The sequence below is a fragment of the Lycium barbarum genome, chromosome 1 (assembly GCF_019175385.1).
Source record: "Lycium barbarum isolate Lr01 chromosome 1, ASM1917538v2, whole genome shotgun sequence".
Classification (NCBI taxonomy): Eukaryota; Viridiplantae; Streptophyta; class Magnoliopsida; order Solanales; family Solanaceae; genus Lycium; species Lycium barbarum.
Genome location: NC_083337.1, coordinates 1,876,038 through 2,000,876, shown reverse-complemented (window position 1 = coordinate 2,000,876; position 124,839 = coordinate 1,876,038). Strand labels below are relative to the sequence as shown.

Genomic DNA, 124,839 nt, shown 5'->3' with positions numbered 1-124,839 from the left:
GGGTGCTGTGTTGATATATTAAGCCGAGCTAAGTCTCGGGGATGTTATATATACAGGGGAAATGCTGTCGAAATTTCGGTAGGCAAGTATGTAATAAAACTTGGATTCTTAAAGGCTTGAATTTGATAATTGGTAAACATGACCATTTGTAGATTCTGGACGAAATTGAAAGTGAAGCTAAGCGAGCATAAGGCGCAATTGAGGTATGTAAAGCCTACCCCTTCGTTCTTAGGCATGTTCTGAACATAATAGGCTCGGCCGCGAGCCTTAAATATGACTCCGTTCCTCGGAATTCGAGGTGGAAATCCGCTCCAATTCCTTCAGCAAGATTGAATCACTTTTCTTATAACTTGTCTCTAAAGTGAACTTTTGTATGCAATTGTCCCAAACGGAGTCGGAATGCTTCCAAATGACTATGGACGACCTCATAAGGTCTATTATCAGTAATTTACGTATGTCGCCTCAAGTTGGTCCGAGGTGGGCCCACAAGGCCCCGACACTTTTTGTATAACCTAAATTGCCTTATTTCTGTCAGTTTCTCACAGGCAACATCTGGACTATTATTCTGAAATGATATGACTACTTTTTATATAAATCTTACAAAATGGTTTTGACATCTGGAAATCTGATTCCGGTAATAATCTGTCGTGCCTTCCCAAGTAAGATATAGGCGCGTATTATGAACACTATCCGAATACTCTGATTTAACTCACCGTTTGGCATACTTCAGTTTGATTGAGTCTGTATAATGATCTGTATGTATGTGGTTTCTCATCAATCTGTTCGTGGATGTCTCAATGCTTCCTTCACTGCGTCCCGGGCCAGGTTCTGTTATCGTGCATATTCATCTGCATTGTTCACCGCGTCCCTCGGTGTGCGGGCCGAGATCTGTTTATATTTGTATGATATTATGATTTGCGTATGGGGATGGCGGCCAGGATGGCATATGATCTGATTCTGTCTGTCCACCGCGTCCCGTACTAAGAGGGCCGGGTTCTGTTACCGCGTCCCTCATGAGAGGGCCGGGATCTGATATATGTATGTATGTATATGCTATCTGCATCTGTATAAGCATATGACTCTGTATGATTCTGCATGCATGATTCTGTCTGTCCGATTGGGTTATGAATCTGTCCGGTACACTTCTGTCTGTCCGATTGGATTATGGTTCTGTCCGCTACACTTCTGTATCTCTGGCTCTGATTACGACTATGCCAGCCATACTCTGTGCCCCTGATTCGTATGATGATTCTGCCAGCTAAACTCTGTATATCTGTTTCAGATTCTGGATCATGATTCTGTCCGCTATATTTCTGTACTTCTGGTTCAGACTATGATTATACTTGTTTTATTTTTGCTTTACATACTCGGTACATTTTTCGTACTGACCCCCGGTTCTTCGGGGGCTGCGTTACATGCCCGCAGATACAGACGCACCCGGTGATACGCCGCCAGTCTAGGGCGTAGATTCTGCTATTTTGGAGAGCTCCTTTGATCCGGAGCGTGTACTCTTGGTATATATATCTTCTGACATTTGTATATTCTGTACGTATGGTAATTCTGGGTACGGCGGGGCCCTGTCCCGTCATATGATTTTGTATGTCTGTTAGAGGCCTGTAGATATGTATGTGGGTTACGGGTTGCTACGATTCGGGTAGGTACGTACGATTTTGTGACTCTGTCCGTTATGTTGGCCTCATCGGCTTATATGTAATTTCAGTATGTTCGGGTATGTGTATGTTATAGCGCGCTGCATTTGTATTGGCTTAAGTCTGTATACAGCTAGTGTGAATTATCTGTCTGGTATGCCGATTCTGTCAGGTAGGTACGTTTGGGTATCCAGTTAGGATACCAGTCGCGGCCCACGGAGTTGGGTCGTGACAAGTCAAAACAAAAAAATTCATAAGGCAAGGATTTGGGAAAAGTCTGTCTTATGTGGCATAGGTTGCCTTAAGGCATAACTAAAGTTATTCCGGATCCTTATAGCTAAAAGTCTGTCTTATAAGGCACCTATGCTGGATCCGGCATAACTTTAGTTATACCTTAAGACAACCTATGACGTCTCTGGCAAAGGTTGCCTTGGCATAACTAAAAGTCTGCCTTATAAGGCAACCTTTGCCAGATCCGACAGAACTTTAGTTACGGCTTAAGACATCCTATGCCGAATAAGGCAGACTTTTCTAAAAGCCTTACCTTGTGAATTTCTTTTTTTATTTTTATGCCTAAGCCGGGGTTCGAACCCAGAACCTTAGGGTATTCTAGGCAAAGGGAAAAAAATTAAAGACCAGCAATTCGAGGGACAAAAATTAAAGACCACCCCGAATAAGGGGCATTCCTGCGAATTGCCCAAAATGAATTGGCCAATAAAATTTTACTTTTAGATTCATTTAGTTAGATTTAAATAATAAATTTATTTATTTTGATCCATAATATTTTTTTGGACTAATATATCATAAATTTAAGATTAATTTACATTCTTATGGATTCAAATGTAATAAAATCTAAATGCTTACACATATGCATTATACATACATGCATCTACGTTTACATTTATATGTATACACATACGTGCTCTTATCCTGTATTTGGGAGGGCCGAGGGGTGGGGGTGGGGCGAATGTGCTCTTTTTTTTTTTTTTTTTGCTTAGCTTTAATACAATTCTGGCTATCATCTCTCTCCTTCTATGAGTGTGGCCTATCGGCGATCATTTTTTTTTCTGGCTCTATCGCTTTTTTAGGCATCTCGGATCTCATTAGCTCGACTAATGCTTTTATTTAAAAATATATAAAATAAATATCTATGTATATATGTAACAATAAAATATGATTAAGTGGAATAACAACTTCCCAAAGAAAGGGTACTTTCTACTTTATTCTCGGCTTGAAAAGAGTGTCGATGGCTGTGTGTATTTGTATTTTTGTCAACTGCTTAAATCAAAGGAAAAAGTAAAGCATTTGTTTTCATGTACAAAAATGGCAAATGGATGGAACCCTTTAACATTGAGAGATTAAGACATGATTAAGGCACAGCTAAATTAGTGAAAGCAACAACTATTAGGGATCGTGATGGAGCGGTAATTATGTATTTTCATTCTTAAATAGAGATCTTAGATTTAAGCTTTGGGTATAGAATCGCTCTTGTTAGGAATCGTTTTACCCCTAATTTGAGACTTTTCAACGTGAATTCGAATTTAATCTAGTCGGAATGCGACGAACACCGGGTGAAAAACGAGAAAAATTAGTAATAGCAACCAATGTACCATCACATTATCTGAAAATTCTCTTCCCAAATTATATTTGCGTGGTGTCTGACGTAATTGCTTTACTCATACTCCACTCAGGCTTCAACAATTAGAGACTTAATAAGCTCATCTTTAGCTATTTTCCTCCATGAATATTGCAGGATCCCTGCCCTTTCCCAAAATTTTCGTTTTACTATGATGAGTATACGGAATTAGATATAATATTTTTAATACGGAGTATGTGTGTAGTTAGTGCCTTCATGGCTCCATAATTCAGGTCGTGATAAATCATCAAGATTCACGAAGTAAATCAATTTAATAATATAACCAAAGAGCTCGGGAGCATAGAAGACGCTCCAAGCAAAGAGCTTGAGAGCATAGGAGAAGCTGCAAGAGCTCAAGTGTGTGTATATATATATTTTTAATTATTTTTATTTTTATTATTATTATTTTATTATTATATAGAAGAGTGAAGCAAATGACGACAAATTTGCCATCTTTTACGGATTACCAATCTAAGCTTACTATAAAAAGTTTAAAAAGGTATTCTAATGCACGAAACAACTCGTGTTCACGTAAGGTTTGGGAAGCATCGCTCCCTTATAAGCAGATGCAGATACAATAACATGAGAACTTAAACGACGCACTTGACCAGTGCCCCCAACCAACCTTTGTGTTTTCGGGTGCCTAAACAAATATAAATTCATTTTATTTTTTTTTGCTAACAAAAGGATATTTCATAGATAAAAAAGACAGAAAGGAATTACAACTGCAGAGTCTGAAAATTAAATACTTGGGATTGATCTTAACGATGCAATCCCTAAAGAGCCATTGTTTAGTAGCTGAATTAGTGAAGGTGGGGGAGAAACCCAAAAAATTGCTTCTCAATATGTTATGTTCTTCAGCTTCCAACCCGAGTCTTGCAAGTTCATGTGCAGCCTTGTTCCCCTCCTGGAGCGTATGCTGAACTGCTGCATTCTCCATAGCATCTACGAGGAACCTGGAATCATTTAAAACATTTGTGTGAGCTTTGATGTGTGTTCTTTGTTGATATGATCTGATAGCACCAATATAAATTCATTCTTCTAGATATATACATATATATATATATATATATATATTCACATGATTTTTTCCAGAAATTACCGAGTCCAGTGACCCCCCCCCCCCAACCTTCTACATAGGTCCACACTTATAAGGAGGTGAAATCAAAGGCGGAGTTCATCGTTGTGGATTCTAATCTTTTCAGTTACTAGTTCTGAATTATAATAATATATATATACTCAATAAATTTTCAAGACAAATATATGAGTTGAATCAAAATTACTAGGTTCGACTGAACTCGAAGTTGACATTGTAGCTCCAACCCTTCTGTAATGTAGGGAGCATACTCTGACGCAAACATCAATAACCTATTTCATGATTCAAACTTACCTATATAGGACACAGAGAGATAACTTTATCGTTGCTCCAAGAGAAATTTACTAAATTACCTATAGATCATAGAGGGATAACTTTGTCGTTGCTCCAAAAGAACTTTACTAGATGTTTCATATATGTAATTTACTTAGTTGATCTGATATTATAAAAAAATAACACATATTATAAGTATATGTGCATTGGTTAAACTCTACAATTTGGTTCCATTAACCCATGAGCAATGTCTCGCTCTCCAATCGTGGTTTAAGAAACAAAAAGAAATCATAGAAACGTACGGAACTTTTCTTTCGAAATATATGATCAGTTAGATTATCTCGTAGGCGTGTCATTTTCGTACACTTAATCTAGCCACTCATTAATTAGTCATACATCAACTATATGCTCACCATTTACTCATAGTCGGGGTGGACTAGAATTTTAACATTATGAGCTTGTGTACGAAATTCTACTATGACTTGTTTGATTTAGCCGAGATGAGGATGTTTAATGAATATGTGGACATATCAGGAGAGATATGATTAGGGATGAATAGAGTTGCCTCCGTAGCAGATAAGATGAGGAAAGTAAGGTTGGGGTGGTTCGGGCATGTGATATGGAGGTGTGAGAGGTTCGCTACCGCAGGAGTTAGGAGGGGTGGAGGTAGGACAAAGAAAAACTAGGGAAAGGTGCTTAGACAAGACATGACACAGCTTTAGTTGACTGAGAACGTGATCTTAGATATATAAGAAGATATGGAGGTCGAGAATTAGGGTGGAAAATAAGTAGGTAGTTCAGTGATGCCGCACTTTGTGTGGGAGAGGTAGGGGACTAGCCTCCTCTCCTTTTCTCCTTATTAGTAATATTATTTAGTTATCACAGTTTCTTATTCTTCAGTACGTGTTGTTGGGTTTTTTGATATTGGTGAATGGGAAATGATGAGATGAAAAGTGAAGGGAATATAAAAGGTCCCTTTTTGCTTTGGGAAATGTAAAAGGTTCGTTGTGCTTTGGTTAAAGCATCTGTCCCACATAGGAAAAAGAGAGAAAAAGAGAGGTGTACATATTACATTACACCTTCTCTAGTTGCTAAAAGGGTTGAGGGGGAAAGGACCCCACGCGCCGTCGTCGTCGCTCGCTCGGCTCGACTTCGGCTTCGGCTTCGGATTTGGATTTGGATTTGGATTTGGTCAAATGATCTGATTGACCCGTTAGTGACCCGGATCCGCGTGTCTGATCCGCGACCCGTTTCTCCCCGGATTAATTTAAATTTCCCTCCGTTTTTTTTTTAAAACGTACATTTTCTGAAAGGTTGCAAACCTTTCTGAAAAGGTGCAAACCTTTTCCCAACCAGTGCGTTAATGGCTATAAATTCCAGTTAATATTCAGATTATTACTTACGAATTTTTCTGAAATCCTCTATTCTTCTACTCTTCTTACAAGTTTTCTTTTCTGTGTGATATACTGCCATTGAGTGGTTCGCCGCTACCAGAATTTGGAGTACTACTATTTTGGTAAGATAATCGTTCTATCCTGGGAGGGGATATTCCATCAACCTCGAGTACTGTGAGGGGAATAATTTCCTTAAGGACACACTTTGAACTAAGTGGGCTCGATTATGTTCTGAATATTTTTTTTTTCTAACACTGTTTCTGTTCATTTGTCCATTTTCTGTAATTTACTGGTTTTTAGTTTTTACAGATTGTGTAATCTGCTTTTACTAAGTGTTTTATAGATTCAGAAACTTTATTTAGACTTATACAGATTATTTTTAAACAACACGTGTAATACTATTTGTTGCTGCAATTGTTTTATAACTTGCTATCTTATTTTTCTTATAATCCTGCATCAGATACATTTTTCTTGAGCCGAGGGTCTATCGGGACCTCTCTATCCCGTAAAGGTAGGGATAGGTCTACATACATGCAACCTCTCCAGACCCCACTTATAGGATTACTATGGGTATGTTGTTGTTGCATTTGTCCTTATTTTATATACGGAAAAGGTTCAAATATGCCATCGAACTATCGGAAATGACTCATTTATGCCACTTGTCAATAGTTTGGCTCATTTATGCCATCGAGCTATCCGAAATGACTCATTTATGCCACTCATCAATAGTTTGGCTCATTTATGCCATCGCCGTTACCAAAATGACTCATCCATGTCATTTCATTAACACTGATTTTACAATACCAAATATGATGCGTGGCCTCTAACTAGATTATGATTGTGGGTGGGTCGAGTGTATGAATTGAATTTTTTATTAATTTAGGATTTAAAATTGGGCTGGTTTAATTAAACGACGTAAACCTCTAATTGGAGGCCACGTGTCATATCTGGTATTATAAAACCGGCGTTAATGAAAAATGGCATGGATGAGTGATTTTAGTAATGGCGATGGCATAAATGAGCCAAACTATTGATGAGTGACATAGATGAGCCATTTTCGATAGTTCGATGGCATTAGTGAGCCAACCTATTGATGAGTGACATAAATGAGTCATTTCTGATAGTTCGATGAGCCTTTTCCGTTTATATATATATATATATATATAAAAGTTGAGTAGCCTAATCTAGCTAGGGGTTATTACGGAATATGCATTTTAGCATTTTAGATGTGAAGTGTAAAGAAATCTACTCTTATTTGCTAAAAATAGGGAAATTGAAAGCTCATGCAAATGTGATTTTCGTGAAATCTGTTAATAAAGGAATGAGTGGAAGTATCCGCTTTTCTTTGTGGCGTAATATCTGCAAGAGAAAATGGCGTTGTCTTTTGAAATTTCTGCCCAACTCCCTCCTAGCACTCTAACAAATTAGAATTTAAGTTATATATATTATTAATCGTGTAAAAACTTCTACTATAAAAAAATAATTAACTTATAGTAGTAGGTTTGTTATTATTTTTATTCAAGTGAACCTTATATCCCTACCAGACAATGACAACTTATTTTTTCTCTAAACTTGTCAAATTAGGCATTGAGCCTAAGTCACACCCCAAAAGCTAGCTCAAAGAGTGGAGGATTGTCCATTGTCCCTCACCGATGTGGTATATTCTCATCACCCCCTTCATGTCCAGATCTGAATAGGCGAACATTCTTTTTACTTTTTTATCCGGGGTCTATTGTCCGGTCTGGAGCACTGACATTCATGGACCGGGGGCATTGTACCCCTCCCCCCCACACACACCCCTTTTCGGGGGCCCACATTGGATAGAGTCTGGGTCTGGCTTTGATACCATGTCAAATTAGGCATTAGTCGTAACTCATTAGGCATTGGTCGTAACTCATACCTTCAAATCTAGCTCAAAGGAAGGAGGATTGTCCAAACCTTATAAGGGGGGCCCTGGTTCTCGTCCAAGTGGAGTGTGACTTTAAGAATATTATCCTATTTATCCATACTTAACATATACCAGTACAAACCAAGAATGTAATAGGAAAAAAATTTACTCACACAATTTACATTAAATCAATAAATATATGTTTAATTAGGGGAAATAAAAGCTAACGAACTACAAAGAATGCCAATACAACTGGGGTGCTACGGTCCCCCAATTTCTTCGAAAAAAATAATGTTTATAGAGATCAAATATTACTTTTTACACTACTAGAAATAAAGGTTTTTCTCAGCGAAACTCAGTGGGAAATTTGTGCTATAAAACATGGTTTTCCCACCTCATTCCCACCAAACCAACTCACTAGGAAAACACATGGTGGGAAACAGGTTCCTAATGATACACTAGGAAACATCATAATTTTTTCATGTGAAAACACTACTAATTAAGGTTTTCCCCCTAACATTCAGCGGGAAATAGCCACTGAACATTTTTCATTAAAAATTTCAGTGGGAAAATAGAGATTTTTTAGTAGTGTTATATATATATATATATATAATATTGAGCAATTTAAACGAAAATCTTAATTCCGCTACTAACAACTTTAACGAAAGTCTTAAACAAAGAAAAGATAACTATCTAGAGTTATTCATGTTGCTATCTTTTTTCTCTCTCGTTATTCATGTTGCTATTAGTAAAGCTCAAAAGTCACGAGGAAAATGCAGGTAATTAATAGGACGACGAACACATGCATGTTTGCACTTGTTTATTCCTCACATTGACAATGTATACGGGTAAAACCGAGGGTGTGGATATCCTCGATTTCCCAACATAGAAGCTAGGTTCGGTTGGGGTCGGATTGATCACATCAGGTCCCGGGTTCTGAGCTCGGATTGGAATGAGATACCGAGACACGATGAGAAGGAAGTTAATCACCATAACGGGGAGACCGAAATATCCGCCACCAGCCGGATATTTCGGCACCGATCTCGCCATCAGTTGTTGAGGGATTTTGTGCCATATTTAGATTTGTACTAGGGTTAGGACTCCTTTACTATATAAAGGAGGCCCCCATTTATTTTCAGCTAGTTTTTGGATACACACACACACCCGTGTACAAAGCAGGCAATATAATCATCAGAATTCATTCATCTTTTCTAAGTTTTCACCATTGTTCATTGTTCATTATCCGACCGTAGTGGATAGACTTCGGTTCTCAATACCCGAGGCTGATTGATACCCATCGCGGTCAGATCTGTTATATTTTATTCTATTTCATTGTTTGTCACGTAATTCAATATTGTGTTAAACCAAACCGCATATCCTTAGCAACACATACAAATTCAGTTGTTATCCACTTTAGGGTAAACAGTTTGGCACCCACCGTGGGGCCTAGGATAATAGTGGTGGTTTAATACGAGTTTTGATAACACTCGATATTTTTACACTTATTCTTTGAAGTTTGATTTCAGGTTTTCCCGACATGTCAGACTCTCATTCTGTCAATTTTCACGCTGAATTAAGCCACTACGAAAAAACGACAATGGGGTACCTAAAAACAACATGCCCCCAATCGATCCTAACCATATCGGGTCATCAGTAGGTGACGTGCCAGTAGGTGGAGATAATAGAGCTACGTTGCAACAGCTCCAGAACCAGAACCAGTTGGACATGGCTATGGCCCAATTGCAAGCCAGCAGGCAATTATAGCACAATTGCAAAATCAAAATTGAGCACCCGATCCTGCTCCATCTGAACAGACTGAGGAAACTGAAGAAAGGCACATTGCGGGGAACAACGGGAACAATCTCGGACAAAATGTCGAGCTGATAAGAATGCTCGAAGAACTGACGAAACGAGTAGAATCCGGGGAAAAGAAGATAGAGGCGAATGACAAGAAGACAGAGAACTATAATGCGAGGGTCGACCAAATTCCTGGGGCACCCCCAGTATTGAAAGGACCGAACTCGAAAAAGTTCGTTTAAATGCCTTTCCCGCCAAGTGCAGCGCCAAAGCCGATCCCAAAGAGGTTTCATATGCCTGATATCCCAAAGTATAACGGGACCACTAACCCAAACGAGCATGTGACTGCATACACATGTACTATTAAAGGCAACGAACTCCCCGATGAAGAGAGGGAGTCGGTGCAGGTCAAGAAGTTCGGGGAAACCCTGTCCAAGGAAGCAATGATATGGAATCACAATTTACCCAAACATTCGATTGACTCGTTCACTATGCTTGCAGATGCTTTTGTCAAAGCTCATGCCGGAGCCATTAAGGTTGAAACTCGGACATCGAACTTGTTCAACGTTAAACAGCGAGATGATGAAACCCTCTGTGAGTTTGTGGCCCGGTTTCAAATGGAGCGTATGGACTTGCCTCCGGTTACTGATGATGGGCTGTCCAGGCTTTTACCCAAGGGCTCAACTCAAGAAGCTCGATCACATAGTTGGAGTTAAAGAAAAATTTGGTGGAATACCCAGCAATATTGGGCCGATATGCACAACAGATATCAATCAAAGATCAGGGTTGAGGATGATAAGATATTGAAAGCCGCATCGGGATCGTGGCGTCCCAGTAAAGGGAATGATCGATCGAAAAGAACGACAGATCGAGAACCGAGACCGTCATATGACAGGTATCAGCCTTATCCACCTGATCGAAGGGGTAGCGTGCGCAACGGCGAACCAGGCAAAAATGATAGGAGGAATGATCGAGGCCCGAGTAATTGGGGACTGATGAACAGGAATGCTATCGACATATTCTTGGGAAATAAAGAAGCCCCGAGATTGTCCGAGTATAATTAGCAACCATAGCAGTGGCCGTCATCCGTAACAGAGAAACAAGACACCCAAGGCCAATTCAATCCGACCTTGAAAAACGGGATAAGAGCCTGATTTACAAATACCATCACACCCGCGGTCATCGAACCGAAGATTGTCGATAGTTAAGAGAGGAGGTTGCTCGTCTATTTAATTTAGGTCACCTTCGAGAATTCCTAAGTGAACGAGCCAAAACTCACTTCAAGAACATGGAAGCTAACAAGCAAGATAGACCGGAAGAGCCTCAGCAGGTGATCCACATGATCATGGGGAGGGGCGAGGGCTAAGACATTCCCCAAGGGCCGGTAATGAAGCGCACTAAAGTTTCCATAACAAGAGAAAAACGTATTCGGAGTTACGACCCCGACGGTCCCATTTCGTTCAATGACAAGGACATGGAAGGCATCGTTCAACCTCACAATGATGCACTGATAATATCTGTCCTTGTTAACAAATTTAGAATTAAATGTGTACTAATTGATCCAGGTAGCTCGGCTGTATCATCCGATGAAGAGTCATCGAGTAGCTGGGACTACTAGGCCAGATCGTACCAGCAGTCCAAGTCCTCAACATATTCAACATGGCCTGCGAAACGACGAAGGGTAAGATCACCTTACCAATCAACATAGCCGAAACCACACAGCTGACCAAATTTTATGTGATAGAGGGGGACATGGGATACAATGCATTCTTGGGAAGACCATGGATTTACGACATAAGAGCAGTTCCCTCAATTCTGCACCAAGCATTGAAGTTCCCGACCTCAGAAGGGATCAAAACCGTTCATGATGAGTAACAAGCCGCAAAGGAAATGTTCGCAGTTGAAGAAACGGTTACGACGGCCAAGGTTCCAGTATTGAAGGACGGAAAGCCGAACAAAAGGGAAGACGCTAAATAACAATCACAGGTTTCGATCCCGGTATCCTGAGAAAACCGGGATAGGAACACGCCAGATGAAGAGATCGACTTAGGAGTCCCGAGGTCCTTCGTGGTACCCGATTATTCAGATTCTATTAAATCTACGGTCGAAGAACTCGAGCAAGTCATACTGTTCGTTCATCTACCAGATAGGAAGGTATACCTAGGCACGGGGTTAACCCCCGAGCTCAGGATTGTTTTTTTGAATTTCTTAAAAATAACTCTGATTGCTTTGCCTGGTCCCATTTAGACATGATAGGTATCCCACCGGAGGTGACAATGCACAAGTTGACTCTGGACCTAAGTTTCCCTTCAGTCAAACAAAAACGAAGGCCGCAACCCGAGGTTAAGCATATGTTCGTCAAAGATGAGGTATCTATACTCTTTAAAATAGGATCCATTTGGGAAGTTAAATACCCGGACTGGTTAGCTAATGTTGTAGTAGTGCCTAAAAGGGGAAACAAATTTAGAATGTGCATAGACTATAAAGATTTAAATAAGGCTTGCCCGAAGGATTCATGTCCTTTGCTTAGCGATCGACGCTACGGCGGACCACGAGATACTGAGTTTCCTCGATGCCTACTCTGGGTACAATCAAATACAGACAGACCCAGAAGACCGAGAAAAAACCTCTTTTGTGACTAGGTTTGGCACATATTGCTATAACGTAATGCCCTTCGATTTGAAAAATGTCGGTGCCACCTATCAGCGGCTAGTCAACCGCATGTTCGAACATGAAATAGGAAAATCAATGGAAGTTTATATAGATGACATGGTTGTTAAGTCCCTGCGAGCAGAGGACCATTTAAAGTATTGTAGGAAGCTTTCGACATACTAAGGAAGTACAACATGAAGCTGAATTCGAAAAAATGTGCCTTCGATGTCGGTTTGAGTAAGTTTCACGGATTCATGGTATCGAATCGAGGGATCGAGATCAACCCAGACAAGATAAAGGCAATTGAATATATCACCGTGATAAACGATGTCAAGAGGGTGCAAAGGTTGACCGGGCGGATAGTGACCCTGAGCCGATTCATTTCCAGATCCTCGGACAAAAGTCATCAATTTTTCTCGTTGCTGAAGAAAAAGACCGACTTCGCCTGGACCCCTGAGTGTCAGAAGGCCTTAGCATAACTCAAGAAGTACTTATCAAGCCCACCTTTGCTATACACACCAAAAGCAAACGAGCAGTTGTATCTATACTTGACGGTGTTCGAGGTAGCGGTAAGTGGTGTTTCGGTTCGAGAAGAAAAAGGTACGCAATTCCCAATTTATTATGCGAGCAAAACCCTAGGTGACGCGAAAACCCTATACCCACACTTAGAAAAACTGGCATTGGCTTTATTGAGTGCATCTAGAAAATTAAAGCCTTACTTTCAATGCCATCCTATATGTGTCGTAATATCATACCCCCTGAGGAATGTTATGCATAAACCCGAACTCTCAAGCCGGTTAGCAAAATGGGTTGTAGAGATTAGCGGGTACGATATTGAATATAGACCCCGGACTGCTATTAGATCCCAAATATTAGCAGACTTCATGGCCGACTTCACACCGGCCATGATTCCCGAAGTCGATAAAGAATTACTCCTTACCTAAGGGACTAGTTCGGGTGTCTAGACCTTATACAATGACGGTTCTTTGAACGTGAAAGGGTCCGAGTTAGGCAGGACATCACCCTGATGAAGGACTCACCATGATTCTCGGCCTCCCATCTGGACCGGGATAGCGCACGCAAGTTGCAATAAGCATAGCTGAGCTGAGAACAAATGTTCCCAATCCATCCCTATGATGGAGATCTTCCCTTAGGGAATGATGATACATTTAGGGGCAAGCAGTGTTTTGAAAAGGAAGGTGATACTTATTTAGAAATTGTTATTTCTTCTTTATGTGTTCAAAATTGTAGTAGCATGCTAGATCTAGTTCTTGAACCTAATAGTGAGGCTACATTTGAGGACACCATAAATGAAGTTATTTTGCGTGACACCTTTCTTTACTATCTATTTGCATATGATGGTATTCATGCTATTGTTGGGAGTACATCTTATGTTAGGCGGGGTCCTATTGGGGTATATAGTTGTTGTTTTGACCATGATATATGGGTATCTTTTCCTTTTGACCTTGGTGAAGTCTTCAATTTGGGTGATTGGTTTAGCGTGGAATTAGAGGATCATTTGTGCTTCATGTTTCCTAGAACCAATGTGACCTTGACTACTTGGTATTTTGGAACCATTGGTATCTTTAGGATATCCTCATTTCATGACCGTTGGGATAGCCAATTGGTTAGTGCTCTATGTGAGAGCTTGTTCTTCATAAAAGTGGTAGATACTTGGCTATATCACAAATTTATACATCATTGGCATGTTGGTAGACTGGTTTATTCTTATGCTAACCCTCATGCTTTGAGGAGCTTGTTTTTGTTTGTCTCCCTTATGATTTTGCGAGGTTTAGATTCGAGGACGAATCCTTTTCAAGAATGGGAGAATGATGCAAGCCCAACTCTATCGAGCTTCATGAAGATGGAGTCTTTGAAGATCATGGGAGGTCCACATAGGACGGCCTTCAAGATATGGGAGATAGCTTGGATGGAAGGCTTCAAGAACGTCACATTCAAGATATGAAAGATAGCTTGGGAGGCTATTTGGAGAAGGAGGCTATGCATGCAAAAAAGGCTAGTACTTAAATGCAAGCCTTTTCAAGTTTCACTTCCATGGAAGACATCCAAACAAGACCCTTACTTCATTAACGGTATAATTGTAATAATGTAGTGTCTTCTTTATTTTCTTAGTGTAAATAGTAGACTAAACATTTCAATACAGAGCTTTTTGATGAATTATGAATATTTTGAGTGTTTTAGGGTTATCTCTAGAGAGAGAAACTTGTGAGAGGCCTTTGGTAGGATCTTGTTGATTCTTGTGTTGTTGAGAGGTTAATTGCTTGGGAATTCGATTTCCCTTGAGGTCAACTTAAGAATTTGGTGTTTCTTTTGATAATAATTTAGAGGTCTTAGTTTTATACAACTTTGGTTGCTAAATTGAATCTTAAGTTGTGTCAAATTATCTATCTTTTCTTTTCCTTTTGTTTATCTTCTTAATTTCTCGTTTCCGCATAGCCTCTCTTGTATCAATTGGTATTAGAGCCTAATTAGGTTTGTTTCAACAAATCTAGCTTGAGATTTGATTCTACAAAAAAAAAAAATCCCCAAAATTCGAAAATAAAAAAAAAATGTTTCAAATCCTTATTTGTTGTTGATTCTAGTGTTAGATTTGAGTTCCTTAGAGTTTTAGGGTTTTAAATCCGAAGTTTCGAGTCATTCCAAGTTGTTTTGAGATTTTCACCATTGTTGAGTTGAATAACTTGAAGTGGGTCTTGTTGATTTGGGTGAAATTGGAGCTTGAAACCTATTGGGCTTTGTTCTACAAGTGAAGGGGAGCCTAGATCTGAAAATTGGAGTGAAAATAAGTTGATTTGAAGGTAGTTGAAATTTGGGTGTTCATAGTGTTCTTGAGCAACCTTCAAATCTTCATAGGGAAGAAGATCACTAAAAGTTGCGTTTGATCCAAAATATTTTTCCAAAGTTGTCAAAAGGTGTTTTCCTACCCCAAAGGGGAAAATACTAGGTTTTGTGGGTCCAACAAGTTAAGGAAATTCAGAAAATCCAACCAAGGATCGAGGTACATCGTACAATACGTCCTCAGTAGAAGTGGAAATACGTTCATGATATACGGTCCATATATCAATACACGGACCGTATAATCCACTAGGAGTCAACTGTATAACTCAACACCAAAAGTGGGACATTCTGTTTCGTGACATCTCTAAATAATGTCATACAATACGGACCGTATAGTTGTGTCCGTATAAAGTGTCAAGCACACAGAAGCTACTGTATTGGGAGATATCACTAAATACGACCCATATTCCATTATATGGACCGTATAGCAGCTCGTATATTGAATTACGTCCCGTATAAGTTGAGGTAAGTTAGACCGTATAACTCAAGGAGCTTACTGTTTTGGGTATATTCTTAAATACGGTTGACAATACGGACCGTATCATAAAATACGGCCCGTATAATTGAAGGTGACTGACCGTATAACTTGGAAGCCCAGTCGTATTTCACAAATACGGACCATATATCCAAAGACGGACCGTGCTTGGTAAAGCTTCAGTCATATTTCCTAAGGTGCAAATCTTGTTCTTAATTCATTTCAATTCCAAAAAATTTCTTGGGATTGCTTGATGGTTTTGTGTCCCTAATTCTTTGGTAGGGAGCAAAAAAAAAAAAAAAAGGAGTATAGAAATTTAAAAATTCCCGTTATTTCAAATTGATACCTTAGATCAATTGGGGCTTCCCGGTCGTGTTTTCAAGTTATCATCTACCCGGGCCCGAAATTTTTATTATTTTCCCAATTTTTGCATTTCATTTTTTTCTTGTGTCTCTCAACTAGTAGCCATTTAGTAGTTATTCCTACTTTGTGTTTACTAGTTCTTGTGTCCGCATTTTCATTCGTGCTAATTCTTTTCGTGCTTTTTTTCATTTTTACCTCGTTGTTAATTTCTTGGCTCAAGTGCGTTTATTTTGAATTGAGTCGTCCTCTTTCTTCGAGTCTAACAAAAATCCATTCCGACCTCAAGTAGCAATTGCGCACCTTGCAAGCAATCCAATCCAATCAAGAATCAACATCGGCCAATCCATTTGAGTGGTAAACGACAAGAGTGTGTGAGTTCATTTGAGTGGTGCTAGCTGAGCACAAACGAGTGTAAACACGAGCGTGGTGAGGTTTCTTTACTACTAACCTGTTTGCGTACTTCTCCATGGATTCCGATTCATGTGGTGGCGATTATGGTTGTTATGATGATGATGGTTGTAGTTACAAAGGGGAGGACTATAGGAGCTATCAAGGGTGTGACGATGGGGAATATGAGGGATATATGGGAAATGGTGATCATGAGGAAGTTCGAGGAGAGAATTACTATTTTGAAGGAGAATATGAAGAGAGTGGTACTCATGTGTCTTATGAGGAAGATGGGGATGAAGAAGAACCTTGTTATGATTCGTATGGTGAAGATAATGAAGCTGAAAATTCTTGTGCTATACATCATGAAGATGAAGACGACTCGAGGTATGACTTTCCTTCACATGTGTCTTATGGGTCTTATGGGGAAAATCCTTATACAAATAGGACTCGTGGAGGGTATGTCTATGGAGGTAATGAAAGTGCTAATGTTGATTATGGAAGGACTTCTAGTGGGCATGCATATGCTTCTTCTTGTAGTAATTCTTATCTGAAACAAAGTGGCATGAGTGGGAATGTGAGTACGAGTTGGGGTCATCCTATACAAAAGAAGGTAGTCCCAAAGAGGCGATTCATGGAGACCAAGGTGAACATTGGTAGTAGTGAGGTATTTCTCATCCTTGATGACGATTGTTACACAAATTTCATCACCCCTCGTGCGGTTGAAGTGTTAAGGTTACCTTGTGTGATTCGATGAAATCCTTATTATGATGAGGGAGGATATTGGGTTGATAGGAGGGTGATAGTATCCATTTCACTTGGCGAGTACCAAGAGGAGGTTTGGTGTGATGTGCTTCCAATGGATAAGTGTCATGTATATTTAGGAGTCCCTTGGTTCCAAAAGCATGGAATCCCACATGAACAAGATTGGCATCGATTTGTAGTGGATAAGAAAGGCAAATTTCTCTTTCCATGCATACTTTCTAGGAAGAGTCCAAGTGCAAAACTGTGAGATACCCATGTGAAGTGGCCTACCTTGACTAGGAAATCTAGTGAAGAAGAATATGAGAAATGGGAGTTTACAATAGATGAAATCTTCGCTAGCTGCAACTATTCACAAGAAAAGAAGGTGGACTTAGCCGTTCGAACTTTTGACTCAAGGCTTGTCAAATATTGGGAGTATGTGGAATATTATGGGAAACTAGTGAGGAGTCCAATCGAGACTTGGGAGGATATGAAAAGGATATTGAGAGGCCAATATCCCAAGCCATATATGAGAAAAAATGAGTCTTTGAGGGGTACCTCTTTTGAGAGAACCCCATGCTTGAAGGCAAGGACGGCGGTCACAACCATTCCTGCCATTGGTCAAAGGAGCTTGCATGAACACCAAGGTAAGATCACTTATCCTTATACTTCTACATTTTTGTGTGATTTTAATGTCAAGTCAAGTATGAAAGTTAGTTTACCTTGCGTTAAGCCTGATGCTTCTTTGCCGTGTATTGGTATTGCCATTGTTGAAAGTGTCCCCACACTAGTTGATCCTATTGATGACCGAATTGATCCTTCTTGTAAGGTTGATTTGTGTCCACCTAGTGTTGACACTTGTGCTTTGAATGATAGTGCATTATCGAATGAAGGTGCTCAAATACTAGTTGATCCTTTAGATGACCACATTGATTCTTCTTGTAAGATCGATTTGTGTCCATCTAGTGTTGACACTTGTGAATTGAATAGTAGTACAATGTCATGTGGTCATCATGTTAGTAATTCTTGCGAGTTTGACATACCACCAACTCGTGTTGAAACTTGTGTTGATCAACTTGCTTGTAATGATAATTCACTACTTGAGGATCTTTGTGATGTGTTTAATGTACCTCTAGTTAGTGGTGATGTTGATATAGTTGGTCAATTGAAAGAATGTGACATCTCACCCTTGTTTGTTTTATGTCAAAATGAGTCTCTTGATCGTACTTTAGTGTCACATGATAAGACTCCAATTTGTAGTGGTGATGTGTGTCATGTAGATAGTCATGTGAGCGAAAATGCATTGAAAGACGACATTGGTTCTTTTGAGAGTGAAATGACATGCTTTGACTTCTCATTGTTCATGGATTACTTTCTTGTAAAGGATAATGTTTTATTTGAGGATGACATGACTACTGAGAGTGAAGTACCTAGTGGGATGTTTTGTAATTTTGAAAGTGTGGCCACTTTTGGTGACTACATGGTATTTGAAAATCCACTATGGGATGATAACTCTCTTCCCTATGATGGAGATCCTCCCTTGAGGAATTGTAATCCACTTATTGGGAGGGGAAGTGTTCAAAAGGAAGGTGAAACTTGTCTGCAAATTGCTAATTCTTCCTTGGGTGTTCCGAATAGTAGTAGTATGATTGACCATGCTTTTGAGTTTAATAGTGAAACTACATTTGAGGACACCCTAGATGAAGTTATTTTGCGTGACACCTTTCTTTATTATCTTTTTGCATATGATGACATTCATGATCTTTTTATGAGTGCATCTTATGGAGGGCGGGGTCCTATTGGGGTACTTAGTTGTTGCCTTGCCCGTGATATGTGGGTATCTTTTCCTTTTGACCCCGGTGAAGTCTTAACTTGGTATGAATGGTATCAGCTTGCAATTGAGGATCATTTGTATGTCCTGGCAACTTGGTGTCTTGAAACCCTTGGCTCTTTTAGAATATCTTCATTTCTTAATCTTTGGGTTAGCTAAGTTCTTAGTGCTCTACTTGAGAGCTTATTTTTCTTGAAAATGTTTGATACTTGGCTATATCACAAATTTGTGCTTACTTGGCATGGTGGTAGGTTAGTCCACCATCACACTAACCCTCATCCTTTGAGGACTTGGTTTTTGTTTGTCTCCCTTATGGTTTTGCAAGGTTTAGATTCGAGGACGAATCCTTTTCAAGAAGGGGAGAATGATACAAGACCAACTCCATCGAGCTTCATGAAGATGGAGTCTTTGAAGATCATGGGAGGTCCACATAGGATGTCCTTCAAGATATAGGAGATTTCTTGGATGGAAGGCTTCAAGAACGTCACATTCAAGATATGGAAAATAGCTTGGGAGGCTATTTGGAGAAGGAGGCTATGCATGTAAAAAGGGGCTAGTACTTAAATGCAGGCCTTTTCAAGTTTCACGTCCATGGAAGACATCCAAACAAGGCTCTTACTTCATTAAGGGTATAATTGTAATAGAGCTAGTTGTCTTCCTTATTTTCTTAGTATAAATAGTAGACTAAACATTTCAATAGGGAGCTTTTGATGAATTATGAATATTTTTAGTGTTTTAGGATTATCTCTAGAGAGAGAAACTTATGAGAGGCCTTTGGTAGGCTCTTGTTAAATCTTGTATTGTTGAGAGGTTGGTTGCTTGGGAATTCAATTCCTCTGAGGTCAACTTAAGAATTTGGTGTTTCTTTTGATAATAATTTAGAGGTCTTAGTTTTATATAACTTTGGTTGCTAAATTGAATCTTAAGTTGTGTCAAATTATCTATTTTTTCTTTTCCTTTTGTTTGTCTTCTTAATTTCTCGTTTCCGCGCATCCGTTCTTGTATCATTGAGGGTTCGAGAAATTTCTACGTACACATAAACAAAATTGAGAGTAAGTATAAGCCAAACATCAGAGATACAACCCGGATGTTTGACAATGAAGGCCACTTATAGTCGGGTTCTATTTCTAGGGGAATGGCATCTTGTCGGCAGGAATCAGATCCTCGGTCTTGACCCGAACAAACCTTCCCTGCCAACCTGGATCCCTATCTTCGTCAAGGCCAGAGATGGGATCTTTTCTTGCTCGTTTCGTAAGCTTAATCATGCCTCCCCGAAATACTCGGGGACTATATAACCGAAGGAGGTGAGTGACCGTGAAAGGTTCATTCATATTCATTGAAAAATAATAGAGGAGCACAATGACCCTCCAAAACGAGGGATGGATCTGACCTAGGCATATCTTGTACTTCTTGTAAAAATCCACAATCACCAGGTCAAGCGGACTAAATGTGAAGGGGTAGGTATAAACACTCAGATACCCCTCCACATAGGTCGTTATGGCTTCAGATTGGTCGGGAATAACGACCTCCATATCTTTCCAACCACAGTCTTCTTTAATCCGCTCGAGTTTATTCGGGGGAATCGTGCATAGATACTCTGATATGTCAGCGCCCCCATCCCATTTCTGGGAAGGTTTCTCGACCTTGAAATCCCTGGTCATTATGTAATCGTATAGGACAAAATCCGACAATGCCGGTTCCGATTTTGGAGCCGAGGAAGTCTCACCGGCTTTTATTTTGAAAGACTTAGTCATTGTTCTGAGAATAACAAGGTATGAAGGGCTGTATGAAGGTTTGAAGATCTGATGAAGATGTGATGCTAAAGATATGAATGTATGAATATATGAAGGTATGCATATTCAAATGCACGATGGTAAAGATTTTAGAGGCGAAAATTCAGAAAGTGAAAAAGTGAAAGGGAAAAGTTAGCTTTTATGTGGGGGGGGGGGGGGGGGGGGGGGGGCGAGACGGTTGACATTCCGTAACCGACCCCTCGCCCAACCGGGTCATGATGTGTGGCTGGTGTCAGAGCGACGCGACGGATAGGACTCTGATCTTATCTATTCATGAAAAGCGTGTAGAAGAAGGAACCGGACCAGCCTCTTCGGGCTACCAATGCACATGTGAACCAAGGAGGTCAGAGACATAGTCTCCCTCGGTTCCCGGTTAACCTATTTAGAACTCTTTTTTATGGATCAAAGGCCTCATAATCGAGATTTCAACATAGCCAAGAATGAGCATTAGTGTTGATACGACCAAGATCGGGTATGGTCGGGTAGGCCTCACCTCGACCATGACAAATAAAGGTCCAAAGAGACCAGAGTCGAACGTGGAGGGAAAAGTAGACGAACATGGGGTTCGCTAACGAGACGTTTTGATTTTTCGCGCATTGCTCCAAATTCGACAAATCAAGATAACAATGGATCGGGCGTTTAAAAACATAAACAAAGATACAAATTCAAACAGGAGATACGAGTTGAATGCATTCAGTAAAGCCCAGTATGAGATCAGTCAACGAAGTTCTATTAATTTTCTCCATATGACAAAATTCCAATTTAATCGGATACAACAGTCTAGTGAAAGGAAAAAAGAAAAAGCCTTACTTTAGGACCCTAGACTAAAAACAAAATACAATCCCCCAAGCCAGTATAGTGAGCCAAAGGTTGAGAACTTCGGCTGCAACGGTATGTGACACTGGCTAGAAGACCTCGGGATTTTCCTCGGGAGAAGAGGAACCAAGGATACTTGGTTCCGGAAGATCTTCCTCATCGAGAACTACAGTTGGTGAGGGTCCCTCACGAGGTATTTCCCGTTGAGTCTCCATGATATGGCCTGTTCTGACCCGAGAGCCAATTCCCGAGTGAATAACCGTGATGCTTGAAGTAACTCGGCGACTAGGTGTCCTCACCGACGCCGATGTCTTTTTTCCCCGAACGACATCCTCGGCGCCCTCTTCGATAATTGTTTTTCCTTTCGAAGTTCTTCTTGTCGGAAGTCTTGAAAATTGAAAAATCAGGGTTGAAATACGATACGGAAAAATGAAAATCATACGAACATATTGGGAATTACCGTGGCTTTTGCCTTTCCACCCTTCGAGTGCCATTCTCCTCCAGGAATGGCCCGAGTTGCGAGAAGCTCCTAAAAGTTCAACTACCCATTCAAAGATAGTGATGATGAGCTCAGGTTCGATGGGACTCGGAGCAGAGTTCCATATCTCCAGGAAATCGGCGGACAATAGGCTGTGAATTTAGGCTGTACGTATCATCACGAACCGGTGGAGCCATCCCCAGTCGTAATGATCTTCAGGGTCTATGAGGCCTCGAGTTCCCCGAGAAAACAGGTGAACTATCCCACCTCGGATTACCCGAGGTACATATATATGTAACAAGTGATCGAGGGTAAAGGGAATCCCAGCTATGTTATCTAACATTTCGATGCAGTACACGAGCCTCCAAATCTGTGGAGCGAGCTGGCCGATACACACACGATATCGGCGGCAGAAGTCCTCGATCACTCGAGGTACGGGGAGAGAGAACCCGATGGTAAAAGGATAGGTATAGATCATCGAGTAACCAATGACGTGATGATTCATCTTCATCCCGATTTCAACAGGGAGAACATCAACACCCACACCAAAATTACAATCTTCCCTGACTACAGGAATGGTAACCTCATCAATACAGGACTCGAACTTCTCCACAGAGTCGAGGTGATAAGATATCTTGCTGTCATTCGCATATTTGAAACCCGACGGTAGAATATCCGCAGCAAGAAATTCTAAATCCTCATCAGGACCGGTGGCCCCCGTCGGTAACAGAGGAATAGGAAGGGGACGCAGAATGGTCCTCACCCTGGGTTAATAATGGAAGAGAAGCCATGACTGTAATTGATGTGAAAAGCCAAGCAAAGGAAGATCACGTCCTAAAAGAAGAGGATTCAAAACTTGGAAAAGGGGTATGAAACTTGATATAAGCACGCAGTGGGTTTTTGAAAAAATAAGGTTTAGGGTTAATGATCAAAGATGCAGGGCAAAGGGAAGACATATGGGCTTTATCTAGAGGAGAATCCAAAATGATTTGTAGGGGTTCAAGAAACCTAATAAGAGGCGGGTTCCCAAGAATGATTTGGCGGCTGAAGTAATAATGAGCTGACATCGGGCAGAGTGCAAAGAGTTGACAAGAATGTCTTGTCCTAGGCGGATAAGCATGGCCCATTTAGCTCTATCTGGGTCCATTTCCCGTAGTCAATATTTCCCCTCGGGATATGGGGAGACTATCTGTATACGGGTAAAATCAAGGGCATAGATATCCTCGATTTCCCAACATAGAAGCTAGGTTTGGTTGGGGTCGGACCGATCACATCAGATCCCGGGTTCCAAGCTCGGATTGGAATGAGATACCGAGACACGATGAGAAGGCAGTTAATCACCATAATGGGGAGACCGAAATATCCGCCACCAGCCGGATATTTCGGCATCGATCTCGCCATCAGTTATTGAGGGATTTTGTGCCATATTTAGATTTGTACTAGGGTTAGGACTCCTCTACTATATAAAGAGGAGGGCCCCATATATTTTCAGCCAGTTTTTGGACACACAAACCCGTGTACTAAGCAGGCAATATAATCATCAGAGTTCATTCATCTTTTCTAAGTTTTCACCATTGTTCATTTTTCATTATCCGGCCGTAGTGGATAGACCTCGGTTCTCAATGCCCGAGGCCGACTGATACTCATCGCGGTCAGAACTGTTATATTTCATTTTGTTTCATTGTTTGTCACGTAATTCAATATTGTGTTAAAGTAAACCGCATATCCTTAGCACCGCAAACAAATTCAATTGTTATCCACTTTAGGGTAAACAGACAACAAAAATAAGCAAGCTAGGTTTCCCATTCACATAGAAATCGATTGATATACCGTATAATTTCAGAAGATAGTTGTGACACAAATACTTGAATACTTAAGATTAATGCTAAATTGTTAATCAGAGTAAGTAGTAGAACGTTAAGAATTAAAATAATTGCAAGAGAAGTAACTTTTGTCCATGACTAAGGGAAGTTACTTTCTCCTTTTTGTGATAACCAAACACCAAAAAATGATTTATTCGCTGATTTTTTTTTTTTTTTAAAACGACTTCCGTCGTCATTTCGAATATACCTTATATAGGTAAAGCATTTAAAATAAAAAGAAGATACATACCTAGAAGTTTTGATGCTATTAGTAAATCTCAAAGGTAACAATTCAAGCTCATGACACCTATTTTTCATTTTGGCATAATAGACCTCACAAATTTGTCTTTTAGACTACATCATCATCGAGCCTAAACACGCGCATACTATGTAAACTTTATGTTATCTATGCCTTATAAAGCTATTCACTCTCTTCTCCAATCCCATGCATCCTGACGTATGATTCGCCAAAAATATCATATGTACCCTCTCTTCAAGGGCTTGCCCGTCCTTTCCTATGACTCGCCCTCATCAGCCAGCCCTCTGTCGTGAGCTTCACATTAAAAGTCACGAGGGAAATGCAGGAAGTAAATAGGAAGATGAGTACATGCATATTTTACACCGTATATTCCCCACATTGACAACAAAACTAGCAAGTTAGGTTTCCCATTTAGTAGAAATAGATTGATAACCATATGATTTCATAAGATAGTACTATAAAAATGTTTGACTTAGAGCTCATGCAACTCACATGCAAGGCTTAACGAAACACGTTTCAAAACTTTCATTTTCTTTTTTAATGATATTGCTGCCTTTAACTTTATAAAACCTATGACACACATATATCAATTCAGGATTTCACTTATGTAAATTGATAACGTAGTTTTAATTTACAATATCACCGTAACTGAACAAGTTGTTGTAGGGGTTGAGTTAAACCAGCTCAGAAATATTATTAAAATGGTGTATTATTATTCATTTTGGGTCAGACGCGTATGATTTTTAATTTTCCAAAGGACCTCAGGCACCATATTAATAGTATCTTACACCTTATATATGATATCCTTTTCTTTGCTTTTCAACTACTAATTAATGTGGAATTTGATTCGCATCCAACAATCTCTCCTTCGAACTAAGTTTCGCATGATCTATTACCAAGGTTTAGGTTGTTTTGAGTTCTACACTTGTCCCATCCAATATCTTAAAGATTCTACTTAATTTGATAATTATTGTATATTTCTCGCCTCCGTTTATGTGACACATTTTTGTTTATAGTAAAAAAAAAAAAAAACTTTCATTTGAAAATAATTTACCTTTAAAATAACTCTTTTTCCTTCTTACACTAAATCCCACTTTTCAACCCGGGGAATCATTATTTATAAAACAAAAGAAACACATGAAAGACTATAAGTTTGAAGACAGACTCAGCTTTTCATTCTTTTTGGCTTTGTTCTTTGTGAAAAGCAATTGATTATCACATGGACTGATTAGCCAATTCAGGTCCCTCTTAGAATTAGCCATTTCCAAATCAATATGCCATTCATGGTTGTTCTGATTTTCTCATACATGGATTTGTGAACCCTTATTAGCTAAAGAAAGGCAAAATAACATATTTTGTTGGCTCTTTTTAGGGGAGGATGTACTAATATAAGCAGTGATACGAGTAGTAAGTACAAAGGAACAAATTACTTTCTAAATTTAAACTATACTATATTGATCTTCTGCACAAAATAAGTATCGTTTTAGCTAATTCAACTTATCCAAACTAAGTAACGCTTTAAGAAATGAAGAAGACATAATTATTGTTACTCAAATATATCATTACTCCAGTAAATCATTTATACAATTTTTTAAAAGGTATGAGGAGAGATAACTGATAGTTTAGTCAAATAATAACCCTTATGGTTATATCATTACTCCAGTAAATCATTTATAAGTAACGCTTTAAGAAATGAAGAAGACATTAATTATTGTTACTCAAATATATCATTACTCCAGTAAATCGTTTATACAATTTTTAAAAGGTATGAGGAGAGATAACTGATAGTTTAGTCAAATAATAACCCTTATGGTTAATGCAACTAAAACAATTTTCTTAATGTATGTGCTAAAACGATACTTATTGAGGATATGAGGAAATACATATTACTGCTCCCCCTATTTTAATTTATAATATGGCGTAATTTGACTGGACACGGCGTATTGATTAATATTTTAAATCTGCATTAAAATTGTATGTCACAAAAAAGTAATGCATATATACTTTTCGACGGCGTACAAACTTTTCTAAACAACAGCTTTAAAAATTGTTTGGGGACAAGGACACGAGGTTGTAACATATATAAGAAAAAGCAGAGGAAAAGAATTGATAGGAAATGCAGGCCTGGTCGATGAAGAATCCAGCTTTTAGACCCCACTCATACAAAAATAAAGATTTTCATACTTTAAGGTGGAAAACATCTATGTCAATCTTTTTTCTATTTAGATTTGAAGAGGAACGTGAATTTCATACTTTAAGGTGGAAAACATCTATGTCAATCTTTTTTCTATTGAGATCTGAAGGGATTCTTCGAACAACGGCAAATTTGTCTACGAGTTACCTGGTCATGGGTTCGAGCCATGGAAGAAGTTACTAATACTTACATTAAGTTATGCACTTATGCTGTCTACATCATATCCCTTGAGATGTGGCCCTTCCGTGACCCTGCTAACGCAAGATGCTTTGTGCACCGAACTCTGGAGACCTCATGAGTTTCATTGATCACTAAGCCATAATCTTGAGTGCTATGTCAATTATAATTTAAATGAAAAAATGATCCACAAATTTTTTAATATTTTATTTAACAATCGTTTATATTATTTTTTTAGATCTTCTACAAAACGAGAGTATATCACAAGTGATATTTGCAATGGATCATAAAATCGATCTCCCCTCACTTCTAGAAGGACAGAGCTTCTAAAAACAATTTTGAAAGTTTTTAGGTCACGTCAACGGTTTTATGGGTTCTTGGTCCCTACTCACACCTTTTTCTCTGATGTTCTCCTTATTCTTCAAAAATATCCTTTGCTTCTTGGTCATGTCAAAACATATATGTGTAAACTGCACTAAATTAAAGTTGAAGATTATATGAGTCGGATATTTTCTCTCTTTTGGTGTTAATTGAGGAAGGGGAGCCTCAGTCCTCAGAGATCAACAATAAAATTATTTTCGTGTGATTAATGAATTACGAGTTCAAATCATGGACTCAGATAATGATATTTGCGTCTAGGTAAATTGTTTATATCACTCTGTCTTGGATTGATGTTCTTTTCCGAATTTTACATAAACACGAAATATTCCGTGCACATTGATGAAATAATCATTGAGATACCTCAGTTAGACTGACTAAATTAAAAGGACATAGTAGAAAGTTTTTGGTCTAAACAGTCCTTTTGGTCTCAAACAAAATGGGATTACGAAACTTGATAATACGAAAAATAGAGCTCGAATGTGGAACTCTGGTAAAATTTGACTAACAATCGATTTTTAATCTAATCTGATGAGTATTTGATATACGTCATCGTTTTATATATATATAAATTACTTATCACTTATAATTAATACGCCTTTTTTGCTTCACTTTTATAGTTACTTAATCATAGAAAATAGCAGTGTTAGATGTAGTTTGGTATAAACATTATGAATGAATCTTTTTTTTTTTTGATTTTTTTTTACTACATAGGGGTAGGGGGAGGGGATTACAACGTGAGATTCGAACCCTCACCTACAAGGTGAAAGTTCAGGTAGTCAATCAACTGAGCTAATAGATCCCCACTATGAATGAATCTTTTATAATTTCATGTAATTAAATATCGGATATAGATAACTCAAAAGCAAAGGGAAAATCACTCAAAAATTGTCCAACTTAGTGCTACTAATTTTGAGGAAGATTCCATTTGCTTTTTCTTTAATTCGGTACATGCAACATCCCATGGTTGTATTTCCCGTAATTAAACTTTCTAGTTGAAACAAACTAATGTTTTTCTCCCGGATAATAGGCTCATTTGGATAGGAACTTTTATTTTAGATTGGTCATGTGAAGGAGAGGTGAAGTAACAAACTCCTAATTTTCTTATTCTTGTTATGTTTTAAAAAAGAAAAATATTCAAATATTTTATCTCCATTGAAAAAGATATTGTAAAAGCTTAAATCAGACTAAATTGACGAATTCTACACTAATCATTACTAAGTGTGGTAATTTTTTTCTCTATGAGTTTAAAACTAACAATATGAGTAAATTGACAGTTTGTATATTTTTTCCAAGCGTGACCCTAGGCCAATTTGTCCAAAGATTAGCTTAGAAAGGCCTCCTTATCTTGTTATTTGCTTGTCAAGTGTTAAACTTTTGTTAATTTGTCGTTCACCAATTTTTTGATGTGGTGTGATGGGTGAGATCTCATTACCCTTAACTCGATATCTCAACATTATATTCTAAGAATGAAGATGTTCATAATAGGACGGACTTTCCTCTTAAGTAAATTTTACGCGTGGCTTGAAAATAACGATGACATAGTTGCTTTCCCCTTTCTCAACCGTCCACGTGTGGATTCCAAGTTGCAAGCGTGTCTGAATAATTAAATTTCCTGAATTTCAGTTCTCAAGCTCTAATTACATCATTATCATGTATTAATCACCTCTTCTATTTGTGCCAATGAGTAATACATGGACTATCCTCCTTTCTTTCTTTTTTTAACTAAATGACTAATGAGCCATCCATTCCTTAATTACATGGACGTTACCCATATAGGTTCAAAATATTCGGATCGACAGTGAGCAAATTGGAGATGTTTAAATTTTACTTTTTTATACTTATATATACAACGCATAAAGACTTTTTACAATATGAATATAGTTATTCAAGTTCTACCAGGGTAATTCTCAGTTATCAACTCATGTTTGCTATAAATAATTACTTTTTTCTCTATGATGGTTGTTCAGACCAGTTTATACACACATCGACTAATTAATTCAATGGAATAGTTGTTACCCTTTTTATTAATATAAGTACCGAGTTACTTCGTGCATCAAGACTTGAACAGATCGGAAAGAATCACCTTATATTTTTGCAACAGTTGGATTTTAAACTTGACCTCATGGGAATCCCCTTTCATTTTAAGTGAAGGCGTTTAATTGAGCGAGAAAATTTAAGAAAAGAAATGACTTTTAAAACTTGTGATTTTAAACATTGCATGTTCATAAAGTCATGTCATTAAAGGTAAAATAAAAATTCTAAGATTAAATTGTTTCAAAAACAAAAAGCTATCGGTTTTTAAAATTAAAAAGAAAAGAGTCTCACATAAATGGGACGAAGAAAATATCCACACTTGTAATTGTGAGTTGTAACACACTATTCAATAAATTAATCCAGGTGCGAGTAAATTGGCTTGAATATAACTGTTATTAAAAAGATACTCTTTTTGTTTCATTTATGTAATAATATCTTATTATTATTTTGTATGGAAAAAATGACACATTCTATATTTTGGAAGGATTTAACTTTAATTAAACTCCTCATTTTACCTTCGAAGATGATTTATAATTACAGAAATTTCATATATGTTTAAAATCACACTCAAAAATCTTTTTTTTCACCTTTTAAACTTTGTAGCGGGTCAAACTGCTTCACATAAATTAACACAAAAAAAGAAGAAGAAAAAAAGAATATGCTTAATTGTTCTTTGAGTAATTCAATAATATAAAAAAGTTATACTATCTAGTAGTGTATGTTGTTAATGCTTATGTTTTTCCATAGCTGCTGTGTTTACATTTTTCCCGAGGGTTTATCGGAAACAATCTCTCTATCTGCACAAGGTAGGAGTGGGGTCTGCATACAAACTACCTTCTCTTGATTCCACTTGTGGAATTAGACTGGTATTATTGTGGTTGATTAAATCCACATTACGATGGCATCACCATAAATTCAGTGGTCCCTTATACCATATAATATAAGAAGAAGAAAGGAAGTGTGTAGGGATGAATTAACCAAACAATTTTCCAGCTGATTCTTCTCATTTCTCTTCATGCCATTTCTCTTTTCAAAACAATATCACAAACTCAAATCCAATAATCATCGTACTATTCAAATTAACCTTGTACCTTGTATTCTTCTTCTTCTTAAAGTACTGAATTCAGATCAACTCGATTATCATCAGTAATTGTATTTATGGGGAGCACGGATTCATCAACCGGGGCACGTCATCAGCCTCAGCTCCCTCCAGGGTTCCGATTCCACCCGACCGATGAAGAACTCGTCGTCCACTACCTGAAGAAGAAAGTTGACAGTGCTCCGATTCCGGTTGATATTATTGCTGACGTTGATCTTTATAAGTTTGATCCATGGGAACTCCCTGGTACTATTTTACTACTGCTATGCCTACTCCAGTTACTTCTTCTTTTTCATTTCTATAACCTATAGATAAAGAAAAAGAACAGGAATTAGCGATAGAAGATTTCTGTGGCTAAATTGCAAAAACTCGTAATTACTCCTATTTAACTATGGATTATCAAAATCATGTTAGCTATGAGCTATGAGGAACTTAGTAGCTTATTCTCTTTTTCTTATAATAAGTTTTTTTTTTCTTTTTCTTTTTCTTTTTCCTTTTCAATCTTCATGTTGTCATAAAGTTTCTATGACCAACTTCCAGAGGCTTGAACCCAAAATAGGAATTAACAATGGCCAAGTACTTCTGTCGCTAAACTGCAAAAATATCATGGCTAATAATTCTATTTAATGGTGAATTATCAAAAAATCAGGTTAGCTACGGTCTATTTAGTGGCGAAGTTCTTTTTTTGTATAGTCATAATATAATATCTTTTTTCTTTCTTTTCAATCTTCATGTTGCCACAAAGTTTCTATGACCAAATTGCATAGGCTTGGACTCAAAAGTTAGCATCGATGAGTTTAACTTATATACATTAACAGTATAAATAATGATGTTCTCCAAAGATATTTATAGATATTTTTATTAAAAGTGAATTTGTAAATTATTATATTTCTTAAAATATATTTACAGGTAACCTTGATTAAAGTGAATTTTTAAAACAAAATAGGTTACCTGTGTAAATAATTATGTTTCTTAAAAGATATTTACAAGTAACCTTGATTAAAAGTGAATTTGTAAACAAAATAGATTACCTATTGCAACACGTAAAAGCGACGTGATAGTGTATGACTTTTTGCCAGTTTTTACAAATTAGAATTCTAAACGTATGTGTGGAATTCCTCGAAAAGTAGTACTCATAAATTTTAAGTTTTGTACTCATATTTTCTTAAAAAATTTAGAATCTTGAATTTTAAATTTTGAATCCTTCTCTATCAATTATGATGCAGCTAAGGCAATATTTGGAGAACAAGAATGGTATTTTTTCAGTCCTAGGGATAGGAAATACCCGAATGGGGCGAGGCCGAACCGGGCAGCTACATCGGGTTATTGGAAGGCTACCGGAACTGACAAGCCGGTGTTTACCGCCGGTGGAACTCAAAAAGTTGGGGTCAAAAAAGCTCTCGTGTTTTATGGTGGAAAACCTCCTAAAGGAGTGAAAACTAATTGGATCATGCATGAATATAGACTTGCAGAAAATAAAACAAATAATAAGCCCCCTGGTTGTGATATTGTTGCCAACAAAAATGGATCTCTGAGGGTAAGTCCTTTTTTAAAAAATAACTATTTATATCTTGACTTAATTCAAGTTTCAAATTTTTAATTTGATGAAAGAATTTATGAGGCACCGTTCGGATTTTGAGAGTCAACACTAGTTTTTTCTTTTATCACGATTTTTTCATACGTCTCTTAAATATTTTGAATTAAATGTCACTTATAAACTTTTTTCCAAATATATAAATTTTATTTCAAAAAAACTTAAAATTTTATGTTCGAATTCACGGTCAAAACTAAAGAGTTTGACTCTCGAAATTTCGGTGGTGCCACATATAAATCGGGACAAAGGAAGTATCAATGTAATTTAATCGGTTATAGTACGGTTAACACTATTGAAAAATGGAAATTTCTGACGGACGAAAATGAGCTCGTGGCAAAACATTTCGACGGATTCGTCCGTTGAAAATCCTGCCGGCTTTTCATATTAGTACTATGAAATGGTTTAAGTTGGATAAATGAGTATTGTAAATTATTTTACACTATCTGCGCAATAATACTGGTTACAGTAAGTTATCAATAATACTGTAAAAACAAGGATTTCTGATGGACAGAAATGTGCTCGTGGCATATCGTTTCTGACGGATTTCGCACGGCATTTCAACAGATTCATCTGTCGGAAATCTCGCCTATTCTAGTTGTGTATTAGTACTTTATTTTGCATGCTACTATATGAGGCTTGATGTAAAGAGTTACCATATTTGATTTTTTTTTTTTACTTTCAGTGCATATAACATAAAACTCGAATGAATGTACGTAATGTTTGACTGACTAGTTAGTCTTACTTTTTTAGACTATACTATATGTTCTTTTTTGTTTTGTTTTGCAGTTAGATGATTGGGTTTTATGCCGGATTTACAAGAAGAACAACACACAAAGGCCAACAGATGACATGAATGACATGATGGGACCAATACCACCATTATTTTTTCAACAAAAACAACAAGGAATTAAAGCTTCAAACTATGGTGCATTGCTCGAAAATGAATCGAACATGTACGAAGGAATTATGAACAACACGAGCGATATGATCAACAATAATGGATCCATTTCACAGTTATCGTCAAAGAGACCGCTCCCTGCAGGTTTGTACTGGAATATCGAAGACGGGGATAATTCTCCGCATACAAAAAGGTTCTTAGTGGAGAACGGGGATGATGGACTTAACATGAATAATGTGCAAACAAATCATGATCAGAACAGCTCCATCGCCAGTTTCTTGAGCCAGCTTCCTCAAAATCCTTCGATTCAACAACAACAACAAGCATTGGGATCTCTTAGTGATGGAGTTGTCTTTCGACAGCCTTATAATAATCAAGTTACCGGCATGAATTGGTACTCTTAGAGATGCAAAAAATCAAAATTTAGCTGGCCCTGTGAAATTAATCAACCATATAATATATAGTACAAGTATTATCTATGGATCTCTCATCATTCTACTTAGAATTTACACAGAGCACCATCTACTCAGACCGTCACATCAGCAAAAGAGAGAGACATAATAGATAGTGAAACACAACTAGCTAGCGGCAGACAGGCATTCAGTTAGAAATCAGATGCTCCTTCAACAACTATCTTCAGAATGTTATATCTCAGCTTTCTTCAAAAACCAGCTATTAGAAGGCTTCTCTTAAAGCAGAAAAATAGGAGTTTTAGTAATTTCAGCTATTCGATGAGAATGATTGCAGTAGTGAAGCAAATTATGATAGACACGAAAATCATTTGTTAGATGATAATCTACAGCTTTTTTGGTGACTATATGCTTGTGGAAAAAATTTAGGTAAGACGGAATATGTATGGTTGGCTTAATTTAACCTCTAATACAACTTTGGTTTGTTTGTGATTCTATGAATAGATATGCTAAGAATGAAAATAAGATTTTGTTGTTGTATCGATGATTTGCGATGATTTGTGACGGATGTGTCCGTCACAATTTTGACATTTTCTTGTAGTGACGTGTTGACTAATCTTGCTAACATTGTACTAGATAAAATGAAAGGGTTGAAATAATTGAAAAATGAGATTATTCAATATTCACGAATACACATTGAATGTGGAGATTACACATTGAATTTAAAAAAGAAGTGAATAAATAATACATTCACATGAAGCAGAAATTTCTGGTAATTTACCATGATAAAAGCAAGGAGACTATAGCTGTATATTTAAACCATATGTTTTCAGCTTCTCATGATTATTCTGTCTTCTGATCATTCTTTCTACTGATGGTCATTACAAGAATAAACTATTGTCTAAAAGCTTACATGTATTTCAGTTTTTTTCTTTTCTTTTGTAGTTTAGGTTACGTGCTCAGACAATTTAGTACAAGTTTTTATACTATTATATACGTTGAGGTGATTCGAGATGTACGGATTTCGAACTTGAACTTTATGCATGGGTAATTCTAGGACAGCGACCTCAAGTGCTATAATCATTGGGTTCGAAATTTAATATTCTTATATTTTGTGAAATTTTTAACACATATATAAGATGTAGGTCAAAGCTAATAGTCGAACCATAACTTACAGGATTTTGTCAGGAAAGGGGTTCATCATCCTAAACCCAAATATATATTTTGACCTTGTGTATACAAAGTGTGATTTAATTTTTTGATGAAGGAATTTCGGATAACCCCTTCCGCCCCTCTCACTTCGTCCCTGAAGGTGGCCTGTATATGGTACGTTGAAGAGTTATAACTATAGTCTATACTCAGTTGAATTACGTACATTGATTAAGTAAAAATTCTTTTATGTGTACATAACCTAAATGCTTCCCAACACACTAGATGATAAAGCTGACGGTAATGGGCTAGGATAGTTTAGATTGTTAATTTTGATAATGGAATTACCTTCTCCTTTTTTGGGGCGTCAAAAACCAAAGAATCGGCTCTCTATTTGCAAAAGTATTTGGCAATACAGCACAATTAGCATAATTCAAAAGAAGATGGGAACTTACTAATTTAGATAAAAAGATAAGAAGCTTTAGTTGTGGGAAACTGCATGGACAGTGGCATATATGTTAAAGAGGGATGTATACAATTCAACATTGTTAATAGAGTATCATCATTGATTGGAGGAAATTACGTAGTGGATAACTTACATGACTCCTTAGTAGTTGTCTTCCACTTATTACGGCACGACATTGGTTTCATAGCTTAGCTTGCCTTGACACAAAATTTAATAAGGAAATAATTCACTACTAAAAAAATTAGAAATTAGTGATGGGCAAATTTTATAACTAACATCAGAATATGTCGCGAATCATATATTTAGCAACGGATTAACGACTGATTCTTATGCTAACTACGACCAATTGCGACGAGCGACGAAGTTTGTAGCTAGCTAATTCTAACTTTTTTCTGTAGTGATTTCCGTTAAAATTTGTTGTATTTCTTTCGGAAGTTTTTATTTCTTCTTTAAAATCAGCATGCGAGCAATGAGCATGTGAATAAATTTTTATATTGATGATTAATACGGTTTTCTACTATATGCAGTTCAATTTTATTATTTTTACTTAACATTAAAAGTTAAGAGGCCGAAAACCGAAAAGTTTAGAAGAGATGGAGAACCCTAGCAGCTGCCCATCAAGGCGTATACAAGCTTGCTTCTTGTTGCTTTCAAACACACACGCAAGTATATGCGGTCGTACAAGTAATATAGGACTTAAAGTCCAAATGTCGTACCCACAGGGACTTATGATTAACCGTCAACTAAATTAAACTAATGCTAATTATCTAAACAAGAAAGAAATCCAAATTTATATTTATAAACTAACGAAAAAAGAAAGAAAGTAAATAATGAACTTCAACCAAGAAAGAGCGGATTTTTATCGGAGAAGAGATAGATCTAGGGCTATGACCACTAACAATCCAGTTGAGTCTTCAATTCGTTCTACCTATGGGTTACTAGTTGACGATTTGATGTTAACTTATGAGTATCTTCCGAGTTGCTCACAAGCCTGTAGATGCTACTATAACGCTTATATTCCTATGGTCGCCAGAGGTAACAAGAACGCATTTACTTCTCCGTATTCAACTAAGCAAGGTTAAAGGGTATATTTCTATCCTCATTAGCGAAACGATCAATCGAACAAACTCTATTTATTCTTATTACGCATGCAAATTTCCTATCCCTAGTTCAATTCACAGGCCACAGATAGTGCCTAACTATTTCGTCAAATAATCAAACAATTAAGATCAAGAATATAAAACCCTGTAACTGCGACCTTCACAACAGCTCCAAGATTTCTCTCGGTCCAAAATTCTGAACTCAGTGTCATAAATTAATCAAAATTATGTACAAATCCTATAGAATATGTATTTATAAGGTACCAAAAAGTCTGAACTTTTAAAAAATTAAATCCAACTCAGATCGGAAAAAATTGCGGGATGTTGAGAGAGCCTAACTTCTCGCGTCAGTGGTGCGACGCATGGCCGTTTTTTTCATCTTCATTTCAATTTCAATTGGTTACTTCTTTTTGCCTTCACTTTGGAGGGACAAACTCTATAAAATGTCCCCCACTTTGTCCCCTCTTGTCTCTTCTTCTTTTTTCCTTTCGTGTTTTATTCAATTTTGCTTCAAATTTTTTTATTTTTACATCGTATTATTTTTACATAATAAAAATATAATATTAAGCACATTTCATTATAATTAATATTTAAAAAATAATTAAAAATATTAAAATATGAGACAAGCAATGAATAAATAAGCATTTTAGGTTGAACATCACTTCTTCACAAGCCTGCTATCCCCTAAAAGTAGCTTTGTAATGTTTCCCTGGAAAGCAAAGGCAATTAAACAATAATTAAGAAAATTTGGGGTTTTAAGAAAGTTATTGCCTTTATTGAAAGCATAAAATATATACGATCCCTAAAGGCATTAAGTCAACAAATTAATTGAAGAAAGCCAATTTGTGAGGTTAGTAGCGCTCTTGTTGCCAACTTTAATTTGCGAGACCTATGGCTATATATAGAAAAATTGAAACTTTTGGTTTCGCTATTTTGTGTCAACGAGATTCAACATATATTATATATACAGAATGAAATTTTTTGGCGAAGGAATATTTATTCAACCCAATCCAAAAAATTGACACCCACACTCCATGTATGCTTAATTAACTCCCAAATAAATTCTTGATACTCCTACGTTTCATTTTATGTGATTCTGATTGACTGAATTTATAGTTCAGTTTGGTTTATTTTTAAAACCATTCTTGGATAATGATAAAAAAGAAGAATTTTTTGTTCCAACGCTAACGCCACAGGGTCGTCGATTGTTTTTTATAACCCCGCCTAACCTTAAAACTTTTTTCACAATAAGTAGCGTTAGAAATTTTAGCCAAACTTAGTTATGAAAAATAAAAATAAAACTTTGACCAAAGCTATTAGCTTTCCATCACTGTTGATTTAGCCTTAATCATCGGAATACACTCTACCCCAATCTCTTTAGGGGTCGTTTGGTTTAAGGTATAAGCTGGGTTATCTCAGCACTAATTTTTATACCATGTTTGGTATAAGGTATAAATTAGTGTTGGGATAAATTTATACCTTGTACCAAACATGGTATAAAAATTAGTGCTGGAATAACCCAGCTTATATCTTCTTAACCCACTTATACTGGGATTATTTTATACCATTTTTTAGATGGTATAAAATAATCCCAATAGATTGGATAAATTAGTCTCGGGATTATAATCCCGGGACTAATGAGTCCTTAAACCAAACGATTAGAGTGCTGCTTTTTTTTTCTTTCTCTGTCATTAAATGTTACTGATGTCTACACATTTTAGTTGAGTTCTTCTATTTACCCAAGCTTCCACCTTTTGTTCAAAACAGAGTATTTCTAGCATTTTTAATCACCTTCCCATTGAAATCAAGAATTTCAATTTTGTATTCTTTGAAAATCACTTTGTCATTTGTGCCAGAATTGAAATTCTTTGAAAATAACTTATTGATGAAATGTGTAGTTAAAAATATACAAAAGTTCCACAATTTTTTTTTTAAAATAATCAAGAAAACTGAATTAAGAGAATCTGTCAAAATTTATGTTTAATTATTGCATAATATGGGTATCATTTATGCATATTTTGATTATGCACTTGTTATACACATTGTACATTGTATAATTATGCATAATATGAGCAGAATTGATGTATATTCTGATTATACAGTTGTTATACATTCAGAATGTATCAGAAAAACAAGGAATATAAAAAGGAGGAGGCAACTAACCAACATAGAGAAGCAGTCAAGAAACTATGCATAAATTATGTAATCTAAAATTACTGCCATCCTCCCTTGTTGAGGAGAGCTAGAATTTGATAAAACAAAAGAAACTTTTAGATGGGTACAGATGGGGAAACAAAGAAACCTCTTCTAAACGGTGTATTTTTATATAATCCTAAAAATTATGTAATCTAAAATCAATATCCCTATAATTTATCCTAACAATTAACTACTTATTAATTATATCTGGCTAGAACCGGTTGAAAAGGTGCGGAAATTGATTAAAATGGGTTATAAAAATAACATAGTTTTATTTTGAGTTTATAATTAATATGGGATGCTGATTGAGTTAATTGTTCCTACTTAATGATTTCATTTCAGTGCTGCTCGTTTTAGGAACACACAATGTGTCCACTTCGTTACAAAATTGATTAGATGCTACACATTGCATACAAATTGTTTTTTCTTTTCGGTTTCTCATCCGATATTCATACTCGTTTCGAGGTTATGATCAATTCAAATTTGTGCCACGTAAGGTCAATTAATTAAGGGGAAAACATTTCGTATGTTGACAACATACGATAGCATGCATAAATATATAGAGAGAGACAGATCGATAAATGCATGCACATCCATATTATACACTTAGACGTATTATCAACAGATTTTCTAAGTCTTATCTAGATTTTCTAAGTCTTATCTTTCTTAAACAGAAATATTTATAATTACTTTCCCCATTTTCTAGATATATGTGCAAGTGTATAGACCTAGACATATATTACAAGTATACACAAAATGTATACTAAAGGTATATACCTGTAAAACTAAATAGAAGACAGACAGCCCAAGGCCCAAACTGTAAATCTCATATTAGACGAATAGCATTTTGGATTGGGCAATTTGCAGGGTCGTCCTTCGCTGGGGTGGTCTTTAATTTTTGGCCTCTGCCTTTGCATATTCTTTTAAGGCAGATAGAATTTGCGTAGAGGGCAAAAGTTAAAGACCACCAATTTAAGGGCCAAAACTTAAAACAACCAATTTAAAGGACAAAAATTAAATACTACCCCAAATGAAGAACAATCCACGCAAAAAAAAAAAAAAGTTTTGGATTGTGTATCGTTTGGCCCAATTCCGTTTGGGTTCTGACCTACTCATTTAGCCCAATCATATTTTTTTACACTTATCTTTTAAAAATTCTATGGGAAATTTGCAGGATTGTCCTTCGTTGGCGGTGGTCTTTAATTTTTATCCCTCAAAATGGTGGTTTTTAAATTTTGTCTTTCAGGCAGAATTTGCATTTAAGTTCTGCCTCGAGATTTTTTTTTTTAATTACTGAGCTGGGGTTCGAATCCACAACCTCGGGGTGTTAGGCGAAGGGCAAAACTTAAAGACCACAAATTTGACGGGCAAAAATTAAAGACCACCCCAGATGAAGGACAATCCGCGCAAAAAAAAAAATCTATTATATCGTGCGTTCGAGAAAGGGAATAGGAATTGAAATTTGACATATATCAATTACGTGGAGATATTATCAATGCCCCTAAACTTCAAGTCTTTGTGACACCCAATCTAGCTATATTTGATCCTTTTTTTAGGTTTTTTGATGAGGTGAATAGACAAATTTATGTGTGAATTCTCACTTTGCTTGTTTTCTGGTTAGGTAAAGTTGTGAGATGTTTTGAGAAGTAAATGGAGAGGTTTTGGTTGAAAATGACTAAAATATTAAATAATCAAGTACTTCAAAAGCTAAAATAGCATCGAAATGGATTTAACTATACAATTGTGCACCCTATTGCGCAATTGGTTTCTGGGGCTTGCGTCGAGGTCCGATTAATTCGAATTCACACCGTATTTTTTTTCTTTTTAATCAGAACTGAATTCCATTTTATGCATCTTTCCAGAAGCTTACACTTTGATCTGAGAGCAAAAAGTTTCCGAAAAACTATTTAATAATATGAAAGAAGTCCTCTATCTTAAGGGATTCGCACTGTGTAAGGTCCATTATTAGGGGAGAAGCCTTCTTATCAGGACTTTTTATATATCTAGGGCTTGAATTTGAACCTTAAATTAAAGGTGGAGGAATCATATCTATCCTGCTACTAACTCGGGATGATTAATGATATTGAATTATTATAAAGTACCTTACTTTGATTTCCTTCGACATGCAAAAATATCAAAGAGAGTCACATGACTACAATCCAGCAGCAATGAATAAATGAGAGTCGTAATAAATGCATTTGACACGTTGCTTAGTCTAATAATCTTTCAAAACTCCTCTTGGCTACTAAAATAGCCAACTTTGCCAAATCAAATTTTAAGTGCTAACTTTAATTTTTTTGGTTACAAGCTTATAGTTATTAGTTAGAACAACATTTAGTCAGAACAATATTAGGAATATTTTATTTTCCTTTCTCCTATTTATGAAGCAGCAGAATTGAAATTTTTAGTAGTACGGCAAAGTAATTCATTAATTAAACACAAGATCTCCCAACTGTAAAATGGACAAATGGCATAGTGAGTACCTTTAATTACTTAACGAAAGTCAAGCTATCTTCTTCAAAAGCCTTAACTTACTTCTAGAGTTCCCTCACGTGGCAATCCATGTTTGGTTGGAAGTTGAGACTTTTTTTTTTTTTTTGGATTTCCATTATGTATTAGGTACTCATTTTGGATCCGACTAATTTAGATTTGCGCTGGATAATCTCGCTTTGGAAAATAAAACGCTCCTTATCAAAAGAGACACTATTCTAAGGACTCAAAGACGAAACTTTTAATTAAAGATGAAAAGTCTGCCAAGTTAAGACTTATACGTTAATCAAAAATCGCCTTATATTTATCACTTGTCACTTGTGAGCCACCCCTCACTTCTAGTAAATTGTTTCTCCAATTCATCGTATGTGCCATAATTTTCTTATTAATTTGTTAAGAACAAAAGATATATGCATTTTTATATTATGCTAACAATTTAACTTTAAGCTTTAATTTTTACCTGTGAATAACATGTTTTTGTAGCCACAGAATTAAATCATCATGATATGTTTACTATAAATTTCAAAAATCTTTCTTTCTTTCTTTCTTTCTTAATTCAGATGACTAGTCAAATCTATACCGCCATATAAAAACATATTCCGATATTTACTTGTATAAGATAATAGTGTAAGAATTTCACGCTATTAGAGTAATATTTTTTGTAAAAAACTATATCAAAAAATTTTACTATCTTTTTTTAGATCCACCAAATCAAAATTACTACTCAAAAGTTAAACTATATAATGAGAAAAAATCACAAATATTCATATTTACCCCACTGTGATTATAAAATAGACCTTATCCTGAAATTTCAAATTCAAGTGAATTTTATAATAATGTCTTGGAGTTTCACTTATGAAATTTATAACTCTATAATAATAGCTATACTTTTCAAAGATGTGAATGAAAGTGGTCAGTGAACATTATTTCTACCTACATACTATCCTAATTAGAATTAAACCAATAAAACTTCATAACAACATTCTAATTTTTATTTATAAAATTTAAAATCTCAGAACAATGATTATTTTTCAAAGATATGACCAAAAAGTAATTAGGGGCCACTATCTCTACCTATATAATATCCTAATTAGAGGCCACTCCTTTGGAATATCCAAGGAGACTCCAATAAACTCCTTTACTAGAGTTGAGACACGAGGAAGAAAACTTGGCCAAAAGAAAAACCAAGAAGTTATCTGACTATTTCTTTCTTCCATTTGATACGTACTTTAATTTTTAGCCAAAACTCCATCTAATCCATGGTATGTTTTTGCTTTCTGGTGGATCAAAAGAGGATAATGAGGCGGAGTAAGCCGGTGGCTGGCTCGTGTTCGAGGTGTGGCCACGGTGCGAAAGTGGCTGATATGTGTACTTCAACTAGATTTTGTTATATTCCATTTTATACCAAGTCTTGGAAGGCTATTGTATGTAGTTTTTGTGGTGCCATTCTCAAATCCTATACATAGAAACACAATCTTCCCTCATCCATATGTTTCTCTTGGGAGAGGAGTTGTAGCTGGCGAAAGGTGATCAGTTGACTATTTTCGGTTAGAAAATTGTATAATGTAAATAGGTAAAATATTATTCATTGTTAGAGTTTGTGAGTTATATATATCTAGGTAGCTACGTTGAATATAGCATGATGTCCTATCAATTTGTCATGACTTGTATTTTTTCCTTTTCTTTGTTTAATTTGTAGTTTTGAAATCACGGCGATCTGGTTTGATTTGCGAGTAATTCAACAGGACAACTGTTGAAGAATGAAAAAAGTCCCTCATCAGTGGTTAATGAGATGGGTGGTCTCTTTATGGATTTGGATAATTCTCCCCTCATGAGCTAGCTTTTGGGATTGAGTTAAACGCAAGATTCATTATTATATGATATCAGAGTAGGACCCATCTCACCCGATATTGAACCCCCAAATTAAATTGCCCACGTTCCAAATGTCCGGCCCTGGACGTGAAGTGGGGTGTTGAAATGAAAAAAAGTCCTTCATCAATAGTTAATGAGATGAATGGTCTCCTTATATGAATTTGGACAATCCTCTTTATCGCTCAACTTAAGGGTACTTTAGTTCGAAATTTGTTCATTAACCTAAAAATGTCATTTTCGCACAAATGTCGAAACAATGAGGGCCATATTTAAATTATTAAATAGCGACGCAAAATATCATTTTTGTGCAAATCATCTGCCAATTTTTAGATTGAGTTAGGATCATATACATTCGATGATAGGTTTTTGCTTTCTGGCTGGCTCGTGTTTGAGGTGTGGCCAGGGTGCTAAAGTAGCTGATATGTAGTACACCACTAGATTTTGTCATATTCCCTTTTATTTCAAGTCTTGGGAGGCTATTGTTTGTAGTTTTTGTGGCGCTATTCTCAAATCCTACACATAAGTAACAAGAATCTTTTTAGTTAGCTTTCTCTTTCCCGTACCTCTGACTATGTTCCTATTAGGGGCGGAGCTACATCCAGTTCAGGATGGTCAGTAGAATACCTTTTGCCAAGTGAATGCAGACATTCACCAATTAGTTTCTTCCTGCTCCTTAATGAACATATGAGTTAGCCATAGACAAATTACATAGCTAAATAACAAAATCCGTTGCTAATCCTATTTAGCGATGGATGATTGATTATTACAAAATTTCTGTCATCTACGAGCTACTTAACGTCATCTTAGCGACGAAATTTGTAGCTAATTGTATTTTTTTTTTTTTTTACAGTGAGCTCAATGAACATCTATTACAATTTCACTCGATATATGAGGTTTGTGTTTCATTAATATTTGTAGTAGTATACAAAGCTTTCATCAGTCGTAGAAGCCATGGATGAACATCATGGATTAAAACGGCGGACTCAAAAAGACAAGGTGGAGGTGTGTTTCTTGGAAGAGAAAGTTGAATGTGCTTTAGTGACGCTCTATTTCATTTTATGTGACATTATTTTCTTTTTAGTTTGTTTTAAAAGAAATGAACTTTTTTATATTTGAAATAATTTAGCTTTAAACTTTAGATTATATCCTTATGACATTATTTTATAGCCACATAAAATGATGAAAGCTAAAAAGTTTCAAAAAAAAAAAATCTTTCTTAAATTTTATGTTCAGTCAAACAGACTTGCATATAATGAAATGTAAAAGACATACAATGTTTATGTTTATAATCAATGACATTTTACAAAATAAGGCCTTGAAAATACACAGTGGAATGGATCCTAATCAATTGGATGAAAGAATCAAAGGTTATTAAGTTCAAAACACGGATATTAATTAGTGGAAAGGAGTATTTTTGGATCATTTAAGTAGCATTATGGTTTCTTACCTTTTTTTATTTTTTTATTTTAATCTCAATAGTATAACAAAAGATAAAATTGTGTATTTTCAGATAGTAGAAGAACAAATTTGATCACTTGAAGACAGAGGCGAATCCAGGATTTCAAGAGGATAAGTTCACCTTAGATTTTTTTTTTTTTAAAAAGAAGGTTCTATCCCACAACCTTAAGTGATTAAAGATAGCACTTAGCCAGTGTTTCATTCGGTCTAGTCTGAGCATGTGTTCATTTAGTTAATATTAGATATATTTTACGGATTATATACATAATATATTGAGCTTAATCGAGTAATCATGTGTTCACGTGATCCATTTTCTATACCTGGATTCGCCCCCGCTTGAAAACAGCTTTTTCCAACTAATAAAATTATTATTCGAAAACATAGAATATACAAAGAAGAGGAAACAGATGGGGACCCGTCATTGTTGGTGGCCATGTGCATTTGTGCGGTGGATAGTAGAACAAGGTTGAACTATAGACTCAAATTGAAAAGGAAATGTACAAAAAGGAAGAGTCCTTTTGGTGACATAAAGTTCTTCTAAAGTTAGTTGATTAAAAATAGTTGATAAGTATTTTATTATGTGCATTTGTGTGGGAGATAGTAAAGAAAGGTTGAAATCTAGACTCAAATCGAAAAAGAAATGGACAAAAAGGACTAATTAAGTCACCAAATTCCTAATGGCTCCTTTTAGCGATATAAAGCTCATCTGAATTAGTTGATTAAAAGTAGCTGATAAGTTTCAATTACGGAAAAATATTTTTTAAGTGTTCAAATTATACTAACTTGACTATGTTCATTTGTAAAAGTCATGCAATTCCCAACGACGCCTTTAGGTGACTTAGAGCTCATTTAGATTAACCGATCAAAAGTAATTACCAAATATTAAATGTTAAAAAATAGTTATAAGTGTTCGAAACTAATTTCATAAATAAGCAATTATGTAGTATAATAAAATTGTTGAAATAAATACAATTTATGTTGGTATATTCGATAAAAAGAAAGCTCGATAAGAACTTTTTTTTTTTTTTTGTTAAAACGAATAAAGGAGAGATAGTCAAGGAACTTTATTTTGGAAAAGCATTTCATGGATTATGGGAAAAAAAAATTGACATGATAAGTGAAAGGACAATAATTTTGGGAATCTTAGTTGCTCTGATTGACCATCTGAACTTTCACCTTATTGGTGCGGTTTCGATTTTCCACTTTGTAATCTTATTCCCAATTTCCCCTTCCCCTACTCTTTTTTTTAAAGGACACGAGTATATAATTTTTACTCCCTACGTTCACTTTTACTCCACTATGAATTTTGCATACCCTTTAAAAAATAATAAATGAAGTGCTTAATTTAGCATGATAATCATATTTATTGGTGCATATTTTAATGAATTTGAAAGATGATTTGAAATGAGTAATTAATACTATGAGTAAAACAGGAAAAAAGAAATTATCTTCTCTTGATATGCTATAAGTGACATGTAAAAGTAAAACTCTATTTTTAGAATACTGAACAAGTAAAATTGAACAGAGGGAGTAGTTAATTTCGGCATATAAACACTTTTAAGTTTATCAAATGCTCTTTTGTTTTGGTTTGTTTTCCACCTGATATTCGGTAATCACATTAGAGCCCGACTATATTTGAATTTATACCGCATAGGACCACATTAAAACCCGACTATATCTGAATTCATGCCGCATAGCGCTCATTCGAGGAAAGTGTTTCCTATCAAAGATCGTACGGAGAGCTCAAACCCGCCAAAGCAACGCCGTTAACTCTTTTGTCTCTTCTGCCTCTAAAAGTCCGCGAAGAATTGGGTCCCAGCAAAGCAGTAATACAAGTAAAAATTAATACTCCATTAGGATACTGTAGCTCATAAATTCTCATGCCAAGCCTAAATATAGTACTACTAACAGACTAACAGTAAGTTTTAATGATCACTCCATTAGGATACTGTAGCTCATAAATTCTCATGCCAAGCCTAAATATAGTACTACTAACAGACTAACAGTAAGTTTTAATGATCACTTACACAACTTTAATGGCACATTCTGCTATGACAGGACCACAAAGTTTCTTGAAAACAGCTGTAGCAAATTGGACATGGAAGTGGGGCAGTGAAATTCGTTCTTGTGGGTCCCTTTTTTCCCCTTTTTTGCTATTCCTTGTAAATAGGACAGCCTAATCCATACAGCTTGCTAAGAGCTAGCTGTGGGGTAATAGCCCACCAAAAATCTCTTCTTGATTATGTTTGAATTTGGTTCTTCTTTCTTTCTTCCTTTTGGTTCACACTCATTTCAAAAGTTTCAATTTTTCATAGTGGAGTTGCACTAAATGGCTTTCTTGATTGTACTTTTATGGTGGCATTGAGTTAACCTGAATTGGGTCTTCTTTCTTTCTAACTTTTGGTTCATACCAATTTCAAAAGATTCAATTTTTCATAGTGGAGTAGCAATAAAAACCTCTTCTTGATTGTGTTTTCATGGTGGCATTGAGGTAACCTTTCTTCTGGTTCATACTCATTACCAAGCTGCAGTCTTTCTTTATAATCAAGGTGCACAGTTCGAAACTAGATGGATAATTGGCGCGCCTCTTTACCCTTCTCCATTTATATACCAAGCTTTTTGTCTGCCAAACTCACACATCACGCGTTGCATTCTTACCACTTGACCAAAGCCCTAGGGGCATTTCCAATCTGCAGTCTTGAGGAAAGTTGTTAGCTTTAGTGAAAAAGTTCAGATCTTGTCTAACACTATGTTCTGCTTTTGGTGTTAGTCATAGTTCATTGGTTTTTTCTTGTGATTTTTCAGTCAAGAAAGCCTTTTTTTTCTGTTTCAAGATTGCTCTAGATAGTTGAGTAAGATCTATAATGCTGCAGTAGTGCAGTGTAGGTTCTCAATATCATATGGGGAATTGGTGCTTTGTTTACTCAGCTATTTTGAGATTGAGATTGAGACATAGTTGGTGTTGTTGTTGTAGTAACTAAGGTGCCTTTGAAAGAAGAAATTCAAACCCTGGTGGTTAGGAAGTGCCTTTGGAGTTGTAAATCTTGGAGAATTGGAGTTCAGTGTTTGGCAATCGGCTCTTTATGATGGTGAATTTGAGAACAATGTCATGGATGCTTTTGGTTCTAGCTGTAGTGGTGTCCATTTTTTCGACTCAGGACTCGAATGCTGCCTTCGCTCCTGCTGATAACCACTTGCTGGCGTGTGGATCATCACAAACTGTGACCTATATCGGCCAAACATACGTTCCTGATTCGTTCCATTCTTTAGAAAGTGAGGAAAATTCTATTGCTGCCACGGCCAATTCTAGTGCTCCGTTTTCGATCTATCAGTCTGCAAGGATTTTCCAGAGTACGGCATTTTACAAGTTTGATATTAAGCAAGAAGGCCACCATTGGGTCCGTCTCTATTTCTACCCTCTTCCAGGGCACAACTTGACATCCGCCTCGATGACCGTTGTCACGGAAAATTTCGTTCTGTTGAACAATTTCAGTTTCAAGAGGTATAATGGTTCATACCTCTTTAAGGAATACGCGATCAATGTTAATTCAAATAGCTTGATTCTTGCTTTAATCCCTTCGAACAATTCGGTTGCATTTATCAATGCTATAGAAGTTGTATCAGTTCCTGATGAGTTGTTTCCTGATCAAGCAGTGGCTTTATCTCCTGTAGCACCTTTCAATGGCCTGTCCGCTTTAGCCCTTGAAACTGTTTATCGTCTAAACATGGGCGGGCCCCATCTTACTGCTCAGAACGACACGTTAGGAAGAACGTGGGAGAATGACATGAATTACTTACATGTCAACAGCTCAGTGGTGAATGCTTCGGTTAGTCCTTCGAGCATAAGGTATCTGGCCACTATGACTCCTGAAATAGCACCGAATTGGGTTTATGCTACTGCTGAAACCATGGGAGATGCTAATACTGCCAATGGGAATTTCAATATCACTTGGGTGTTCTCCGTTGATCCGAACTTCATGTACTTCGTACGGGTACATTTCTGTGACATTGTGAGCAAATCTTTGAATACTCTTCTGTTCAACTTGTACGTTAATGATGACGCTGCTCTATTGGACATAGACTTGTCGAGCTTAGCTGGAAATTTGAACGTACCGTTATACAAGGATTTCGTCTCCAATTCCTCGGGACACTCAAGTGTTCTGACAGTCAGTGTCGGTTCAGGCACGAGTTCAGATTGGATAAATGCAATTATGAATGGATTGGAAATCATGAAGATTAGCAACGACGCCAAAAGCTTGAGCGGGGTTCAACCTGTTGAGACTCTACTTAAGTTGCCTCACAAAAAGAAAAAGATTGGTATCATTCTTGGTTCTGTCTTAGGAGCATTAGGTGCCTTGGCGATTGTCGGGTTGTGTTGTTGCTGCTTTATAGCCCGAAGATCGAAGACTTCCAACCAAAGGCATTCATGGATTCCGTCCTTGTATGGAAACTCTTTAACCTTAACGAAAACAACAATTGGAACTGCGAGTTGCATCTCATTGGCTTCACCGAATGTAGGACGATTCTTTAGTTTCCAAGAAATAATGGATGCAACTAACAAGTTCGACGAAAGCTTGCTTCTCGGTGTTGGTGGTTTTGGTAGAGTTTATAAAGGAACAATGGAAGATGGGACTACACTTGCTGTCAAAAGAGGAAACACAGGATCCGAACAAGGTCTAGCTGAATTTAAAACTGAGATTGAAATGTTGTCCAAACTTCGCCACCGCCACCTTGTGTCTTTGATTGGTTATTGCGATGAACGGTCAGAAATGATTCTTGTTTATGAATACATGGCAAATGGCCCTCTCAGAAGCCATCTTTACGGAACCGATCTCCCGCCTCTCTCGTGGAAGCAGCGTCTTGAGATTTGTATTGGTGCTGCCAGGGGGCTGCATTACCTCCACACAGGTATGGGTGTCAAACGGGCGGGCGGGTTGGGTTGGATTTTGGCTAAAAAGTGGGTAACCCAACCCACCCAATTCTTACTGAGGTTTAATTTCTTTTTCTGTTCTTTTATAATTTTTTAAGTACCTAATAAAACTATTTTTGTCTTTAGTATGACTATATGTGACATCAAATAAAAGAATGTCTTTTTGAAAATATTTTGGTAAGGTTTCTATGGATGAATTTGGGCTACATATCGGCTCAATATTTAGATTGGCTAAAATGAACTGAGCTAATAATTGGGCTGGTCATTCTTGAATGGGTTGGGTGGGTCATATTTTCATGGGCTAATTTTGTCACCTCTACGTACAGGTGCATCCCAGAGCATCATTCACCGCGATGTCAAAACGACCAACATACTCTTGGACGAGAACTTTGTGGCTAAAGTCGCTGACTTTGGTCTTTCTAAAGAGGGACCGGCTCTTGATCAGACGCACGTAAGTACCGCCGTTAAAGGTAGTTTTGGATACCTTGATCCTGAATACTTTAGGAGGCAGCAGCTTACAGAGAAATCAGATGTTTATTCATTTGGTGTTGTCCTAATGGAAGTGCTCTGCGCTAGACCTGCATTGAATCCAGTCCTTCCACGCGAGCAAGTTAATATAGCCGAGTGGGCCATGATTTGGCAAAAGAAAGGCATGTTGGATCGGATAATGGACCCGAATATCGAGGGGCAAGTGAATGAAGCCTCCCTGAAAAAGTTAGGGGAGACAGCTGAGAAGTGTTTGGCTGAGTACGGAGTTGATAGACCTTCAATGGGGGACGTGTTGTGGAATCTTGAATATGTTCTTCAGCTCGAGGAAGTCTCATCAGCGATGACAGAGCCCGATGATAACAGTACAAACCATATCCCACCAGTTGAGCCATTTGAAAATAGCGTTAGCAATATTGAAGGGATAGCTAACTCAGGAACAAATTACGATGCAGGGGATGCTGCTACTAGTTCTGTTTTCTCTCAGCTGGTGAATCCACGGGGAAGATGAGATGAAATGGGAATTTATAAAGCAGACCCCACCTTGTTTGGGACTGAGGCGTAGTTCTTGTTGTTGTTGTTGTTGTATACGTGCTCTCGGGTCTCAGCCACTTGACATCCCAAAAATTTATTTCATGGTTTCAAGGGAAAGTGGATATGATTTCAAAATCTTATGATTAATAGTATTGGATCAAACTTTCCCTACTAAATGCTTGAGGAGTATGTATGTAATGTATATGATTGGTGAACCTAGAGTATACGACGAAATTTGTCGTTTAAATACTGCAAGTTGTATTGTTTCCATTGTTAAATAGGTGATACATGAATATATTTTGTAAAAGCATTATGATTATATACATGCAGAGATAATAATATTAAGCATGTGTTGCCATTTTTTCAGTTGAATTATCTTTCTGATTAAGTGCTTATGTTTGTTAGTTTCATTTCTTTTGTTTCCAGTAATGCAATGAATATGCTGTGCTAAATTGATTGTTGGGATCCTACAAATTTATGATCACTTCGGATATTTACCAAACGCGTAGATAAGCCAGAAAGTGTTTATAAGCCAGTTTGATCAGCTTATAAGCTAAGCCAAACACCATCTTAAAATTCTTTGCCCCTTATTTAAACCTATTTACTGCTGTGAAGTCTTAAATATCTTTCCAGCAAATGTAATCCAAATAGTTGTTGCTTTTATTCTTATGATGGTGGTGTCCGAACCAAACTTTTCACACCTTGACTAAACCACCGGATACTTGCTATTTTTCTACCGCCACATGTACGGTTAACTGTGCCCACAAACTTAGGTAGATGGGAAGTCCTAGAGCCTGTTTGGATGGGCTTAAAATAAGCAGCTTATAAGCTGGAAATAGCTTTCCAGCTTATGAGCTAAAAAAAAAAAGTTGGGATAGACTAACTTATTTTTTTTGGCTTATAAGCTGCTTTAGATAAGCTAAGCCAAACGGGTCCAATTATTTTTTTGGGCTTATTTTATGCACAAAATGGCTTTAAGCTAGTCAGCCAAATACTCAAAAAAGTTGAAAACAACTTATAAGCAACATATAAGCCAATCCAAACGGGCTCCTAGTGTTTTTTTGTCTACACCAAGATTCGAACCCTGATCTGATAGGGTCTCCACAACTTCAGTGTCCACTAGGTCACACCTTCGAGTGCTTCAAGCAATTAGCAATTAATTTTAGAACACACTAAAACTAAAACTGCAATGAAGACATCAAACCTAGTGAAGAGGGTAAGTGATTAAAAAATTGTCATATTAATAACTTGGCTTGAAGATGGTGAGAGGCTGAGCAATGGATTAGGATTTAGGCAAAAACAATTGACAGCTAACAGAATGCAGGTGCAACTAATATTCAGTGACAATGACTGTGAGTTTGGTATTCACAACAAAAGGGCATGTTTGATTGATCAATCAGTAAGAGTCAAGAAACATGGATTACATATTGTATTCAACATTTATTTATGTACTATTATATAACTAGATTGCGTGAAAGCACAAAAATCTTACAGAAGCAGCACTACTATACTACGAAAGATGAACATTGCAGATCCCAAGCCAAGATTTCCTGCTTTCTTACAGCCGAGAGCGAATGAAGACCTTTTTCTTATTAGATTTTGAAGGCGTTGAACTCTTGATAGGCTCATCAGAGAACTCAAAGGACTCCGACCCCGTGATACATTTAGTTGATACCTCATTTTGCTGCTTCGCGTTATTCATGCCATTCTGAAGTTTTTCCATCTTCGCTTGCATTTCCTCCATCATAACAGTAACATCTTGTTTCTCAGCTCTACTGGAAAGATGTGAAGGCGATTGGTCCATTTGTCCCTCCTTCGTAATTTTACTGCCACCTGAAGAAACGATTAAACTTGTGAAAATCCATTTGGTATATCAATGAATAAATACATTAATGTTCGATGACAATATTAGTGATATCCATCGATGGTCATAAGATGTGTAATCCTTGCAGAGAGTGTCCTCGAGTCACGACCATCAAAGAGAATATAATATCAACATTCAGCTGTTTGTATTATCCAAATCTAAACATGTCAGTTTCCAAATATTGACAAGGATCCTCTAATAAACCCACTACGCGGTTATTTCATTTGCAGATGGAATTAGGTGGGACTTCAGCGGAAAATTACACTGTTTATACATAGTTAAAATTATTTTTTTTATGTATATATAGTGGACGTCGAAACCCCCTTTGGCTTTTTCGTGTGTTTACTTTTTCGTATTTTGAATCCCCTTACTGAAAATCCCGGCTCCGCCAGTGGGATTATAATGTGTCATGTTAACAAGGGAGATAGGAGGGATGGTTATGTGCACCTACCACACATCCTGCAATGTACTATCTTTGCCGTTGAACCGTAGTTCAAGGGGTAAAACTCTCAGTTAATTAACTAACCTTACCGCTTGGAAAAAACGCTCCACATGTTTATTCTTATGCGCTCTGTAGAGAGCTATAACACTTATTTTTCCTTGTATTTCTTTCAGTTAACCTAAATTTTTGAGAACACAGTACATATCAACTTATTAAAAGATGATTTGAGGACTCACAAAAGATGATTCTATTGTCAACAAGAACAAGGAAATTAAAAGGGCAAACTGCAAAATATGGAAATTTAGGTGTGTAAAATCATGGAACTCTTTACTGCATCAGATGCAAGTTTAGGTAAGTACTACTTTTATCCACACAATTAAGGTCATGCTCCCTCTACAGTTCATTACAAAAGTAGTACACTGCCAAAATGGAACAGTCAATGTCAATGACTCAAATGCTAGAGTTCTATATCATACAAATGGCCTTGCAAGGATCACTTCCAACTCCCCCTCCTTCCTCATGAATTAAGAACAATGAAGCTAATGAACATTGGAATAGTTTAAGTAGTATACATAATTCACTCCAAAGGCAATATCAGAGCTAAAATATACTAGTACCAGAGCTACCACAGTACAATATCTTGTATAATACTACTCTATCCGTTCAAAATTTACATGACATATATAGTTTGGATCAGCGCAAAGTTTAAGGAAGAAATGGAGACTTTTGAAATTTGTGGCTTAATGATGTCATAGCATTTGTGTGGCTATAAAACTTTTGAAACACATGGCATTAAATATGTCATAACATTTGTGTGATTATACAAGCTTCTCGCTAATAATTGAACGGGAAGAAAAATTTAGAAGTGTGTCATTCTTTCTTAAACAAAAAAGGAAAATTGCGTGGGGTAGTATATAACTTTCCTAGTTCACTGCTTAAACGGTCAATGAACTATTGGAAATAGGTGAACAAAGTTACTTTTCTTTCTTTTGTATCATAAAAGTCAATTAGCTTTTGTTATTTCAATCAAAAAGTCAGTTTTCTTTCTTTTTAAGAGAAAAGTCACTTATCTTTTGCCAAGATCACTCAAGCCGAAAGTGATGTATCCGGTGGCGGCTGATTTCTTAAAAAATAGAAAATATTGAACCCAACCCATTTTAACCAAGATCCTCCTATTTGACTCGATACCTTAACCGTAGAATCTATTTATATGCTAAAGAAAATTAACATTCAGAAACATAGCTGAGTTCACATAAAGTGCAGCTTAACCTCACCAATATACTCAACGAAAACACAGTAATTCCAACATCAAAATTCAGAAATAAATCGAACAAACAATGAACTTTAGCTTTAAACATGCCATAATATTTGTCTGGTTACAAAAGCTTCTCAGTAAGGATAAAATTAAAAGTATAAGATAATAGTTTCAAAATTTAGAAGTGTGTCATTCTTATCGGAACCAACTAAAAAGGAAAGCGTGTCACGTAAACTGGAACACTCGGAGTAGCATCGAGGTGAAGCAGTTAAAAGCTTAGGAGTGAGATTCAATGCCACTCATTCAGAAACACAACTAATTCCGCACAAAGTACAGCTTAACTTCATTAATATACTCAACGGAAACACAATACTCCCACTGTCCCAAATTTATCTGCCACAATTGGAATTTCGAGATTCAAACTTCTAAATTTTGATTGTGAATTCAGACGCATAAGCTTTTGAGCCTGTTTGGATGGGCTTAAAAAAAACACCTTATAAGCTGGAAACAGCTTTTAAGCCAAAAAAAAAATAAGTTGGTGTAGTCCAACTTATTTTTTTTGGCTTATAAGCTGTTTTCAGCTTATAAGCTGCTTTAGATAAGTTAAGCCAAACAAATCCAATTAATTTTTTGGGCTTATTTTAAGCACAAAATGGCTTTAAGCTGGCCAGCCAAACACTTAAAAAAGCTGAAAACAGCTTATAGGCAACTTATAAGCCAATCCAAACGGGCTCTAAGTTTTTATAAAATTTATATATTTAGAAAGTACATAAAAAATGCTATACATCACAATAATTAACAACTTAAAATATTTAAAATAGTTCCGGTCAAAGAAAAATATAGTTAGACTCTCGAAATCCGACAGGTGTCACATAAACTGAGATGAAGTGAGTTATTCCAACAGCAAAATCCAGAAATAAATCGAGCAATCAATTAAGCTAGCGTTTGGCCATAGATTTTGAATCATGTTTTGAAAATTTATCTTCAAATATCTGTTCGCCATAGATTTTGGATCAGAACAAATTTTTCAAGTTCCAAATACTAGTTTGGGACTTCCACTGACAAAACTTCAAATTTTTTCCAAATAAAATGCATGTCCACACACAAAACTTCAAATTCCAAAATTTATGGCCAAATGAATGTGCGAATAAAGTACCATATTGGTAGCTGAAAAAAAAAAATTACTTATAAGAAACTGACTCAAAGCGGACAATGAGCCCGTTTGGATTGGCTTATAAGTTGTTTTTAGTTTTTTTTAGTGTTTGACTGACAAGCTCAAAGTCATTTTGTGCTTAAAATAAGCTCAAAAAACCATTTGACTTAACTTGAAACAGCTTATAAGCTAAAAAAAAATAAAAAATATTAGACTACTCCAAATTTATTTTTTTTAGCTCATAAACTGTTTGCAGCTTATAGGCATAAGCCCATCCAAACAAGTTCAATATCACATCATGTTAAGAGTATGTTTGGACCTTTTTAGCTCAACATAGATTCATAGAATTCATTCCTAATAACTTTTGCATAAGAGAAAGAGAAGATATTCTGACCGGTGACAGTTTTGAGAGATTCATCAACGGCAGAGAAAATAGCAAATTTACTGAGCTTAGATAGTATCCGTCCGATCTTTTCTCGGCCATCAGGATCTTCACACGTGATTGGACTTTCGATTTTGGAAACGGCACCGTATTGACCTTCTAATGCATAAGTGTTTGACGGTTTGTTCTGAATTTTACGGTTTAAGAGTTTGCTGGTGACTGCTCGGAGTTCTTCTAAAATACCCATTATTCAGTTCTCCACAATAATCTGTTCTTTCTATTTTATTTATTTAAAAAAAAAAAAAAAAAGGAAATTACTGTTATAAATATCCCAAATTAGTGGATATCCATTAAGTTAGAAATATCTCAAAATATCCCAAAATATCTCAAAATATCTCATGTCCTGTTGCTTCTATAAATAGGATGCACAGATGCAATGTTGAAAGAGCAGAAGTAATATAATCTGATATCTCTCTACATATTCTCTCTACATATTTCTTCTGTGTATTTACTTCATAGTTTTTATTTTATAACACGTTATCAGCACGAGTCTCAACCATCTTGAGCAAATACTTTGAAAGCCTCGAAGTTGCTGAAGGCCTTATGCCAATATTCTACTGGAAGGTTAGTTCGCAAATATGAATTGATTAAATGAGTTTATATCCGTGAACATCAGAAGTGGTAATATTTTTACGGGCTTATTGTGTTTATGATTGAAGATGTGTTAGAGAAAAATTCTCCACATTATATGTATGCCTCGATTTGCTCCTGAAGTAGCAATATATTAAAAGAGGCTATAAGCTATCACGATTTGATATGCTTAAGGCGCGTTCAGATAATTATGTTTTATTCCTGAAGAATTAAAACTTTTGATAAATGTTATAAATATAAACGTGCATTTGATTGTGAAAATATCATGATCCATCTTCAGAAGAGATGGAATAATTGAGAAGAAATATTCTTAATATTATATGCTTTACTCTTGAAGTACTAAACTCATAAATTTGCTCCTGGAGTAGCAAACTTTGAACTCTACTCCCGAAGTAGTAGAACTTTGAGCTCTACTCACAAAATAGTAAGACTCTGAATTCTACTCCAGAAGTAGTAAGACTCTGAATTTTACTCCTGAAGTAGTAAGACTTTTAATTTTACTCCTGAAGTAGTAAGGCTTTTAATTTTACTCCTGAAATAGTACAACTCTGAAATCTACTCCCGAAGTAGTAGAATTCATAAATTTAATCCTGAATTAGTCAACCTTTAAACTTTACTCCCGAAGTGGTAAAACTTGAAACTTTACTCCCGAAGCAGTAAAACTCTGAAACTTTACTCCTGAAGCAGAAAGAATTACCAAAATATATGAGAAATACTCTGAAGCAATGTATTCTTGTGTTTGAGCAAAATAACGAGCTATTGATAAGTGTCGTATTTCAAGCACATTTAAATAATCAGGTTTCATTTCCCGAAGTGAATGAATAAATACTACAACTTATCTCCTGGAGGGATAAAATACAAGTAATGTAGATGTTATATTCTGGTGGTCTGAAATTTAGACATTGCTACATGTACCTCTCGTACGTCGAAACATATTTCTAAGGCAAAAGGAAGTAGAGTAGAATGCTTTCTCCTATAACCACATTAATATATTATGGTTAGTTGTTATTGATTTCCTTGAAGGAAATACCAATTAATGTATTTCTTTATGAATGATTTGATTATTATGTGTTTGAGCTTAGATACAAAATACTCAGTTAATGATGAATCTCCCTGAAAGAGATGTTTGAAATATTGAAGTTTAGAATTCAATGTTTATTTCGTGACACCAGTAGTGTCGAAATTTACTTTCATGGTACCAGAAGTATTTAAGAAATATTTGGTAATAGAAATTAACGATCAAAGGCTCCAGAAGAGCTAATCATTTATTTACAAGTATCATGACACTAGCAGTGTCCAAATAATATATGATTATGGTGAACAAATTGATGTCTCTCGAAGAGCTTATATATGATAGTACCATTCATCTCAGATCATAATTATTTCGATCGGAAAATAAATTATAGTAAACCTGAAGTTTACTAGCGAGAAAAATGATCATCATATTGAGACTACAGATGATTGGAAGATTGAATATCTCCAACTTATTATGGGTAGGGTCACGTGTGTAAAGCGTTACCCGAGCATGATGAGATCGCATGTCACAATAAACCAGAAGTTTTGACATAAAATTTCATGCAATAGTAAACCAGAAGTTTATTAAAAGAAATAACACTCGTCATAGTAAACTTGAAGTTTACGGGTACAGATAATTTTATCAGTTGATAAGACCATTTTGATCGTCCTGATTTAAATCTGATGTGCTAATTGAGTATTAAAAAACATATTGAAGAACTAGAAGATTCTTCAAGAATTTGTTTGTGTTGCTTGTTCTCATGATAAGTTGATTACACCAGCTAATGTTGGGACTGAATCCCTAAAATTCTGAAAAATATAAAAGGTGAATGTGGGCCCCTTCACCTGCAATGTGATGTCTTAAATAGATGCATCTATTTAAGACAGTCACATGTATGTTTATTGTCAACTGGCAGTTTGACATTTACAAAGTTGCTTGCTCAAAATAATTGAGTTGGAAGCACAATTTTCAGAATATGTAATCAAGACAATCATCTTGATAATGTTGATTTATATCTAAGTTGGTTTGGCATTGGATGCCTCCATAATACAGCTAAACCATTGCTTATGAGAACAGAGTTTCAGATGTTGGTCTGAGATATGATATATTGCATACAACAGCACTTGTATGCTTCAGATCAATAAATTTTGATAAAATTCTCCTCTCATATTTGGTTCAGGGTCAGGAACTAGATATTTCCATCTTTTAGCATTTGATGTGCGGTACATGATTAATGGATATACCATGATGCACACAGATGGATTTTCCCAAAGAAAATGGGGACATATGTCACTAAAATAAGGGGGAGAGAATAAGCAGCTAAGAAATATGTTGTGAATTATCATCAGTATGATCCTCAGATAATTCAAGTAAAATGCTGGAAGCATTTGCTGACCCAACTATTTCATATTTCATCTGCAAAATGCTCTTAATGTCCCTGAAGGACAAAGTCTACAGCGTGCATGGAGCATGGTAGACCAATCGGTTCCAAATATAATAATCCTTGAAAAGGGGAGGAGCAAATGATCATAATAAGGAGGCAATGTGCTCTTGAAGAGCTACGACATAACACTTCATAAACCTTATAGGAGGTTCAGGTACCTGAAAATAATGAAGTGATGAGATCTCAGTAAGTTATGTCGAATTGCGAACCGATACAACATGATATCTTGTCGACAATATACAATATAGCGCGCAATATTGTATAAGGCTGTGAGGATTTGATTTCTACGTCTCTTAAAGCATGTTGACGTAGAATAATTACCAAGTAAAATGATCCATCTTGGTAAACGTAATGTTTATTGGGCCAGCAGTCCAAACAACAGAAGATGTCACATTATTTATACTGATGGATGCTGTCACAGCCTATGTGGCTTACTTGATGAAATTATATGAAAATTCCTGAAGGATATAAAATGCCCGAAGCATTTGGTTTAAAGTCTCGGGAAATGTATTCAATCAGATTACAAAGATCATTATATGGTTTAAAACAATCAGAGCGTATGTGGTATAATCGCCTAAGTGAGTACTTGATAAATGAAGGATATATAAATGATGCCATTTGTCCATGTGTTTTTATTAAGAAAACAAAATCAGGGTTCATTATACTTGTTGTTTATATTGATGACATAAACCTCATTGGAACTCCAGAAGAGCTCCAAAAGGCGATTGAATATTTGAAGAAAGAATTTGAGATGAAAGATCTCGGAAAGACAAAACTCTGTCTTGGTCTGCAAAATTGAACATTTCGCAAAAGGGATCTTTATACATCAATCTGCCTATACTGAGAAAGTTTTAAATCGGTTTTACATGGATAATGCGCATCCTTTAAATACTCCTATGGTTGTTCGCTCACTTGAAGTGAGCAAAGATCCGTTCCGACCTCAGAAAGAAAACAAAGAGCTACTTGGTCCTGAAGTACCATATCTTAGTGCAATATGTGCACTTATGTATCTTGCTAATGCTACAAGACCTGACATAGCATTTTCTGTTAATTTGCTAGCAAGATATAGCTCTTCTCCTACACGGAGGCATTGGAACGGGATTAAGCATATATTGCGATATCTGAAGGGAACTAGCGATATGGGTCTGTTTTATACTAACAAAGGTAGTACAGATCTTGTTGGTTATGCAGATGTAGGTTATTTATCTGATCCACATAAAGCTCGATCTCAAACGGGATATCTGTTTACATGCGGAGGTACTGCTATATCATGGCGATCGACCAAGCAGTCCATTGTTGCTACTTCTTCAAATCATGCTGAGATAATCGCTATTCATGAAGCAAGTAGAGAATGTGTGTGGTTGAGATCAGTGATACATTTCATCAGAGAAAGATGTGGCTTGAAGTGTGATACAAAAATACCCACAATATTATATGAAGATAATGCTGCATGCATAGCTCAATTAAAAGGAGGTTTCATAAAAGGAGATAGAACAAAGCACATTTCACCAAAGTTATTTTTCACACATGATCTCCAGAAGAATGGTGATATTGATGTGCAACAAATCCGTTCAAGTGACAATCCTGCAGATTTGTTCACTAAATCTTTGCCAACTTCAACTCTTGAGAAGATGATATTCAAGATTGGAATGCGAAGACTCCGACATTTGAATCTTGGTTTTCGTCAGGGGGAGTGAAATACGCGTTGTACTCTTTTTTCCTTAACCAAGTTTTGTCCCATTGGGTTTTCTTGGTAAGGTTTTTAATGAGGCAGCTCTCAAAGCGTATTTCTAGATATGTGCACTCTTTTTCCTTCATTAGGACTTTTTCCCACAGGGTTTTTTTTTAATAAGGTTTTAACGAGGTACATCATCTATTAATGGACATCCAAGGGGGAGTGTTATAAATATCCCAAATTAGTGGATATCCATTAAGTTAGAAATATCTCAAAATATCCCAAAATATCTCAAAATATCCCATGTCCTGTTGCTTCTATAAATATGATGCACAGATGCAATGTTGAAAGAGCAGAAGTAATATAATCTGATATCTCTCTACATATTCTCTCTACATATTTCTTCTGTGTATTTACTTCATAATTTTTATTTTATAACAATTACTGATTTTTCATGATTTTCTGTTTGTATATCGTGTTGCTCCTAAGTGGATGACGTTTTAATTTGACTCCAAGTGTTTTACTTTATTAGTTTATTATTTTATGGGTGTGTTTGGTAGAGAAAAGGACATCAATGCCCCTCAGGTTTAAAATAGTTACTTAACTATGAGGGTTGGTTAAAAATAGTCTCTTAAGTATGCACTTAACAGTTTTGGTCCTTTAAGTTCGCCAAAGTTAACACTTTTAGTCTCTATCAAAATATTCATCGAACTCTGTTTGTTAGATTTGACGATAACTACAAAAAAAAAAAGGGAAAAAAATTAGCGAGAACTCCCTTTAGACGTACACATTATTAAAGAAACGGACAAATACATTTGGACAAAATAGGGGTGGCAAATGGGTGGGTTTGGTTGGATTTGGTTTGGTTGAAAATAGTTTGAACAAAAATGGGTTGGGTTTCAAACCGCCCATATTTTATGTGGGGAAATATGGGTTGGGTGATAAATGGCTGGGTTGGTTATGGGTTAACCCATATTATACAAGTGTAATATTATTTCAAGTATATGTTTATAATTTTTTTATTTTGTCAAGTTAAATTAATTTTTTCATATAAATTTCAGGGGTGAGGGGTGGGGGTCGTGGAGGGGGTGGGGTGGGGTAAGAATTTTTTTTTTTCATTTTTTATAATTTTTTAATAAAAGTAAAATATATGAAATTGATTTTTTTGGGGGAGGGGGTGGAGGTAGGGGGTGGGGTGGGGTGGGGTGGGGGACCAGAAATTCTTTTTCATTATTTATAAATTTTTTATAGAAGTAATATATATGAAAATTGAAATTTGGAGGGGGGGGGGGTCGGAGAGGGGTGGGGGGTAAGAAATTTTTTTCATTTTTTATAAAAGTAAAATATTTGAAATTGAAATTTGGAGGGGGGTATGGCGGCGGCGGTGGTAGGGATCGGGCTGGGAGGTAAGCAAAAAACTTCTCATTTTTTATGAACTTTTTATAAAAGAAAAATAAAGTATATGAAATAAAAAAAAAAAAAAAAAAGGTGTGTGGGCGTGGAGGGCATGGCGGGGTGGGTGGTGGGGTAAGGATTGGGGTGTGAGGTAAGAGTGAAATTTCTCATTGTCAAAATGAGTTGTTATTGGGTCTAGTGTGTTCTTATATGGATACTCATATTTTACTCATATTTGTCCATATTTTTATAGGTTAAAGAGAGATTTGAAGCCCATATTTACCCACCTAAAATATGAGTGACCCAACTCACTAACATGTGGGTAAATGAGCTAATTATCTAAATATGAGCTCAAATTGGCACCTTTAGTATTACCTAGAAAGAGTGACCAGAAAATGTATAATATATGCATAATCATAGGTGTAGTTATGTAAAATTAACATATATTGTTTAGATTGCTCCTGTCTTAATCAGAGGCTTCGATTTTGGGTTCGAGCTCTGTGTAAGAAAAAATTATTGGCAGGGAGCGCTTCCCCTGTATGGGCCTCTATGCTCCTCAAATCCGGATATAGTCATGCTTCAATGTGGTTATCGGATACCGAGTAAGAAACCAAAAAAAAATGTATATTCTTTAGTACTATAAATATTTGGTAAGATTGCATGAGAATTGAATTTTTTTTTTGATAGTTTTCACTAAGATTTTCATGTTCATTGAAAAAAAAATACAACTTAAAAAATTCAAATTGCATATTAGAAAAAATCAAAATTACATATTTAAACAATACTTAACTTAAAATCAACCTCAGAACGGGCTTAACCCAAATCAAAATTAATAAATTTCAGTTTATCCATATTAAATAATTTATCTAAACTAAACATTTTTCGTGGATGACACATACTCCCATTTCAATTAAAAAAGAAATATCGTGCAATTCACACAAAGAAAGAAAGGAATTAGATCGGCGAGAGATATGAATGAGAAAGCCAACGTTACAAAGGAACTCAATGCCAAACACAGAAAGGTATAAATATCCACTCTAATTTTCTCATTTTATTTAATTGCGTTTGTTCTTATTTCAGATTTTGATTAACGAATTTTTAACTTTCGGTTATTGTTTTGTGCATAAATATGATTCAGTTATTGTTTTATTTAATTATTTTTTCAGTTAAATAATTGTTGTTATATTGATAATTACTGAAGTTATGATCAGGTTAGAAAGGTTAAAATTTACTCAAAATTTATCATTTTTTTTTAATATTGCATTTGTTCTTATTTCGATTTAGACTGCAGAATGTTTAATTTTTTATTTTTATTTTTTGGTGCATAAATATGATTCATTGTTCTGATCATCTTATTTGAATTTTATGATCCTTTTTTCAATTAAATAATTGTTGTTATATTGATAATTACTGAAGTTATGATCAGGTTAGAAAGGTTAAAATTCACTCAAAATTTATCATTTTTTTATATTGCGTTTGTTCTTATTTCGAATTTAGATTGCAGAATGTTTAATTTTCTGTTATTGTTTGGTGGATGATTATGATTCGTTGTTCTTATCATCTTATTTGAAATATTTGAATTTTATGATCCTTTTTTCAATTAAATAGTTTTTTTTGAAACTGAATAAAAAAAAAAAAAAGTTGTTGTTGTATTGATAATTAATAGCTGAACTTCGTGGTTATGATATTTGAGATATATTTAAAGGCTCAATTTTGGATGCCAGAAAATGGATATTTTTAGGAACAGAAGAAATATTAGAGGTTTTGAACAGAAAGGTTAAAATCGACTCGAAATTCTTTTTTTTATTGCGTTTGTTCTTATTTCGATTTTAATTACTGAATGTTTAGCTTTCGGTTATTGTTTGGTGGATGAATATGATTCGTTGTTCTTATTTGAATATTTGAGTTTTATGATCCTTTTTTCAATGAAATAATTGTTGTTATATTGATAATTAATAGGTTCACCTTGTGGTTATGATATTTTGAGTACTGAAGAAATGATCTGGTGGTTAATCTATTGTCGTAATGGAAACAGAGTGCTATATATTTAAAGGATCAATTTTCGATGCTAGAAAATCGATATTTTATCAGGAAAAGAAGAAATATCATTAGTTTGGTGGATGAACATCATTAGTTGTCCTTATCATCTTATTTGAATATTTGATTTTTATGATCCTTTTTTCAATTAAATAATCGTTGTTATATTGATAATTAATAACTACACTGATAGTAACCAGAAGTAGAGAACCGAGGAAATAGAACAGAGAAAGCAGTTTTACTGGAAATAGTTTGTGCAAGAATCTTAAACACAATTACACCAATAAAGTTCTCCGTATGGAGAGGACAAGACTCCAGAATAAAGTAGTTTTTGGTCTGAAAATTACATACCAAAATAACTAATCCTAATTACATATTTATAGAGAACATAATAGGATAAGACTTGCACCATAACTACAGATTAGGAATAATAACTGCTAGACCAACTGCTGGAGAAAATCAAGGGAACAGTTGCTAGACAACTGCTGTAGAAGTTTTGTTTGTCCAAAACTCTTCAACTCTTTATCCTTTCGTTGATATTTTCTTCTGAAGTATGTTTTGAGAGATGGGTCGGTATCATGCACCTTCTGATAATGATATGTTGAGTACTGAAGCAATGATTTGGTGGTTAATCTGCTGCCCTAATGAAACAGAGTGCTTTATATTTAAAGGATCAAATTTGGATGTGAGAAAATGGATAAATTTTCAGGAAAATAGAAGAAATATTAGAGGTTTTGAACAGGCATGGTCGAAATTGGCTTCTCTTTAGCCTGATTAATGAACTTTAAAATGAAGTTTGAAGGAAGTTTGATTAACGTTGCTCTATTGATAATTAATAACTGAACCTTGTTGTTATGATAATTTGAGTAATGAGTACTAAGTGATGAACTGCTTAAAGGCAGGTGGTTAATTTATTGTTGTAATGGAAACAGAGTGCTATCTATTTAAAGGATCAATCTTGGATTGTGAGAGATGGATAACTTTTCAGGAACAACAGAAGAAACATTAGAGGTTTTGAATAGGGAGTGATGAAATTGGCTTCTGTTAAGCCTGATTAATGAAATTTCAGATGAACTTTGAAATGAAGTCTGATTAACGTTGCTCCATTGATAATTAATAATTGAACCTTGTGGTTACGATATTTTGAGTAATGAGTAATGAAGTGATGATCTGCTTCAAACCAGGTGGTTAATCTGTTGTCGTAATGGAAACAGAGTGCTATATTTAAAGGATCAAATTTGGATGCTAGAAAATTGATATATTTTCAGGAAAAGGAGAATTATTTGAGGTTTTGAATAGGCAGGGGTGACAGTGGCTTCTTTTAGCCTGATTAATTAAATTTCAGATGAAGTCTGATTAACATTGCACTATTGATAATTAATAACTGAACCCTGTGGTTATGATATTTTTAGTAATGAGTACTGAAGTGATGATCTGGTTCAAGGAAGGTGGTTAATATGTTGTCCTAATGGAAACAGGGTGCTATATGTTTAAAGAATCGATTTTGGATGCGAGAAAATGGATAATCTTTTTTAGGATAAAAGAAGAAATGTTAAGAGGTTTTGAACAGGCAGGGGTGAAAGTTGCTTCTTTTAGCCTGATTTATGAAATCTCTGATGAAGTTTGAAATGAAATCTGATTAACGTCGCTCTATCGATAATTAATAACCGAACCTTGTGATTATGATATTTGAGTACTGAAGTTATGATCTGCTTCAAAACAGGTGGTCAATTAATTTATTGTTCTAAGGAAACCGAGTGCTATATATTTAAAGGATCAATTTTGGATGCGAGAAAATGGATAAATTTCCAGGAAAAAGAAGTATTAGAGAGTTTGAACAGGCAGGGGTGAATATTGGCTTCTGTTTAGCCTGATTAATGAAGTTTGTTGTTCAATGATAGGACATCAGTATAAACAACATTTTTTTTTTTTTTTTGAGATTAAGAACAACCATTTTGGTTTATTTGAGCTGTTAATGGATATGTCTAAATGTTAGCTTTGTCAGTGACATTGTTTTATATCGTCGGGCACTATCAAGTATCAACAGATTGTCCATTACATGCCTTCTCTTTAAACTGATTCCAGCGGACATGTGAATGGTGTTCAGAACCTAGAAGTTAACCATTTCAGCATTAGTGCTTTGTGCTTCCCACTTTTACTGAGTGGAAGCTAGAAAAGTATTAAACTGTAAATGTTATTATCCATATAAATCACTCTGATGATAAGTTTGTTACATAGAAATGATCAACAACAATGACTACGCCTCAGTCCCGAGCTAGTTGGGAATTTGGGATTAACTATATAAATCCTCGCTATACATTTCACTCCATTTGAACCTGTTTCTTTGAGATATTAATTTAGTTTTTCCAGCGTTAGAAGTTCTCTACATAGAATTGACTATTCAAAAGAAAAAGAAAAAAAGAAGAAGGCTGTTACATAGAATTGCTCCCACGGGGATGGTGGAGGAGGAGATACCGAGAGACAATGTCTAGACAACTACGAGTAGTTTATGCCAATCACTTACTGGAAAGCATACTATTTCAGTGTTTCTTAAATTTGAATTTCCAAAGTTATACTAGCATCCTTAGTTTGAGGTGTTAAATTATAAAAAGTATCTTGTTGTACTTTCACTTGCCTCGGAAAGGAAAAATCAACTTTTTTCACAAATCAAAGCAAATAGCATGGCTTAACACACAAGATATCGAAGGGAAGGGAAGATTATCACCAATGCAGTGGTCTGATTTATATTTTTTACTCAGTAGTGCTTGGCCTACACAATTTGTTTCCTGCCTAGTTTGATTTTCCTTTTACAAATGCTTTTTTGTTTATATGTAATGCTGGACTGTGTTTGTTGGCAGATTCTGGAAGGACTCCTTAAGTTGCCAGAGAACAAGGAGTGTGCAGATTGCAAAGCCAAGTATGTACGACGATATTTTGAATTTGATAGTCTGGCATTCAGAACTTATGCTGCTGATACGATTGTTGACATTAAACAGAAATTGTCTTTAACATATGGACTTATTTGAAAATCTTGCTGTATTCTTCTTTTTGATTCAATGCAGAGGTCCTCGATGGGCAAGCGTGAATCTTGGGATCTTCATATGCATGCAATGCTCCGGGATCCATAGAAGTCTAGGGGTGCACATATCAAAGGTAATTTATTGACTATTCTATCCTCATCATATCTGAGATCTTCTAGATATATCTGAACTATGAAATGGTGCATTAATGCATGTTTTAGTTTCTAGGTTTTATGAGAAATTGAAAGGTCATTGTCTACAATCCTGCAGTTTGTAATAGTCTTTTTTATCTGCTCTTTCTCCCATACTACTAAGGCTCATATTCTTGATTGACGTAAGAACCATTTGAACTACTAAATATTATGTGAAAAGTATACTTATTTTATCGTTTTTCAGCTGACAACCTCCTACTGAAATACATCGATCCTTAGATCGCCAAGATGGAGATGACTCTATGTCTATTAATTCACCTTAGTTTTGACTTTACAGTTGGCATTGAAAATGATGTGCACCATACATATTCTTCTCTTCCCACCTCAATTTTATCTCAAGTGGAGGGATTGAAAGTTCTTAATGTACTGTGTTTGAACATCACTCTACTTTTACTTGCCTCTAGGGCTTCTTGAGTAGATGAACTGAATGGTTCAATGAGGGTAGTAAATCAACCCGTGAGCTACTCGTTATCCACTGTTTGTTGAACTTGCCTCGTAATATTTGGGTCTCGAGTAGAGAAACAAGCCGGGCTTGGTCTATGATCCTCGAACCCTGATAATTGTTATTTATTAATTTAGTTCTGGTTAAAACCTTATGCCTAAATACCACAGAATCATACGCATTCCATCTTCCTCCTCCTCCTTAGCCACAGGTTACTGGAGTAGGGGGTTTCAGCACTGGCTACTACGTCCCGGTCTCTCCTCTTCGCTCAACTGCCGATTTCTCCATCTCTTTGTGGGCATCCGTCTTCTCTTGCCTGTCTGTGAAAGTCCTGTCTCAGCATGCCATCATGTTTGTCTCCCAACACATACACTTCGGCCCAGCAAGAAAGCTTGGGAAGTTCTTGCTTGTGATAGATCAATTATGAGAATATGTATTACATGCCTCGCATCATGTTTTTATGACTATTATTGGATATTTGTGACCAATTCTTATTGTTTAAAATTTTTGCTCTGTTTTCTGTTGTTTGTGTATTTTTGCAGGTTCGATCAGCTACACTAGATACATGGCTTCCTGAACAAGTTGCATTTATTCAATGTACTGTTTTTTGGCCCAAACTCTTACCATTTTGATGTTTATGTGATACTGTTGATCTGATGCATAAATGGCCTAATTGTATGAATTCCCTTTCTGATGCTGGTATAGCAATGGGAAATGAGAAGGCAAATAGTTTTTGGGAAGCAGAGCTTCCTCCAAATTATGATAGAGTTGGTATTGAGAATTTCATCCGTGCAAAGTATGTCCATACTAATCCCCAGCTTAAGCCATCCTTGATCCTTCAATCTAGTATTTTGCAACTCATCCAAGGCAGTCCCTTTGTTTTGTTTAGGTATGAAGATAAGAGGTGGATCCCTAAGGATGGGAAGGAAAAATCAGCTTTCAGGATTCAAGAAGAGAGGGGCACAGTGCAACAGCAGCAACATTGTGACAGAAGTGGGCATGCTAGGAGCTCCAGTTGTTCATCTGATGAGAGGATAAGCATACAACGCCCTAGCACAAAGCAAGATATATCTGCTGCTAGATTCAGTATACCTCTGCCTCCAAGAGGGCCAGAGCAAGTACGTCAAACTTATATTCACCAAGCCAGTGCTTTTAGATTTGCTAAACTTTGAATCTTATAGTTCAACTCATGAAAGGTATCTTTGGGTGCGCTTCCTCACCAGACAAGTCAGAGGACACAACCAATTGCAGGCACTGAATCTGCAAAGCAGGTCGCAGAAGTTGCCGATCCTCCTAAAGTTGATTTTGCTACTGATCTTTTCGACATGCTTTCTATGGATTCTCCAAATGACAATGGCGCAAATGCTGCTTCTGTAGATGATAACTCGTGGGCAGATTTTCAATGTAAGTTAAGTCACAGTTTCGCTAGAACTGTCTTTTCTTTATCTTTACTTTCCTCTTTACCTTTGGGGGAGAACATGGTCAACCCCAGCTGAGACAAAAAAACAGTTGATTTCCTCCCATCTATCTAGGTCTTGGCGGACAAGTTATGCAAAACTTGACTTTATCTGTACTTTTCTCTTTAGCTTGTGGGAGAGCATGGGTTCAAAACCCAATAGAGGTAAAAAATAAAAATAAAAAGTTGGACAGTCTTCTCCCATTTGCTTAAGCCTTAGTAGGCAGAGTTACCCAATAATAATTGTACTGGTGGAAGAACTCTTGTTGCAGTTGGATTAGTAGAGGTGCGTGCAGGTTAGCTCAGCCACCAGCAACAACATAATACCCAGTGTAGTCCCACAAGTGGGGGTTTGGGGAAGGTAGGATATACGCTGACCTCACCCCTATCTTTGTGGGGTAGAGAAGCTATTTCTGATAGACCCTCGGCTCAAAAGAAAAGAAAAGGATTTGAAGCATGATGTCACGAAAAATACGACAACAAAATAGTAAGATAAAAAGCAAATGGCGCAACAACCACTCAACCAGTAATACACATCGAAGAAAAGAAACTACGCAATTACTAACTAACACTACTAATAAGGAGAACACTCGGCACCTACTAACCTTCTAGCCTAATCTGAGCTCAGCCACCAGCATTATAACCAAAAGAAGATAAAAAGGAGCATGGGCATTCATACGGCCATCTCTTTCTGTTTTTAGTATGATCCATAATTTTCAGTTCCTTCTGCTTCTATTTTTGAAAAGAGGGAAGAGAGAATGATAGTTTGAGAAAAGCAACAGCTTGAAGATACCAGTTGCTATGTCCTTTCTTTAGCTCGTTTTATTCTAATCAAACCTTGTAAACGTCTCAGCTGCTCAAGAAGTGTTAGCAGCAGCAAAAACTGGTTCTGCAAAATCTGATCATCGGAAATGTCAATCCGCTTCTGCAATTGAAGATTTATTCAAGGATTCATCAACAATGTCATCATCAGTTTCAACCTCTTCCTTGTCCGAGAAGCTTCCGAAAGATGTCAAAAATGATATTATGAACCTTTTCGACAAGGTACTGTATGCTATTTAAAACTGGAGCTTTAGGTTGTTCTTGGTCTTTTTTCCTTTAGAAGGTGCAAGTAGCACACATCGAGGATAAAATGCGATAGGTCGCTTAAGATGGTTTGGTCATGTCCTGCATTGAATCTCCAGATGCAACGATCTGTAGGTGCGAAAATATGGTGAATGAAGGTGTTAAAGAGGGATGAGGTAGACCTAAAATTACGTGGAAGGAATTTGTCTCGAGAGACCTACAATCTGTTGGAGTCCACACAGAGCTAGCAAAAAATAAGGCACATATGGAAGAAAGAAATCTATATAGGCAATACCTATTAATTGGGGGACTCTATTTTAGTCATGTTAGTATATTCACATCAGGTTTTCTAGGAGTCTAGTCCTATTTGAGATTTATATATCGATAGAAAATATATAGGAATTTTTCTATTTTCATTATTATTGTTTCCATCATCATGGTTATTATTATTGTTGCTATTGAACTTAATTTGGTCAACATGGTTAGTGAGGATTCATATAGCCTACCTCAACTTGCTCGGGATTGATGCTAGTTTTATATAGTCAAAATCATTTCATCTAAAAATGATGTTGAATTTTGCAGTCCACTGTAGTATCACCATTTGCTATGCATCAGCAACAGCTTGCCCAGCTAGCTCAACAACAGGCTCTTCTAATGGCTGCCGCTGCTAGTGGCACTTTGAAGATCCCTGGAGATGTTCAACAAGGCCCAAATGGCTCCAACATAGTAAATCAAAGTTGGCCACATGTAGGCTGCCAGTTCCCTGGAATGATGATGCCAGCCAGTGGAAAGACTGAACTAGAGAAATATATGCAGGTAAATGCGTGAATATTAAGTTTTTGTTGAAATGTTGCCTATAGACTCTCCTAAAAACTGTTTTTCTTTGCTCGTAAATTAGGTGGGCACTGTCGGAGCAATGCATTTAGCTGGAAACTCTGTGCCACTTTCAACATCCAGGTATTTTTTTGTTCCATTTTTATTGCGGACTGTAGATTGGTCTAAAAACTGCTAGATTTAGATGCAACATTTTTTTTTTTTGGAAGGCTTAATCTGAGATGAAAACCTTAAGATAGGTTGTCTAAACAAATAAAAGTTTAATTAGGGACGGCCTATTTTTCAATTCAGATTACACCTTCTGTCGCATGCCTAGTATGCTGAAGCACAAAATATAGGACTGTAGCATAATAAATGAGTCAAATGAATAAAATTAATCATCAACTGAATCTGGACATCCTTGTAAAAGAACTGCATCCACTACAAACTTGACAATCGGTATGATGATTAATTATGATTTACTGCAAAGAGAGAGGGAGGAAGAGGAGGGGGGGGGGGGGGGGGGGGGTTAGACATCATGTGATCAGCTTATAAAACAAGACAGATTATATTGAATTTTGAAACCTAGTAACTTACTATCTTCCTGAAAATGAAAAAGAAACCATTTGTATTCTCATAACTCTAAGTTGGATAACTTTCAAATAGTTCAAAAATCACAGGAATTGATTACTAAATTTGTATGTCTATACTTGCTAAAATGTTTCAGAAACCAGATATATTAACAATTATACTTGGTTTACAATCCGTTTTTCTATAGCTGTCATTGCCATGCTACCTGATTTTGATTGTTAACTTGTAAAATTATTGTAAAAACCATCGTTTCCCTTCTAAATTTCCAGTGTGGGGGGAGGAGTGCAATGTATGTATCTTACTACAATGCAATTTACTGAAGAGTAAAGCTGATATAAATAGGGCTCCATTGTTATTTTACCTCTTTGTATATTGCAGCGTTTACCCAACGGGACAGAATTCATCCGGCAATAGTACAGTCCCCTCTGTACCGAGCATAGATGCCACAACCACACTTTCATCAAGTTCTACACAATCGACAAAAGAGGACGACTTTTCATCTTTGATTCAAGGCATGTTCCCGAAACGCTGAATAGTTTTAAGTATACTAGTTTTTGGATCATAGTATACATATAGAGTTTCAACATGAAAATAGCTTATACGGAGGTCCACGTGTTACTAGGAGATTATAACTATTGTAAAGACATAATATTCAGTTTTCTTCACACGTGTTGATTAATTTTTGTAGGTAGAATAATAAGATGTTGAAATTGAATGCAACTTGGTCCTTTCCCTTCTGACTGAAATAAGGGCAACAGGCTGATCTCGCTCCTTTTTCAAGAATAAAGCAGCTAAAATTTAAAGTTCAACTTCGAAAATGTTAACTTGGTGGAGAGTGTTTTATCCTTAACCTACCCAATGTAAATCTGAATTAGTTAAATCGGTAAATTTCAAGTACCTTTCCAAACTGCTTTATTATGGCTTATTTACTTTTGTTATTTCTTTTTTCGGAATTGTCTGTCCTTGTGTCGGGGGTCTACTAGAAACAACCTCTCTACCTTCCAAGGTGGGGGTAAGGTCTGCGTACACTCTATCCTTCTCAGATCCCACTTTGTGGGATTATACTGGGTATGTTGTTGTTGGTAAATTTCGAATACCGAATGATTAAACGGAAAAAAGGCAGCCCACTACACTAAGCTTCCGCTATGCGCGGGGTGTGGGGAAGCGTCAGGCTACAAAGATCTATTGTACGCAATCTTACCTTGTATTTCTGCAATAGGCTGTTTCCACGATTCGAACCCGTGACATCCTGGGCAGCAACTTTACGCCAAGGCTCCCTTTCGTTAAAACGGAAAAAAGACTTGTCATAAATCTCGTGTGCAGCTTGCAATTGTGAGATTACAATTTACAAACGCCTTAGCATCACAACATGTTAACATATAAGTTTCATTTTGAGCAGAAGTAAAAACATGCATGAACCTTTGATATTTGTAAGTAGTCTCTCAATTATTGGCTGCGACATGGTTTATGGACGATATATATAACTTTTACAAATTGATTTTGGTAAATTTGACTTATAGTAGGAGTAGTTTTTAATGTGGCAAGAGTCAAATTACCAGTGCATTTATACATCTATAAATTTTCTTGCCGCTGTAAATCTCCCAAGATTTCAGTAAAATAAGGACAGAGGTTGAGCTAGAGCTCTAGCAACGGCTTCTGCAAAACCCTGCAATTGTGGTCAAAATTCTGTATTTGTATTGAGAAATTCACTGTGCATATATAAATAATTTCTCCAAAATCTCATAAGTTGTTTTTTCTAAAATTTAGAATTCATAAACTCAAACATCTAAACCCGCCTTTGTGAGGAATAAATTCGCTTCAAATAGATTTATCTTAGATGCATTACGTATTGCGGATTTTTCTTCACAAACATCTCTCGCTAGACACTGTTGTTGCTCGTCGGTCCTCTTTCATCCTTTTCAGTTACTCCCTTTGTCTCAATTTATGTGATACATTTTGAATTTCGAGAGTCAAATTTCTTTATTTTGACTGTGAATTTGGACATACAATTTGTAATTGAAAATAATTTATATATTTAGAAACTACATAAAAAGTACAATAAGTGGCAATAATTAATAATTTAAAATATTTAAAGGGCACGCGAATGAATTGCAATTAAAGATTTTCTTATTTGACCCTCAGAAATCAAACTTTATCACATAAATTAGGACAAAGGGAGTAAAACATAAAATCCATGGTTACATTACATATAATTTATGTGAAAGTTACCAGTGCAATATCGGTAAAATTAGCAAGCTTTTAGGAACTCCTTAAATGGGGAACAAGAGTAATAATGCAAAATGCTGTTAATTTCTTTGGCTCGTGAAATCCTGTCACGTTAGTGTTTCGATCTACCTTTCTAATAGACTTTGTGCATCATCTAATTTGTGGTAACTTCTTATCAACTTGGTTAATATTATAACAATGATCGGTAATATTGTATTAGATATTAGATATTTATCTATAAACCAAAAAAAAAAAAATCATTTTTCAATAGAATTCTTTCCATTTTTGTTTTCAACCCGGTATTCGATAGCCATGTAGGGGTCCCGACTCAAATTCGCACCGCATAAGGACATTAAAGTGGAAAGCGCTCCCAACAAAAAAAATCATATCCAGGATTTGAACCCTGGGTTTAAGGATGAATTATCATATCCACCCCACCACAATCCTTGGCAATCAGCAAAATTCATCACTCCTTGGAAGGAGGGGGGGCCTTTTTGACATAACTTTGGATACATTCTGGCCCTCCTTGATTCAGTTATTCTGAGATTATAGTCCTGAAATTATTATCTTTGGACTAATTTATCCCACCTAGGAGGTGGGATAAATATTACCAAATTTGATGGGATAAGATGGGATATTCAAAATTAAGTTTGGAATTAATTTTATAATCTATTTGGTATAAGGTACTATAAATTTATCCTAATATAACTTCATCCTTTCTACCAAATAGAGTATAAATTAACCTTATGTCGCGTACCAAATGACCCCTTAGTGCTTAAACTGTAGTCCCTAAAATGGAACAGATGTAAATAATATTAGGACAAAAAGGAGGAACCAAAGCAGTTAAGAGACTTTTGCTGGAGATTGTCTCTCGCTCTTCATGTTACTATAACATAGGTTCAATGTAAGTTATGACTCCTTACATGCAGAAACTTGTGAAGCAAATAGAGAAAACTATACATGGCAAAAACAGGCATAGGTTTAGAAAGGCAATTAAGCTTATATTGTTCGGACTCTCCCAAAAGTACTGTCAACAGACTCAACATCATTTTTGGAGGATCAGTCACGCACTCGTTGACATTTTTAAAGAGTGGGAACAACATCGCAATCAACGGTCGCTTTGACTAGACATTGAGCTGCCAAGATGGTTGGTAACAGAATTTACCAATCACCCAAACAGCATCCCTGTATATAGCGGACTATGTAGGAGTCAAAAGGCAAATCCTGAATTTGAAGTTATGAGTTCCTACATCAACCTCAATTTACAACAAGTCAATAACAACAACAACTACGGTCTACACCTCAATTCCCAAACAAATTGGGATCAACTATATCAATCCTCGCAGCGACCTCAATTTAATATAAAATAATCCTTCATCAAAAAAAGTTAATATACATTAATCCTTCATCGAAAAAAGTTAATATACAATAATAACTAGGTTTACAGTCAAATATTTATAGATATTTTGTGAATTTTTTAATATGTATTCAGGGTCTAGGTAAAAGCTATTGCGTGAACCTCATAAATTGCATGTAGATCCGCCTCTGCTGTAACCAGTCATATTCAAGGACATCAAGCTGAGATCTGCAGAACATCATAATCTTTAGCTTAGTAGATTATCAGATGAGATCATTGGGGTTTACAACTTCACATATAACTTCAAATAAATATGTGTCCCTCAGTATTCAAATAATAGAATTCAAATAGAAAATCACAGTACAGGTAGTTCTACTCACACTACAAACATTTTTGTGATCACTAATGGAAACTTAATAATTTAAAAAAAACTTACCTAAACACTTTGAAACTTCTACTTTAACAACTATCAAGGTTTCATTGTATTCACAGTCACAAAGTTCAATCATAAAATTGAAATACCAGTACTGGTCATTATCAACTGAGTATACGTTTTATGGTTGTTTCCACTAATTGAGTGTCCAAAGCAGAACATTCGCATATGAACCATCTACTATTTTTTATACTCAGGAATTCCAATTTTATTTTGGTGACTTCCTCTGCCTAATGGGTCTTTCCACCTCCACCAACCTACACACCCTTCTTGTTGTTGGTAGCTTGTAGTTTTGGAGGCAGCCTGGTGCACAAGAATTAAGCGTTCACGCAGGGTTCGGGAAAAGGCTGCGCTCCAAGAGGGTATGATGTGGGCCTCCTACATTGACACAAGCATCAGTGCCTGATTCCATGGTTTAAACCCGTGGCTGATTCCATGGTTCAAATCCGTGACCTATATGTAACATAGAGACAATTTTACCATTGCTCTAGGGCTCACTTAAAAGTAGCTTGTAGTTTTCATACTGTAAAAGTATTTGGTCGGTGAATGTTATTCCGTGTATGACGAGTATAGAGAAGTAACTGGCTTCAGTTTCCAAACCAACCTCAAGATGGTAATAGCTTGTTTTCAGAGACCAGAAGGGAATAAAATGCATGCAACTCAAATCAGATCTAAGAACTAGCATTAGGCACTTGCAATGGTATCTTTCATACCATTTTTTTTGGTAAAGTAATAAAATTCATTAGTAAAACATCAAGAAGATGCAAGGTTACAGATGGGAAAAGCTGACAGGCTTGGCAAAAACCTGTAGAACAATCTAAAGATATCCTATCTCTACTGAACTAGAGAAAAGGAGCTGATAAAATCTAGAAAGTTACCCACATTGTTGGTATCTTTCATACCATTGCAGCACATTGTCAGCCATTTTATATAAATAAGTACAGTTCACCCAGGGGCGGATGTACAAGGTAAGTACAGGTTCAGCCGAACCCGTAGCTTTAGCTCAAACCATGTATATCCGTTAAGAAATCTACTAAATATGTACAAATTTAAAATACCGAATCCAGTAACTCAAAAGTTGAGTGGGTTCAGTTGTATCCCGAACCCATAAAGTCCACCGCCTCTGAGCTGCTCACCGTCGGACGTTGCATATGATTCCATCATAATACCACATGCGTAAGCAGCTCGGATCAGCTAAAAGTTCTCTTAAAGGATGAAAAGCTTTACTTGGGAACTAAAACAAATCAGAAGAGCATGTCTTGCATACCTATGAGGTGGTAGAAGAATTCCTTAATCCCATGACCAATTTCTGTCCCGGTTCAATTCGATAAAAAGTAACTGCAAACCAAATAACTGCAAGTCAGGGTCCGATAAAATAATGTTCCGTGCATCAGTAGAAGGAGCATTACACTTCAGATGGCTTTTTTGTAACTTAAACATTACTCTGATGCACCAGAAAATGTCACTCAGCTCCTTTAGTTTGAAAACTACTTATACTACCCTCATCAACTAATTTACTAATGGTCATCATAGATCAAAAGGAGTGAAGAAAACTTTTGAATCTTGTGGTCTTAAACTAAAGATATGTATAATGTACTAAAATGCCCTTTAATCTTGTGGCCTTAAATATGCCATGTGGGATATTGGAATTAAAGAGTTGCCAAATTAGGAAAGAGACATTCTTTATGAAACAGACTAAAAAGGAAAGTAAGACAAACAAATTGAAACACAGGGGTATATGACTGGAGTCTTTCAATTACCAAAATCGCCTGCTTGCCACCTCTTCAAGACCATGTAATCTCTAAGTCCTTCCAGCACATACATTTTACTCCTAGAATTAGGCCAAAAGCGGAAGTGAAAATTCCATTCCTTGCCTTCAGTATCGAGCATATTAATGGGGATCCTGTGTGGCCCAGAAAGGCAAGGAAAGAAAGCCTGCAAACAGGAAATGATTTCGGGGTCAGAATTGACGAGAAATTTTACTGAAATGAAAGACGTCGCAAGAATCAAAAATATAAAAAGCAGTGGATATTTACATTTACCCCATAACCCAAATTTTCTTGGAAGAGGCACAATTTTTCGGAAAACACAAACTCACCTCAGCACACTTTTTGGGAATCACAAGACGTGATAGTGTGAGATCAGCATCACTGGCAGACAACAATTTTTGAAACAAAGGGGTGACAACACACCTACAGCTAAGGTATGTCAAGGAGCACAAGAATATCAATCATTAAATTCGAAGTGCAACATGGAGAGAGATGTTACCAACCAAATTTAGACCTCATTTGTCTCCACTTAATGAAGGTGCGCATCTTAATCATTTAGATCTCAGTCATTAAGTGTGACTATGTTTTAGGTCTGAATTTAATCATTCACATCTCAATCATTAAGTATATTTACTGTTTATTAAATTTTACAACTACTTAATGGGTTTAAATAGATCTGAATTGAGTAAGATCTATATCAAAGTCTTAATATCATTAATATGTTATACATTCAAGAATCTTAACAAAGGTGATTACTCCATCGCCACCATTATCAATTACTACCACCAACAATCACCCTCCTTAGCCATAACCATTGCTGCAGTCAATCACAGCAGTCAGTCGCTATCACCACTAGCCACAATTTTACAATCATCAGCACCAATCACCATTACCACAACAGCCACCAATCACTTTCGACAATCACCACTATCAGTCACCCACCATTAGTTATCACTATCATCCACCATAATTAGCCGCTACAACCATCAACCACCACTTATGAATTTATCACTATCTTATAAATCTTGTTCATCTCCGCGAACTGAATATAAGAGCAGACTTTATTTGTCTACATACCACTTATTTTATTTGCTAAACAAATGGCTTGAGAGTTCTCCCTTTGTAGTCTTCGCAGACTAAGACAACTGAGTATACAGAAAAGGATATTTTATGGAGATCTTCTTCAACTCTCTCTCTGTTACACGAGGCCTATACTGAGGTTCTACCACAGTCTGTGCGGCATCCACCCGAGATTCTCCAGTTGATACTGGAGTTTCGTCGGACAAGCAACGATCCCGTGCCTGCATTAAACAAAATCAGAACTTCATAGCATTAATCTCTTCATCCTAAAAGGAATGGCACCAAAATAAAGAACATTTTGAAGCATCCCCAGATACTTCTAACCTAAAAGATTTGAGCTTCACAAAGCTGAGAAGTTAGGGAGGTAGGTAGAAGATAAGGATCATGGTTGCGACAAACTAGCTTAAAGTAGTGCAGAAGTTACATAACTGTTTAAGAGTCAATATTTGAAAGATTCAAGAGAAAAATGGAAATGATATATGAGCAGCTCCATTTAGCTAGACTTCACCCATAACAGTTGTAATTGGATCTTACCTACTTCAACCAGCCAAAAGTTTAGTTATGACTGATAACCCAGAGCTGCCTTTGCTCTAGACGCTTTAACAAGATTCAGCAAAGAAATGATGAAATGCATTCTACTTGTCGGCAATAAACTAGACACCTATTGCATATAGTACAAAAGGATGGAGGAAGACACAGCTTATTTCTCAAGAATCATTTTAAGTGAATGTGGTGGTAATAAACAGCCAAAGACGTGGCCGTGTAATTTGAACTCAGATTTTCTTGGAGGAACAAAATACGCGCTGAATTGTGTATCAACCATTTCAGATTAGAAAAGAGAGCACATAAGCAGCCATCATGGCTAATGCTCTTGAACTTCAGTTGGAAATAGGCCTTCATAAGTGGATTCTGGTGGGAGCAGGAAATCATGGTTGCGCTTTCTATTATAGATGGTGGATTGTGATAATGATGGATTCTGATATGCAGGTCAGTAGGTCGTCGGATGAAGGCATATTAAACTGTGCTAGTTGGCATTGTAAGTTGCCAAGAAAGTGAGAGAGAGATGGCCAACGGAGAGAGTAAAAGAGAGTTAACTACGAATTAAAAATGCCTTAAATTTTCTTACAAGAATAATATTCTTCTTTGAGCACTCCATGCACATAATTCCACCAAAATCCAATAGCAGATATGTGTTGAAAGACGCAATACATCCACAATGGACCAACTGCAATGAAAAAATATCACAGCTAGGAAATGTTTCTCACAGAGCTTATGAGTATATACATGAACAAAGACCTTTATTCATAGGCATAGCTATCTTTGTATACACAATTATGGGTGATACCTTTTCCACTAACCTTCCCACAAGACTCACAGTCTCTCCAGCCATCATCATTTGAATGGAAAGTCTCACAGAACCTCCCGTACTCATATACGGATCTAGAGGAAAATAAGGATAAATCAGGCCAATGAAAGTCTTGTGTATCAGAAGATAAATTACATTCATTAATATCCTTGCAAGCCTCAACATGTTGCAGCCTATTAAGCCAAGTGAGCGGGAGGGCTGGAATCTCTTCATCCAACTCAGCACTATTATGACACGCACAGTTTTCCTGATTCGTAGATCGTAACTCTATTCATGTCATTTGTTTCTCCTTTAACCACAGAGAGCGGTTAACATTACATTCACCAAAAAGCAAATTGTTACTATTGACTTTTTTCTCAAGTGATTGGAAATTAACATATAGATATGAGATTATATTCTGACTTCATCCTTGGAAAAATAAAGTCACAGAGAAGTTCTTACTTGGAGGAACTTCGATATCGCAAGTCAAATCACCTCGTAGTAATATTCACTTTGACCTACCACGTGAAGTGATTAAGGTTTGTGTTTGGTATGAAGGAAAATGCTTTCCATGGAAAATATTTTCCTGTAAAATGCTGTTGTGGAAAATAAGTGCTTATTTATTTTATTGAGTTTGGTACATAAGCAGAAAATATTATCCTAAAAGCATTTGTATATAATCTAGATAAATACTATGGGAGGTGGTGATGGCGGTGGGAGTAGGGGTGCGGGGTGGGGGGGGATGGGGGTTACGGGAGTAGGAGTGGGGGTGGAGATGAGGTGTGTTGGAGGGTGGGGAGGAGACAATCAATATGGAATGCCATTGGTGGAACTTGTTTTCCCTACTTCAAGTAGGAAAGTCATTTTCCTCATTTTTAAGGAACTTGTTTTCCTTGAGAAATGTTTTTCAAAATTTTGACCAACCAAACATGGAACAATCGATACCAAACACACCCTAAGACTGCTATCATTCCAAACAACTTGTCAATACAAATCATGGCACCTTGAGTAGCTTATAGTCAGATGATCAACCTTTAAACTGTAGGCTCTAAGTTCCCATAAGACATAGAACAATGGTGTTTATGGGGATTGATAGCATATAGCTCCCTTCTACAGGACAGGATGAACACACTTAGTCTTCTTAATTTAAGATGTGCATCAACCAATGATGAAATCAACACTTCAAAAATTACAAAACTTCAGCCTGCCGCCTTGTCAAGAAGTCTTTTAATGTATGAGATGTCCAAAAATTTTGGGCCATGGATTTTGAACATCAATGGAAGATGAGATTCTATTCGCAATAAGATGCCCAGAGAATGTGCAACTTTTGGTCCACTGATATCTTTTGGGCAAGCAAGTTGCAACTAACAAAAATAAATCCATGTTCATCAAGACCAATATACTATCTGTGCAAACGGCTTATTCGTGCACAACGCTCCCAGGATTGTGCTTGGGTAGGGGAAGAGTTGGTGTATACCAAAATATGTCAAATATATAAGAAAATTAATTGAACAGATAGAATGATAGATAGTTCATGAAAAAGGCGCACCACCAAAAAGCAGCGAGAAAATACAGTCGTGATGAGATTGCTTGAGAAGTAAGAAAACTTGAAACAGAGAAACCTAAATAAGAAAATACCAACGGAGTATCCACATATCCAAAATATTAAGCAATACCCAAATGAAAAACTTCTCTTTTACACGTATTAATCACAAATCTCCTGCCAGAACGCTCAATACAAAAATTCACAAACTTTAATAAACTAGTCACTAAAAATGACCAGGTGTTTGATGTGAGTGTTATCTTTTAAGAGATTTCTTGAGAAGCAAGAAAAATTGAAACAAAGAAGCAATTACGGAAATTCAATAAAACATCCCCATTTCCAAGAACACAAATACCCAGAAAAGCTTAATGACAAAATACACAAACTGCAATAAACCATTCACTAAAAAAGATTCCCATTTCTGGCACCATAGTCACAAGTTATCATCACTAAGAAAGCATTTCTGAACAGCTATGTTTTGCATCGCAGTGTTTTATGTGAGTGATATTCTTTATAAGAGTGCTTGAGAAAGAAGAGAACTCGAACGAAGAAATTATTTAAGAAAATGCCAATGAAATTTCATATACAACAATTAAGCAACACCCAGATAGAAAGAACTTCTTTCCATTGGCGGAGCTAGGATACCGGTTCATCGAAAAATTACACTGTCTATACAAGATCAATTTTTTTTTGTTTCGTATATATACCAGGTGTTGAATCCCCTCGACTTCTTATTCTGTTTATTTACTTACATTTTGAATCCCCTTAGTAAAAATCCTGACTCCGCTTCTTTCCATCCATTGATGCAAAATCTCTAACCAGGCATGTTCAATAACAAAATTCACAAAGTTCAATAAAACAAATAACTTAAAAGGCTTCCCTGTTCTGGCACCATGGCACAGATTATCATAAAAAGAAAGCATTTTTTTCGCATCTCCGTTGTACTATGTGAGTGTTTTATGGTGAAGTGCTAGGCACTATAGACGCAATGGCGGCGCGAGAATTTTCACTAAGTGATTCAAAATAAAGAAGTAAACAACAGTGTTATCAAAAGCGAAAAGCGCAAAAAAGCTCTAAGGTCAGCCTGGGGCTTTAAGCGCAAATAAAGCGTGGGCTTTAATGAAAAAAGGCGCAATGGTGCAAAAGTACAAATATATATATGTTTAGTCAATGCCTACTAATAATAAGCATGAATAACAAATATATGGACAAATATTTGTGGGATTTACTGGGTATGTTGTTGTTGTTGTTGTTGTTGCAACAAATATATGGACAAAGAAATTGCAAGAAATTACGATAAAGTGAAATATCAATTATCGAGTGTCACGTTTTCAAGAGAGGCTCATTGGCAAGGAAAAGTATGTCTTAGAGTCTTGATGATGACACTGAAGCGCACATAAAGCGAGGCGAAGCGCTCAACATGCTTTGAGCCTCGCTTCAGGGTTTAAGCGCGCTTGACAACACTGGTAAACATTCAAAGAAGACAAGGGGATTCAACATGTACTATATATACAACAACAACAACATACCCAGTATAATCCCACCAGGTGGGGTCGCCCTGGGGAGGATAGAGTGTAAGCAGACCTTACCCCTACCTTGTAAGTTTCTAATAGACCCTCGGCTCAAACACAGATGAAAAGGTAGCAGTAATAAAAGCAGTAACAACAGCAAGATAATAAGATAAATGAAAATGAAAGAAACAAGCAGGTAGCCCTGGAGTGTAATATGCAGTGTAATTTTACGTATACTATATATACATCGAAAATAAATATGTCTATTATATGTATAATTTCAACCTTATATATACAATGTAATTTTTCAACGAAGCGGTTTACATTACCCTAGCTCAGCCCACAAAACAGAGGTGGGATCAGGATTTAAACTTTTGGGTTCTAAATTCTACAATAGCCACATCAAACCTTACTAAATGTGTTCTGACTAAATGTGTACATTTCTTAATACAAATATAGGATTTGAACTAAAGCTATTGGGTAGTAAATTCTAGGATAGTCACATCAGGCGTTAGTAACTGTGTTCTAAACACTCTCTCTATTTCAATTTGTTTGTCTTACTTTCCTTTTTAATCCGTTTCGAAAAGAATATCTCTTTTCTTTTTTGGCAACTCGTTAATTTCAACTTTCCACATGGCATGTTAAAAACCACAAGATTCAAGGTCATTTTGGCACATTATACATATCTTTAAATCTTTTTTACTTCTTTAAACTTCATGTCAAGTTAAAACCAGACAAACAAATTGAAACAGAGGGAGTATAATTTTTTATACATAGTGAGTAAATTTCTTAAAAGAAATACAAGATTTGAACTAAAAGTATCGGGTAGTAAAATTCGGCAGCCACATCAGGCGTTAGTAACTGTGTTCTGAATTTAATTTTTTGCTACATATCTAGTACATTTCTTAATACAGATACAGGATTCAAACTGAAGGGGTGTCTTAGCGTAACTAATAAAGTTGATGTCATGTCACCAGGAGGTCACAACAGCCTCTTGCAAAAATACAGGGTAAGACTGCGTAAAATAGACCCTTTGTATTCCGGCCTTTTTCCGGATTCCGTGCATAGCGGGAGGTTAGTGCAGCGAGCTGAAATAAAGCTATTGGGTTCGGCCGAACTCATAAACAGTAGTAAAAGGTGTAAAAAAAAGAAAGAAACTTACGCGCAACGATGACAGAGCTGAGCGAATTTGCCACTACGAAGACGCCAACCATTTCTAAAGGTAACTGAGTTTGTTGAATCTTCACATTGAAAGCAGAAATTTGTTGCTGAAGATGCCATTGAAATGAAGGAAAGAAAAAGAAAAAAAACCCTAAAACAGAGCACGACAAAATTTTCAGCTTTTCTTGCTTCTTGAAAAAGGCCACAGAGAGAGAGAGTTCGTTATGACTGGTGATTATTAACGTTAAAACAGAGATAATTATGTTATTAAATACTTGATTAATGTGTTTTCCTATCCAAATATAATGAAATTAGCAGTTAAGCAAAGATCAATGGAGAAAAATGAAGAGGAATTAGTAATATTACCGAATTGAGTCCAAATTGGTAGGCCCAAGTGTGCACATAATTGAGTTTGGGACCATTATTTAATATTTTAAGTCATACTCGTAGTAGGGTAAATAGGTACCAGCATCACGTGTTTATGCCAAACTAATGTAATTTACTCTAGTTAAGTAATTCAGTCGAGTGAATATATACATTAATTAATCGTAGTTAAATAATGTTATTGTATATTCATGCACTTGGCATGCATCTATTAATTTGGTGTAAACACCCGATACGGGTAAGTTTTGTACCTTGTAGTAGTGTATAAAACTTTTTATAACGAAAAAGGACTAGATATGCCCCTCGATTATACGATATTACGAGGTTATGCCTGTCGTTTAATGGTGGGCACAGAATGTGCCCTTACAGTTATGAAAGTCAGTCATTCGTGCTCTTGATTTAACGGAGACCCAAAAATATATTAGAGGGCAAATTTATTCAATCTCACATAGTATAGGGACATATTTGGTTCATTGAAGTTCCTGAACTACATATTGTACCAATAGTTTTCAGTTTTTTTTTTTTTTTATAGCGCACTTTATGCTAGCCATTGTTTGTCTGATACTGTATTTTGAAACTCCACATTTTAATTCTCTTATTCTTTCACTTGCTTATGAAATGTCGAAAGATTCGAGTTCTTCAAATAGCTGCGAGGGAGATATTTTTTCAGGTGTCATAAGTCTGATGTAAGTTATCTCTTTTTCTTGTGATTTTTTTTTTTTGCTGCAGATCTGTAATGATTTTTTTTTTTATGTTTATATGTTTATGATTTGTTGCAACAAATATTTTTCCTTGTGATTTTTGTTGCATGCATTATCGTGTAGGCATTAGGACTAGAAAACCGAAAATTTTCCAAAAAAAAAACTTTCAGGTTATCAACAAATTGAAAATTAAAAAGGATATTCTCATTAGTGAAATAATCTTTTGAAAAGGAAAAATGGTGCTTTTTATTAGTGAAAACAATCTTTTGAAGGAAAAAGTAAACTCTCTTCGGCTTGAAACATTAATGAAAGTAATGATTGATTTCGAGGCAAATTCTTCTACTATTGATAATGAGGATTTTAAGGGAGTAGTGGATGAGTTTGAGACTTTTTCTACCATTAATAGTGAGAATTTTAAGGAAGTAGTGGTTGAATTTGAGACTTATTCTGCTATTAAAAATGAGGATTTTAAGGAAGTTGTTGCTGAGGTTGAAGCTTCTTCTTCTATTGATAGAAAACTTGGGAGTACGAGGGGGAAATCTATCTTATGTTATTGGATTGTCTTATTTGGTTTGTGGTTAGTTACATGTTATGACGGAAGATTCTAAATGATGGATGTAATTGCGTTTGATTTTTTAGTTGTATAATTTAGATGTAATGTAATGGTGGATGGATTGTAATTGCAAATGTTTTTTATGTTTTGGAATGCAATGATATTTTGTGTTATATTGTTGTTTTTATGTCATAACACCAACCCCATATTTGGACGGTTGTTTTCCGTGGTTCATTAATGTATTTTTTCTATTAAACCATGTTTGTTTTCATTATTCTTAAAAGGCTTAAGTCATAAATAGACCCTCAAACTTGTCTATATTTTTCATTTGGACCGCTCAACTGAGCAGCGTACCATCTGAACCCTCCAAGAAGGCGTTTACTGTGCGATATAGACACATGTCACTGTGCGTGTTGCCCACTTTTTTTAAGGAGCGTGAGAAGCATTTCAAATGCTATTGATGTGGATCCCAGTTGACAAGTGTCAACAGAAAAACATTTAACTAATAAAAAGTAAACTTTAGATGATATTTTTATTAATTAAATAAAATAAATAAGAAAAAGAAAGGAATCAAATTGAAAGAAGAAAAATTATTTTTCAAATTAGCCCCTCCATTTTAAATTATCCCAACTTTCACCACTTTCTCTCTTACTGCTAGTTTTCCATTTTTTCAATATCTCTCTTAAATTCTCTCTTATTTACATCTCTCTCTCTATTTTCTCCCTTTGATTGCCGGAAAATCCTTTTCCGTCCGATCACTGTTCATTTTCTCCTCTCTCTACAATTCTCTCACTAGATCCACATTTCCAAAAAAATTATAAAAATTAGCTCATTTTGAAAAAAAATCAAGTGCTCGTAAATCGTAATTATTGCTAATCTCAACAGAAGGAGGAGATTATGTTATTGTTTTTAATGTTTGATATGCTAATAACTTAGGTTTTTTTTTTTTTTTTTTGAATAAAATGTTGAATAAAATCATTAAGTGAGGGCAGAAAAAGGTTCCGAAATCGGATCCATCATCGGATTTCGGGTCGGATCACCGGAGCTCCGGTACAAATGTAGTTGTCGTTAACCACTCTTCTAGAAGCACCGCCGGAATAATTAATGGTCCATGATTTCTCCATTAATGGACCAAAAAAATCAATATAAATTGGTAATTCCTATGCTCTGTGATATCACTTCTATTGCCTCTTCCAAAACTATGCTCATTCCTTCTTCTTTTTTTTGCAGCTTCGTTACAGTGATTTTTTCTGGGGATTATGCAGGAGTGAAGAGAGGTGGAAGAAAACACAAATGGTGGAATAAATAAGGAAAAAAATACATGAGAAATCCACTCAATATTTTTTCCTTTTCTTGGTCTAATTGAAAGAAAATCACGTAAGATCTCTTCGGAGACATGATCTGGATGGCTGGATGGCTAGTGGAGCAAGAAGAAAAAGAGAGGAAGGAGAGGGGCGGTGGGGGGGGGGGGGGGGGAGGCGGGGGGAGCTGAAAAAGATGACTATTTTTGTTTTTACTTTTTTTTTTTTTTTGTAAAATCATTTTATTTTTATTTTTTTGTAAAATCATTTTATTTTTATTTTTTAAAGCTAAAATCCACGTGGCTCCGTCTTATTTGTTATTTTTGCATGTGAATTACACGCACCATTTGTGTGTTGTTGCATATTTATTTTGTGTTTAAATGGCACATTAACAGTTATCTTTAAGGGTTCATATGGTATGACCCTCAGTTGGGGGGTCTAAATGAAAAATCAGGACAAGTTCAGGGGTCCATCTATGACTTTGGCCTTCTTAAAATTATGTGGTATGGTGTTATAAATTCGTGGTTCATTCCATGGTTATATAAACATGAAAAGTCTCAATTTTTGTAACCACGGATTTGGTGGTTTTTCTGTGGTTATGTATTTTATTTCCCTATTATACCCCTACTTATTTTTCAAAATTCCTATTTTATCCTTTACCCTAGTTTTATTAATATATATAAACTAGATGTTTAATTTGACCCTAGTTCTATTCCGCATATGAATATAATTCACTTTAAATATATAATGAGAGATGTTTTTGAAATAAAATGATTTATGTGTTTGTCTTTTCATGAGTTCATTTCCTCCTGGAATGGATATCTCGCTAACTTAACTGATATCTATTTGAGAAATTTGAAGTAATAAGAAAGAGAACTTCAAAGTTAAGCTTTGAATTTCATAATCAGAATTTACTGCTTGGTTTTATTTATATGATTTGATTCCTACGGTTGGCAGGAATGGAAACTCCAGTGGATTAGCTTCATCTAGTGCACGCAAGTTTTTCTTTCTTTTTATAAAGTAATTCAGCAAGCGTTTTTTTCTTTTTATCAAGTAATTTGAACAAACACTTGTATTTGAGGTTATAGAGTCAAAGAAAAAGAAGAAGAGATGAAAGTAGTTATTTATAGTCTTTTAATTGGGACTATTCTAGTAATTGTTGATATTTTTAATAGTTATATTAGTTAAGGATATTTTAGTAAACTTACATGTTATTATATAGTACCATACAGTCAAACCAAACAATAAAAATGTTATTAAACCATCAGAAATGATATATTGTATCCAAACATTTTGTTCATTAATACGGTACATTACAATACGATACCATATTGTACAATAACATACTATACATTAATGAACCACGGGAAACAACCATCCAAACAGAGGCTAAGGAATTTCAATGGGTTAAATATGCCTTTATACTATGCGAGACTGAACAAATATGCCTTCCAATATATTTTCCATTAAATCTATGGCACGAATGCGGACTTTTATAACAGTAAGGGCACGTTTGTGGCCACCTTTACACGACGGCATAACCGTGTAATATTGTATAGTCGAGGGGCATATCTGGCCCTTTTTCGAATTTATAAATATATCTTTGAAATAACTTCAAACATATCATGTTTAAAATTTCATATGGATGATGTTCAAACACATGTGAGTTGAGTTATCTTTGCTTCAATTTTAGCCATATATTGTCAAACTCGGCCATTACTGCTTAAACCTCATGCACTTATGGCTTAAGTTCGACTATTTTTATTTAAACTTCAATCATATGTGGTTGAATAATTTAGTTATTTACTTATTTTTGCCTAAATTTTAGTAAAAAATATCTTACCGTCTTAAGTTCAGTCATATGACTTACTGGATACCTAAAGTGGGTCAAAGTACAAAAATTTAAAAAGAAAATAAGTACAGATTACGTAATGATATCCAAATAAAATACCCCGTAATTTTTTTACAAGATGGTTGATTAGTAATAGAATTATTATTTTATTCATTCACTTTTTTGTATAATCATCTAATACCCGGAACTCTGTACACGACTAGTACTTTCGGTTGATGGTTTGGATATCGCTTTTACTTTAGTGGTAAAACTATTATTTCATTTTTTGTATATGCAATTATCTAATAATACAGAACTAACTGTCACTAATTCTGATTAATGGTTCGAATATACCTTTTACTTACATATCAAACGCGCAATTCTTATCATAAGCCCTCTTTCTTTTCTTATCATAAGCTCTCTTCTTTTTCCTTCTTCTACCTCTTAGTAATACATGATTACACTCCTCTTTAATCTATCTACTTACCTTTGCATTTGATACTGTGGTTACACAACTGCTAGTTAATGAAATACGTGACGTAGTTTACTAATTTATGATTTATTTCACCGAGCATGAACTTGTATTGGTTTTCTCTGATTGACAATGCTTTGTAGTGTAAGAAATCTACTGTTATTTTTTGTAAATTGAAAAGTATCGTCATATTTTGTAAATATATCATATTCTTATGTATATATACGTCATTCTCCCTCCCTTCCTGTTTTCCAGATCCGTTGTGTGAACAGAAGAGGAGGGAAGGGTTGGGCTTTTTAATTTTTCCAGACATGATATGTTTTGTAATTAAGTTGTTATGTTTTATAAATAAGGAAAAGTATCCTTATGGTTTGTAATATAGTGTCTTATGGCCATTTGAATATCCCTTTTACTTACATGTCAAATGTGCAATTCTTATCATAAGCCCTCCTTCTTTTCTTATCATAACCTCTCTTCCTTTCCTTCTTCTACCTTTTAGTAATACATGATTACACTCCTCTTTAATATATCTACTTAACTTTGTATTTGATACTTTGATTACACAACTGCTAGTTAATGAAATACGCGACGTAGTTTACTAATTAATGATTTGTTTCACCGAGCATGAACATGTATTGGTTTTTCTCTGATTGACAATGCTTTGTGATGTGTGGGACACGTATAGGTTGTCGCCGGGGGCGGATCTAGGGGGCAAAAAATTACACTGTATATATAAAGTAATTTTTTAATTTTTTTTTTATGTACATATATAGATTTTGAATACTAAACACAAGAGTAGGTGCTGGTTAAGTGGTTTAGGGAATTCAGAATTCACCTTGAGATTTCAAGTTCAAACCTTAGGCATTGCATTTTTATTTTTCGAACCCCACAATAAAAATCCTGTAACATTTTGTGCTAACAACATATAAGGCGTAGTGAGTCTAGTGACTCACGTTCTTACATGGAGATCATGGCATATATGCATCACTTGCACCGTGCCTCTCATGCTATTATGTGTCATTGTGCGAGCATGCATAACATTTGTATTTATTTGTTTTTTAATGATTGCCACAAGAATATGTTAAAGGGAGGATCGAAAATTTTACTTAGTCAGTTGTGACTCATATATTACTACTTTCCTTGCAGAACTTTAGTTGACGTCCTAGATGGTCTGTCTAAGGGGCGTATGTAGCATTCAAGGTGGGGGTTTAACTAAACTCCTAACTTTCGACGCGAAGCATAAATTTATATGTAAAAATTTATTATTAAAATTGTAATAAATAATAGACATGAACCGATAATTTTTAGAATACAATGGGTTCAACTAAGAATCCTGAAAGGTTGAACTCATAAAGTTTAAATTCTGGATCCCCTCTGATCTGGCTATCAATCGCCCATTCCAGTACTAGTTGAGGTGAGCCATCCACCTTATCCGTGGAGGCTACCCACTGACTTTTACTTTTCAGTTATAATTGTGGGGCTTGGATCAGTATCTTATGTTTTCAGATATTCACTTAGATGATCTGTGACTAGACTTGTGGGATTTAGGGTTTCGGTGCTTGGATGTTTTGGTATTTTGGTTTTCATTTTGTTGTCGAGGATGGTTGTAGATGCTATTTATGGTTGGATGTTAATTTATTGATTAGAAAAACTATTAATGATGATCCTGCTATAAGAGAAACCCTACAAACAACAATAATAATATACTCAGTGTAATTCCACAAGTGGGGTCTGAAGAGGATAGAGTATATGCACGCCTTACTTTTACCTTTGTGGGGTAGAGACGTTGTTTCTGATCAGGGCCGGCTTTTGGGCAAGGCAACTAAAGCCCAGGCTTTAGGCCCCAAAATTTTTGGGCCCCCCATTTTTTACCCATTGGGTTCTATGTTTTTATTTTTTATTTTTTTATGAATATAAAATATTCAAGAGTAAAAATAACATTTTTTTCATCTAAAATTTATTTTACTTGATATTTTTATTAGGTAGGTATATATTAATTTGTAATTATATATTAGAATCTAAATATGTCAACTATAAAATATGAATCCAGTTATATATTTAAAAATAAAAAAATAGAAATTAAATTAAATCTTAAGGGCCTGTTAAAATAAAAAGACTTGATTCTTTTCCAAATGTTTATATTGCATATAAAATAATTTCACAATTACTGTAACAATTACCTTACCTGATTTTTTTTTCAAAATTAAAATTGATAAAATCTTACTTAAATTCAACAATGACTTAAGAAAAATTGAATATATTAACTATATTATTAGAAGAGAAAATTTGTAAAATACTTATTTATAATATTGCATCTCAAAAATTTAGAAAAATAGACTTCAAATACAAGATATATAGTATGAAAAAATAATTCTTTGAGTAAAAAATATAAGGCCTCTACTTGAAGTTTGGCTTTAGGCCACAAATAGTCTTGAGCCGCCCCTGTTTCTGATAGACATGAGAGAAACTCTGCCTATCTTTTATTTATTTATTTTTGTTTCACATGATTGAGTTTAACTAATGTTTGAATAAGTGTAGTATTATGCTCAATTAAAATGAGTTATGGTTTGGTTGGTGGGTGAAGCTCACTAAGTGCTAGTCACGGCTCTTGAAAGCTAGAAGTCATGACAATTTTAGCATCCAAAAGCAGTATCTTGTGCAATCTTGTTTATGGTATATAGACGCCATACTTATAAAATTGAGGCTACAGATACATTTTGAAAAAAATTCCTTCTTTCATTCCTCTATCGTGCGATAAAGTTTGAAGTGATAATCTACTCTCTCATCTGTTTCCTGTCATATGATGAGAGCATGTACATTCATTTATGTATTGATCGTGATGTAGCTCTTGAGGTCCAGATTATCCCACAGGGTAGGAGCAGGACATGACCTTAGATAGGAGGGTTTGGAGGACCCAGATTAGGGTAGAAGGCTAGTAGATAGTCTCGTTATCCTTTCTTATTAGTAGTCGCATTATCGCAGTATAATTTCTTGTGCTCTGATTTCTGCTACTATCTGTTATTTCCTGTGTTTTGATTATCCTATGTTATCTGTGTCGCTTGCGTTATTTCATTTCCATATCGCTTTGAATCTCTTAGTCTTATCTGACCTCTTTTTATGCTTTTTAATTGAGTCGAGGGTCTTTCGAAAACAGCCGTCCTACCTTGATAGGAGTAAGGTCTGCGTACACTCTACCTTACCCAGACCCCACGTTATGGGATTTCACTGGGTTGTTGTTGTTGTTGGTAGGAGCAGGGGCAGGAGATAGGCTCGTGCACGAGTCGTCAGGTCCATGTTACAACCAAACATAGAAAGATAAAACATGAATTGTATACATCAAAAGTATACCATGTAAATAAATGTTATAGCATAACTTTTTTAAGAGACGACTTTTATAAATGGATACCGACGAAATAAATATTTAATTCCACCTGTATAATAATCATGAAAAAATGTAAGGTGTACTGGGCTGAAAGCTAATGGATTGTGATGGGGCCTGTCAGAAGAATGTGTAGCGCATGATCCATGTTTTTTTCGAGGATTTGAAGTTACAATGCATTTTTTTGCACGGATTATCTTCAAGGTGCTGTCTTTAATTTTTTCCCCTCAAATGGCTGTTCTTTAATTTTTTTCCTCCGCTTAAAATATATGTGACCGAAAATAACTTGAGGTTTTGGGTTTGAACCCCCGCTCGGTAAAGAAAAAGAAAAAAATCGTAAGGCAAGACTTTGCGAAAATTCTGCCTTAGGTTTTATGCCTTTGCCTCTCAAATTGCTAGTCTTTAATTTTTTCCTTCCGCTTAACCGAAAATACTCCGACGTTCTGGGTTTGAACCCCCGCTCAGTAAAAAAATAATAATTTCACAAGGCAAGTCTTCGCGAAAATTCTGCCTTACAAGTTTGCCTTAAAGCAAAGGTTTGTCTTGCAAAATTTTGCAAGACATAATTTTTTTTACTCTGCTGGAATCTTACAAAAGTTAAGCCTTAATGTTGATACAAAATTCTGCCTTGCGATTTTTTTTTTAACTGAACTGGAATTCGAACTCAAAATCTCAGAATATTTTAAACGAAGGCAAAAAATTAAAGACCAATAATTTGTGGGCCAAAAATTAAATACCACTCCGAATAAGGCAATCGTGCAAATTGCCCGTTACAATGGTGCATCTTCTAAGTTCCAACACCCATGGAGGATCAGGCACGTCTCTTCAAGTCTAATCTAGTTTTCTTTTTAAAAGATTTGTTAAAAGTTCCCACTATGGTTTTGACTTGTCTATTTATATTTTTGTGCATGTCTTTTTCACTAAATTAGGGGGCCATATTTTTTTGCAATTATTATTACAAGACATTTCGTATCCAACACTAACATAACATCTACCTTTATTTGGATTACACTCGCACTATATTTTCCGTACACCTTGCCATTTATGTAGAAATAAGAGGGTTCAATTGAATTTTCTTAATTGAAAAGGTATACGTTATATATACATTTTTGAATTTCTGGTGAAACGCTAGGGAGATTTATTGTTAGTTACAAAGGGTTCAAAAGTTATTTTACGTCATATGATCAAATTCCAAGTGTGATAATTTAATATATGGAAACAACCTCTCTACCTTCGCATGGTAGGTGTAAGGTTTGCGTACACACTATCCTCCTTAGACCCTATTTGTGAGATTACACTGAGTTTGTTGTTGTTATATAATTTAATATATATTTTGAAATTTTCATACATAAATTCATCACTCCGTCACTGATTATCCTCAATCAAACCAGACTCGCCGACAAAAAGATAAAAAAAAAAATGAAGAAGAAGAAACTTTCTTAGCGTGGGAGGAACTATGTTGATGTTGATTTGTCCACTATTCGTTTGGAGTTAGTTAAACTAAACATTCTTAATATGACATAACCACATATATTTTATGTATATTACTCAAAACATTAACATTTGCTACCAATTTATTGGACTTTCGTTTTTGACAAGTATATAAAGAGATCCTAAGAGGTGAATATAATATTATACTGAGAGACTACTACAAAGAGAAAAAGAGATGGATGAAAACATACATTACTCTAGCACACGCGATACTGGAAGTTGTAATGATTAGGTATAATGCTAGAACCTCTTATTAAGCATAAATAATTTCAAATAGTACCACAGTATATATGTTAGTAATTAGCTACACAAAACCGATAACATGGTTTATGTCAGTGTTATCCTCGAGAACACGTTAGTAGAACAAATTTTTGTTGGTTGGTTATCTACCGTTCGGCATTCGTTTTAAGGCTTGATTAGGGTGAAGCACAGATATAGTCAATTTCAGGACTCGTATTTAAGCTATAGTTAGAGTTCCTAAATTTTGCAAGTTTAACCGCTTTTAAATCAACTTCAACCGTGCGAGTTTGAAGTTCATACATACGCGTTTGAGATTTGTCTTGTCAAAGCCTAACTTCAAATAAGTTGAAAGCTATGGTGTCATTTTAGCATGAAGTTTCGGCCAAATATAATTGAACTTCATACATTTTTGCATGAAACTTAGGTCATATATGACTGAGCTCGATAGTAAACTTCTGAATGATGTATGATTCTTTCACCCTAGCGTGATATTGCTTGTGGACAACACAACAATTTGATTGAAACATGTCTTGACACTTTGCAACAAAAAGATTTAAAACTCCGAAAAGAAAAATAAAAGAGAAAGGAAGAGTAACTCTTAATAAGCTACCCTGCGAAAGTACTTCAAACAATTCAGATTTGCGCTAGGAAGTCCCACTTTGGAGTAAAACGTTTCCTACCAAAGGTGATTTCATTTACAGAGATGGAATCCGGGGCCTCTAATTTAAAATGAAAAAAGTACTTACCACCCATCACAACCGTCAGCTGTAATAGAATATTACTACAGATACATTAGTTGCACAAAGATTCATCTCGTGACAGTCGATGACTAAAGTTAAATTGGCAGCAATGCAGGTGTATTTATTATTTTTGGACTTGAACTTTTTATGTACTTGAATACAGTTAAATGCACTCAGAGATTGTAATTCTCTATCACAAAATAGTAGTGGTTGAAGTTACTCCACCTACTGAATTGCTATTTTCTTTAATCTGGATTTGCAATTGGTTGAGGTGCTAAGCACAATAAATCAATATTGACTTTACCAGTAATTCAACATTGAATTTTACTAAATCAAAATAAGTTGTGGTACGTACAATAAATATGATTCTACTTTAATAAACTCTATTCTAGAGTACGTAGATCAATTACATTTAAATTAAATATTTAAGATTACGCAGAGTCTTGATTATGTCACTGTTTCACAATAAATAATGTTGAGACTAAATTTGCATTTCAAATTTCACAATTTTATATTTTTACGTGCTTCAAAAATTAATAAAAAGTTCCTTACATGGCTCCAACGAACAGCATGAGAAAGTCAAGGACAACTTCGTTATCGTCTTGTATTTTATTTTGTCCAAATTATTGTCAAGCGATACACATTACAAATTTACAATCATAAGATAGGTCAACTTCTTCTCTAGATCACTGGAGGTTCAAATCCTATCCATTAAGTAAACAAAAATACACATCATAACAGGTGCGCAATTTTACCTTCATCTAATACGAGAGTGGGAATTTGTTTTTAAAAAAATTAGATGCAAACGATGTTAATATCAATTCAATAAATATATATAAGCGTATTTTTATATAAAATTTTATATATAATGTTATTTAATTATAGTACTATTTGCTATTTCCAAATATACCAAATATTTGTGCTAGTGAGAGGGAGCAAATACTCAATAATTGAGATGTGCTAAAGACGAATTCAAAATTTAAACTTTTTGGGTTCAACATTTAATGTTCTTATCATCGAACATTTTGTACTTTTAAAGTTATAAGTTCATATCAATTATTGCACTTTTTTGTGAATTTTTACATATAAATTTATTTTCCACACCAAAAGTATAGAGTTAAAGATGAATGCGGCATGAATACTCTGCATCCTCCTCTGAGTGCGAAGTGCCTTAGACAACACTATCACAAATTTACTATCACCATCAAATGATAATTATGCCTTGTTCGAAATAAATTAGCTAATTTTGCACTGACTTTATTTGAGTCTATTACAAATATCTTCACCTTTATGGGACTTAAATTTGACATCTCACACAAACCAAACTTTTTTTTTTTAAAAAACAAAATAAAGAGCAACGTGACAACAAAGAAGGACCAAATTTAGAAGAGGGTCCCCATTTTCCCATTTTATCCGTTCCCTTTCCTTAAAGGTTCCTCAATCATTTAGCATCACTGTCTGTCTGTCTGTCTACCACATTAATATTTTGACGATTTAAAGTTGTCTCCCACAACACCTTCCAACTCTAAAATATTAAACTTTTTCGTAAAAGTAATTACCAAAAGCTGTTTTTTATCTTTTAGTTTTCACTCGATATTTGTCCTAAATAATTTAGATGAGGATTGATTTATTTGGGGAGTCAAACAACTTTTTCGTTGATTATGAATACTTCAACTTTTTTCATATCTTGTGAATTATTAATTTTGCATATTTATAGTGTTTTTTATGTAGTTGTCAAATATATAAAAAATGTTTATAGAATATAAGAAGAATCTATGAGACTTGAGTAAAAAAAAGTTATTTAACTCTTCAAATAGGTTAACCTTCGTATAAATTGGGACGGAGATAATACTTATTTGACCTATTTTGGTTCTCTTTTACATGTCCTTATGAAACATTAATTATGAGAGATTTTAACTATTTTACCCTTCACAGATACTTGAACAATCATAACATCCCCTTAATTGAGGTGTTTGTAGTCTTCAAGACAATAATGGCTCGTTTGGTAAGAGGGATAAGAGATAATTAATCTCTGAATTAAATTTTGGATGAGTTTATCCCATGTTTGCTTGGGACAAAATTTCAGGATAACTAATTCTGGGATTGTAGTGGTTATTTTTACCCCACATTGAAAATTGGATAATAATTCTGGGATAACTAACCCCGGAATAGTTAATTTTGCGATAACTTGTTCTCCAACCAAATGAGCCCTAATTACTAAAGGGATTAATTCTGTCTTGAGCTTTAAAAATCACAATAATCTGAGATAACTATTTTTAGAAATCATACAAATAATTTGTGACGGTGGAAATAATAACTAGAAATAAAAATTACTCCCTCCATCCTAAAAAGATTGTCCTCTTTTGAAATGTGTAGTCCAAAACAAGCCTTAGATATTTGTGTGGACGTAAATCATCTTATAAAGTTAAATTATTTCTATATATAAAAAAATGATAATTTTTTTGAGATAAATTAAAAAAAAAGGAGAATAATTTTTTTAGAACAGAGAAAATATTACATTATCCTGTCAAAAAATATAATTCAAAAAGGCAGTTCTAGCGTGTGTGTGTGTGTGTGTGTTTTTTTTTTTCTTTTGTCGTGAAAACAATAAACTAACGCGTAACATGCGCACACATCTTTTTTTTCTTGCTTCTGAATAAACATTTCTCATTTTCTTTCTTCTTCTCCTCCATTTTTTTTCCCCTTGTTTTCTCCATATGTTTGTTCCTTAATCCTCTATCTTTAACCTTAATTAGCACATGTTTCAACCTCGTAATACGTGAAAAATTTACAATAAACCATTTGTCTATATATCACCTTGTTCTTAGATTTTTTTTTTTTTTTTTTTTTTAATTTTTAGCTTTCCAAAACTTTCATTTCCCACAATATTCATTTCACTTGAGGAAGAAACACAAGCTCTATCTGTCATTTTTTCTTAGCTGAAATCAAACATAATTTCGAGGAATCCGAGGTTTTATTGCATCTTTTTTTTTAATTGGAATTTGATGTTCATGTTCAAGAACCCCACGTAGGAATCCTGAACATGTATTGATTTTTGAAATCTAAAAAAGGGTTTTTGAGATTGTGGGGTTGTTCAGATTTGATTGAAACTACATTTTACAGCATAAAATTTCTAAAAATAGAAACTTTTTTTTTTCTTTTCCATATTTTTGATTGGAATTTTCAGGTTGAAATTTGTTGGAACCCCACATAGAAATCTTGAACATGTGTTGAATTCTGAAATTTTCTTAGGATTGTGGGGTTGAATGAAACTACATTTTACAAGGGAAAGTTTCTAAAAAAAGAAAGAATTTTTTTTTTTATCCATTTTTGGAAACCAGAAATGTTGTCTGTTTCAGCACCTTCAAGAACTCTTAGTTCTTTAGAAGAAATGCTTGAGTCCCTCAAGCAAAGGGATGAAAATGAAAAGCCTAAAGATTGCCCACCGGCATTACCTTCCCGTCCCAAGTTAGCTTCAAGAACTAGACCTCCTTCTCCAAAAAGAACAATGCCCAATACCCCCGAAAAACGGGACATTGAAATGGACAATGGTAAAAGAGAAGTGGTGTTTGGAGTCAAAAAGGGTAAAGAGATTATGGATTCTAGTAGTGAGTCACCATATGTGAATTCAACATTTGAAAAGGGATGTAGACAGAGATTTTGGGAAAAAGATGGTGTGAAGATTGATAACAGGTTTCCTTATTCGCTTCCAAAGTTTCGGGAGGATGAGTGGGATGACAATATCAGTTATTTTATTGAGAAGGTAAAAGGAAATTTGCTATAGAAATTGTGTTATGTTCAGCTTTGTTGTATGCTTAGTCTACTATAGAAATTGTGTTATGTTCAGCTTTGTTGTATACTTAGTCTGCTTTGATAGAATGGTGGATTTCTGATTGAGGGTAGTGGGACTTAAGATACTAGACAATCCTTAAGGGGTCGTTTGGTTAGAAGACAAGTTTTGCTGGGATTAGTTATGTTGGCATTATTTCTTATTGACTTTTTGGTTTGTTCTATTAAAACTAACATGCATTGCATTATCAAGAATAGTGATGAATAGGGTGTATAAGTATAAGAATAGTACTGGTATTGTTAATGCCATGGTTTACTATGTAAAAATATATTACTGAATGCAGTGTATTAGTAATACTGGTATTAGTGGTACATAGGTGAGTTGCAACCAAACATTGTTCTAAAATTTTATACCAGGATTATACTACCTAATACACCCTACCAAACGACCCCTTAGAGTTAGAAATTATCTTTTGGCATGGGGAGCCGCTACTGTCGTTTATTGACTAGTTTTATCCAGGGTTGGAACTCGCAATGTGAGAGAGTTGTTGATGATTCATATAGCTTATCCCAACAAGGTTGAGCGTCTAGGATTTAGGAGAACTCGAAATGTAAGGTTGAGGTCGAGTAACTTCTTGTTTGGTTTTATAATGCACAGTACATATGCTCGAGTTTGTCAATGTCTTTTGAAATATCTTTAAGCTCTTGTGTTTCTTGAGCGTACTGCAGTTTACCTGTAAGTTTTTGAGTACGTTTGGAAAATTAACTTGTTTTAACTAAATGGCGAGCTGGTAAGAAAAAATTGTGCATCTACTTTGAACTCTCATTGTTTGTCAAATTGTGTTTGGTTTGTTTTCGGCCGGAAGATATCATAGATTTTACCTGTTGTGATATAGCTTTTGAGACAATTTCTTAGTGTTATTAATGAGTAGTTATATTAATGTATTTCAGAAGCTTCGTGTTTGGTGCCGTCTGAAAAGTAGACAGTGGGAACTAGGACAAGTGCAATCAACTTCTGGAGACAAAGCTTCAGTATTGCTTTCTGATGGCAGTGTGAGTTTATATGTTCTGGCTATTCGCATGATGAATACTGAAACATAAAAGAATTAAATTAAAAGGGTGCATGTGTACTTAGACTTTGTCAACCTATAGGTTGTGGCAGTGCCCGTTGGAGAGCTTTTACCTGCAAATCCAGATATTCTTCAGCGTGTGGATGATCTCATACAACTTTGTTATCTTAATGAGCCATCAGCTGTTCACAACCTCCAACAGAGATACGCTCAGGATAGAATATATGTATGTACTCTTAGACAGCTCATTGTTTCATCAGATGTAAAACTTCATACCTTCATTTTGATGTTTACTGTCCCCCATGCTTACAGACTAAGGCAGGGCCTGTTCTAATAGCAGTCAATCCCTTCAAAGAGACGGAATTATATGGGAACGAACTTGTTACAGCTTACAGGCAGAAACTGTTGGATAATCCTCACATTTATTCTATTGCTGAAACTGCCTACAGTCAAATGATGGAAGGTCTTTATAATACCAAAGTTCATTTCTGGTCTCTGAAAATTTTAGATGGAACCATTCAATCCTTATTTTGTTGCTTTTCCTGTGTATCTTGCAGATGAAATAAATCAATCCATCATCATAAGGTCAGTTAAAGTGTCTCATTGTTAGTAGGCGTTTGGCGATAGATTCCAAATATTTTTCACTTTATTTGGAATTTATGAAGTTGGAGTTGTGTTTAGTTATACTTTTTGCAAAGGAGAGACGAGAGCATTTTATTTGGAATATATGGAGTCGGAAAAACAGGTTTGGAGCAATTTTCCAAATTTAGAATCCAACTCCAAGGTGGATTTGGAAATTTTATAACTAAACACTGATTTTGAAATAAAGTGAAAAATTATTCCGGAAAAAAGTGAATAATTCTCATGGCCAAACGGGTCCTAATAGGTAAGTGTAATGCTTGTATTAACAAACAACTAACTTCTCTTCATATCATGTAGTGGGGAAAGTGGATCTGGGAAGACGGAAACAGCAAAATTTGCAATTGGTTACTTGACTATGATTAATGGAGGCAACAATCAGATAGAAAGTGAGCTGCTGCAGACAAGTTGCATATTGGAGGCTTTTGGGAATGCCAAAACCCTCAGGACTAACAACTCCAGTCGATTTGTCAGTCTCTTTATCTGCTTCTGTTTCTTTTCTTTCTCTATTTTTGAGAGGGAGTATAAATAGAGTAGCTTTTATTTGCACTTGGACTAACAGATGCTGTGATGGATTGCAGGGAAAGTTGACTGAAATTTATTTTAGTGTAGAGGGAAGAATTTGCGGTGCTAATGTACAAACATGTAAGGATGTTTATTGAGATGAATTTCCTTAGAAAATGCACGTTTTGTTAGCATTGTTTTGGTATCAACTTATTAAAATTGTCTCGTAATATTGTTTTTGGTCCCATTACTTACTTTTACAAATCTTTGTGCATGTCTGATATATCGATGCTAAAATAATGGGTAGTTCTTCTTGAAAAGGTGGGCATTTTTCTTCTGTATTCTTCCTTGTATTTTCTTGTTAAATTTGTATCTGTTCATCGGAGCTAAATCTCTTGAAACACGTCTTATCTGGGCAGTCAAGAGTGGTTCAACTGGCTCGTGGAGAGAGGTCTTACCATATCTTTTACCAACTATGTGCTGGGGCTCCTTCTGCTTTGAGAGGTTTGGATTCGGATATTGAACCTTTCATTGTAATCTCTTTTTGTTACTTATTTTAGTTGTTGGGGCTTTACCTCTGTCATGGGCTCCACATTGTAGTTGTCTCAGTGGGATATGTATTTTCAGTAATTTCTCTATATTACTTTATAAACATTTTCAAGCCATGAACCAGCTTCTATTGTTAGTGTTGCATTTTACAGCTTGTGAGATGTTTCTCTTCATATTTTTTTTAGAGCAGAAATTACTCCGATTCTAAAGGTAATATTGGAGCTATAATTTTTTCTTTATGTCGTCTACTATATCGATTTTTTTCTTTTATCAAAAAACATTAGTTGAACTTTTGTTTGATGGTTATCTTTATGGTGCCTACTATATCGTTTTTTTTGTTTTTTTTGTTTTGTTAAAGAAACACTGAGTAGGACCAAGACAGAGTACGTAGAGTGTAAGTTCAGTGAGATACCCCAGGAGGTTGGCGTGGAAGTTAGGCTTGGTGCTCAGGCCATCCAAAAGAAAAGTAGTTTCAAGTACCTTGGGTCTATCATGCAAGGCAGCGGGGAGATTGACGATGATGTCACACATCGTATTGGGGTAGGGTGGATGAAATGGAGGCTAGCTTCAGGAGTGCTATGTGACAAGAAGGTGCCACCACAACTGAAGGGCAAGTTCTACAGAGTGGTGGTTAGACCGGCTATGTTGTATGGGGCGGAGTGTTGGCCAGTTAAGATCTCTCACGTTCAAAAGATGAAAGTTGCCGAGATGAGAATGTTGAGATGGATGTGTGGGCACACTAGGAGCGACAGGATTAGAAATGAGGCTATTCGGGATAAGGTGGGAGTGGCCTCGGTGGAAGACAAGATGCGGGAAATGTGACTGAGATGGTTTGGGCATGTGAAGAGGAGAGACATAGATGCCCCAGTGCGGAGGTGTGAGAGGTTAGCCATGGATGGTTTCAGAAGAGGTAGGGGTAGGCCAAAGAAATATTGGGGAGAGGTGATTAGACAGGACATGACGCAGTTACAGCTTACCGAGGACATGACCTTAGATAGGAAGGTGTGGAGGACCCACATTAGGGTAGAAGGCTAGTATATAAGTCTCGTTATCTTTCCTTATTAGTAGGCGCATTAGCGCATTATAATTTCTTGTGCTTTGATTTATGTTATTATTTGCTACTTTCTGTACTTTGATTACTCTATTTTATCTGTGCCGCTTTCGTGATTTGCATTTCCATATCGCTTTTAATTCCTTGATTATCCTGTTTTACTGTGTCGCTTGCATTATTTCATTGCAATATCGTTTTAAATCTTTTAACCTTATCTGACCCCCTTTTTATGGTTCTATTGAGCCGAGGGTCTCGGAAACAGCCATCCTACCTTGGTAGGAGTAAGGTCTGCGTACATTATACCCTCCCTAGACCCCAAGATGTGGGATTTCACTGGGCTGTTGTTGTTGTTGTATCTAGGGACAAGATAATAGACAGTCAACTTCTTTGGCTTTCGACTATTACGGAAGTGGGACCACTGGGTTTCTTGGCGAGATGTGTGTTTGAATAGTCTACAACTCTGGATAATTTTTGTTTTCGTCTCTTTTTTAGAGGGAAGATGGGTGTTAAATGAAGAAGTCCTTGGACGATTTTGTACCTTCACATTCAGAACATTTATGTGATTCTTTTTTCAGATAAACTTAAGCTGAAAGGTGCTTCAGAGTACAACTTTCTCAACCAGAGTGATTCCTTGGTGATCCATGATGTTGATGATGCAAAGAAGTTTCATGTGCTTGTGGTGAGCTTATGTGATCACATTTATGGTTAATTAGATTTTATTTCTTTTGCATGTTGGATCTGTTTGTTGTTAATTCCATTCATGTTCTCCCCTTTCAGAAAGCCCTGAACACGGTGGGGATTCCTGAAAGAGACCAAGAGCATGCTTTTCAGATGGTAGCTGCAGTTCTATGGCTGGGTAACATAACGTTCCAAGCTAATAGCAATGGAAACAATGTTGAAGTTGTGCAAAGTGAAGGTGAGCTATTTTTGTGAAGTGCAGTTTTTCTCCTCTTGCTCCTCTTGTATTCTTCTCTCTTTGAAATAAATAATACTCCCTCCATCCCAACTTATGTGAAGGTCTTTGACTGGGCACAAAGTTTAAGAATGAAAGAAAGACTGTTGAAACTTGTGGTCTAAAATAAGCCATATGTATTTGTGTGGCCATAAATCATCTCATGAAGGGTAAAATTGGAAGGTTAAAGTTAAGTTATTACTAAATGTAGAAAGGTGTCATTCTGTTTCGGACTGACTAAAAAGAAAAGGGTGTCACATAAATAGAGACGGGGGGAGTAGCATATTTGATATTTATGCGTACTTGTGTCATTATTGATCTCTGGTCCTATTCTTAGTAGTCTGTTGCAGCCTAGACTTCTTAGTTTATAAAAATCTGGACTTGTTTTAATGACTGCAAATTTAATCTTTCGTAATCGTCGTTTTCTCTGAACACTTGAGGTTCTATTATAGTTTCTTTTTCACTCTTCCCTGAGCACGTTATAACGTCATAAAACCTCTTATTTTTAGGCTTTATGGGAAAATCTTCTGCTTTCTCAAGATAAAATTCATTTCTTTCCCCTTTTTCTTAGTGTTCTTCTAGTTATGACTATTTAGATTCTTGCATCTCTTTGCATGAGAGGATTCTGATATGCCCAAATGTGGTAGTTTCCTGATACAGTTTTATATGTTTGTTCACTATGCTTATCTGGAGGCACTAAAACTAACCTATTTGGTATTTCACTATATCTGCTATTGCAGCCGTTATAAATGCTGCTAGCTTGATGGGCTGTAGTGCCAATGACCTCATGCTCGCTTTATCAACCAGGAGAATGCAAGTTGGCAAGGATAAGGTTGTCAAGAGTTTAACCATGCAACAGGTAAGTTACTTAGTTATATAGGTTCTCCTAGAGTTTCTCTCATTGACATTTTCATCTTTGCCATAATCTGTACCAAGTTGAGAAAATAACAAAAATGGTCCCTTATGTGTGCACTTAACAATTTTGGTCCTTTAAGTTTGCCGAAAGTTAACACCATGAAAGTCTCATCAAATTCTGAAATATGCAACATAAAAAACTACACCAGACACTAAAAAGATATAAAAGAAATAGTAGAAATTACACCTCAAAAAGCTGCACCAGACTCTAGAAATAAATTTAAAATAGCAGAAACTACAAAGATTGTACCTCTTAATGTGAGTTCCTGCCAATTTCCTTTTTTTCATAGTTCCTGTCACCAATGTTCGGTAAATATTTGACGGAGACTAAAAGTGTTAACTTTTGGAAAACCTCAAGGACCAAAAAGATGCTAAGTGCATACTTAAGGGACTATTTTAACCTAGTGTCAAACATAAGGGACTGTTGTCATTTTCTCCATCAAGTTCATTATTTTTGCGAATTATGAATTTGGCGCTCTTACATTTCTCTAGAGACCATAATGATGGGATGGTTTTAACTCTGATTCAGGCAACTGATACAAGAGATACATTGGCCAAGTTCATCTATGCAAACCTGTTTGACTGGATAGTGGATAAAATTAATAAATCTCTTGCAATGGGTGAAGAGAAGACTGGTAGAATCATAAATATCTTAGATATTTATGGTTTTGAATCATTTGAGGTAAATTGATTTTCAAGACGTTACTATTGTAAAACATAAAAGTATATCTGTTGTCCCACTTGCCATTTTTCCTTTCCAGAGAAATAGCTTTGAACAATTCTGCATAAACTATGGAAATGAGAGGCTCCAGCAGCATTGTAACCGACATCTGTTCAAACTTGAGCAAGAAGTAAGCACATCAGCATGCTTTTGTAGTTACTGACTTCTTGTTTCTTCATGCATTTTCTTTTGGGATAATGTTCTTATTTCTTCATTCCTTTCAGCTACTCACTTCTTTGAACATAAATAGGAAAACAAAGAACAAGGCTTTTTGCCGACTTTGAATCAGCTGGTTATAATGAGTGAAGGTTTTTCCTTGTCAAATGAGAACTGGAGCGAAAAGTCTAAGCACATAGTTTAGGACCTTAAAAAAAAAAAGATCATTGTCCGACACATTTCTCTCTGTTTTTGTGGCATATCTGAGCTTTATTCAGAATTTCAGACTCATGTAGACATTTATTACAGCTTATGTTGGATACTGACACCAAAGCCAATGTATTGCAATTCAGGAATATGAATTGAATGGAATTGATTGGACAAAAGTAGATTTTCAAGATAACCAAGAGTGCTTGGATCTTTTTGAGAAGGTATTTCTGCCTTTTGTTTCTTTTCTTCCACTCATTTCGCATTCAAGAATGTTCATCGTCTGTGCTAAATTTCTTCACTTCAGACTACACTTTCAGTACTTCAGCATAACATAGACATGATCTTGTTTTGTTTTCTCCTGTAGGTTCTTTCTCATATTCCCCTCCCCCCGGTATTCCCATATTGAACTACTTCTCGGCAGTGAAGCTCTGAAAATGCTAACATATTCCGTAGACAAGTTTCTCATAATATATCGTGTCTTGATCTATGGATTTTAATGACGCCTTTTGCAGAAACCCGCTGGGATAATATCTTTATTGGATGATGAATCAAATTTTCATAAAGCGACTGACTTGACCTTTGCCGATAAGCTTAGGCAGAACCTGAAAGCTAACCCTTGCTTCAGAGGAGATAAAGAAGAATTTGGCATTCGCCATTATGCTCGAGAGGTCAGTTTCTTTTAGACATGTATCCTTTTTGGCGTCATAACTTGTGCCGTATGATATCTCTGTAGTCGTGAGGTGGTAATTCCTTGCTTGAACTGAGACTCTTGTGAAACAATTATAAGGTTTGGTATCTAATACATTAGAACCTGCTCAAGGACGATAATTGATGTTTCAACAAATAAAGATCAATAAGCTTCTTTCAAATATCTCTGATATTGTCACTCAATTTGATTTTTCTGTTTTGACCAATGTAAAGTTGTTTTATCTTTTAGGTTATCTATGACACAAGTGGCTTCTTGGAGAAGAATAGAGATGCAGTGCATTCTGACATTATTCAACTACTCTCATCAAGCAGTGAAGACTTACCCAAGTTGTTTGCCTCCTCTTTTGCTAATCAGTCCAAGAAAACAGCAAGTCCATCAATCCATATTGAGATGTCAGACTTTCAGAGGCAAACAGTTGCTACTAAATTTAAGGTAGTTATCTCATTTTCTTTCTTAATTTCTTATAAAACTTAGCATGGTGGTAAAAGGTTTTTATAAAATGTTTTCCAGGAAAAATAAGTAGATGTCTTACTTATGTTTTGGGTTCAGTACGTAAGTGAAAAATATTATCCTAAAAGTATTTGTATATAATCTAGACAAATGCTACAGGAGGTGGGGGTGGGGGTGAAGATGATGTGTGCTGCGGGGTTGGGGGGGGGGACACAATCAATCAATGTGGAGTACCATTTGTGGAACTTGTTTTCACTATTTCCAGTAGGGAAGTCATTTCCTCATTTTTAAGGAACTTGTCTTCCTAGAGAAAATGTTTTCCAAAAGTTTTGACCAACCGAACATGGGAAAATTGGAAATTTCGTGGAAAATGTTTTCCTCCCTGCCGAACACACACTAATATTTGAGAAAATAACCATTTGTTTTATGATGCTATGGAAAATAGTCAATGTTGCCTTTATCAAAATCTTGCAGGATCAGATGTTCAAATTGATGCAGCAGTTGGAAAGTACTGTGCCACACTTCATTTGTTGCATAAAACCGAACAATAAGCAGGTTCCTGGCATGTACAATAATGATCTCGTCTTTGAGCAGCTCAGAAGCTACGGTCTTCTTGAGGTTGTTAGGATCTCTAGGTCTGGGTATCCTACTAGGATGACGCATCAAGAATTCTGTAAAAGGTGAAATATGTGCTCCTCGCTTTGCTGCAAAGTTTCTCTTTTGAATGCTTTGTGACTTATACAAATGTGGTTATATAGGTACAGCGTCCTTCTTCCAGAAAACCATGAATGCAAAGATCCATTAAGCATGTCAGTTTCCATTCTGCGGCAGTTTGATATCCTTCCCGAAATGTACCAAGTTGGGTATACAAAGTTATATTTCCGGGCAGGACAGGTATGTTTGTTGGTTTTTCTTAGTTTCTTAAGTGTACCTATGTTTTCTTTCTTTACGAGTTGATTGCCATATATCATTTACACAGATGCACCGTTGTAGCTTATTTAATCATAAATATATAAGCAAATAAAAATTGTAATGTCTCTTAAGATTTAGTTACATCATGAAGAGAATCTCAGATTTAAGAAGCACATTTGACTTCAAAACATTCTGCAATTAGTCCCATGATATTAGAATAATGAGAAATGAAGAAAAATATGCTAATAATTACCCAAGGGTGTGGCCTAGTGGTCAGTGAAGTGGGAGGAGAACCATGAGGTTTCGGGTTCAAATCCAGCGAAGATGAAAACACTAAGTGATTTGTTCCTATCTGTCCTAGCCTTGGTGGACAGAGTTACCGGTACTTGTTGTTGGTGGGAGGTGGCTGGTATCCGTGGAATTAGTTGAGGTGCGTGCAAGCTGGCCCGACACCACGGTTGTAAAAATAAATAATTTTCCTATGATAAGTATGGCTAATTTGGACTTCTAGTGAGACAATGGTTGTGCATGTTACTAAAGAATGAATTTCCTGGTGTATCGATTTTCTGAACTTCTATCATGGCGACTTGTAGATTGCTGTGCTGGAGGATGTCAGGAAACAAGTTATGCAAGGCAATCTCGAGGTGCAGAAATGCTACAGTGGTCATCATGCTCGTCATCACTTCCATGAGCTTGAAGGAGGAGTGATCATACTCCAATCATGTAAGGCAGAACTTCTTGCAGCAGTTTGTATTTTACAATGTTGTTCAACCTTCAAAATATCTATGAATGAACAAAATTTTCTCTGGCCATTTTTATTTATATACTCCCTCTATCCCAATTTATGTGAAGGTGTTTGACTAGTCACGGAGTTTAAGAATGAAAGGAACACTTTTAAAACTTGTGCTCCAAAATAAGCCATAAATATTTGTGTGGTTAGAAATCATCCCATTAAGGGTAAAATGGGAAGTTTTAAGTTATATTATTGCTAAATATAGAAAGGTGTCGTTCATTTATGGACTAACCAAAAAGGAAAGAGAGTCTAGGATGGAGGGAGTATGATTTTTTTTTTTTTTTGGTTTCAAAATTATTTAGTAGATGACTTCAAGTTCTTGAGAAACCAGTGATTCCATATCCAAGCTCTTTTTTCTCATTTCTTTCTTCCTTCCTTTCCTGTTTAGTGGAATTATGTTTGCACTGCTGAAAGTTTCTCAAGTAACCGGCGACATGGAATTTTCTAGAACTTTTAATTCAAGATTGTTTATTGTTCTTGGTGATATAATGTCAAAATATTTTCTTGTAGTTGTTCGTGGTGAAATTGCTAGAAGGCAATATAAGGCTTCTCTGGAGTCGAAACGAAAAGTTGCTAACAAAGAAAATGATGAGCAGCTGCTGGCTGTTGTGCAGATACAATCAGGTAAAGTTTTTTCTTGGCATCTACATTTATGATATTCAAAGACGGATTTATCTGCATAACTTTTCTTTTCTTGCAGCTATTCGTTGCTGGCTGGCTCAGAGGCATCTCAATCAACTGCAGAATTTGAAAAAGTTAAATCAAGACAGAAAGACTTTGGAGGTGAAAGTTAAACCATCCAGAAAGACTTCGGAGGTGAAGGAAATTTGTTTGGTAGAGGATCATCAATATCTTTATGTGCAAGCTCTCTTGCGGCAACTTCTATAATCTAGATGGTCCCTAGCATGAAACAATTTATCTTTCTACTAAAAGTTTTTCCTTTAAGTTCTATTGTAACTTGTCTTCTTTCTTCATTCAGAATTGTAGTATCTGCTTCAGGATTAATATCTTTAAGAATTTGGTGGCCTGTTGCGTGAAGCCAGTTTTAGGTATCTTTTCCCCCTTTTTCAGACAAGCAAATCCAATTCTAGGTGTTTCTGCTACTTTTCCTGAATGAAAAACAAAAAAAATGTTTCGTAATGTTTAATCCTTTCTCAAGAATATGAAATACTAAGTCTTGAAATTTTTGAGTGTTTGATTCTTTAAATTAGAAGGTAAAAAAGTGGGAGAAAAAAATGAGTCTGTTTCAATAGATAGGAAGGCCCTTTTTTGGTTTAGGCCTTAATCCTATAGGCCAATCTGCAGCCCCAAAAATTAAATTATGTAGTAGCCAAAAGGAAAGAAAAATGACAGTAGGTGAAGAGTAAACGATGGATCCCAAACTCCTTTTCTAACTGCCTGTGGCTGTCACTCAAAGTGAAGTCTAATATTAGTAACTAAACTGCTGAGGACAAGATTGATTCTGTAGTAAGCTCAGTTTTTTTTTTTTTTTTTTTTTAAATCTCAGCAGGACTTGCCTGTAGAAACTTTACCTTCTGTTGTAGAAGACCTCGAAAGGCGGGTTATGGTGGCTGAGGCAAACCTTGAAGAGAAGGAAAAGGAAAATGCTGCCCTAAAGGAGCATGTAATTCAATTGGAGTCCCGATGGTCAGATTATGAGGTCAGGATGAGGTCGATGGAGGAGATGTGGCAAAAGCAAGTGGCATCATTGCAGGTTAGTAATATCGATGGAGAACCTTCTTGTCCCGTGGAAGCACTAGTTGTGGGAGTAAAAGAAATAAATCTGAGCAGTGATATATAGAAAGAAGTTTTTGTTCAGAAGTTGATATTTAGGCAGTTGATGTTATTTTAATTTGCTTTTGGAAATTGAGTTTTATGCACATGGTCTCAATATTCCATATACAACAACAACAACCCAGTGAAATCCCACAACGTGGGGTCTGGGGAGGGTAGAGTGTACGCAGACCTTACTCCTACCAATAATCCATATACATGAACGATAAATTTGCTAACGTCTTATACATCAAATGCTTTGCTAAAGCAGGCAAGTTTAGCTGCAGCCAAGAAGAGTCTCCTTGTTGACAATCCTGCCGGTCACCCTGGAAAACTCGAAGGTTCCCCATCTCCTTGCGGCTATGAATCTGAAGAAACAATAACATCTATGGGGACCCGCACTCCTGGGGGCAGCACTCCTATAGAATATGCTAGCAGCGGTAATAGAGAGATTAATGGCGGTTTATGTGTAGTCAATTACCTTAACAGGGAGTTTGAGCTACGAAAACAAAATTTTGATGACGAAGCCATGGCGATCACTCAGCTGAAGTCAGAGCAGTTACATTCTACTAATCCTGCAGAAGATTTTCGAAGACTGAGACACAGGTTTGAGGAATGGAAGAAAGACTACAAGGCTCGGTTAAAGGAGACAAAGGCGAAGGTAAACAAGCTTGGTTATTCAGAATCCGAGAAAACTCGTAGAAATTGGTGGGGAAAGAAGAGCAAAAGATAGCAACTTTAAATAATAATTCTTCTTCGTCATCATTGTCATTTTTGTGTGAAAATGTATAGCTGAACATAAATTATACCCAACTATGGGTACTTAGCGTAGCGGAATTAGTGGAGACCTGGAAAAGTAGTGTGCTCCGAAAAGGATCCACTCTGATCCATCTCCTTAGATAGTTCAGTTCTGGTCCTGTTTGTGAATAGCCTGTTGTAGACTGTTAGTTTCTGAACATTGTATTATACATATATGTTGGACTTAGTTCGACGAAAATGGACTAGGAATTTCCTAGTCCAGAGTGTGTTGCAGCAGTTGTGATGGATTGGTTGGAACTGTAGAAGAATGATTACTAGGTGTAATTTTTTTTTTTTTTTTAACAACTCTATAAGTGTTCAAACATGATTTCATTTTGCTTATTACATATATATTTCTGGGCTGGTGATACATGATATTAGAAGTTGTAGAAACAGTTCAGAGGTTTACTGTCCGCATTAGCAATTAGTTAGTCCATTAATTAGTTGAGTTAGTTAGAAATATTTCTAATAGTTCATTGGCGGGAAAGTTGGTTAGAGTTGGTTATGAGCTGTTTTGTAGAATTAGCTATAAGTAGTTCAAGATTCCACAATTGTAATCATTCCTGGATATTACTTTGATTCTTAATACAAGAACTCTACTTTCTCTCTCATTTCTATCTTTTCCATCAAATTGAGCTATTCACTCGAATTCTTCCATTGAATTCCTGTTCTAGCTATTGAATTACTCGAATCATTATTGGATTCCTGTGATTCTGTTAACATTGGTATCAAAGCCTTGCGGTTCTTGGACTGTAGAAGAATGTCAACACTTGAAAATCATTTCGTAAACATTGAAGTTAAACTCCAAGATATTGAAGAAGGCTTGGAAAGTGCACTGAAATTGTTGGATAGATGGATTCTGAAGCAGCAACCAGAGGAACAATCTCAGCCACAATTTGATGAATATACTGAAATATCTTCTCTGGATACAGAATCTGAACTTCTGGAAGACATGTGTCTAGCCACACTTTTTAGGGAAAATGAAGGTGATATAGATGCTTTTGCAGATAGGTCTCTTGATGCACTTTCGGCGGAAGATGACAGTAATATAGGAGAATTTGGAGGCTTGGTTTTCGATCTTCTTTCTATAGAAAATGGTAACAAAGTTCTTACAACTTCTTTAAACAGTGAAGAAGTTCATTCTGATGAAGACAAGTTAGTAAAAACAAGAAACAAGAAGGATATAGAAGCTGGAACAGTCGAACTCCTTATGCATTCCCAGTTCTCTCCTTCTCGATTTCTAAAAGATCATGAGGTAGATTTTAATCTTCTTGTTCTTGAGGAATATTCTAAAGTTGGAAGAGAAATAGCTGCTCCTTACATGTTCGATCAATTGCCTAAGAGAAATGGAATGTCAAGAAATAGTATGAATTCTGATCATGTACCTTTGGCTTCTTGGTACCCTATTTTGGCTGGTTATTTTGATGTGAATTCTTGTAATGATTTCATGTTGGAATATGAGATTATGATTTTGGATAAATATGAACGAATTAGGTTTCAGGGGGTGAAAAACACAATTAACAGCAAAATTTGTGATGTTTATTCAAGATTGTCTTGGAAAGAAGTGCTCTCATGGAAAGTTGGACCTGATACAATTCTTTCCAAGATCACGGCTTCCTACAATTTATGGTTAAACTTGGAGAGTGATAAGAAGACCGGCTCATGTGAAGAGATTAGAAAATCAATCTTCCTAACAATAGAAGAAATACCAAAACTAATTGCAGAGCAAGGAGCTAAAGTGTGGGTTGAGAACAAAAAATGCAATCAGTTGTTTCACTTATTTCGGTATTTTGCTCCTTCACTTAGAAGGACGATTCCGACAGTTGAAGGAACTGCATCTTCTAGGCAGAATGGACGACCATTTGAAGTCATCAATAGCTTCGGACAGAGATATGAATATGATGAAAATGGATTTTACTTTGATGGATCACTTAATGTGGCAGGCAATCGGTACTTCAGATCTGGGCTGAAAAAGACTAGAAGCGCAATCAACCATGAGAAATATGGAAATGAGCAGTTTTTGACTGAAATTAGCAAGTGGGTCTTCCATGAAAGAGGTCATCTCAAGGCTGTGAATGCAAGGCATCACAAAGCAGGATTGTCAAGAGAGGTAACAAAGCAGTGGCACAAGTCTTGATCAAATGGGAAGATTTTTCAGGATGTTGCCACTTGGGAGTATACTACTGTGTTGCAGACCACATTTCCTGGTTTTGATCCTTGAGGACAAGGATCTTTTGAGGAAGGAAGTACTGATACATGATATTAGAAGTTGTAGAAACAGTTCAGAGGTTTACTGTCCGCATTAGCAATTAGTTAGTCCATTAATTAATTGAGTTAGTTAGAAATATTTCTAATAGTTCATTGGCGGGAAAGTTGGTTAGAGTTGGTTATGAGTTGTTTTGTAGAATTAGCTATAAGTAGTTCAAGATTCCACAATTGTAATCATTCCTGGATATTACTTTGATTCTTAATACAAGAACTCTACTTTCTCTCTCATTTCTATCTTTTCCATCAAATTGAGCTATTCACTCGAATTCTTCCATTGAATTCCTGTTCTAGCTATTGAATTACTCGAATCATTATTGGATTCCTGTGATTCTGTTAACAGCTGGGCAATGTATCTAGTAACCCTTGGATAAATTATTTCCTTATGTTTAAAAATCTTAGAGACATGACATGTTTTAGATCCAACAGAACGCTTTCATTTTTGAGGCCGGAGATGAACAATTGCTAAGGATTAACTTGAACTAAGCCGAAGTGAAGCAATACTTGGTCAATTTCCCAATCCCATCAAATGGGAAATTTACTTGCCATAGCTACCTGACTTATTTATGAATAATAATTACCTTATTTCTTATTTAATTTTCGTAGCTTTATTTTTTCATAATTACATTTCATAACTGGTCCAGTAACTTTCAAAATACATATACCTCTCTATATTGTAATGACCCGTCCGGTCGTTTTTTAATACTTCGCGAACCTATGCCCAATCTAGGTCTATGATCGTAAATAGTAAGCCCCATGGGGTGTTTTAAGGATTAATAGTGGGAAAAATCAGTTTTGGAAAGAGTTAAAAGTCGTGGGCCCGGGGTAGGAAGTGGACAGCTATAGCGGCCAAGGGATCGCCGCAGCTGTCCCGCTATAGCGAGCCTTTGTCCGCCGCAGCGGACATGGCGTGGAAGTGACGCGTTTCTTTGTTACTCAGTTTATATTTCACCCTCTTTTTTAATAAAAGACCCTTTAAGGCTGCTATTAGGTTTCCACAAGAAGAAAAACCTTGACACCGAGAGAAGAGGCTTTTCCCAACATTCTCCACATCCTTCCCCACAACTATCATCTTTCATGGATTCAGACAAGGGCTAGGAAGGCGAGCAATTCATGGAAATTCAAATAGTTGTTCGTCATCGAGGTAAGTTATGGTTTACTTGAGTTAGACTTTGATTAGTGAATCGTACATACATTTAGAGTTGATGGGAGATTGCATGATTAGGTCTTCGGACACAGAGTTTGGATGGATATATTCGCAATTTAACAAAAGTTATGTGGAAATAGTAACTAGGGTAACAACGAGTAATTATTTGAGTGGTGAATGCTACTAACATTGAGGGTTATGTGTTACGGGATTGAAAATGGTTAATTGTCATGACTAGAAAGGGCTATTTAGTTGTTCAGAATATGTATTCCTAGGTATATTTGATTTCCGTCTTTATTTCCAAGTATATTGAAATATTCATATGATTGACATACGTGTTAACAAAGAGGATTGTATTGGGAGGACTGAAGGAATGCATAGTAATGCTTCGCCCATCAAGGGCATGATTCATGACATTGTTCTCATTCATTGGCATCATTGCATACATTGCATGTGGTTATGAGGTAATACATGGAGCAGAAAGTCTGAGTACATGTCAGTTGTGTTATCCGGTCATATGACTGAGTTGGGTTGAATATGAGGTACTATTTGTCAGCCAACCATTGACAAAAATGTAATGGTGAGTATATTTATATGAGGTGGATCCGCGTCCGAGGTTCTTTCCGGAGCGGAGGATTTATGGCTCGGGTCCGATGAGTATCCGGAACGAGTGGTACATGACACCATGGGTCCCCTGCAAGTCATGACTACTGAGCAATGACATCAGTTAGCATGTATGTACAACGTGGTTGAGCCCGTGCATCGCATCTGCATTGCATTACATTTCATACTGCTATGTCCTTATATTTGTGTATTGTCAGTCTGTTATATTGCATTGTGCATCTTTTATCATTTGGTTGAGGTTGTATGAGGTGGTAATTATTATGAAGGTAAGTGTAAGAACGAATCATAAATGGTAAGTCGTCCCATGGGTGCATCACATCGTAGTAAGTGAATTGGATCGAAAAGCTTTACGGCTGAAAGTTAGGAATTAGATGTTAGTGTAAATGAGGAGATGAGACTTAATTAATTGGCTTAAGGGAAGGTGGAATGAGATTTCAATGACTAGTTAGATGGCCGGTAATTCTATGGGGATAAGAGAAGTGAATAACTGGGAATAGAAAGGCAAGTTCGTGACGATATAATAATCTGTGTTGAGAGTCTTGAGGGTCGTTGACTTATCTGCTTATCTTATTGACTTTATATTGTGTTGCGTGAACTAATTTTAGTCGACCTGTGATGCTTACCAGTACATGTGGTGTACTGATACTACTCTTGCTACATCCTTTTTGGGTGTAGGTATGTTGCAGGTTTAAGTTGAAGTTTCTTCTTGTGGATTACCAGGCATTCTCCTACAGCCTCGCTCATCTCACTTCAGGCAGAGTTAAGGTCATTTATTTTCGTTTTCCTTATGTAGTAGGAGCTCTTGTACCTGTCTAGACCAGATCCCGGAAAGTTTTTAGTTTTGTTGTATTTAAAACAGAGTCTGTATGAGCTTTTACTTTTAATTATTGTGATTCTTAAGAGGTTGTTTATTATAAAGCTATCTGATTATTTGGTTGGTTGGTAAAGATTCGCCTACTAGTTAGTAGTATGGTAGGTGCCCACACAGCCCGTAAGTGGGGTCGTGACATATATAATCTCTCACTACACATATAAGATTTTTCATCTTCTGCAAACCCTAAAAAAAAATTCTCTCTCTCCTCTCCTCTCCTTCCCCTCACTGCCGCCTCTCTCCCTCATTTTCTTTATCTCCATTTCTAATAGTACAACAGTATATTTGACCATTTTCCATTTCTAAAATGACTTTTAGAAAGCAGGTACTCCCTCCGTCCTATTTTATGTGATAAAGTTTGACTAAGCACGGAGTTTAAGGAAGAAAGGAATACTTTTGAAACTTGTGGTCTAAAATAAACCTATATATTTGTGTGGTTGTAAATCATTTCATTAAGGGTAAAAAGAGAAATTTTAAGTTAAATTATTACTAAATATAGAAATGTATCATGCTTTTTTAGATATACTAAAAAAAATGCATCACATAAATTGGGACGGAGGGAGTATATAATATGAGAGTGAGACGAACTGACAAATAAAACTAGGAAAACACAAGGACTGTATTGTACATTTTGAAACTTTTAGCGACCTCGTGCTATATTTGCTCTTTTGAATCCCTCTTAACTTAAAAAAAAAGGCCAAAAAGGACACTGAAGAACAGTAAATTGGCCGGTGAGTCCACAGATTCCAATGAAGAAGACACAAATGGGTCTCAGAAAACCGTCACTGGTTGAAAATTTATCATAGAAAAACAACGAACAATTTGATCATAAAAGCCTTGGGTGATCATGATCCCTTTTTCAATAAGGGTCATTTAATAGCTAGTTTAGATGCTAAGTTATTCAGGCACATTAAATTCTGCATAATTAATACTACTATATTTGGTAGCATTCTTTTGTTATATATAAAATTCAACCTACCTAATACGATGTTTGATTTGCAATTCAGAAACTCGTATAACTAATACACGTATAAGTTATGAGAAATCTATGAAGTATTATCTTATGCAGTATAGAAGATGAACTAACTAATACTACATGAATAAGTAAACAATACATAACTAATCTCTGCATAAAGTAATACATAAATTTCCTCGTAACTAATCTATACTCCCCGTCCCATAATAAGTGTCACCTTGGTCAAATTTTTTTGTCCCATAATAAGTGTCACCTTAGGATACCAATGCATATATTGACTAGTTTTTTCCATCTTTGCCCTTGGACAAAAAATGACAAGTTTCTTTATTCAAGACCAAAAGTTGGATTCACAAGGTCAAATTATGGGTTTCACGTGAAAGTGAAAGTTTTGGCCTATGGAAGATAGGATTGGTAAGAGGCAAGAGAAGTAGTAAATGATGATGGTTGGATTCCTAATGTAAAAATATGAACCACTTGTGCATGCTTTAATCATTAAGAGGAAATCTTTTTTTTACATAAGGTTAATTTGGTAAACTTTACACTTCATTATTGGTTTCTGAATATGCGTGTCTTTGGCTAAGGTGACACTTATTACGGGACGGAGGGAGCATATTACTAATACATGCATAACTTTAACCACCAACCAAACAATAGTAACTAAATAATAAGTGCAAATAAAAAAGTCGAAAACACGAGGACTGTATTGTACTTATTGAAACATTCAGCAACCTCGTGTTATATTTGATCTTTTGAATCCCTCTAATTTAAAAAAAAAAGGCCAAAAGATGGGTGTTAAATGAAGAAGTCATTGGATGATTTTGTACCTTCACATTCAGAACATTTATGTGATTCTTTTGTCACCCTCTGTTTGGATGGTTGTTTCCCGTGGTTCATTAATGTATAGTATGGTATGGTACAATATGGTGTTGTATTGTATTGTACTTTATTAATGAACACAATGTTTGGATAGACTGTATCGTTTGTTGTGGTTTAATAATAATTGTATTGTTTGGTTTGATTGTATCTTTTGTTGTGGTTTAATAACATTTGTATTGTTTGGTTTGACTGTATAGTACTGTATAATAACTTATAAGTTTACTAAAATATCCTTAACTCTTAATTAGAAATTAGTTTATATATATTAATAAAACTCAGGTAAAGAATAAAATATAAACTTTAAAAAATAAGTAGGTAGTGGGTGAGGGTGGTGGAGGGGTGGGTGGTTGTGGGATGAGGATGGGGATAGTTGGTCTAGGGTGGGGGTGAGTGGTTATGAGAATGGGGTTGGGTGGTGGTGAGGGGTAGTGAGTGGGGGTGGTAAAAGGGTGGGTGGTGTGATGTGGGTGGTTATGGAGGTAGTGGGTGGTAGGGTGGGGGTGAGCGGTTGTGGGGTGGGGATGGACGGTGGTGAGGGGTAGTGGGTGGTGGAGATGGGTGGCAGAGGATTGGGGTAGTTGGGGGTGAGGGTGGGTGGTAGGGCGGGGGTGGGTGGGGGTGAGTGGCAGGGGTGGGGTGGGGTGGAGGGTGGGGTATAATGGAGAAATGAAATACGTAACCATGGAAAAATCACCAAATCCAGGTTATAAAAATTGAGACTTTTCATGCTTATATAACCATGGGATGAACCACGGGTTTACAACACCATACCACATAATTTTAAGAACGATAAAAACAAACATGTTTCATAGAAAACCATACATTAATGAACCACGGGAAATCACCATCCAAACAGGGGGTCAGATAAACTTAAGCTGAAAGGTGCTTCAGAGTACAACTTTGTCTACCAGACTGATTCCTTGGTGCTCCATGATGTTGATGATGCAAAGAAGTTTCATGTGCTTGTGGTGAGCTTATGTGATCACATTTATGGTTAATTAGATTTTATTTCTTTTGCATGTTGGATCTATTTGCTGTTAATTCCTTTCATGTTCTCCCTTTTCAGAAAGCCCTGAACACGGTGGGGATTCCTGAAAGAGACCAACAACATGCTTTTCAGATGGCAGCTGCAGTTCTATAACGTTCCAAGCTAATGGCAATGGAAACAATGTTGAAGTTGTGCAAAGTGTGGTATTTCACCATATCTGATATTGCAGCCGTTATAAATGCTGCTAGCTTGATGGGCTGTAGTGCCAATGACCTCATGCTAGCTTTATCAACCAGGAGAATGCAAGTTGGCAAGGATAAGGTTGTCAATAGTTTAACCATGCAACAGGTAAGTTACTTAGTTATATAGGTTCTCCTACAGTTTCTCTCATTGACATTTTCATCTTTGCCATAATCTGTACCAAGTTGAGAAAATAACAAAAATGGTCCTGTTACATCCTATATTTTCATACGTTGGGACGTTTTAAACTAAACGTGACAAGTTAAAGACAAGACTATCTTAAGATACGAAGTAGAAATTTTAACTTGCGGTTTCGTTTCGAATCACAATTTGTCTACAATTTTCGTTTGGCATGGAAGTGTTAAGGGAAAATTGGGATTAAACTAATCACACTTGGATTAATAAGTGGGATTGGGAAGACAAAACAAAAAAAAAAACAGCCCACTTTTAGGCCATGCTTGGCCGTGCATTTCAATGCCTTGGTCAAGGAATCTTGACCCAAAATTAGTGTGATCCACATGTCCAAGGCATGGAGGGGACAAAGAGACAAAAAAAAATCTGTCCACTCCACACTTTCACAACTCATTACAACATTCCAAAGTGTAGAACACTTAGAGAGAGAAAGAGAGACTCACGGCTAGAGCTAGCCAAAAATGGTGAAGAAAAATTGATCCAAAAATTTCAGTTTCTCAAGCAATTTAACTCCATTGAAGGTATATTAACGTGTAGCATCCATTGATATAGCAAGAACAAGTGTTAAAAAAAAAAATCCAAGAAGTGAAAGTGAAGGCTAGCCGATTGAAGTGTAGTTACAAGGTAAGAGTTGATAATTTTTTTCATGTGTTGTATGACGATTTGAATGTATAGTTCATGCATGTTGTTGTTGGATTGTTGTTGTAGTTGAAGTAAAGAGTTAGCCGTGAGTGAGGTGAAGTCATGATTGATTTAATTTTTCATGTATTGTTGATGAATTGAATATGTATCAACATAGGCAAATGAACAAAGATTTGTAGAAGTTTGGTTGTGATGTTGTATGTTGGATATGGGACTGTTTTTTTTTCTTGAAATGAAAATGAGCCGTGAGTTGAAGGTTCTAATGAAGTCATGCTTTATCTTCTTGAACATGTATTGGAAATGGATTGAATGTATTGTAGTTGGATAAACGGATGAAAATCACGAAATTGTGGGAAGGGTGTTGTAGCCGTGTAAAAAGGGACTGTTTTAGGGGAGATTATGGACTGTTTTGTGCCACATTTTGATTGTTGTTGTTATGGACATTGTGGTGTATTGTATGCATGTTGAATATGTGAATTAAGATGCTAAAGAAATGAATTATGTTGAAGCATACAAGCAGTCCAAAACAGTGGACTGTTTTAGTGCTAGAGGTGAAATTGTATGTGTTGAGTGTTGATTCTTGTTATGAACGTTTAGTGGAAGTGAAGCATAATGATTCAAGTTGAAATTAAGATGAATTGTGGGCTGTTATAAGAATGGAAATGATGCTAAAACAGTTCCAAAAATCATGAAAGTAATGTCATTAAACGTGTTGTTGTTGTTGCAAGTTAAAACTGGAAAATTGCTAAGTGAGAATGGAAATGCTATGTGTGTTGTTTAGCCATGTGTATGAAACAGTTTTGAATGGTGTATGGACTGCCCAAGTTCCCTAAGTCATGTTTAAACAAGTTTTGATTAATATATGAAAGAACGATTAGCAATGTTAGCTTGTAACGCTAGTGGGTTTGAATGCGAACGAAACATGGTCTAAATGTTTGAAAGGGATTGTTAACGTTAAAGTACGTATTGAATTCCCTCGTAGACTAATCGTAGCTCTTGATATCTTGGTATAGGATAAGTGTTATTGGGCAGCAAGTACAAGTATAATACGACTAAACGCTAAAGGTATGTAAAGCCTATTCCTTCTTTCTTTTGGCATGACCTAGACGTAAGTATGAAACGATATGAACCTTGGGGTAAATTCTATTCTCTAGTTCCATGCATGACTTATGATTCTATATTTCATTAAGGTTGTGGTCATGTGCCTACAATATGAGTGACTAATGAATAATGCATGAAAGTTCCTATTCTTAAAGAATTGCACAACTAGAGACATACTTGACTTTCAAAAGCTACACCATGTTAAAGTGATATACGTGCATGAAATCGGAAACGTTCCTTGTAATAATTTGTTGTGAGACTTAAAATGAACTGAATCTGAATATTATTTTGACACTTTAGAGCTGGTTAGTTGCTTATCCATTGAGTCTCAAAAATATAAATTGCATATATGTGGTTGCCTATTATTCTGCTCGTGCTTACCGCTATATCTTTCACTGAGTCCCGGGCCAGGACACGTTCTCGTGCACATATTTACTATATTAATCACCGAGTCCCTCACTAGAGGGCCGGGACACGTTATATATAGATATATATATATATATATATATATATGATGATATGATGATGTGATGATATGATGACATGATGATATGGAGATGGTGGCCAGGAGGGCATATTCCCTATTACCGAGTCCCTTATTAAAGGGCCGGGACACGTCTATGTTTATGTTTATGATACTATGATTTTAATTACCGAGCCCCTCACTAGAGGGCCGGGACACGTTATATATGTTATATACAGAATGATTTTGCAACTTTGATTACAAAACTCTATAACGATATTGATATGAGAATGATACAGACGAAATATGTCCAAAGGCAAGTTTTATGAATTTCTGATTGTTGCATTGGGTCCTACATACTTTGTCTCCTTATGAGTCTATTACTACATTTAATGCTTTACATGCTCAGTACATATTCCGTACTGACCCCCTTTCTTCGGGGGGCTGCGTTCATGCCCGCAGGTACAGACGCTCGTTTCGGAGATCCGCCAGCTTAGGACACTATTTCAGCTTTTTTGGACTGCTCCTTTGTTTCGGAGCTAGCTTGTGGTATAACTCCCTTATGTTGTATTCGTATGTGTTTATTTGGGTATGGCGGGGCCCTGTCCCGCCACATAATACGGTCATTACTCTTAGAGGTCTGTGGACATCGGTGTGGGTCTGTTTGTAGTTGTTGATGCGTTTTATGTCTATGACTTATGTTTGGGGCGTACCCATTCGTAATGGCAGCCTTGTCGGGTCGCACATGTATATGTTGTTCTGTTGGCCCTGTGTGGCCTTTGTGGTATTTGCTGTGTACAGGGTTATTTTGGATAGTCCGAAAAACAAAGGAAACTCTGCCGAATTTTTTTTCTGAAAATCTTATAAATTTGAAACACCGCCTTGTCGGCTTCTGTTATATACCTGGATGTGTTTGATATAAATCTAAGGCAGCGTTTGATATTTGTGTCGGTATAAGTCATCTGTTTGCCGCTCGGATTTGTGATTGTGTTCGGGTGCCCAATTCGGGCACTAGTCACGGCCCACGGGGTTGGGTCGTGACAGAAGTGGTATCAGAGCGGTTTAATCCTCGGAGTGTCTACAGACCGTGTCTAGTAGAGTCTTGTTTATCGGTGTGTTGTGCACCACATCTATAAACATGAAGCTACAGGACATTTAGGGAGTCTCCTTTCTTTGAATCTTAGATCGTGCGATAGAGCTGTGCTATTAGGATGATTCTGTTCTGATCCGTTGTTGTTTTTCTTTCAGTGATGCCTCCGAAAAAGGCGGCGGCCGCCCAGAAGAAAAAGGGCGTGGTAGGAGAGACCAGTCGGGCTCAGAAGGGTACTCGGACCTTTGCTCAGATGATGCGTGATATTGCGTCCCGGCCAGCAGACTCTGCTATGTCTTCATCATCAGAGGAGTCTGGAGCAGCATCACCATTAGCTCCAGAGGCTCCAGCTCCCGCGCCTCCAGCTCCTCAGCCAGGGGCGGAGGATAGGACATTGAGGGAGGCCGTACAGTTGTTGACTACTTTGGTAGCGGGACAGGTTCGCAGACGCGGGCAGAGAAATGATGATGATGATGACAGGCGTGATAGCCTGAGGGTTCGTGACTTTCTGACATGCCGTCCCCCAGAGTTTTACGGATCTAGGCCCGAGGAGGACCCCCACGACTTCATTCGGGGAGTACGACACTCATTGGATTTGGTCAGGGCTTCAGAGACCGAGTCCGTTGAGTTAGCCTCACAAAGATTACGAGATGTTGCTGCCAATTGGTATGAGTCTTGGGAGCTGTCCAGAGGTGAGGGGGCTTCCCCAGCTACTTGGGATGAGTTTGTGACTGCTTTTCTCCGCCACTTTCTGCCCCCGGAGTTACAGCGGGCACGGGTTGATAAATTTTTACAGTTGCGGCAGAACGGCCAGAGTGTTCGCGAGTATAACCTGGAGTTTGATTCTTTGGCTCGATATGCCCCTGCTATAGTAGCGGATATGGCTGACCGTATGTGATAGGATTGGACCGCTACTTGATTGACGGTTGCATGGCGATGGCGTCACAGACAGATATGGATATCGCCCGGTTACAGGCCCATGCCCAGGGTATGGAGGACCGATACAAGGCAGATTATGCTGGTAGGGATCAGTCTGGCAGAGATCGTGATAGGAGACCGCCCAAGCGGGCCAGGTCAGCTGGGTATTCTGGTGAGTTTCGGGGCGGGCAGCCCCAACAGCAGCATAATAGCTACCCTTCTCAGCCGGCACGGAGTGAACCTCCACGATTCACTGGTAGGAGGTTTGATAGCACAGGGTATTCAGAAGCTGGTCAAAGCTCCATGACTTCAGGTTTCCAGGTGCACAGGGATTCAGGCCAGACGAGGCCATCTATACCACAGTGCCCTCGATGTGGCAGGCGCCATCCGGGGGAATGCCGCCGCATTACTGGTGCTTGTTTCTCTTGCGGCCGTCAAGGCCATACTATGAGGGAGTGTCGATTTGGGGGTGGTGCAGTTGGTGCAGCTCAGCCTACGGGATCAGTTGCTGGTTCTTCTTCTTCAGTTGCCATGCGTCCTATGGGACAAGGTATTCCGACGCCAGCAGGCCGTGACAGAGGCCGTGGAGGGGCTTCCAGTTCTGGCGGTCCTTCAAACCGCTTATATGCTTTAGCTAGCAGACAGGATCAGGAAGCGTCGCCGAATGTTGTTACAGGTATATTATCGATTTCCTCCCAAGATGTATATGCATTGATAGATCCAGGCTCCACACTGTCATATATTTTTCCCTTTGTTGTTAGTAAAAAAAATAGGGATAAATTATGTCGAGTTTATAGTAAAAAGGAGTAGTAGTATGATTAAGATGAGAATACAGAGGAAAATGAATTGTGACGGATGCAAATGTATTAGTAAGACAGGCTGTGAGGTTGTGAAGGATAAGATTGACTAGGAAGGGTGAAAGGTTAAGTATCCTTAGGCAACACTAATGTAACATTCGAGGAAGAATGTTCTAAAGGGGGGAAGAATGTTACATCCTATATTTTCATACGTTGGGACGTTTTAAACTAAATGTGACAAGTTAAAGACAAGACTATCTTAAGATACGAAGTAGAAATTTTAACTTCCGGTTTCGTTTCGAATCACAATTTGTCTACAATTTTCGTTTGGCATGGAAGTGTTAAGGGAAAATTGGGATTAAACTAATCACACTTGGATTAATAAGTGGGATTGGGAAGACAAAACAAAAAAAAAAACAGCCCACTTTTCGGCCATGCTTGGCCGTGCATTTCAATGCCTTGGTCAAGGAATCTTGACCCAAAATTAGTGTGATCCACATGTCCAAGGCATGGAGGGGACAAAGAGACAAAAACAAATCTGTCCACTCCACACTTTCACAACTCATTACAACATTCCAAAGTGTAGAACACTTAGAGAGAGAAAGAGAGACTCACGGCTAGAGCTAGCCAAAAATGGTGAAGAAAAATTGATCCAAAAATTTCAGTTTCTCAAGCAATTTAACTCCATTGAAGGTAAATTAACGTGTAGCATCCATTGATATAGCAAGAACAAGTGTTAAAAAAAAAATCCAAGAAGTGAAAGTGAAGGCTAGCCGATTGAAGTGTAGTTACAAGGTAAGAGTTGATAATTTTTTTCATGTGTTGTATGACGATTTGAATGTATAGTTCATGCATGTTGTTGTTGGATTGTTGTTGTAGTTGAAGTAAAGAGTTAGCCGTGAGTGAGGTGAAGTCATGATTGATTTAATTTTGCATGTATTGTTGATGAATTGAATATGTATCAACATAGGCAAATGAACAAAGATTTGTAGAAGTTTGGTTGTGATGTTGTATGTTGGATATGGGACTGTTTTTTTTTTCTTGAAATGAAAATGATCCGTGAGTTGAAGGTTCTAATGAAGTCATGCTTTATCTTCTTGAACATGTATTGGAAATGGATTGAATGTATTGTAGTTGGATAAACGGATGAAAATCACGAAATTGTGGGAAGGGTGTTGTAGCCGTGTAAAAAGGGACTGTTTTAGGGGAGATTATGGACTATTTTGTGCCACATTTTGATTGTTGTTGTTATGGACATTGTGGTGTATTGTATGCATGTTGAATATGTGAATTAAGATGCTAAAGAAATGAATTATGTTGAAGCATACAAGCAGTCCAAAATAGTGGACTGTTTTAGTGCTAGAGGTGAAATTGTATGTGTTGAGTGTTGATTCTTGTTATGAACGTTTAGTGGAAGTGAAGCATAATGATTCAAGTTGAAATTAAGATGAATTGTGGGCTGTTATAAGAATGTAAATGATGCTAAAACAGTTCCAAAAATCATGAAAG

The 124,839-nt window shown here is 36.1% G+C and overlaps 7 protein-coding genes across 18 annotated transcripts; 5 read left to right on the top strand and 2 right to left on the bottom strand.

Annotated features, from left to right (window-relative positions):
• The first annotated feature begins 29,938 nt into the window (after positions 1 to 29,938).
• Positions 29,939 to 33,583, top strand: LOC132628717 (NAC transcription factor 56). Its single transcript, XM_060344483.1, has 3 exons — positions 29,939 to 30,383; positions 31,364 to 31,674; positions 32,518 to 33,583. Exons 1-3 carry the CDS (start codon positions 30,197 to 30,199, stop codon positions 33,031 to 33,033), a joined length of 1,014 nt encoding a protein of 337 aa, XP_060200466.1. The 5' UTR covers positions 29,939 to 30,196; the 3' UTR covers positions 33,034 to 33,583.
• A 7,951-nt stretch (positions 33,584 to 41,534) lies between these two features.
• LOC132628712 (uncharacterized) lies at positions 41,535 to 43,402 on the top strand. The gene is made up of 2 exons (XM_060344477.1): positions 41,535 to 41,966; positions 43,163 to 43,402. The coding sequence occupies exon 1, from the start codon at positions 41,700 to 41,702 to the stop codon at positions 41,904 to 41,906; it is 207 nt and encodes a 68-aa protein (XP_060200460.1). The 5' UTR covers positions 41,535 to 41,699; the 3' UTR covers positions 41,907 to 41,966; positions 43,163 to 43,402.
• A 2,501-nt stretch (positions 43,403 to 45,903) lies between these two features.
• LOC132628705 (receptor-like protein kinase THESEUS 1) lies at positions 45,904 to 50,068 on the top strand. The gene is made up of 2 exons (XM_060344472.1): positions 45,904 to 48,678; positions 49,027 to 50,068. Exons 1-2 carry the CDS (start codon positions 46,854 to 46,856, stop codon positions 49,695 to 49,697), a joined length of 2,496 nt encoding a protein of 831 aa, XP_060200455.1. The 5' UTR covers positions 45,904 to 46,853; the 3' UTR covers positions 49,698 to 50,068.
• Positions 50,069 to 51,077: 1,009 nt separating this feature from the next.
• On the bottom strand, positions 51,078 to 55,110 carry LOC132628699 (uncharacterized). The gene is made up of 2 exons (XM_060344466.1): positions 54,829 to 55,110; positions 51,078 to 51,553 (listed from the first exon to the last, which is right to left on the bottom strand). The coding sequence occupies exons 1-2, from the start codon at positions 55,061 to 55,063 to the stop codon at positions 51,279 to 51,281; spliced, it is 510 nt and encodes a 169-aa protein (XP_060200449.1). The 5' UTR covers positions 55,064 to 55,110; the 3' UTR covers positions 51,078 to 51,278.
• A 6,698-nt stretch (positions 55,111 to 61,808) lies between these two features.
• LOC132628689 (ADP-ribosylation factor GTPase-activating protein AGD5-like) lies at positions 61,809 to 71,364 on the top strand. 2 transcript variants are annotated; one of them, XM_060344460.1, is made up of 11 exons: positions 61,809 to 62,018; positions 65,892 to 65,950; positions 66,096 to 66,186; positions 67,250 to 67,304; positions 67,413 to 67,503; positions 67,597 to 67,825; positions 67,931 to 68,111; positions 69,017 to 69,207; positions 69,811 to 70,044; positions 70,127 to 70,185; positions 71,011 to 71,364. In XM_060344460.1, exons 1-11 carry the CDS (start codon positions 61,968 to 61,970, stop codon positions 71,162 to 71,164), a joined length of 1,395 nt encoding a protein of 464 aa, XP_060200443.1. In that variant the 5' UTR covers positions 61,809 to 61,967; the 3' UTR covers positions 71,165 to 71,364. The 2 variants fall into 2 exon arrangements, with proteins under 2 accessions (XP_060200443.1, XP_060200441.1); XM_060344458.1 differs by having other exon boundaries at positions 67,904 to 68,111.
• Positions 71,365 to 74,064: 2,700 nt separating this feature from the next.
• On the bottom strand, positions 74,065 to 83,468 carry LOC132628672 (B3 domain-containing protein Os07g0563300-like). 5 transcript variants are annotated; one of them, XR_009578126.1, is made up of 10 exons: positions 83,424 to 83,468; positions 83,059 to 83,208; positions 78,856 to 78,937; positions 78,624 to 78,722; positions 77,585 to 77,718; positions 76,747 to 76,846; positions 76,409 to 76,583; positions 75,916 to 75,986; positions 75,527 to 75,776; positions 74,065 to 74,443 (listed from the first exon to the last, which is right to left on the bottom strand). XR_009578126.1 is itself a non-coding variant. In XM_060344435.1 (9 exons), the coding sequence occupies exons 1-8, from the start codon at positions 83,459 to 83,461 to the stop codon at positions 75,916 to 75,918; spliced, it is 849 nt and encodes a 282-aa protein (XP_060200418.1). In that variant the 5' UTR covers positions 83,462 to 83,468; the 3' UTR covers positions 74,065 to 74,443. The 5 variants fall into 5 exon arrangements, 4 of the variants coding, with proteins under 4 accessions (XP_060200418.1, XP_060200423.1, XP_060200428.1 ...); XM_060344435.1 differs by lacking the exon at positions 75,527 to 75,776; XM_060344440.1 differs by lacking the exon at positions 75,527 to 75,776 and having other exon boundaries at positions 76,747 to 76,840.
• A 13,281-nt stretch (positions 83,469 to 96,749) lies between these two features.
• Positions 96,750 to 110,751, top strand: LOC132628647 (myosin-2-like). 7 transcript variants are annotated; one of them, XM_060344433.1, is made up of 24 exons: positions 96,750 to 97,912; positions 98,890 to 98,991; positions 99,091 to 99,234; positions 99,321 to 99,471; positions 99,566 to 99,593; positions 99,948 to 100,116; positions 100,229 to 100,292; positions 100,459 to 100,472; positions 100,571 to 100,655; positions 102,327 to 102,430; positions 102,529 to 102,667; positions 103,444 to 103,562; positions 104,148 to 104,300; positions 104,380 to 104,469; positions 104,849 to 104,926; positions 105,218 to 105,373; positions 105,643 to 105,846; positions 106,339 to 106,544; positions 106,623 to 106,758; positions 107,370 to 107,499; positions 108,080 to 108,193; positions 108,270 to 108,385; positions 108,549 to 108,618; positions 109,080 to 109,277. In XM_060344433.1, the coding sequence occupies exons 1-24, from the start codon at positions 97,493 to 97,495 to the stop codon at positions 109,142 to 109,144; spliced, it is 3,057 nt and encodes a 1,018-aa protein (XP_060200416.1). In that variant the 5' UTR covers positions 96,750 to 97,492; the 3' UTR covers positions 109,145 to 109,277. The 7 variants fall into 7 exon arrangements, with proteins under 7 accessions (XP_060200416.1, XP_060200412.1, XP_060200408.1 ...); XM_060344429.1 differs by having other exon boundaries at positions 109,077 to 109,277; XM_060344425.1 differs by having other exon boundaries at positions 108,270 to 108,391.
• Positions 110,752 to 124,839: the final 14,088 nt, after the last annotated feature.

Bases quoted from the DNA above. Each gene is read 5' to 3' on its own strand.
- LOC132628712 (XM_060344477.1), top strand. From the start codon at position 41,700: ATGGTATGTTTTTGCTTTCTGGTGGATCAAAAGAGGATAATGAGGCGG.
- LOC132628672 (XM_060344435.1), bottom strand. From the start codon at position 83,461: ATGTGCACACTTGGGCCTACCAATTTGGACTCAATTCG. The intron at 77,719-78,623 runs GTAAGAAAATTT...TGTTTAATGCAG, and splicing joins CAAAGAAGAATATTATTCTT to GCACGGGATCGTTGCTTGTC. The intron at 76,847-77,584 runs ATATCCTTTTCT...GACATACCTTAG, and splicing joins TTGAAGAAGATCTCCATAAA to CTGTAGGTGTGTTGTCACCC.
- LOC132628699 (XM_060344466.1), bottom strand. From the start codon at position 55,063: ATGGGTATTTTAGAAGAACTCCGAGCAGTCACCAGCAAACTCTTAAAC. The intron at 51,554-54,828 runs GTCAGAATATCT...TCGTTTCTTCAG, and splicing joins ATCTCTCAAAACTGTCACCG to GTGGCAGTAAAATTACGAAG.
- LOC132628717 (XM_060344483.1), top strand. From the start codon at position 30,197: ATGGGGAGCACGGATTCATCAACCGGGGCACGTCATCAGCCTCAGCTC. The intron at 30,384-31,363 runs GTACTATTTTAC...ATTATGATGCAG, and splicing joins TGATCCATGGGAACTCCCTG to CTAAGGCAATATTTGGAGAA. The intron at 31,675-32,517 runs GTAAGTCCTTTT...TTTGTTTTGCAG, and splicing joins ACAAAAATGGATCTCTGAGG to TTAGATGATTGGGTTTTATG.
- LOC132628705 (XM_060344472.1), top strand. From the start codon at position 46,854: ATGATGGTGAATTTGAGAACAATGTCATGGATGCTTTTGGTTCTAGCT. The intron at 48,679-49,026 runs GTATGGGTGTCA...CTCTACGTACAG, and splicing joins GCTGCATTACCTCCACACAG to GTGCATCCCAGAGCATCATT.
- LOC132628689 (XM_060344458.1), top strand. From the start codon at position 61,968: ATGAATGAGAAAGCCAACGTTACAAAGGAACTCAATGCCAAACACAGA. The intron at 67,504-67,596 runs GTATGTCCATAC...TGTTTTGTTTAG, and splicing joins GAGAATTTCATCCGTGCAAA to GTATGAAGATAAGAGGTGGA. The intron at 70,186-71,010 runs GTATTTTTTTGT...TGTATATTGCAG, and splicing joins GTGCCACTTTCAACATCCAG to CGTTTACCCAACGGGACAGA.
- LOC132628647 (XM_060344412.1), top strand. From the start codon at position 97,493: ATGTTGTCTGTTTCAGCACCTTCAAGAACTCTTAGTTCTTTAGAAGAA. The intron at 99,235-99,320 runs GTATGTACTCTT...CCATGCTTACAG, and splicing joins ACGCTCAGGATAGAATATAT to ACTAAGGCAGGGCCTGTTCT. The intron at 103,563-104,147 runs GTAAGTTACTTA...ACTCTGATTCAG, and splicing joins AGAGTTTAACCATGCAACAG to GCAACTGATACAAGAGATAC.